The sequence below is a fragment of the Trichoderma aggressivum genome, assembly GCF_033847375.1.
Source record: "Trichoderma aggressivum f. europaeum strain CBS 100526 chromosome Unknown scaffold_010, whole genome shotgun sequence".
Classification (NCBI taxonomy): Eukaryota; Fungi; Ascomycota; class Sordariomycetes; order Hypocreales; family Hypocreaceae; genus Trichoderma; species Trichoderma aggressivum.
In genome coordinates, this window is record NW_026946376.1 from 117,646 (window position 1) to 254,126 (window position 136,481).

General features: G+C 48.1%; 37 protein-coding genes across 37 annotated transcripts; 17 read left to right on the forward strand and 20 right to left on the reverse strand.

Annotated features, from left to right (window-relative positions):
• Window positions 1–9,559: 9,559 nt before the first annotated feature.
• Window positions 9,560–17,156, reverse strand: Triagg1_3429 (uncharacterized protein; the record flags this gene model as incomplete). Its single annotated transcript, XM_062897721.1, has 6 exons — window positions 9,560–15,573; window positions 15,641–15,764; window positions 15,823–16,033; window positions 16,086–16,394; window positions 16,442–16,913; window positions 16,976–17,156. The coding sequence occupies 6 exons, from the start codon at window positions 17,154–17,156 to the stop codon at window positions 9,560–9,562; spliced, it is 7,311 nt and encodes a 2,436-aa protein (XP_062757418.1).
• Window positions 17,157–18,689: 1,533 nt separating this feature from the next.
• Triagg1_3430 (uncharacterized protein) lies at window positions 18,690–19,746 on the forward strand (the record flags this gene model as incomplete). Its single annotated transcript, XM_062897722.1, has 4 exons — window positions 18,690–18,726; window positions 18,791–19,038; window positions 19,127–19,406; window positions 19,490–19,746. 4 exons carry the CDS (start codon window positions 18,690–18,692, stop codon window positions 19,744–19,746), a joined length of 822 nt encoding a protein of 273 aa, XP_062757419.1.
• Window positions 19,747–20,213: 467 nt separating this feature from the next.
• Window positions 20,214–20,882, forward strand: Triagg1_3431 (uncharacterized protein; the record flags this gene model as incomplete). Its single annotated transcript, XM_062897723.1, has 2 exons — window positions 20,214–20,489; window positions 20,547–20,882. The coding sequence occupies 2 exons, from the start codon at window positions 20,214–20,216 to the stop codon at window positions 20,880–20,882; spliced, it is 612 nt and encodes a 203-aa protein (XP_062757420.1).
• A 561-nt stretch (window positions 20,883–21,443) lies between these two features.
• On the reverse strand, window positions 21,444–22,853 carry Triagg1_3432 (uncharacterized protein; the record flags this gene model as incomplete). The annotated part of the gene is made up of 10 exons (XM_062897724.1): window positions 21,444–21,521; window positions 21,593–21,729; window positions 21,787–21,843; window positions 21,904–21,967; window positions 22,030–22,045; window positions 22,107–22,179; window positions 22,236–22,409; window positions 22,473–22,480; window positions 22,540–22,761; window positions 22,819–22,853. The coding sequence occupies 10 exons, from the start codon at window positions 22,851–22,853 to the stop codon at window positions 21,444–21,446; spliced, it is 864 nt and encodes a 287-aa protein (XP_062757421.1).
• A 1,529-nt stretch (window positions 22,854–24,382) lies between these two features.
• Window positions 24,383–25,744, forward strand: Triagg1_3433 (uncharacterized protein; the record flags this gene model as incomplete). The annotated part of the gene is made up of 5 exons (XM_062897725.1): window positions 24,383–24,442; window positions 24,506–24,541; window positions 24,596–24,754; window positions 24,807–25,180; window positions 25,252–25,744. The coding sequence occupies 5 exons, from the start codon at window positions 24,383–24,385 to the stop codon at window positions 25,742–25,744; spliced, it is 1,122 nt and encodes a 373-aa protein (XP_062757422.1).
• Window positions 25,745–26,168: 424 nt separating this feature from the next.
• On the reverse strand, window positions 26,169–28,010 carry Triagg1_3434 (CAZyme family AA7; the record flags this gene model as incomplete). Its single annotated transcript, XM_062897726.1, has 6 exons — window positions 26,169–26,430; window positions 26,513–26,880; window positions 26,977–27,261; window positions 27,340–27,407; window positions 27,467–27,683; window positions 27,744–28,010. 6 exons carry the CDS (start codon window positions 28,008–28,010, stop codon window positions 26,169–26,171), a joined length of 1,467 nt encoding a protein of 488 aa, XP_062757423.1.
• Window positions 28,011–29,261: 1,251 nt separating this feature from the next.
• On the forward strand, window positions 29,262–30,355 carry Triagg1_3435 (uncharacterized protein; the record flags this gene model as incomplete). The annotated part of the gene is made up of 2 exons (XM_062897727.1): window positions 29,262–30,178; window positions 30,235–30,355. 2 exons carry the CDS (start codon window positions 29,262–29,264, stop codon window positions 30,353–30,355), a joined length of 1,038 nt encoding a protein of 345 aa, XP_062757424.1.
• A 160-nt stretch (window positions 30,356–30,515) lies between these two features.
• On the reverse strand, window positions 30,516–31,405 carry Triagg1_3436 (uncharacterized protein; the record flags this gene model as incomplete). Its single annotated transcript, XM_062897728.1, has 4 exons — window positions 30,516–30,573; window positions 30,639–30,920; window positions 31,030–31,155; window positions 31,212–31,405. The coding sequence occupies 4 exons, from the start codon at window positions 31,403–31,405 to the stop codon at window positions 30,516–30,518; spliced, it is 660 nt and encodes a 219-aa protein (XP_062757425.1).
• Window positions 31,406–32,410: 1,005 nt separating this feature from the next.
• Triagg1_3437 (CAZyme family AA7) lies at window positions 32,411–34,138 on the forward strand (the record flags this gene model as incomplete). Its single annotated transcript, XM_062897729.1, has 4 exons — window positions 32,411–32,701; window positions 32,758–32,971; window positions 33,046–33,823; window positions 33,883–34,138. The coding sequence occupies 4 exons, from the start codon at window positions 32,411–32,413 to the stop codon at window positions 34,136–34,138; spliced, it is 1,539 nt and encodes a 512-aa protein (XP_062757426.1).
• Window positions 34,139–34,339: 201 nt separating this feature from the next.
• On the reverse strand, window positions 34,340–36,461 carry Triagg1_3438 (uncharacterized protein; the record flags this gene model as incomplete). Its single annotated transcript, XM_062897730.1, has 5 exons — window positions 34,340–34,423; window positions 34,484–35,351; window positions 35,408–35,970; window positions 36,025–36,087; window positions 36,147–36,461. The coding sequence occupies 5 exons, from the start codon at window positions 36,459–36,461 to the stop codon at window positions 34,340–34,342; spliced, it is 1,893 nt and encodes a 630-aa protein (XP_062757427.1).
• A 666-nt stretch (window positions 36,462–37,127) lies between these two features.
• Window positions 37,128–38,220, reverse strand: Triagg1_3439 (uncharacterized protein; the record flags this gene model as incomplete). The annotated part of the gene is made up of 5 exons (XM_062897732.1): window positions 37,128–37,318; window positions 37,393–37,709; window positions 37,775–37,881; window positions 37,955–38,113; window positions 38,179–38,220. The coding sequence occupies 5 exons, from the start codon at window positions 38,218–38,220 to the stop codon at window positions 37,128–37,130; spliced, it is 816 nt and encodes a 271-aa protein (XP_062757428.1).
• A 524-nt stretch (window positions 38,221–38,744) lies between these two features.
• On the reverse strand, window positions 38,745–39,844 carry Triagg1_3440 (uncharacterized protein; the record flags this gene model as incomplete). The annotated part of the gene is made up of 2 exons (XM_062897733.1): window positions 38,745–38,880; window positions 38,943–39,844. The coding sequence occupies 2 exons, from the start codon at window positions 39,842–39,844 to the stop codon at window positions 38,745–38,747; spliced, it is 1,038 nt and encodes a 345-aa protein (XP_062757429.1).
• A 6,390-nt stretch (window positions 39,845–46,234) lies between these two features.
• Triagg1_3441 (uncharacterized protein) lies at window positions 46,235–47,128 on the reverse strand (the record flags this gene model as incomplete). The annotated part of the gene is made up of 1 exon (XM_062897734.1): window positions 46,235–47,128. One exon carries the CDS (start codon window positions 47,126–47,128, stop codon window positions 46,235–46,237), a length of 894 nt encoding a protein of 297 aa, XP_062757430.1.
• A 5,592-nt stretch (window positions 47,129–52,720) lies between these two features.
• On the reverse strand, window positions 52,721–53,242 carry Triagg1_3442 (uncharacterized protein; the record flags this gene model as incomplete). Its single annotated transcript, XM_062897735.1, has 3 exons — window positions 52,721–52,822; window positions 52,883–52,918; window positions 52,979–53,242. 3 exons carry the CDS (start codon window positions 53,240–53,242, stop codon window positions 52,721–52,723), a joined length of 402 nt encoding a protein of 133 aa, XP_062757431.1.
• A 3,189-nt stretch (window positions 53,243–56,431) lies between these two features.
• On the forward strand, window positions 56,432–56,818 carry Triagg1_3443 (uncharacterized protein; the record flags this gene model as incomplete). The annotated part of the gene is made up of 1 exon (XM_062897736.1): window positions 56,432–56,818. The coding sequence occupies one exon, from the start codon at window positions 56,432–56,434 to the stop codon at window positions 56,816–56,818; it is 387 nt and encodes a 128-aa protein (XP_062757432.1).
• A 1,099-nt stretch (window positions 56,819–57,917) lies between these two features.
• On the reverse strand, window positions 57,918–60,661 carry Triagg1_3444 (uncharacterized protein; the record flags this gene model as incomplete). The annotated part of the gene is made up of 3 exons (XM_062897737.1): window positions 57,918–58,001; window positions 58,103–60,151; window positions 60,224–60,661. The coding sequence occupies 3 exons, from the start codon at window positions 60,659–60,661 to the stop codon at window positions 57,918–57,920; spliced, it is 2,571 nt and encodes an 856-aa protein (XP_062757433.1).
• A 1,943-nt stretch (window positions 60,662–62,604) lies between these two features.
• On the forward strand, window positions 62,605–63,099 carry Triagg1_3445 (uncharacterized protein; the record flags this gene model as incomplete). Its single annotated transcript, XM_062897738.1, has 1 exon — window positions 62,605–63,099. One exon carries the CDS (start codon window positions 62,605–62,607, stop codon window positions 63,097–63,099), a length of 495 nt encoding a protein of 164 aa, XP_062757434.1.
• Window positions 63,100–64,746: 1,647 nt separating this feature from the next.
• On the reverse strand, window positions 64,747–66,339 carry Triagg1_3446 (uncharacterized protein; the record flags this gene model as incomplete). The annotated part of the gene is made up of 2 exons (XM_062897739.1): window positions 64,747–66,183; window positions 66,238–66,339. The coding sequence occupies 2 exons, from the start codon at window positions 66,337–66,339 to the stop codon at window positions 64,747–64,749; spliced, it is 1,539 nt and encodes a 512-aa protein (XP_062757435.1).
• Window positions 66,340–73,694: 7,355 nt separating this feature from the next.
• On the forward strand, window positions 73,695–75,113 carry Triagg1_3447 (uncharacterized protein; the record flags this gene model as incomplete). The annotated part of the gene is made up of 1 exon (XM_062897740.1): window positions 73,695–75,113. The coding sequence occupies one exon, from the start codon at window positions 73,695–73,697 to the stop codon at window positions 75,111–75,113; it is 1,419 nt and encodes a 472-aa protein (XP_062757436.1).
• A 2,370-nt stretch (window positions 75,114–77,483) lies between these two features.
• On the reverse strand, window positions 77,484–78,095 carry Triagg1_3448 (uncharacterized protein; the record flags this gene model as incomplete). Its single annotated transcript, XM_062897741.1, has 2 exons — window positions 77,484–77,981; window positions 78,054–78,095. 2 exons carry the CDS (start codon window positions 78,093–78,095, stop codon window positions 77,484–77,486), a joined length of 540 nt encoding a protein of 179 aa, XP_062757437.1.
• Window positions 78,096–79,658: 1,563 nt separating this feature from the next.
• Triagg1_3449 (uncharacterized protein) lies at window positions 79,659–80,982 on the reverse strand (the record flags this gene model as incomplete). Its single annotated transcript, XM_062897743.1, has 5 exons — window positions 79,659–80,178; window positions 80,246–80,327; window positions 80,380–80,453; window positions 80,541–80,571; window positions 80,637–80,982. The coding sequence occupies 5 exons, from the start codon at window positions 80,980–80,982 to the stop codon at window positions 79,659–79,661; spliced, it is 1,053 nt and encodes a 350-aa protein (XP_062757438.1).
• Window positions 80,983–82,394: 1,412 nt separating this feature from the next.
• On the reverse strand, window positions 82,395–83,186 carry Triagg1_3450 (uncharacterized protein; the record flags this gene model as incomplete). Its single annotated transcript, XM_062897744.1, has 1 exon — window positions 82,395–83,186. The coding sequence occupies one exon, from the start codon at window positions 83,184–83,186 to the stop codon at window positions 82,395–82,397; it is 792 nt and encodes a 263-aa protein (XP_062757439.1).
• Window positions 83,187–91,948: 8,762 nt separating this feature from the next.
• Window positions 91,949–92,335, forward strand: Triagg1_3451 (uncharacterized protein; the record flags this gene model as incomplete). The annotated part of the gene is made up of 1 exon (XM_062897745.1): window positions 91,949–92,335. One exon carries the CDS (start codon window positions 91,949–91,951, stop codon window positions 92,333–92,335), a length of 387 nt encoding a protein of 128 aa, XP_062757440.1.
• An 840-nt stretch (window positions 92,336–93,175) lies between these two features.
• Triagg1_3452 (uncharacterized protein) lies at window positions 93,176–94,580 on the forward strand (the record flags this gene model as incomplete). Its single annotated transcript, XM_062897746.1, has 2 exons — window positions 93,176–93,261; window positions 93,641–94,580. 2 exons carry the CDS (start codon window positions 93,176–93,178, stop codon window positions 94,578–94,580), a joined length of 1,026 nt encoding a protein of 341 aa, XP_062757441.1.
• Window positions 94,581–95,103: 523 nt separating this feature from the next.
• Window positions 95,104–97,447, reverse strand: Triagg1_3453 (CAZyme family GH146; the record flags this gene model as incomplete). Its single annotated transcript, XM_062897747.1, has 8 exons — window positions 95,104–95,789; window positions 95,839–95,980; window positions 96,030–96,145; window positions 96,192–96,325; window positions 96,378–96,626; window positions 96,710–96,903; window positions 96,961–97,331; window positions 97,381–97,447. The coding sequence occupies 8 exons, from the start codon at window positions 97,445–97,447 to the stop codon at window positions 95,104–95,106; spliced, it is 1,959 nt and encodes a 652-aa protein (XP_062757442.1).
• A 704-nt stretch (window positions 97,448–98,151) lies between these two features.
• Triagg1_3454 (transcriptional regulator family: Fungal Specific TF) lies at window positions 98,152–99,420 on the reverse strand (the record flags this gene model as incomplete). The annotated part of the gene is made up of 1 exon (XM_062897748.1): window positions 98,152–99,420. The coding sequence occupies one exon, from the start codon at window positions 99,418–99,420 to the stop codon at window positions 98,152–98,154; it is 1,269 nt and encodes a 422-aa protein (XP_062757443.1).
• A 1,246-nt stretch (window positions 99,421–100,666) lies between these two features.
• Window positions 100,667–101,615, reverse strand: Triagg1_3455 (uncharacterized protein; the record flags this gene model as incomplete). The annotated part of the gene is made up of 3 exons (XM_062897749.1): window positions 100,667–101,166; window positions 101,235–101,486; window positions 101,564–101,615. 3 exons carry the CDS (start codon window positions 101,613–101,615, stop codon window positions 100,667–100,669), a joined length of 804 nt encoding a protein of 267 aa, XP_062757444.1.
• A 9,116-nt stretch (window positions 101,616–110,731) lies between these two features.
• Window positions 110,732–111,577, forward strand: Triagg1_3456 (uncharacterized protein; the record flags this gene model as incomplete). Its single annotated transcript, XM_062897750.1, has 1 exon — window positions 110,732–111,577. One exon carries the CDS (start codon window positions 110,732–110,734, stop codon window positions 111,575–111,577), a length of 846 nt encoding a protein of 281 aa, XP_062757445.1.
• A 2,261-nt stretch (window positions 111,578–113,838) lies between these two features.
• On the reverse strand, window positions 113,839–114,574 carry Triagg1_3457 (CAZyme family GH11; the record flags this gene model as incomplete). The annotated part of the gene is made up of 2 exons (XM_062897751.1): window positions 113,839–114,238; window positions 114,294–114,574. 2 exons carry the CDS (start codon window positions 114,572–114,574, stop codon window positions 113,839–113,841), a joined length of 681 nt encoding a protein of 226 aa, XP_062757446.1.
• Window positions 114,575–117,778: 3,204 nt separating this feature from the next.
• On the forward strand, window positions 117,779–119,693 carry Triagg1_3458 (uncharacterized protein; the record flags this gene model as incomplete). Its single annotated transcript, XM_062897752.1, has 5 exons — window positions 117,779–118,166; window positions 118,231–118,422; window positions 118,475–118,806; window positions 118,874–119,370; window positions 119,480–119,693. 5 exons carry the CDS (start codon window positions 117,779–117,781, stop codon window positions 119,691–119,693), a joined length of 1,623 nt encoding a protein of 540 aa, XP_062757447.1.
• Window positions 119,694–122,329: 2,636 nt separating this feature from the next.
• Triagg1_3459 (uncharacterized protein) lies at window positions 122,330–124,140 on the forward strand (the record flags this gene model as incomplete). The annotated part of the gene is made up of 7 exons (XM_062897754.1): window positions 122,330–122,406; window positions 122,472–122,804; window positions 122,881–123,050; window positions 123,113–123,328; window positions 123,390–123,491; window positions 123,543–123,862; window positions 124,042–124,140. The coding sequence occupies 7 exons, from the start codon at window positions 122,330–122,332 to the stop codon at window positions 124,138–124,140; spliced, it is 1,317 nt and encodes a 438-aa protein (XP_062757448.1).
• Window positions 124,141–125,080: 940 nt separating this feature from the next.
• Triagg1_3460 (uncharacterized protein) lies at window positions 125,081–126,786 on the forward strand (the record flags this gene model as incomplete). The annotated part of the gene is made up of 4 exons (XM_062897755.1): window positions 125,081–125,200; window positions 125,362–126,260; window positions 126,319–126,513; window positions 126,585–126,786. 4 exons carry the CDS (start codon window positions 125,081–125,083, stop codon window positions 126,784–126,786), a joined length of 1,416 nt encoding a protein of 471 aa, XP_062757449.1.
• Window positions 126,787–127,462: 676 nt separating this feature from the next.
• Triagg1_3461 (uncharacterized protein) lies at window positions 127,463–128,959 on the forward strand (the record flags this gene model as incomplete). The annotated part of the gene is made up of 1 exon (XM_062897756.1): window positions 127,463–128,959. The coding sequence occupies one exon, from the start codon at window positions 127,463–127,465 to the stop codon at window positions 128,957–128,959; it is 1,497 nt and encodes a 498-aa protein (XP_062757450.1).
• A 719-nt stretch (window positions 128,960–129,678) lies between these two features.
• Triagg1_3462 (uncharacterized protein) lies at window positions 129,679–130,561 on the forward strand (the record flags this gene model as incomplete). The annotated part of the gene is made up of 3 exons (XM_062897757.1): window positions 129,679–129,808; window positions 129,913–130,178; window positions 130,262–130,561. 3 exons carry the CDS (start codon window positions 129,679–129,681, stop codon window positions 130,559–130,561), a joined length of 696 nt encoding a protein of 231 aa, XP_062757451.1.
• A 491-nt stretch (window positions 130,562–131,052) lies between these two features.
• Window positions 131,053–132,312, reverse strand: Triagg1_3463 (uncharacterized protein; the record flags this gene model as incomplete). Its single annotated transcript, XM_062897758.1, has 2 exons — window positions 131,053–131,867; window positions 131,922–132,312. 2 exons carry the CDS (start codon window positions 132,310–132,312, stop codon window positions 131,053–131,055), a joined length of 1,206 nt encoding a protein of 401 aa, XP_062757452.1.
• A 1,359-nt stretch (window positions 132,313–133,671) lies between these two features.
• Window positions 133,672–135,315, forward strand: Triagg1_3464 (uncharacterized protein; the record flags this gene model as incomplete). The annotated part of the gene is made up of 1 exon (XM_062897759.1): window positions 133,672–135,315. The coding sequence occupies one exon, from the start codon at window positions 133,672–133,674 to the stop codon at window positions 135,313–135,315; it is 1,644 nt and encodes a 547-aa protein (XP_062757453.1).
• A 148-nt stretch (window positions 135,316–135,463) lies between these two features.
• Triagg1_3465 (uncharacterized protein) lies at window positions 135,464–136,474 on the reverse strand (the record flags this gene model as incomplete). The annotated part of the gene is made up of 1 exon (XM_062897760.1): window positions 135,464–136,474. One exon carries the CDS (start codon window positions 136,472–136,474, stop codon window positions 135,464–135,466), a length of 1,011 nt encoding a protein of 336 aa, XP_062757454.1.
• Window positions 136,475–136,481: the final 7 nt, after the last annotated feature.

Here is a 136,481-nt window from a genome sequence, read left to right on the forward strand (position 1 = left end):
AAAAATTTGCATGGATTGGGCCGCTACCACTTGGGTGGCTCAGAGCGGTGCCCGAACAGAAGTCAGACTTGATGGATACGGCCGAAAGAGGAGACACGCTCTTCTTTTTATTGATTGGACGGAAAATGGGATGGAAATTTGGGCACAAACACACACACGCAACACTCACTGACACACACAAAACCGCAAATCACCAAAAAAAAAAGCCATAATCGACACAAAGACGGCATCGGGACGGGAATGGCTTATACTCTCCCCCAGGTGCGAACCTGGTTCATTAGCTCCTCTGTTTCGGAGTCTCACTAAGCACGCGCATTCTCCGCTGGGATTTTCTCTTTTTTTTTTTTCCTTTTCCTTTGGTTTGGATTTTCTTTTCCCTCTTTTTTTCGCTTGTATTCTCGGGACGGAACTACGGGCGCAAAGCTACTTGGACACATCAGCTGCAATTGGGCTGAGCTGCATCAGCCTCTTTCATGCAAGAGGAGGAGTTTTCTATTTTTTATTTTGGGCAAGGGATAATGGGAACAAAACGCTGCAAATTTGGCAGTGCAGAGCAACGGAAAAAATGTCATCTTGGCAACAAACGCCACGGTATCACGGCATGGACAACCAAAAAACCGGTTCTGTGACCAAAAGAACCGCGACTTTGTCGGATCACCGCATGAGGCATCGAACCGAATATGGGCATCAAACGGGTGGTTCTCGGCTATGCTTCGACATAAAACCAGGCCATCACGAGGCCTGTTCCGAAAGGGGGGACAGGCTTCTTTTTGTTTTGGGAAAGGATTTAGAAAAAGGGAACATTTGAAAAATGTATGATAGAAGGATTATCTTTGTTTTGGGCGGACATGTTATGGGCGTCTCTTTTTGTTTCTTGTTTGGAAATCTATCTGGAACAGCCTCCCGAAAAGTCGGGAATGTGGCTGCGCTTTTGGCATATTTGGGAGTACTATGACTTTTGAGGTACCTACATGTACTTTTTTGTTGGATGGGAATATCGATCAGTCCGCCAGAGAGCTGGGCATGATTTATTTTTTGCCTCTTTTTTTTTTTTTTCTTAGGTAGTGTCTGGGCCCTTGTTGTGCTTCGAGCTTGGAGTCACACGCTCGGTTGCAACAGGTACAATAAAGTATAACTACTATGAGATTTTAACTCAAGGGTGCCCTCTCGATCCATGCTGTCTCGTCTCATCTCGTGTTAGTCTGTCCATCAAGGCTGAGACATGCGCCATCCGGGTGCTCGTGAGCCTCCTCTCAAACGGTGTACACGAGACATGCGGCGCAACGCAGCCGCCGGCCAATTTACAAGTACCACACATGCTGTTGCATCGGGGGCTGGTCTCACAAAGGGCTTTCTACGATGGCGCATCTGCACTCGGCCCACCTCATCTCATTCAGCTCTTGACCGGCCCCATCGGCCAGGTTGTTAGGCTCGGCTATAGCCACCTTTGAAGGCCAAGATGAAATACATACCTGCTCTAGTTGTACGACGACAACGCCATGTGTTTGCTTGTTTACTAAATATGCCTACCGTCGCATGAAACACGGGTTTTGCTCGTTTCTTATTCAAGACCACGTTGAAGCTCAGCTCAGCTCAGCTCAGCCACTGTAAGAGAGAACGAGAGGGGCGTGTTGTGCTGTTGCTTGGCTGACTTGATCTTGCCCTTTGCGGTGCGCCGCGGGGAGAGACGACGGGGATGTGCATAACGAGGCGTCATTTTCATCCTCTTTGTGGAACTCGAGTTTGTAGTTGGTGAGGTGGTACTCGGATCTGATTTTAGGGTGGATGATGTTGCTTTGTGGCGTATTTCCGTCCTGCTGAATCTAACCAAGATGGTTGTTGTTATTATTGACGTTGATGTTGGTGTTGATGTTGCACAGGTAACACAGCAGAGAGTCTCTGCGCTGGCAAATCTCAACTGTTGGTTCGCAAAGATCGGAGAGTTAATTGCCCTTCTACGGTAATTGGACAGCTGCCCCATAGCGGCAATGGAATGCTTCAAGTTGTGTTGCATTGCAGCCCATCAGAGGCTAACCCCAGATATTGGGTGCCCCTGATACGACTCTTCCTGTCCGTTGTCACATTGCACAGAAAGTTGACCTGTCATAACATCTCGCACGTCGTCTCCGCGCTTTTCATCTTGGTTCCCCCTCATGTTAATGCGGTGGCACACCCCCTCTTCCAGCCAGGCCTTTGCATCCAATCAGCGCCCGAATCCGCATGGCGGCCAATGATGTTGCGTCTTTCTTCTTTTCCTTTTTCCTTTCCGGAGTCACGCAAACAGCTCACATGTTCGGTCTAAATCGTGGGCGGAACGAATGAGGGAGAGAGAGAGAAGAGGGAAGCGGTAGAGACAAAAGTCGGATCCTCGCTTGGTGCAAGTGCAAGCCTCCAATTGACAAGCCATCCACTCTTTCATCGTCACCGTCAGTGAAACCTCATGCGACTTGAACGACCAAAGTTCATTGGCGAGGGCTTCTTGCTTCCTTCAATCTCTCCCTGCGTCTTTAGCGAGCGAGCGCGCATGATACCACCATACATCTCCAGCGTCGACAATACGGAATCAACCGCACATTTGAATCACACTCTGCCTACTAAGGTATGCCCGAAAGACCGTGTCCCGCCCAGTTACCTTGGTAAACTCCGTAGCTGAGCATGTATGTATTGCCTTTGCTGGCCAAGTACGAGTAAAAGCGCGCTCATGAAGCATTTCTGCCTGCCCCTGTGCGGCTAGCCAGCACGCGCTTAGCTGTGAAGAGACAAAGCTACGCCTGGGCCTTTGAATTGCGTCGGCCCCCAGGTTTGACTTGGTTTTTTGCTGCCTGGCCTGGAAACGAGTCGGAAACAAACATGATGGAAAAGGGAAGAGGAGCCCTTTTCCGCGACCAATGGATGCTAGCACGGGTACTACAGACTGGCGGCCGCATAAGCGTCCGCTTCCTAAAAAGTCCTACGATATGGAGGTGGAGAGAGAGCCACCAAGGACGAGACACGAGTTACATGGTAGCTGGTGGGCAGAAGGATTCGCATCGGACACATTCCGCATCGGAATAATTGATCGAGGGCAGGGGAACACAATGTGTAACAAAGGAGGACGAGAGCGGCGGTGTTGCGAGATGGTCACTCCCCGTGTTACTTGGCCTGTCGGACTTCCGTGGGCTCGGACTTTACGATACGAAGCGCCTGCAATCGCCAGGCCAGCGCCGCTTCTTGAGCGAATGCTAACGCAAAAGGTATGCATATTTCACGCCTCGTCTAGTAGGGACCCTATATTCCGGGGTGGCAGTGAATCAACGCACGGCATTCGCTTTCGCTTTCACCGTATTCCACTTAGTCTACGCGGCACGGGCAGGGGGTGATTCTCAGCTCATAAGAGTGCTGCCTGTATGTACTCGCAGGTAGTCGCCAACTCTTCAATACCGCTTTATTCCCTTGCCAAGAGCATATACTCCCCAGAGCAGATCCAGCTCCAAACGAGCACCCCGTACTAGTACTATCAGCTCCTGCCAAGAAGAAATCCTACGCCGGGCCCGGGGTACCATTTCACCAAAGCAGTTAATGCCTTGAAATTGTTATAATAATGGTGTGATAGTTATAGTAGTATGTCGGAGCCAGCTCCGTACCTCCCTGTTGCAGGGACCTCCCTATTGAAGCTGGCTTCATGCACTCAGCATCAACGGAATAGCCTACCCTACGACATGTCAGTGCAGGCAAAGAATGGCGTTGGCAGCCTTACAAGGCCTAGCTGCATACGGCCTTGCTTTGGAAAGGGGAGAGGGCATCAAGGTTTGTTATGCGAAATTACCTGTAGCTACGAGTACTCGTAGGCTGCAGGAGTGTACAGAAACTCCGAGCTCCGTTCTTCTCCATGTTCATGGGCTCGAGCTCGACGCAAGGACACGATTTACACTAACCCATACTCCAAACAGCCGTAACATTAAAATTGTCTGTCATCACCGAAGCAAGAAGCGAGAGTTTTACGATGGCAATACGTGTACAGTCATCGACTGAGCCAACAACCCAACAACACACAGGCAAACCCAACTTCCACGCAGAGGGAAAACGCGTATTTGCCTCCATACCTATCCTTGGAAGCGCAAGGGCCACGTCAGCTCTAGGCGCAAAACGGTCCTTGTTCAGGTGAATCAAAATAACAGAGCAATGAGTACATGTAGGGAAGAATGCGGACAGCACGCAGCCAATGTGAGTTGCCTCGCTTCCGAACTGCCGGTAAGGCTGTTGTTGGCCATCTTGCAAGTGTTTTGTCGTTGTTGGCACTGGTTTCGAATTGATGGGGAACTTTTTTTCTTTTTCTTTTCTTTTCTCACCCCTCTATGCGTAACTGATTGATTGACCACCGAGATTTACTCTTACCAACACAAGGACGTGAAAAGGATGAGGGTTATGTTGCGTCATGGATGGATAGAATACATGTACATACCCAACAGCCGGTTGCTGAGCTATAAGACTCTTGACGTGGTTTTGCGCCGGTACCTACATAAGACTGCATCCGATAATCTGCACAATCGCGATGAAATCCCCAGCCCTATCGGATGTGGGGAGTCCACAGGAAAGCCTAACAGCAGCATCTTCATGCATACATGTACACCTGCATTCCTGCTAGCTCTGCAACAGGGCTTCAAACAAGGGACTGGTCGCTGATGTGAGCCGGCAACTTTGCGCCGTGAGTCCCGGGTATGAAGATGAAGCTTGAAAATGTGCACGCCCATGCTGCTAGCATTGACATCTACATGCAGGTATCGCTGCCAGGACCACCATCCGGCTTTGCGGTGTTGCATGCCGTCGGCTTCGATTGCAAGATGGCCCCCCTGATACTGACAGCACACGCAACATGCGTATCATCCCTGTGTCTCTCGTTTCCACCAAGACTCTTGTGATATAGAGCACGGAGTGCATACATACTACGTCGCTAGTACATGCACATCACATACTAGGGGGCGGGAGGGGTGTGTAGGTGTAGTGTACAGATACTAATACATTATCAGTTTTGTGCATAGGCAAGGTAGGGATGCGATCCTCGACACTTCCAGGCCCTCTTTGAAGCGAAACTACCGTCTGTTAAACGAACATGTCTTCTCGTATCAACACTGATCTCGTTTACACGCCCTGACCAACAAATTACCATCTCATCACTCATGGGTAGGATCCGCTCTCCCGCATATCACTCCGAGCATGTGACCAATGCCTGATGTGTTCCTGAGTGGCGATGGCCTCAGATTTGCCACTGACACGTTTCCCTCGTGTGCCGATCCGCCCATCACCGTTCAAGCTCGCATACGTACCGTCTTTGACAGCTTCCACGTTGGTCATGATTACACTAGCCGTGAGAGTGCTGCAACTAATGACTCTTCTGATACGCTAACATCATTAAACATGGCGCCACAAAGTTGCTTGCCGCTCGTTTCGTAAATGCGACTCGTCACTATTCACAGTCCGGAGTGACGGGAGCCAAAAAAAAGGGTTACAGCCATCTCCACAGCCGCCGTCCGCGCTTCGTCCGCGCCTCGTCCGCGACCCTGCAGACGTTCCGATTGGTGTGCTCGCAAATGGTCAACGGCTCGTAAAACTCAGGGCGAAGTTCTAGAGCATGTTGGCGCGTCTTACGGCGGCTTTCCATTCTTCATCGTGCTACTTACGATCAAGGTTCTGGTGGGTGCTGCGGAAGCGATGCAAGTTACGCGGCGCATGGCATGGCATGGCATCGCACTTGTTTCTGTCAGCGGCTTTTGCCCGGACGTGCTGTAGGAATTGCTCGACAGATCCTGGGAAATCCCGTGAGCGTCTGCTCATGCAAGTATCTGCGAGGTTCCCTGCCTTGTGCTCACCGTGTTCGCCAAGGTCCAATGTTCCGATTCCGAACGCATTGCAACACACACACTCTCTCAAGAAAAACTTGCTTTCCCCCCTGCTTTTTCGTACAGGAACCCCTGATGCGCCCTACGGAGTCCAACTTGTCATTGATTCCCTTCCTCTTTAAAACGCTGCGGTGCTTGTTGATTAGACCTTCCGAAGCATGACGGGATTAATTTTCACTAATTATAGGTGACCTGTTTTACGTGCCAATGGGAGCAAAGGGTGTGTAGCAGTCCCAGGATTTCCATGCTGCTCTACTACACGCCCTGGTCCTTGGCCATCACCGTTGACGTTACCTTCATCTTCTGCCCAGTATCTCGATCCAGAGCTGGGCTACAGAAGGGTGGCTGTATGCATATGCACACGTATCCACCAAGCCAGGGGTAAGAGCAGGACGGCGATGTTGCTGCGGAGGAGGCTAAATCCGTTCTCTGATCGGTCATGATCGGCCAACTCCAAAGGTCAAAGGTCAAAGGCCGCCCACAAGATCTTTAATTAGGGAACGGGTAACACTACGATATGAAATGGCCTGAATTCGATGGTTCTCGTCTACACTATAAGGCCCCTTGTGTGTAGGAATCGCAGGAGGACGACATTCTGGACAGATTCATCGATGCCTCGGTAGTCTAACTGTAATCGTCGTGGGTCTTGTCTCCTGTTGGTTGTCCCAGACTCGTGTTTCTGCTGCAGGGCGCCATCTTCGTCACAACTCACAATGGCGATTCAGTGGCAAGTCATCAATATCGGCAGCCTTTCTTTCTTCAACACGGACCCGATCGGGCAAAGACGTTGAAACGACCATGTCTGGCCCTGCAGCGGAACAGGCAGCAAGTTTCGAGGGAAACGACTGGACCAACAGGCTAAAAAGACATTCAGTAACGGGGCGGCGGGGGGCGGAGAGACAGCAGCGGTCCGAAGCCCGGAATGTGCGGGTAGCCGTGATATGTAAGTATGGCGACGAGGCGAGGAACGAAACTTGAAACCATGCGCACGGATTATGGGTCTGGGATATGCGCAAGACGGGGGCTTCATTTCACGCATTTACGAGGCAGCGAGTCGTATGCCCTTGTGATTTGCGGACGGCGTGCGAATTGCAGGTAGAGAGGAGAGGGCGAGCGTAAGCCCTTGGTCGGGCAATTGTCAGCATCTTGCTTTAAAGCCGACGCTGGACCCGAGAATTTGGTTCATCTGATGCCCTGTGGTCCCCGGCCTGTTCGCCGACGTTGACAAACCCTCAGGTGATTCTTGCCAGATACGGAGCATTCGCAGAAAAGGTGCGTTCTTTTCCTGTCTAGGCGAGGCCTTATAGGGGTGTAGCCCTGATTTGTCTTACTAGTACTGGAAGGAAGTAGGCTTTGAGGGTTCATTAGGATGAAATCAGTCAGACACACGGAAGGATTCGAAGCGAGTATATGTATCGCGTCGTTTGCCCAAAAGAGCATACGTCGTCTGAGTGTGTAAGTTGTTAAGCAAAGACCGTTTAACCAAGACATCCTACTGCTACCATACTCGTACTGCACATGAGTTTGCTGCCAAACAAGCGAGCTGGAGGGAGCAGTAGCACTTCGTAGTGGTAATTAAAATGACGCCTAGGTGTGGGTTTACGTGGCCATGGTATCATTGGGGCTATTTGCTGAGCGGGCGCTGGATCGCAGCCGACAAACGATGAAGCCAATGACGGCCCGTTCAACTCAAAACAGCACATACGCAGCCAGATGGACTGCTCCATACGGTACGTTATCGGTAGTTGACCGGTCCGTCTCGTCCCCATGGTTTCCGTCTTGCTTGTAGAGCAGAGTCTGCCACCGGGCTCCAGTCTTCTCCAGCGTCGGCCTTCTACGGAGAACCCCTTCCTTGTTTACGGTCCGGCACCCAGGTCTGTACACGTATGACCCTAAATAGGGATGAGTTACGACAATGGCTATGTAATCTTTGTCATGCTCCCAATCCGTCATATCACATTTCCATGCTGAGTTGAATAATGAGAGATGATGGAAACACGTTGGGTCCGCAGACCAACCTTCCAGAAAACCCCGCTAGATGCTTCAAGAGCAGATGATGAACAGAAAAACGCCCCAAAACTGTCACCAGCGATATGACAGGCGTTAGTGGTCGGCGTGGAATTGCTCTGACTCGCTAGGGGCGGGTAATGGATTTCAAAGGGTGCTAGAGCGAACGGTCAAACGGTGTTGCCGCTGGGGGCGTTTTCCACACTGGTTTGCGACTTGGTCTAGCAGCATCAACCGTCGGTTTAGCAGTATTGGGCTTGGTCGTCTCAGTTTCAGAGACTCTGTGTTGCGGAACTCCGCGGGCTTAATCTCCAACCCGAGTATGAATGAGTACTCGGACGACTTGTATTATCAGGAAAACACTTTATGGAGAAGACAACAACACCGTTTCGGTGTCTTATTGAATATTATGAGCCTGCACTCTTTTGCTTCCACCGCTTGTTCGTATACAACTGTCTGTATGATGGGGCCAGCAAGGCAAAGCCAGCATCAGCTGCGATCATAGATGGCCCATACCCAAGTCTTCGGAATCACGATATCCAGGGCTGTTCACGAAGAAAGACTCATCTTATCCCGTACATGATATCGTAGCCCTACCGTCCTTGGCATATCTTGCAGCTCTGTGTGGCTGCGGAGCCGGCTCCGTAGCCAGCGGCCTTTGCGAGCGGTCTTTGGCCGCGGCGGTTGTCGTCTACCGCGTCGAAATCCCGTGTAACACGCGCGTCCCTGGTCCCTCACGAACTACTAGTATGCAACACTCACCAGTTCTGAATTCATGGGGCGGAGCCGTCAACTCCGTACCCCTGACTGCGATCGCGGGTTTCTCGCGACGCGAGCATGTGGAGATGTTCACTCCCTCGCATTAACAACGAGTAAGTCAGCTTACCAACATGGAATATGATAGATTGCAGACTACTTTAACCGGATAGCTGGGAGTGTGGTCATATGACTAGAATGAGGAAAGTTGCAAGGGCACACGCATGGGCAATCGTTCAAGTTAGATTGCAGTGTTGGGTGGGAGATTTCTTGTACAATTGCCTACCTATAATGTGAAAGATACAAGTACGGGGAATGGGAAGGTATTCATGCAAATAGGTTTAGCTGGTTTGTATATCCGAAGGGTTGCGGATACACGATTTAGATAGGCCTGCTTCTTATTCTGGCAGTGGTATGAGAATTGACTTCAATCGTAGATACATGTACTTGTCTTCATACAATATGTGTAAGAAGTTCAATATCCGTCATATGAATACGTCAATCCAAGATTCTCAGGGGGTTCAATTTCAGCTTCCCCCATTAACTAGCAAAAAGAATGCTTGTAATACTCCGATATTTTGTAGCAACTAGAAGGAGAAGTTTATGCCAAAGCCTGCGATGCATTGTCGCGGAGTTACGTCTGGAGCTACCCGGGAGAATCAAAGTCTCGAGACAAATAAGCAAATGAATGCGTTTTTTTGTAAGGACTATAAATTATGCTAGAGAAAAAAAATACAAAGATCTATTAGTGGTGCTATGAAGCATTTGCAATGAAGCTTCTGAAGCCTGTAGCCTTGACCAAGAAATACAAAACCCACCTCTAAGTTCAATATCGGGGCCTTTGGCTACACGTTCACTTTCCCAAACATTTTGCATTTGATCAAACTTGAGTGGCCTTTTTTTTTTCTTTTTCTTTCTTTTCAATTTGCCCAGCTGGCAACAAGTTTTCCCTCAACAAATTCCGCCAATATCTGCAGAGATTTCTGAGGACTGACTATATCGAGAAATGGTACATCGATTTTGAAAGTGTTGAAGAACCAAGTCCTAAACTCTGCAGCAAGCATACTATCAACACCAAATGATGGGAGAGGAGCACGATCATCCACAGCATCTAGCTGCATCAGAATCAAGTTACTGAAACGCTTCTTGGTGAGGCGCAGAATAGCATCCAACATCGTAGGCGCACTGGCTTCGGACATCAGCATAGAATGAGCATTGGCGGGTATGTCTTTGACCCATTCAGCAGCGGTAAGGAGCAGATTAGCATCAACGCCTTTTCCTTCTTCCTTGGCATCTTCCTCCGAGAGCAGAGATGCGGCAAGGATAGAGGTGCGAGACTCATCCATGACGCCGTTGTTGACTTCAAATCCCTGAGCCATCAGTTTGCGGACACCATAGGACTCCAAGCCTGTCAGGATATGAGCAGAGTCACTGGCCATGGGCACTCCGTGAATAAATTTAGCGTCACTGCCGGGACCGGATATGCCGTAATCTAAGATTTGAAGAAATTCGTCCTCATTGAGCGGCTGGATACCCTTGCGGAGCAGCATGGCCTCAATCTCAGGATTCTCATGAAGATAGCCAACTTCTGATATCATACCAAGGCCAACTGACACAGCAGGCTTGCCTTGAGAACGGCGCCACCTGGCAAAAGAATCAAGGAAGCCATTGGCAGCACAGTAGTTACTCTCTGTGGCGGTACCACAGCTACCAGATATAGATGAGGTCAAAAGGAAGAAGTCTAGATCAGCATCATGACCCTCAAGAGCGTTGTGCAAGTTCCAGGAACCTCTCCACTTGGGTTGGATACCGGTGTGCCATGCTTTATTGGTCATGACAGAGAACAAAGCTTCACTGAGTCCCATGGCTGCTTGAACAACACCACCAATGGGCCCCTCTTTGGTACAGGCTGCGACAGCTTCACGAACTTGCTCTTCATTAGACACATCTCCGCGGACAACAGTGACGCTGGCGCCGGCACATCGGAGACGGTTCACCAGCTCGGAAGCACTGGGTTTATCACATCCTGAGCGCCCAAGGAAACAGAACTTGCGGGCACCACGAGCCATCATCCAGCGGCTGAGACTGCGGCCGAGGCCACCAAGGCAGCCTACGAGCAAGTAGGTCTTTTCAGGGTCAAACACGGACTGATACGGCGCTGGCACGGCTTGCACAAGGCTCTTGGGATTTTCCATTGAAATGACAACTTTGCCCACTCGATCTTTGTTGCCAAAGTATCGATAAGCGTGACCAATCTCAGCAACGTCAAAGGTTGTGATGGGAGAGGCCTTGATGATCCCTGCGCGGTACATCTCAACCACTTCGGCGGTGTAACCGTACACAACGTCCTGGTAATAGCTATCTTCGGCGTAGAAGAACTCTGATAGATCAAAGGCAGTGAAGGTCACATTCTTTAAGAAGACACGCATGTCCAGTTTCCCTGCGTCGATGAGTTCACGCTTGCCAATCTCTACAAAACGTCCAAAAGCAGCAATGCAGGACCAAGAAGCATGCATCAAGTCACCGACAAGGGAGTTGACAATGACATTGACACCCCGGCCGCCAGTGGCAGCTACGATGTCCATCATGAAAGAGGCATTGCGCGAGCTGAAGATGTTTTCAGTTGGAACACCCATCTCTTTGACGAGATATTCACGTTTTGACTGTGAGCCGACGGTTGCAAAGACTGTAGCACCCATGTGCTTAGCCAGGGTGATGGCTGCAAGACCAAAGGCACCGGCGCCAGAGTGAATCAAGATGGACTCTCCAGCGCGAAGATGAGCTCGGTCACGGAGAGCAACGAGGGCAGTGCAGTAAACAGTAAGAAGAGTAGGTAAGACGGTGAACTCCTCCTCCGGCAGCATCTTGTGGACTGCCTGCACAGGGACTCGCTCGGTTGTCCCGAAATGATTAGGAATAAAGCCAGCCACACGGTCTCCCACCTTGAGATGCTTGATATCGGGTCCAACAGCTGAGATGACACCTCCAAAATCCAGGGCGGTTGTAGCCGATCGTGTTTCAGCACGGCCATTGAGAGCGTAAACGTCCTTTGCATTGAGACCAACAGCACGGAGGTCGACATCAACAAGGCCGGGCGGAGGCGATGTCTTGCGTTCTGATATTTGCTGGAAGTGAATGGTATCGGTCATGCCAATTTGGCCAATTGACAGCTTGGCTGAGCCAACTTCTCCCAGAGGCACCAGCTTCATCGCTTCAGGAGTCATACGCTGTCTGAATAGAGCATTGAGTTCAATGTCGGGAGCGAAGCGGCTGACATAAAGTATGCCATCTTTTTGAATGAATTCGTTGTCATCTGTGGTATAGCGGAAAGTCAAGGCTGCCGAGATATTGCTACAGATAGAATCCAAAGAATTTGGTTTGGAGATATCAGCTCCAACATCCAAAACAGCATATCGCAGCGCTGGCTGCTCCAGCATCAGGGCTCTGGAGAGACCACTTGATAAGGTAAGGTCTGGGTTGGGAGCAGATAGCATGTTTGCTCCTGTTAGCCACAAGAGGTCACCGACGTTGTCTGTGATCTTACGGAAACGGTCCATGTCCTCGCTGCTGATGGTGGCGAGAAACTCGTGCTCCATCTCCAGGAGCGATATGCAAACAACTTGAGCGTTGAGACTAACGGTCTCGATGTCGTCAATAGTAATTGTTCTTAGCTGCGCAACGCCGGCATTCATCTTTAATTGAGTCGCCATCGCAGTTGCCAGAGAGTTGATGAAGGGAGAGGCCTCTTTTGGTTTGACGATGACCACTTCCTTTGTTTCCAACCATGTTTTCTTAGGGCTACGCACGGCGACGAGGGTCTCATTCGGGAGTTCCAGCGCCACAAAGCCAGCAACATTAAGTGCAGAAACGGCGTCTTTGGTCCTACGAGTGATGATAATACCATCATAAGAAACCAGTGAGATAACCTCGTCTGCAGCCTTTGCCCATAGTTCCTTCGAAACGGAAAGATGAGGAATTTGAACAACATCGTAGGGAGCAGAGCTTTTGGTGTTGCCAACGACAATCTTGTTGTCGTCTCCAAGTCTCCCATCTTCCCATAGTCTGAATCGCGGGAACGCAGTATCCTTGCCCAAAATTGGCTGACAATCTTTAGGCGTCCATTGGCACTCTTTCCCTAGCTCCAGTACACTCATGCGAGGAACCTTGTGACCAAAAAGGTCAAGTAGAGCCGCGAACACAATGAGAACCCCGGTATCGTTTAGATCGTCTGACTGTTGAGACGCAAACGAGGATATATATTCTCGAATAGCGTTCTCAGAGCCTGGCTGGAGACGCAATACATCCGGCTTCCATTGGACGCGAAGACATGGCTGGCGCTGGAGATAGATGCTGGTCTCAGGTTCAACTGGTACTTTGCCGGTGTACGCATTCATTCTCAAGTGAGGCATATCGATGACTGGTGTACCATCTGGCAACCTGAGAGTGAAAGCGACAGCCCGAGTCGAAAACCCAGTCTTTTCCATGCGTGAGTGAATTCTGACTTCTTCATCACCTAGGCTAGCGGGACCGCCCTGTGGAATCCGAATCAAACACTTTGAAATAAAGACCGGAACATAGGCTCGTAGTGTGTTGATGTTACCAGCAGTACCGCCCATGATGGCTGCCTGGAAGCAAGCATCGATGGTAATAGGATGTATAGCATAAAACATGCCAGTGGCGGCTGGAGAAGGCGGCTGCAGATGTGTAGTTGCGATAGAATCCGTTGAGATTCGGTTGCCGTCAGTGTGTAGACTGGTCAATGACTGGAACGTCGGCCCAAAATTGAGTCCCTCTTCCCTTGCCTTGTTATACCATCGGCTCATACCCCAAACTTCGTGACCATTGCCCGAAATCATGACTGATCCGTCCGTGGGTTTCATAGTCGACTCAACCACTCGAATGCTACCCATGCAGTGCAGTGTGGCAACGCCGGATACCCAAGAAGAGATGGAAAACTCATACCAATTGCCTGATGTGTTTGCGGTAGAGATTTTGCGAGGAGAGAGAACAGTATGCAGCTCGGTATTGTCCGCCTTAGTATCGCTCTCATCAGGCACAACAAACGCCGCGCTAATATTCACATTCTCAAACTCGAAGGAAAATGGCTCTCCAGCGATTAGCTGGACTTTGATATCTTGAGCTTGCGAGAGGGCTTCTATAGCCATCGCCATGTATGCTGCGCCTGGCAAGACAACCTGCGACTCGCCGAGCTTGTGATCGCGTAGCCATGGCATCTCCGACATACGAGGGATGTTGCGCCAGCACCACTCAATGCCGTTGCCAGCAGTGGCCCGAGTCCCAAGGAGTTCGTGACGCACATGCTTTCGAAGACGGTGCTCAACGCTGGCACGAGGCTCATGCCATGGCAGGGGCTTGGAGTAATCCCAAGGATAAGAGGCAAGGGGTGGAGTAGGCAGCGCACGATACCGCGGGACATTGTTGATGGCGTACCAATCCAAGCTGTGGCCATAGGAGAAGAGAGTACCAGCGAGCTTCTTCAGGCAGACGTAAGAATTTTCCTTTCTGACAAGCGTGGGAGAGTAGGGAATGGTATCTTTGTCGTGCTTTACACTGGTGCGGATCTGTTGAATAGGGCCTTTGAGAGCCGAATGGGGGCCCATTTCGATCAAGTGATATTTGTTACTGGTGATCATGTTGGCTAAGCCCGCGCTGAATTGAACTGGCTGCTCAAGGTTCTTCCGGAAATACGACGCCATGTTTGTAGAAAGGTCAATGGTGCCAAGGGCATCAGCTGAATGTCCAACAGTTGAGAACATCTTAGCTTCCGTTTCGGCGACCGCCTTGCTGGTAAAGTAAGGAGTAACCAGTGACTCGTATAAATCACCAATCTCAGCCATCATGTGTGAGTGGTAAGCTCGGCCACCAGTTTCAAGCTTGCGAACAAACTTGCCCTCCTTTTGAAGTTTAGCTTGCAAAGCATCAATGTCCTTGGTAGCGCCACTTAGAGTAACACTCTCAGGAGCGTTTACACACGCAACACGCACTTCCTTCAGTCCAAGTTGCTCAATCAAGGCGTTGGCACCATCTGAAGTGATTCCCGCTGCCATCATGGTGCCGCGAGATTGTAGATGGCCCACAGCAAAGCCTCGGAAATAGGCTGCCAGGATGGCTTCAGACGCAGTCAGCAGGCCGGTTGCGTATGCTGCAGCAATCTCTCCAGAAGAGTGGCCAATAACAGCCGATGGGCAAACTCCCCAGCTCCGAAGTGTATTGACAAGAGCAATTTGGATAGCAGTACAAATTGGCTGGCTACGAGTAACATCGTTGATCTTGCTTGTAGCAGGCTTATCGAGAATCGTTTGCTCCAAAGTCCAAGATGGCTTGTATTCAGAGGGCAGCGACTGCAAAACCTCGTCGAGATCCCGAATGCTGGCTAGGAAGCTAAAATCTTGCCCAACGAGTTCTTTGGCCATGTTAGCATACTGTGCACCCTGGCCGGTGAAGACAAAGGCAATTGGCAAAGACTGTGTGCCTGGGCTTGCCTTGTCACCGACATCAGCCATCTCGATCAGCGTTGGCTGAGAGCTGGGGTTGGCGGAGGCAAGTACATAGTCTCTGAGTCGCATCTTGGTATGTCGTTTGCTTATAACTGCAGCGAGCGGCTTCAAAGCGTTTACTTCAGACTTTTCCATCGCCTCAACAGCCTGTTTGCGGCGGGCTTCTAGCGACTTGGTTGACGAGGCGGAAAATGGGAGTACGAAAACCTGGTCCTTATCCCATTCAAAGGGATTCGACAGTGTTCTAGTGATGGGAGAGGAGGCCAATGAACCAACAAAGTAGCTGTCAATGGACTCGAGGATAACATGGCCGTTCGCACCGCCGTAGCCGAAGGAGTTGACACTAGCACGCCGAAGTGCCCTGGGCCATGCCTCAACTTCTGTCAATACCTTCATGTTACGCTCCTTTAATTTCACTTTAATCTGCCGTTAGCATCTGATTTCAGCTGTTTAAACTGTGTGGCAAAGATAAAGACGACTTACACTTGGGGTTCAAGTTCTTTACACCGTAGGTAGGTGGAATCACGCCATGCTCAAAAGCAAGAGCAACTTTGATGATGGATGTCAGCCCACTGGCAGCTTCGCTATGGCCCATGTTTGTTTTCACCTTGGATAGGAATTCAGTCAGCATATATATTAATATAATGTTAGTAGAGAGCACCCACCGATCCGATTCTCAATGGCTCACCCTCGCGGCCCGCGAAACAGGCCGCGATACCTTCCACTTCTATAGGGTCACCGACTGGAGTACCGGTGCCATGACACTCGACATAATCCGTATCAGAGAATGAAAGACCGGCATTCTGGTATGCCTTTCTAATAACCGCTGCCTGCATTTTGGCGTCTGGGAGAGTAATACCAGGAGTCTTACCATTTCTTCGCGCTATTAGTATAGAGGTGTCTTAAGAAGCAGATATGAGTGGCTTACGCGTTAATTGCCGTTCCTCGAATGACTGCATGTACTTTGCGGTCGTTCTTCATCGCAGACGAAAGCCTCGTGATGTAGATGGCATTGAGCGCCTCTGCTCGAGCATAACCATCTGCCGAGGTGTCAAATGTGTGACAGGCCGAAGTTGGCGAAAGAAAGCCGCCCTTTGCTGTTCCAAAATGTTGTTCGGGAGATGTAATCAGATTAGCGCCTGCAACAATGGCAGCGTCGCAATCGCCATTCTTGATGGCAGTCACGGCTTGGTGGAGAGCGTAGATGGTGGATGAGCAAGCGGTATCAAGAGTGAAGCTAGAAAGTTAGACCAGACTCCAAATCAGCCATGGAGACAGACTCACCTTGGGCCATGGAGATTAAACACATGGCTAATACGGTTCGACATGATGGATGTACCACCGCCCGTAGCCGCTAGTCGATGAACATAATCTGTATCCCGAGATTGCATGACCGAATAATCCACCGTAAAGTTGCCGACAAACACTGCCGTGTTGGAGCCAGAGACATCTTCCATAGACAGACCAGCGTTCTCAAAGCATTCATAGACCACTTCAAGCAGCTTTCGCTGTTGGGGATCCATGTAAGAAGCCTCAAGATTGTTGATGCCAAAGAATGAAGGGTCAAACTTGCGGACATCTTCCTGGATAAAATACCCACCGTCAACGCTCATGGCTCCAGCTCTGCTGCCATCTTTGTGATAGAAACCTTCAATGTTGTACCGGTCCAGCGGCACAGTACATTGAGCAGATTTCTTGTTATAAACGTAGTCCCAAAGCCCCGATGGTGAGGTGATTCCGCCAGGGAGATGGCAAGCTATGTGCAGACAGGCCATGTTAGCACGCAAAACATGCATAGTAGTTTTTTGAAAGACTTACCCATGCCAACAATGCATACTGTATTGTCTTCGATAGTGACATCACTAGAGGGCCCAGAGGTTTCTTGTATATCATCATTCAAGTAGGATGTCTCGGTAACGACAATGGCCTCTTTTGTATGACTGCGAAGCAACGACTCCGAGTCGGAGGAAATGTCTAAAGTAGGCTCAAGAGTGAACATGATGAATAAGTAATTATGATGAAAGTGTTTCAAATCTAGCGTTGTGGCTCTACAAGAAAGGGGCAAACAGCCGTGATCGAGATTTGGTCTGGAGATCTATCCACCACGAGATATAATGTCTTATTAAATAATCTGTTTCTGTTCTATACCGAAATGTATCAGATATGAACTAATACTATAGATGCACACCTCTCTCTTCCATCCGAAACGCTAGAGGTGCCCACCCCTTCGTCTCTACAACGCCCTAAGACTCACAAGCTGAAGGAAAGCCATCACAAGGAATGTGCAAAGAGGGAGAATCCGGGATCATACTGACTAACAACCGTACTAAAAGTTGGCATGGTTCATCCCAAAGGATGGCTTAAACATTGTGTCGCTGTTGTCCGTATATGGTGTGCTAGCATCATACACCGAGCCATACGGATCGAATAGTCAAGAGCCTAGACTCTCGTTGCCGCCTCCGCCACTTTATTCGGAAAACTAAGATATAATTACATTTACCAGAGTTAAGATACGCCGATACGAGCAAACGAACGAGGCGTTTAAACGCTATGGGGCTGTTAGACGGACATCCGTTTGAAGTACGCCGTGCTGGCTAAATAACTCAAGCGAATGACGGAGGATATCAGTCATAAGGCATTCGTAAGAACTAGGTTATGAAGGACGCCAAAATCCATCTCACGGCGCTCGCTTGGGGTTGCTCAAATGGGATAATGGCATATACCTACTCCGGAAGCCATCACCAACAATATGCCTCAGAAACTATACTTGTATTGTGCCGGTTGACATTCATTTCGCCCAAGAGGTCTAGATACGCAGCCTACGTGTATCATACGCGTGCTGCGTGACCCACGAAGCCGTTCCGAATCCTTCACCGGGAGATGGCATGGAGCTAGGCTTTCTCTGCTATGTAGTAGGGACATTAGAAAAATGCATAATTCGAGGTTGGCGTTTGGAATCCCTCTCACACGTCCTCAATAAGGAATACTCGGAAGTATCCTTCTTGTTTCTCTGACTTGGAGCGTCCATCTTCCTCGTTGGGCTCGGACCGTCGGCAACATTCAGCCATGATATACACCGCAGCTCAATGATGTCGGGGATACAGACCACCGAGAACAGTAGGTTTGAGAAAGGCTCACAAGGCAATGCAACTTTCTCAAGCTTATGGATAAAATATAGGCCTACTGGCTTCAACTGTCACCTGCATGCAGGGTGATATTGCTTAGCCAAGGCGGGTTGTGGGGATTGTATTTTCGTTATCCTTCTGGAAGACCATGGGCTCGAATCAGGGTACAATTGCAAGTACTCTTTAATTGACATGATTACGTAGATGTAGTATTGAATCAATTAACATTATCCTGCGTATATATAAAGAGTGACGGGTATAATTAGGCTCTCGTACGGCCGATTTCATGTAAACTGGACTTGAACTCTTCGTCTTATCTACTGTTGCCTTTCATTTCACGCAGTGCCTCCGATACGGTGTCTTTTCACTCTATCTAACTAGTGAGAGGCCTTTGCTTTTTCCAGGCTATGGATATTACGGGTAACGCGTTCGTTGTGGGAGGCGGTAAGTGCAATCCCAGAAGTAGAACCCTACATGGTTCTTTAACGCAAATGCTAAAGTAGCAAAGGAAGTGGCATAGGGAGAGCATGCGCCCTCGGCCTGGCCAAAGACGGTGCTAAGGGTATTGTTATCGCGGACATGAATCTTGAAGCAGCAAGCCATGTTGCCACCGAATGTAGAGACATAGCAACTACTACCAATTTCCGTGCTGAGCCGCTCGAAGTTGACGTCTCTCAGGAAGAGTCTGTGGCGAGGGCCACCAAGTACATGGTCGAGACTTTTAAGAGAATTGACTATTGTATTAACTGCGCCGGCGTAAGTACCACTAGTCTTATCCGTTATTCCGCAGACGGAGAGCTTCCGTGTCCCAAAGCTCTAACCTGACGGGCTTACCTTCTTACAGATCGGAGTCCAATTAGCACGACACATATCGGAGGCAGACTTTGGCGAGTTCAGCCGTTTTCTCCGGACTCATGTCGAAGGCACATTCCTGTTGGTTCGGAGCGTATCCGCCGCAATGCAACTTCAAGAGCTCAAGCCTGTTGATCCTACGAATCCGGGCCGAGGAGGGACTCGGGGTTCAATTGTAACTCTGGGTTCTGGCAACTCGTTTGCTGCAGCTCCTCACTTGGTGCAATATACAGCCGCTAAGCATGCGGTGCTTGGTGTGACCAAGAATGCCGGTACGTAACATTCGGCCCCTGGAGGAATTGCCTCATTTGGAAGCATCTCGGTATTGACGTGGGGTTTTGTGCAAATCCTTCAGCCCTCGATAATGCAGCTCATGGGATCCGAGTCAATTGTGTCTGTCCCACGTGGGTGGAGACGCCCATGATCCAAAGCGCGCGAGACGGAGGTGTGGAAATAGACAGTTGGGTCAAGGGAATGGTTCCTTTGGGTCGTATCGCTACTGCGGAGGAGGTGGCGGACGCGGTGATCTTCTTCTGCAGTCCGAGATCGAGCTATGCAACGGGATGCGGATTCATCCTCGATGGAGGAACCACGCTTACTTGTCACGTCTAAGAGGGGTGGAGAATCCTGCAGTTGTCAACTCTTGGCTTGTTTTGCAACCAATCCGGTTGGTTGCGGATTCCTGGCCAGAGGGCCTTAGCCTCAGCCTCATCCTTTAGCCTCATGCAAGTCGATGAAAGTAGATCGAGATAATATAGCTGAACGGGCCCCGTCTAACAAGGGACTCTATGCTTGCCCTGGTAACGGCCCGATCCCGATTTCATCACACACCGAGCCGTTGAATGTCACCAAGCGTTATGGGGGTGGAGAACCATCCTTGTGTCTATGCCCAAACAGAGGCATAGCTGCATTGCTAATGGTCGGTGGGAATCAAGACTCCCTGTGAAAGCTATTTGTGAGCAAGATGGCTATTTAATCGACTTCATTTTGTTTTAATTTACTAAGAGAGTTATTTACCATTGTGTTTTACTTCTTCCTTACTACTCAATCTCTGAGCAACGACAAACCAGACCGAAACCATGGCCGACCAACAGCAGAGCCCGCAAGAGTCTGAGCTTCTCCTCACAAGTGCTGGATATGTTAGCACTTTCCCAGCTCCCGGTCTTCGTCGCACTGTCAGACACATCACAGGCCACAATGCCGAAGGCAAAGGTATCTTCATCCAGACTGATTGCGGCGATCACCACCGTATCATTGGCAACGAGCAGGCTCTTGCCAACATCATCTACTCAACCAAGGAGACTCCCGTCGAAATGAATGGTGATGTTGACCTTAAATATGCTCTAGAGAATGAAGTAAGGATTATTGATATCATGCTTATTGGCGATAGACTATATACTGACTTCTTGCAGCCGCCTTTGCATATTCACAATGGTTCTGTGTGCCGCATGATTGACTTTGCTCCCGACGTTATTTCTCCCATGCACCGTGCCGTCTCGCTTGACTATGGTATCGTCATTGAAGGCGAGTTCAAACTGATCCTGGACTCGGGCGAGTCACGAATCATGCGTCAAGGAGATGTCAGTGTGCAGCGTGCCAGTGCCCATCAATGGCATAACATCACTGGTAATGGCACTTTGCCGGGTCGCATGATGTGGGTGTTGCTCGATTGCAAGCCTATTGTGATCAATGGCCAGGAGCTAAAGGAGGAACTCAATGAACTCCAGCCATACTACGAGAAACGATGAACGCACTTGAAGGGAATTCGTCTGATGCGTATTGTTATAGGTTTGCTATAAAGTTCTATAGATATCAATTTCAATGATACGCCGATAACGGATACATTGTGCTGTAAGATCACTTATATGTGTAACTGTGATAATTAATACTGCTCATAAAAATCCCTATCTGTTCCATACCTGATAATTCTAGATCCTGAATTGACATAAACACTTGCACAGCACATAGTGGGCCAGTCATTACGTGAGCTAAGGTGACTGTTGGAAAGCTGAAGAAAAATCTCAATTGAGATACCTTGTATACCATTTTGTGATATAAGAGCAATATGTGTTTAGGCTACCGTAGGTCGTAGATGTAATTTCTTCCAAGTCTTTCCCAAGTAGCTGTTTATACGGGAATACGACATGCCTTAGCTATTACAATGAAGCTCTAGCAGTAAATTTGTTCAATACTGAGGAAAGATAGGGACCCAAAGAGGCCAGAGTAAAGCTATCACCAATTCCCTTTGCAGTACAAATTCTCCATCTGATCAATGAAAGTAGATGCATTGCAGCAAGGCAAGGCAGTCTCTACGCACTCTTCTCAACGTTTGCAAGATGAGCTTCCTTCACTTTGTCCAGGTTGAACTCCCGGTAAAAGAAGAAATCCTGAAATCTGACTATTAGTTTCTTACGTCTACGCCTCTTATCATCTCAACGCCTAAGAATGACAGACATACCCATATAGTACGCCATGCGAACATGTCCAAAAACCGAATGATAGCAGTAGCACTTCCGGTCCAGAACCATGCTGCTGGTGATGACTTTAGGCTTTGAGATACAACATTTGATGCGTAGTCAAAGCGACTTGTTGTTTCTAGAGGTCTCTCAGCTCCTCCATTTATTCACAATTGATTGGACTGAAGGCACTCACTTGGTGTTCTTTGAACGTGATTCTCAAATTCAGCTGCAAGAGGGGAATAACATGACCCTTGTAATTACTTAGCTTCTAGTGTTGAAATGATTCGCGACTATAACAATAGCAGTATACCTTCAGGCAGTCTTCGGTGGACGTCATTCTTGAGAATGTTGGTTCCAACTTCCCCAGAAATGACCTAGAGTATTCATGTAGTCAGCATATGCCAACACTGAATGCAGTCGGCAGAAGTTCACTTACGGTAAGTACTTTGACGCTATATGGAGGGAAAAGATCAGCAATCTTGTTTCAAATTTCTCTCACGAACGTGGCCTCACTTGAAAGGTGACATCTCTAGACGTAAGGTGTTGGAATAATGATGAAGAGCAGCCTTGGAGGCGTTATATGATGCTTTGGTAGCGTTAACATAAGCATACTCTGGGCTCTTTTCCACAGTATAGTCATACCTCCGTACATATATGGAACAACGCCGCCGATGGATCCAATGTTCACAATGGTTCCAGAGGCCTGAATCAGCATAGCGTGAAAGTGATGTACCATCTGCATTGGGCCAAAGACATTGACCTCAAACATGCGTTTGACTGCATTAACATCTGTGTCAATGGCAGTCATAGTGTAGCCTATTTGATGTGCATTCATCGGTTAGTAGAATTGTCGTCTCTTGGCATTAAGTCTGTTCATACATATTCCACTAACACAGTGTTCAATGAGCTGGAAACCGACACAAGACAGTCGACGAGCTAAACTTACGCGTTGTTTACCAGGATATCCAGATAGCCGTCGGTAATGGAAGATATTTCTCTCTTCAGATTGATGACAGATTGTTCATCGGTCACATCCAGTGGAAACCAGGTAATCCCGGCAACAGTAAGATGGTTACTATTCTCATTTGGAAGTACAGTAGCGATAGCGTAGATACCACGACGAGCGTATTCCAGTATGAGGGCCTCACCAATTCCGCCTTTCCCGCACCTGTTGAGAAGTCAGCGAAAATTATTGACGGGAGCAAATGTAACATAGAGTGCTTACCCTGTAACCAGAGCGAATTTCTTCTCCCGGGTCATGTTTCAGAAATAATGCTGCTGAATGGGAATTGGAACTTGAATGACACTATAAGAAATAATAATCTTGCTTCACTGAAAAGCAACTACCCCTTACACAAATGCGGTTTTAATTATGTACCATTTGTAAGATCAAATGTGGATGCCACGTCCACCCATTATTGTAACATTTCTGGAAAACATCTCCATTAGTGCAAACGTTTCGGACGTCACATCCCTGTAAGACTTGCGACTTGTCTTTTGATACTTCTTTTTCTCATTTCTCGTGTAAGTCTCCGCTCAAATAACTGCACGGCTAGGGTGGCTCTGACAAGGACAAATGCAACTACGGCTTGAATCTTGTTGCTACACCCTGTGCTACGTCAGAATAAGCCACGAGCGACGGCCCGCTAATCCACGACGGCTCCGGGCCGAAGAAGATATTTATGTAGAAGCCCCATTAACTTTGCCTCCTGGTACTACCCGAACCCTGGCTACTACATTTACGGATGCTTTGTGACACGGTTTTGTGATCTATTCTGAAATGTACGAACTTGGGTTATTCACACAGGTACTTCAGCGCTCTCTCGTTTAGACGCTTGGTAGCACATAAAAAAAAAACCCCCCAGGCCTGATTACACGTAAGTGAATAGTCGCGTTATTGTAATAGCAAAAGAGTATACATCCATATAAGAGCTTTAGGCTGGTTAATATGAGGTCAAATTCCCATTGAGATGGTGTGCTACTCGATTCTATTGTAAGACGAAGATTGTGTTTTGACCCGCCATTCTACCCTTTCGTTTATCTTACCTCCTCCAAGTTGTATTTTCTCCGCATATATGGCAGCAATTCACTTTGAAGATATTTCCTGCACTTTGGCTTCTAAGCTCCTCTTATTATGGATCTAATGGAAGAAAACATGCCGAAGCCCTGGGTAGTGTTAGGATTGGGAGCCTTGGCATTATTCTTCTGGCGACTCTGCAGAATTGGGCGACGACCAAAGAACTTCCCTCCTGGACCACCGACCTTGCCGTTGATCGGTAATCTTCATCAAATGCCGAAGAAAAATGCACACTTGCAGTTTCAAAAATGGGCAGAAGAGTATGGACCGGTGTACTCGCTCATGCTGGGAACAAAAGTAGCCATTGTCTTGTCATCAGATATCGCTGTTAAAGATCTCTTGGATAAACGGAGTTTAATCTATTCCGGCAGACCAGAGCTATATCTGGGCCAAGAAATTATGAGCGGCGGGCATCGTCCATTATTCATGGTAGGCTTCCTCTACTGGTGACCTGCTTAGGCCCAGTAGGCGCTTTGCTTCAACCCCAAGTTGTTTTTCTTGATGGGATGACAAGCTAAAATAGAGCTAGGGGAACAATTCTGTCTGGCGTATGGTAAGAAAGCTCGCACACAGTCTTCTCAACATAAAGGTCTCTCGAACCTATGTCCCGTATCAGGACCTTGAGGTCAGAGCTATGTTGATGGGCCTTCTTGAAAGCCCACAGGATTTTCTGAATCATATCCGCCGCTATACCACATCATTAACCACCCAAATGGCTTTTGGGTACCGTACTCCAGCAAGCGACGACAAAAATCTGCTGGAGATGTTCGAAGTGTGTGAATAATGGTGCAGCGACGTGATTTAAACAATAATGGAGACTGACGTGGCTGTATAGAACTTTGATGAGCTTTCCAGGCTGACTGGAAGCCAAGTAGGTAGCTATATTCTTCCCTTCTTTGCTTATCTAACCTGGCCGTTCCCATAGTCCGCCGCCATTCTCGACCTATTCCCCATTGCTAGAGTTTTACCCGATTTTCCTGTCCCCGTTCGGCGACTGGGAAGAGAGTACCACGAGAGAGAGAAACGATTGTTCATGAAGCACTTCTTGAATGCCCGTGAGCAGCTGAGCAGCGGAACGTCGAAGGTAGGGTATTACAATCCGCAGATAACAATGGCAAAACTAACGCGAGGGGAAGCCATGCTGCGCCATTGATCTTCTTCGGACGCAAAAAGAATATGGATTCTCCGATGAGTTTGGCTGCTACTTAAGTGGCTCTCTCTTGCAGGCCGGCTCCGAAACGACGGCCATCATATTGACCGGCTTCTTCCAAGCGATGCTAGTCTTTCCCGAAGTTGCCAAAGAGGCTCAAGCGGAAATTGACCGTGTCTGCGGAGACCGTCTGCCTGATCTAAACGACTATCCAGATTTGCCTTATATCCGCGCTTGTATGAAAGAGAGCTTGCGCTGGATGCCTGCTACTGCTCTGGGTGTACCACACGCTGTGACCCAGGACGATTCGTACATGGGCTATCATATCCCCAAGGATGCAGGAGTGATTCTAAATGTCTGGTGAGTCTGGGATTTGCCTCTCTCATAGTAGCGGCTCTGTGACTTAAACCGAATATCATGATGATTCTTAGGGCTATTCACAATGATCCGGAGCGACACCCTGATCCACGAAGATATAATCCTGCTCGATGGGCAGGCGACAACCAAAATTCCGCCCAAGCAGCAGTCAACCCAGATCCCACCAAGCGCGATCATTTTGTCTTTGGTGCCGGTCGAAGATTGTGCCAAGGAATGCACATTGCTGATCGATCGATTTTTCTAGCCATATCTCGTACACTCTGGGCGTTTGATCTAAAACGACCAGTGGATAGAGAAACAGGAAATGAAATCATCCCAGATGTTGATAACATCAAAGACGGTCTGTTCATATCTCCTATGCCATTTTCAGCCAATATTGCTCCTAGAAGCGAGAGTCGTGCTGCAGCAGTCAAGCAAGAATGGAATGCCGTTGCTGAGTTGCTTGATGATGAGATGCAGTGGAAGACTGTTCCAGCAGGGCTCAAGTGGAAAGATTATGAGCCTCTGGACGGCGAGAATGAAGATTCGCTTGAGTCACTCTCTTGATGTGCAAGTGGGAAAGCTGTTGATGATGTATTTTAGCCAATTATTATTGGAATAAAATATAAGAGACAGATTCTCACGCTGTATTTCTGCTGAGCGGCGTTTCGCATGAAACGTTGGGTTTCTAGATCAGATACTGCGATACAGCTTTCCAGAGCTTTTATAGCAACTATCAGCATTATACTTTCTTGATGGTAAGTCATTTACAGAATCATGAGAATCGCTGTTTTTATGCACACCATCTATCATTGAAACAATTCAGAATTGAACAATGAGTTAAAAATTGGTCTTCACTCTAATTGGCAAGCATAATACAATGTTATCTAAAAATTGCCAATCTATCGTACAAGGAACTCTAGGCAGATGGCAGCTCTGTAAGTGCTTTGCCTCAAATCTCATACCCAAGCTGCTACCTTTGCGAGATATTTCAAGGATAATGCATGGGGAGTGGGTGGTTGTAAGCGAAGAGATTGGACGGATCATACTTCTTCTTCAACTTGGCCAGGCGAGGCAGCTTCCGCTTACCATAAATGCTCTCAATGGTTTCATCTCCGCGGGCATAATTGACGAAAACAGTCTTCTCAGAGTATCCAGATGTGGCAGCGAACTGATTGCGCAGCTCCTCCCCGAGTTTGTTGGAAGCCCGCGCCGTGGCCTCATCTCCAGCCTTCCAAGCAAAATTGACTTGGCTATTTGGCTGTTAGTCTTGGCCTAACCGATACAGACGAAATTGTTGTGAAAGGGAAAAAGTAGCTCTTAGGTTTCACTTACATGAAGCCCTTGAAATCTCTCCAAGGGAATGCAGTTGAATCATCAGGTACTGCAGCGACAGCTTGGTTGGGAAAATTCTCAATGACAAGCGTCGTGTCGCGCCCACCAGGATGATCATAAAAGTACTTTTCAATCTTCTCAAAGCCCGCCCGGTAGCCATCCGCAGAGTAAATCTTCTGGTTTAAACTGAAAAGAGAGCGCGGCTGATTGGGTTGACAAATGAACTCGTCAAACCCACCGGACGAGACTAGTTTGTTCCATTGAACAATTCGAGTAGATGAGGTGGCATTCAGATTGAACACCGGGCCAAGCACTTTGCGAGCCTCTTTCTCAGTCCCGAAGTAAACCCAGTTGCCGACAAGTTGCACCTGTTGACAGAGTCAGTCTAGTTTCTGAGAAATGTGTAAAATATGCACAGTAAGACCAACAGAGCTGGTGGTCCTGTTCCAGAGTCCTATCATTACCTGGGCCAAATTGGCAGGCATATTGCTGAAGTTGACTTCAACCATGTCGAAATACTCCCGGCTTCTCTCCACCGGGACATAGAAATCGGCGACGAAAACGTTTTCATTGTTGACCAATGGATAAACTTTGTATGTAGCAGACGTGATGACTCCAAAATTCGCGCCGGCACCACGAATTCCCCACCATAGATCAGGGTGGGAATTCGCTGAAACTGTCATCACCTTTCCATCAGCCCCAACCATACGGACGGACTGGAGGGCGTCCATCAGCAAGCCGTATTTCCCCTGTCGTCATTGGAAATACGTTAATACGAAACCATAGCCTGGTGCAGGTTGCACAGCGAAAAGAGAAGAGAGCCATACCATTAATCTTCCGATTCCGCCCCCGAGAGTAACACCAATCATGGAGGGACATGAGCAACTCCCGGTTTCTATCTGGTTATCAGTGGCCATTCCCTTGAGCATCCGTAGGGTGGGTGACATCACTTACGAATGTAAAATCCGGCGTTGAACAAAGGGTCGAAGATTTCGGCAAACGTAATACCAGGGCCTACAGTGAGAGTCCGGGCCTTTTTGTCAATCTTAAGATTCTTCCACTGACTCAGATCCAGAGAGAGTCCAAGCTGAAAGTCACCAAGGCTGGCAGCGTAACCATGCCCACCTCCTCTAGTCAAAAATGGAAATCTTTTAGTCCTGGCCAGGTTGATCTGGATTTACGATGAGTAACCATACGCCAAATGTATTTTGACAGAAGATGCTGGACTTACTACTTTGCTAATATCTTCTTCTGTCCCGGGCCTAATAGCAGCGACATAGGTAGGTGGATCGGCGATGGTCCAGCGCTCCGTAGAGGCATTGAAAGCAGGAGAACTAGGGAATGAAACGGTCGTGTTGAGTGACCATTTACGAATTTGGTCGGTGAGAAGAGGTTTGAGATTGGGTTTAGGCTCATCACTATAGCCCTGAGGGAGGGCGACAGCATTTTCCAGTACACAGAGGAAAGCTAAAAGAGACAAAAGCCGGAACCTCGCCATGATGGGCTAAGACATAAGAGATGGACGAAAATACAGTGTATTTTAACTGTTCCTGATGAGATGCGCGCAACTCAGGCATCTTGTACTCGGTATTTATCTACATTGTATTTCTCGTTGGATTGCCGTCAACCTCCTAGCTAACCAGAACAGCCATAGGTCGTTGCGCTGAAAGATGGCCTCCTACTATAATGGAGGTTGTTGGAAATATCCTGAGCCATCTCGTATTCTGCCAATATCATCCAACAAGGCTTATATCTTCCATGCACCTAATTTCAGCTGTTGCACTTGAATGAGGAGGAGTGTTTGAGCGAATGAATGTGGCTCGCTGGCTCCCCGGCCAGATCCTGCATCCTCATTGTAAACCTGGAAAGGCTACTAGTTTATGCAGGCAATATTTGGCAAAGCTGTGTTACTCTTGGGCATACAACTGTGCGACACACCTTACGAAGGCATACTGCACTACTCTGCCCCGGCCCGGCGCGGAGGATCGGAGCGATTCATAGCAGGCTCTCTCCGGAGTGTGCCTGATCAGCAGGGGATTCAACCAACACATTACACTGCTATCAAGATTCGGGTGTTAATAACCTGTGGGGGCGTTTTCTCACGGAGGGAAATCATTCGGTGTAGTGTAGTAAGGCCCGAACCCCGAGCCTTAATGAGCACGGCATATTGTGCTCGGTAAATTCAGCTCGGTGTATTCAAAGACAGCCTGTAATTTGCCGTTGAGCGGGAGTTATCTGTGGTACTCTTTAGAAGCAGCGACGTCGCACATCCATTACGGCATGATGTTTACGAGATTTGCCTTCATTGTGACTTCTATATATGTGATGGTGTACCGGAAACAACTCTAAACGATGGCTACATTTTGTATTCTGTGTCCTGACTACATTAGTAGTGTGTACACTCCATACCTGGGACGTCCAAGTTCTTGACAAGCACCCGACACTTGTAACACCAATGAATGTCACCTTATTGGAGCACTCTTTGCACAATATGTAAATATCTAGGCGCATTACATCATTCACGCTACCTGTATCACTCCTTTGTTTAACCTGGGGGCCTTCGGACGCGTAATTCCCCCGCCTGCGAAGGAATGGCCAAGCTGTTGGTCGGGCTTGTTGGTTGGGCGTGTCGGCCGCAGGAGTATTTCTTCAGCTGTGAGTTGGGTAACTCGAGACCTTCATCGCATCGGATTTCAAGCTCCCATAATCTGCGTGGCTCAAGCCGGAGTAGAGTAATCCAGCTGCAATTATGGCCCATCCTCAATTTTCCATTACGCCCGAGAAAGAGGCGAGCACGTCGCAGTGGCTGTATCGTCAGCTGCTTGCCAAGACGCCACCCCTAGCCAAAGATGTGACTCTCGTTGGGAAGACAGCCATTGTCACGGGCTCCAATGTTGGACTCGGTCTTGAGACAGCTCGCCAACTCTTCCGTCTGGGCCTCTCAAAGCTCATTCTTGCTGTGCGCTCCGAGTCAAAGGGCAAGGCCGCTCGTGAAGAAATACTTGCCGATCAAGATGCTGGGTCAGGCGAGATTGAAGTCTGGAATTTGGACTTGGAATCGTATGACTCCATAATCCAGTTTGCGAATAGAGCAAAGGCGCTGGATCGCTTAGACATTGCGATCCTGAATGCCGGTCTATTTCAGGCTAAAGAGGCATTCACTCCATCCACCGGCTACGAAAAATGTGTCCAAATCAACTATCTCTCCACCGTTCTTCTAATGACGCTACTTTTAAGTGCCCTCAAGGCAAAACCTGGAGGTTCTCCTGGGCGTTTGGTTCTTGTCTCGTCCGATACGGCAGCTCGAGCCCGCTTCAAGGAAAGCAAATCGCGACCAATTTTGGCTACCTTCAAGCAAAAGGCTGAAAAGTGGGATATGCAAGAGCGCTATGGCACAAGCAAACTTCTTGGTCAATTTTATCTGACTGAATTGGCCAAAAGGGTACCGGCATCTGTTGTGACCATAGATTCTGTCAACCCAAGCTTCTGCTATGGAACTGACCTGACGCGAGATGGAGATGGCACTCTTGCGGGTTTACTTGTCAATGGCTTTAGACGTATAGTTGGGAAATCTCCTGCTGTCGGAGCTCTCTCACTCGTTCATGCAGCCGTCAGCTTTGGTGAAGAAGTTCATGGACAGTTCACAGAGGACGGAGAGATACGACCGTAAGTGTCCTTTCATTCTAATCCAGATATGAGGACTATACTAACTAATTGGCTAGTATGGCGCCGATGATATACAAGCCTGAAGCAGAGGAGATAGGTAAGCAGCTATGGGACGAGACCATGGCTGAATTATCATTTGCCCGCGTGCAAGAGTCTATTGAAGAGGTAGCAAATTAAACTCCCTCTATATTACAGGGATCGGTCTACCTGAAGAGATAGTTAACGTTACTCTATTTCATTTTCTTAAATACCCTTGGTCACAGTATTTGCTTGGTGTAGCGTTAGTATAGGTTGCAGTTATTTTAATAATATTTTCTCAATTGGACACACGTAATGATTACGTCTCTTTCTTGTCTCCAGGCTCCCTATAGTACTCAGGATAAGATGGCTCATATCTATAATAGAAACAATATTACTATATGAAAGAGGATCAATAGGATGAGGAAGTCGATAAACGTACCCTAACAAGCGGCCCCCAATCCAATAAGCCAAGATATACTGAACCGAGCTAAGAAGCCACAGGGGCATCCAGAAGGGTGGTGTAGCCAGAGTTGCGGAGTCGTAGCAGATTAACATAATTTGAAACAAAGACGGCGCCATGTTTGCCATTCTACAATCCCTCTGATATCCGATCAGGTTTCGGATGAACTTTTCGTCAAAGCTGTTGTCGAGGCCTTGAGGCTCAGCCCAGACCTTGAAGATTAGGTCTTCTTGGCTGGAAGGATGTGCCCAGAATTTGTGGCTACAGTGTACAATTGGTTTAATATAAGAAGGATCTGGACCGGGATATGATGATGAAGCTGGCGGAAAGCTGAACAATAGGAATGAGATGAGAAGGAGGAGGAGCTCACCGTGTACCGGCTGGCACTTCAATTACGCCATCATCCTTCGAAGCCCTGATCTGCTTTCCGTCCTTATGGATCCCGATCACCCCTTGCTCGACTTGGAAATACTCGGCTTGCTTCCAGTGTATGTGGCTTTTCACATTTGTAAGCTTAATATATAGATAGAGAGCCAAGAAGAGAGGGCTTACAGGGGTGGGCCAGATAGTCCATCCTTCACCAAGGGATTATTGATGTAGTGTGTTTCCCTCACAACCCACCGGCCGTCCTCTTCTTTGAGAAACTCGAAGAGAGCAGCGTTGTCACTGGAGTAAATGTGCGAGCTGAAAGCGATCACCGAACGCTGCGGACGAGGCGAAAGCCACATCTGCCACGGACTGACCATCCTTTATTGTTCTTGTAGGTGAACAAATTCAGAAAGGATTCATATTAGATCACGATTAATCTTCAAAAAGTCAAGGAAATTAATACGAGGGGGAAGAGTACGTTAGATGAGTGATTTGGGCATTACGCATAAGATCTCTGATGGACTATTCTACGCATATTGAGGTGGGACACCTAACAACGAGACGGTATGATTCATAATCGAACAATGAGGGAAATTCTATTGAATAACAAACACATACCGGCAAACGAACTGGACCGTGCAGTAAATTGTCACAGCGTTGACGCAACACGAACACATGGCGGGGCCGCACAAGGACCAACTCGATATCGCGAGCCGCCACCACACCTGGCAGCTGATCCCTAAGGACTCTCACAGACTATTATCATAGCTCAATTTTTGTTTACCAATTCTTATATAGCGTCAATATTGGAAACATCTCCGAAGGATTACATATTGACTATATAAGTGAGCCTATAATGCGGGTGAGGTGTAATTGACATCCCTGTCCTACCTGTCTATTCAGCTCTCTACCTATGATGGCTGTTCTTATTGGTGGCTAGGCTATTGTTCATTTAGCAGCTGACACTTTTGACGAGATTCTCAGTTCCAATTCCCAATCGATGTGTTCCCCAAATACACATATTTCTGCACGCGGACGTCGTACAGCGCGTGTCATCCACATGCGGGATCGATATCGTATGTTTCATTCGTATTCAGCCGTGAGAGTGGCTAACCTCAGATGATTCTACTCAGCCTCAATGGGTCTGAAGTCTTGAAATTCAAGACCCCAAGATTTCCGATAGATCTTGTGAGAGAAATAAGTTCATATGATGCGGAATGAGTCCAGTAAGAGCACAGCACTATGGCTTTTCGGACATGGTAGCTTAGATGGCTAGTTTAAATGAGACATGGAACCTATTTTGTGGTATTCAATAGCGTATTTCAATCATCGATTTGCTCATCGTGCTCAATTGCTACTAAATGTTCCATTTCTAAAGCATCATGAATATCAGGCTCAGCAGCCTACTCGCCTTTGGGCTGGTATTATTTCCAGCCATTACGTCAAGCAGCCCAATTATTCCTCACTACTTTCGAGCAGTTGACATCTCCAAAACAATCACTCCGAAGCAAGTAGAAAGTGATCTCGGCAAAATCCTCTCCCAAGGCACTCTGATATTTGGCCCTTCAAGTCCCGCCTTTGCCAATGCTACCGAGAGATGGAATACGCGTTCTATGCCTGATGACATACAAGTTGTTATTGAAGTAGCCCAAGAATCCGATGTAGCTAAAGTGGTAAGCATGAATTTATATATTCCTCAAGATCAATCTTCTTAACTTTAGCGTTCTAGGTGACATACTGCTACCAGAATAGCATCGACTTCCTCGCGTATGCCAGGGGCCATGGTTCAACGAATACAATTTCCAAGTTCAGAGGCATTGAGATTAACCTGTCGAAGCTCACCGAAATCACAATCCAGCCTGACAAAAACTCGGCATTATTCCAAGGCGGAGTATATGCTGACTTGGCCATCAAGACAATTTGGAATAAAGGATACATCGTTCGTAAGTAACTTACATCTCCGCTCGGATACACCAGAGTGACTCGAGTTACTAAGATGGATATTCCATATCCCCAGCTACAGGCAGCAATGGCTGCGTCGGCCTCCTTGGACCAGCCCTAGGAGGCGGCCTAGGTCGATATCAGGGCCAATACGGCCTCATTTCCGATAACTTCGTCAGCTTAAATGTTGTTCTGGCTAATGGTTCCACCACAACGGTCAGTGCCACCTCCAACAAGGACCTTTTTTGGGCCATGAAGGGTGCTGGCCATAATTTTGGCATTGTTACCAGCGCCTACATCAAGATATATCCGAAAAAGGCCAATACTTGGCATTATCATAATTACGTCTGGTCACAAGACAAGCTTGAGACGGTCTTTGCGGCGCTGAACAAGTTCCAGGGGATGGGTCAGATTCCCACACTGATGGGCGTCAATTTTGGCCAGTTCTCTATCGAACCACAAATTAGTGAAACAGAGGCTGTTATCATCTGGTCATTTGCATATGATGGCCCGGCTAGTGATGCTGAAAAGCTCTTGGTTCCATTCAACGCAATTCCCGCCATCTCAAGCACCAAAGGTGATGTGTCTTACTCCGAGCTGTTAGTTGCGCAGCAAACGGATATAAACAGCGCATCATGCTTTTCACAGCCGTATGTTGGAAGTAATACCTGGCTTCAGACTTACAACATCACGTCTCAGCGCGAGATCTATAATCTCTTCAACAAACAAATCGCAAAGAACCCTAGTCTTGCTCCCGGGGCCCGCGCGTTTTTTGAAGGTTATTCTTCCACGGCCACTCAACTAATTGACCATGACTCTTCATCTTACCCTCACCGTGACGAATACTCGCTCGTGTAAGTCAACTTTAAATCAAAGTGCTCCCGTTGAAGGCATGAGATTGACCATGATACAGCTTCTTCGCTGTTGCTTCTCCGCCAGCTTTGGAAACTTTTGCTCGAGCTTGGGCTGATAAGACTTTGGCTATATGGCGTGCGGGCCAGCCTGGTCGTCGACCTGCAACGTATGTCAACTATGCCGTGGGAAGCGAGCCTCTCGAGTCTATCTACGGCTATGATGGCCAATTACAGCGGCTGCGGGCTCTCAAGTCCAAGTATGATCCTCTAAATAACTTTAGGTGGTACAACCCAGTTATCCCCTACAAGAATTGAGACATTAGGCATGGATAGCGTATATGGCGCTTTTCTATATACATGGTAGTGCAGGCGGAGAATGAGTCGGCATGGAGAAGGCTATGTATTCGGGTAGTGCAAATAGAGGATGTTGATACAATCCCTGGATGCCTCTACATTCGCTGCCATGTCTATCGATTTGATGCAGAGATGTATGTGGTGGATATCACATCTATGAAACTAGCTACTCTTGCCAGAGTCCTCCTTCAATGGTACAATGCGGTTGAGGACAATCTTCTCATCAGTACTATCGGAGTCAACAGCCTATTGAAAGTTAGCAAATAGTTCGCACAATTGATCATAAAGTAGTTAGAATAAGCTTACAAAATAAGCAACGCGCATGGCTTGGAACCGGACAGTCTCAGGGCCAACCTCGCCCGTCTTCTCGCCCTCAGCCTCAGGCCATGGTGCGCGACGTTTTACCTCGTGGAAGCCGGTCTCGATCAAAGCATTTGGCCAGATGGTCTCGCTGTTGGGGTTGACGTCGCTCAAGAGTCCTCCAGGAGCAGAACCGGGGCTATCTGACTTGAAGAGGGCCTCGTGAATGCGCACTTCGGTGGGGAGCGAGCCTTCGGGCACCCACTGGATATAAGTCTTGGGCTTCTTGCCCTCCTTGTCGTAGACAGCCCTGATCTCCTTGATAGCGCCTGTAGTTTCGTCCTTGGTGAAGGAGACAGCCTTGATGGGGTGGGGAACGTTCAAAAGACCGACAGTCTTGCCCGGGGCAAGGCGGAAGTAGTCCTTGCTGTCCACTTCGCGGAAATCTGAGCGATCGATGTAGACAGTCTTGGTGAGGCGGATAGTGTGGGATCCAAGCTTGGGGTCTTTGGGAGAGAAGGGGATATCAAGGTCTTGCTCTTCGCAGTCTTCGATTACTACCGGAACTGGGTCCAGGACAAGCATGAGACGGGGAACGGTCCTTTCGAGATAGACGCGAATAGATTGCTCAAAGCGCTTGATGTTGACCTGGGTAATGGAAGTGGTGACACCAAGTTCGTAAATGAAGGAAAGAAGTGCACCAGGTGGGATGCCTCGTCGTCGGATTCCTTTGATGGTGTACAGACGCGGGTCGTCCCATCCACGAACAACTTTGTTCTCGATCAGTGTTCTCAGGCCCCGCTTGCTCATGATTGTTCCGCTAAGGTTCAAGCGGCCGTACTCGCGCTGCATGGGCTGGAATTCCACCAGGAGCCTGTGTCCAGTTAGTGCTAGCCTAGGGAATTAAGAATACAATGATCAAAGACTTACTTGTTTAGCCACTCATAACTCTCTCGTGACATGATAAACTCGGTGGTACACAGACTGTGTGTGATGCCCTCGAAGCTGTCGCATAGGCAGTGTGCGAAATCGTAGGTTGGGTATATCCGCCACTTGGTGCCTGTCCGGAAGTGCGGTTCCTGATCCTTGGGGATTCGGTAGGCAGCGAGATCCCACATCTGAGGGTTCGGGTTGTTCTCAATGTCCTGCTTCATGCGAAGCCAGGCGCTTCTCGGCGCATATTCTCCATCTCTCATGCCACGGAACTTCTTGAGGTTGGTCTCAACATCCTGTTTCGCATGCTCGCATCGATATCTTGGGGACAAGCCGTCCTCGCCACCGCGCTGTTTCTTGGTCTCGACATCATCGCAATGGCACACATAGGCCTTTTCCATCTTGATCAATTCTTCGGCGAGGTCGTACATTCGCTGGTAGTTGTCGGAGGCATAGGTGATTTCACTAGGGGTGAACCCCAGCCATCGGATCGTGTCCTCGATGGCGACGAAGTATTCTCCCTTTTCGGCGTCGGGGTTCGTGTCGTCGAATCTAAGAATCTAAAGCCAATTAGCAACTCCTATGTCAAGAATGTAGGCGGTGGGGAAGCTTACGGTTCTGCCGCCGTGGAACTTGGCAAAGCCAAAGTTGACAGCAATTGCCTTTGCGTGACCAAGCTATCCGTCAAAGTCAGTAATCCAATGCTCTCTTGTGGCAATCAGGACACGAGATTCACATGAAGGTATCCGTTTGGTTCGGGAGGGAATCGCGTCACCACCGCCTCGGAAGGTCGCAGCTTGTAAACGTCGCCGAGGAATCCCTGCTTGAACATGGCGTCCGGGTCAATCACGCGCTCCTCGGGCTTAGCAGCGGGCTTGTTCGCCTCCGGGTTGCTGCTCTTCTCCTTCTGGGCATTGCTGCGAGATGCTGCTGCATTGGCCTTTCTGGCTCGCTTCTGGATGCGCTTCTTCAGCTCGTTCTTGGTCACCATGTCGCCCGTCTCCTCGTCCAGCACGAGCTTGGCCACCGCCTCGGCGACCGCGTCAGCCATGGTGAATGTGGTGTAATATCGTAGGACAAGTCGGTTTATCTGATATGCTATGATTTGAATGTCGAGAGAGAATCGAGTTGCGTTTCAGACTGTCTTGTCTATGTCTGCTGGTGACTCAGGGCTGGGAATGTCAAAAGTCACAAAGAAATGAAGCTGCTGCCCCTCCACGGCACGTGTGACTTTGCCCCTCTCCGTAGCAAGATAAGGCTGATAACAGAAAGAAAAATGATGACATAAGCACCCTTTTGCTCCAAGTCGCCGGAACAAGGTGCGCTAAAAGTGGCTGTAAAGGCCCTGTAACTGAGCACTGAAGCGCTGCAAGTTTCACTCATGGATGGCACACTTCATTCAGCACAGCCATCATCGTGACTTTCATGTTCACGCACCGATATCGCAGGCCAGTTATAAGACATAGATTGAGTCATAATCACATGAACTGGCGTTGATACGATATCTCTTTCTTCTCATTGAGCACTCAACGAAAATAATGAATTGAATTTGTTGGTCGATGATAGCTCTAAGCCTTCGATAAGCGAAAACTGCACATGTAGATGTGAAGCTGTTGGAACCGAGGCTGAGGCAAAACACCATCTTGCTCCTCTAGTCTTCGCGATCTTTGACAACTGGTATCATGAGTCGTTCGATAAGCTCATTTGAGTATCCAACTCACAGCCACTTCTTGTTTCCATGATGGGACACGTAAGTACCACCGCTGCCGCCCTCGATGCTTGCACTCTCCCACACAGCAATGACATCCCTCACAGCGGCTTCTGGAGATGATGGACCTTTAAAGTCGGGATTATACGTGACAAAGTTTTGAAACATGGCCCTGACTTTTCCCATTTGCTCTTGGGTTGCTAGCAAAAGGACCCGTTGTTAGCCAAGGTAGCTGATTAGGTAGTATCAGAGGGAACATTAGAGACACTCGTACCATTATTGTAGTGGCCAGTATCGGCCACGCCAGGACTGATGCTCATAAACAAAACGCCCTCTTTCTTGTACTGGGCGTGAAATTTGCCGATAGCAACATTCATGGCGGCCTTGCTGATGGCGTATCCTGGGGCAACCTGCAGCTCGAATTTGTTCATTGAATCCAGATCCGCCATGCCAGTGGACAAGGAGATGACCTTCTTCGCATTACCGTTGAGGATGAGAGGCATGTACAAGTTGAAGAGGTGGATGTTGGAAACCACATTGACCTTGAAAGACTTGAGTAAATCTTCTTCTAATTCCTTGGGATTGTTGCCTCTGCAAACAAGGTCAGAATATTGTTGAATTATGATTCGCCGTAGAAAGCGACAGGGATGGCTTACAAAACTCCAATGGGATCATAGGCATCGAACTCTGATACATATGCCGCGTTTGCGACGAGATAGTCAAGCGCTCCGCCAGTGATTCGGGCAGTGGCTGCCACAGCATTCTGCAATTGAACACTGCGTTTAGGAATCCGGCGCCAAATAGAACTCTCAAGACGAAATTTACTTGATACTCACCTTGACAGCGTCATAGTCTGTAATGTCAGCCTGCAAAATGTGAATGTTGGATCGTCCTGGCAGCTCTTGAGCTATGGCCTGTTCGGTCGCAGTCTTGTCTCGAACGAGGCCAACGACGGTGTTGCTCGGATCGCTGGATAATTGGCGCATGAATTCAAACTATTGGAGTGCTATCAATTAGAATTTCGTTTTAAATGCAAATTATGTGAGGATTTGTTACGTACTCCCAGGCCTCTGGAGGCACCGGTGACGACGTACGACGGCATCTTTAGACGGGATGAATGCCGAGATTAAATGAAGAGAGGTAGGGTAGAATAAAGTGTAAGAAGAGGATAAAGAGATGCAAAAGTATTGCTGAGATGTATGGGCTAGGATTGTTGATTTAGGGCAGGAACTATGAAGATAAAGTCGCTGCTTAGATACCTGATCTTGAATGTTTGGAAGAGGTGGGTGGGTGGAGTGCGGGCGACGTTAAGAACAACAACCACGTACAGAAGTCCAATGTTCGCTATTTAATGTCTCACCTAACCATCATTGAGCATGGACACGTCAGTTCTCAGGGGCTGTGTAACTGTTTGAGATGCTCTTGAAGAAATCAGCAGCTCTGGATCATCATCTGGACTAGGTAGCCTAGTCGAGACTGTGAACTTGATCTTGCGAAGTTTATCATCAGAAGTGTGTCTTGGTGAGTCTGTAATGAGGATCTCGACTACGTAGAGTGCTTGTGTTATCTTCTAGCTGAGATGGCTACTACTGAATATCCGACAACTGCCGAGAAGTCCCAGCCATCTCATGCAATATCCACTCGGCTCTTCAGATCATTCACGATTTTTGATGCGCCTACAAAATGTAGCTCTTCCATGGTTTCTTCCCAGAGTCTCTCTTCCAGTTCCTGGCCCTCTGGAGTGTACCAAAGCTTCGGATATCTATAAGGATGTATCTTAGCATGCGCGCTGAGACCAGCTGTTAGTCCAAGGGCAACACTTACGGCTTTATAGTCCAGTCACTGGTGAATGAGCCGTGACTTTTCTCTCCTTGAACCAATACCGCATCCAGATATGTAGTAGCAGCTACATTTACCGATCTCGCCAGAATCCATTGACCAATAGCAATCAACTTCATCATTAAAGCAGGATATCCACGGAAGAAATCAGTGCCACCTGTCATGCCGGGATTGGACACATTGACAACCACATCATTGGGATTGACAAATTCTGCCAATTTGGAGATAAACATTGTTTGTAATAGCTTCGACTTGCCATACCAAGAGAACTGGCTGAAGGCCGCTTCTTGTTGGAACTGCTGTAATACCGGCCCTTTGAGCTCGAGCTCATTCTTGTACATGAGATCTGAACCCACGACACTGATAACAGGCGGTTGGGAGTTAGCATTAATTTTCTTGGCTTTGAGAATGGAGAGAAGCAAGATGGTCAGGAGAGCCGTCGACAGATAGTTAACCTGCAGCGTGACTTCGTTTCCTGTTTCCTGCGCGACAGTGTAGGGCGTCTTAATAAGGCCGGCGTTAAGAATCGCAATATCGATCCGATTCAAGCTCTCGCAGCGACTGGCAAAAGCGCGGACAGAATTATATGATTCCATGTCCACGATCCAGACGGATATCAAAGCGGAGGGAAAGCTTTGGCGCAACTGAGCCGCCGCCACATCGCCCTTGGTCTGAGAGCGGACACCCATGATCAGGTGTGATAGCCCCAGCTGAAGCAGCTGCCTGCATGCCGAGAGCCCAAGTCCGACATTACTTCCAGTGACAATGGCGACTTGGCCCTCGAGCGTAATTCCTGTGGGCAAAGGTTTGGGCCGAGTGAATTGACGCCATAGAAAGCCGAGAGTAGTGGCCTCAAATGAAGCTTCACTTTCGAGCTGGCTCGACATCGCGGCTGGATTATAATTGAGTCTGTCGGATAACCGTTTTGAGATAAATTTGTTCACAAATCAATAGTCGACGTAATGGCAGAAATATTTTCCTGTCAATTCACCACACACGTACGAAAATTTGTACTCCAACAGAGGATTCAGATACGTCGTACAAACTCACCGACATGATTCACGGGCCGGTCTTGATCAAGCCCTAGCCCGGTGCAAAACCAGCGCTGAGATCGCAGCTTGGCTCTAATCCCGCCGCAATATTAATCTAGTCCCTCATGTTGGAATAGAAACGGCTGGCGGCTTGTTGTTTGTTGGCTGAACTCGCTGCTTTGGCAGCAACGGACAGCCCGACCAGCTTCTATGGAAGAACATCAACCAACAACAGCGGACTCGACGGATTACCGAGCCGGCCAAGATTACCCCGACCGTGTTTTTGCTTGCGCTGGTAATCAATCCAATACATACACGGAGAGGCTGTCCAAAAGACGCAAATAAACGAACAGAGGCGATTCTAACGAGCTGAAAGCCTGTAGCGCTTCACCCGATGGCCATGGCGTTGGTTGGCCTGCAGAGAGCATCTACAGGGGACTTGAAAGGATTGGATGGTACATGTAAACGGCTTGTCACCCTGCACCGACTCCGTTTCGGAAAACAGAGGGGCCAAGTCTGCAAAATGCCGTTGCATACGATGATCAGGTCTCCGAGGGCGAAATGAGTTGGAATCTACCGCATAGTCGACATTCCCTCCCAGCCAAAGGTCCACCACCTCGTTTGCAGGGATGAGGTGCTCTACGCCCGTACATGTACTCCTAGGCAAGACATGCAAAAATCCTCCCGAATCCTTCTTAGAAAAATAATGGCATCTATCAGCTCAATATATTCTTCTCATAAATAATAGAGACTTGGAGCTCTACTGGTGCCGGAAGAGACGGCTGGTATTCCTCTGCTAGTAGCTCTGAAGGACTTCGTCTATCCCCTCACGCCATGGCTGCTGGAATAAAAAATTTGCAGAATGGGAAATAGTCTTCTCAGTCTTTTCAGCCTGTAGCTATATTGATTGAGCTTTGATCTCCAGACCTTGCGAGCGATTCGGATGTGCCTCTGCAAGCGCAAAGCGAGGAATCTGAGAAGGCCTCTAAGGAAGAAGAGTACATGTCCGGATTCAAGCTATGTTTCATGCTACTCTCTCTCATCTTCAGTATTTTTCTTGTTTCCCTGGATATAGTGAGCCCACCCTCGGGTCCTTCAACTTGCATCTATCTAATTTGTTTCTCAGACTATTGCTGCTACAGCAATCCCAGCCATTACGAATCAGTTTCATGGCATTGAAGGTCAAGCGTGATACAGTGCAATATATCTCATGACATCTGGTGGCTTTCAGTCGACATGGGGCAAAATATATCAGTATATTAGCTGCACAATTCTAGGAATTGGAGCCGCGGATGTGAACTCTGGCGCCTACACCATCTGTGCCTACATATCTGAGCCCAAGAAGAGGGCAGTTCATACTGCTATTTTAGGTGCCATCTTCGATATTGGCAGCATTCTGGGTCCTTTGCTGCGGGGGTGTCTTCTCCGAGGAGTCTATTTGGCGACGATGAGTATATGAAAAATTAATTCAACTACGACACAACTAACGATAGGTATCTACCACGTGTTTCTGCATCAATTTTCCCATTGAAGTTCTCCCAATCACTCCAACAATATTGCTCTTCAACACCCCTAAAGCCTCAAATCCCCGGGAAGCGCCGATGAAGGAGAAATGACTTCAACTTGATCCTCCTAGAACGATCATTCTGATGGGAGCAATCATAACTTATCTCATGGCTGTTTACCATGGTGGTCAGATAAACTCATGGAACTCTGCGCTTGTGATTGGGCTTCTTGTGACCTCCATTGTTTTCTTCATCATCTTTGCGTTTATCGAACGCTGGCAGGACGAAAGAGCCATGGCCATCCCCAGGCGGCGCGCTCTTTTCCATGATCTATTATTTCCCTCTCTATTTCCAAGCCATACGCGCAACTGATCCTCTCATATCTGCTGTCCACAACCTACCGTTTATCACTGCTGTCATGACTTAAGCCATTTGGTTCTGGCATCTTCATCTCCACCACTGGTTTGGCCACACCTGTTATGGTTGGTGGATCGGCAATAACAACACTTGGATGTGGTTTTTGCTGCTTGTTCGACCTCAATACTAGAGACGGTGTTTGAATCGGAATCCATGTCGTTGTCGGTCTCGGTCTCGGTTGCGCATTCCAAGTGCCCATAATGGCCGTTCAAGTTAGCGTTGATGTGTCCAATTTACCAGCTGCAGCAGCCATGATACTGTGCTTTCAACCTATGGACAGCGCCATCTGGGCATCCGCGTCACAGTTAGTCTTCATCAATAGGATGTTGATTGCTGTGCCACAATTTGCGCCCGGCGTAGGTCCCCAACAAATCGTGAGCACCAACGTGGGAGAGTTGCGAAAAGTTTTCGGATCAGACGAAATACTAGGAACTCTCTCGGCTTACCTCAATGGAATCGGAGTAGCATATTTACTGTGTTGTGTCGTGGCAGGTGCTTCTCTAATGGTTGGAGTTTTCTTGCAATGGAACAGGCTTGATACAGATGCTCTAAAGGAGGCTGGATGGACCGCAGCATAGAGTTCATACGGTCTGGTGTTTAAGCTGGGATTTTAGTGCTTAAGCGGCAATAACAGTGACATTGTACAAGAACATATGGGTTATTTGTTTATATGTCGTATTGTGGGAGCTATAATGAGCCATGTTATGTTATACACGTATCCATTGTCTATTGACAGTATGCGTTTTACATACCCGTTTCGGTCAAGGTCACCAAATTGAACATCCCAATGTTTCTATAAATGAGGTATCTTAATTTAGGCCGCTAAAGTCACGTTTTACATGGACTGTACTGCCTAGTGGTCTCCCCATGAAGATTGTTTGTGGCTCGCTTTGCTCCTTACCGAGCCGCATAGTCGTATTCGTACTACACGGGCCCATACGACTTAATGCTGAGAACAAGGTTCTTCAAGATTAACATCTGTTTAGTTCACCATCTTCTAGGCAATCGATTCTCCTAGCAGCCAATCTTCGACGCAAAACCACCATCTCCGAGGGATCATCCCCTCCTCTTGCAGCGCGATAAGTAGATGGAAGCTTTACTCCGCAAGTCTGTGTCTCGTATTGCAAATGCAACCGTCATCGGGGCATTGTTCTTGGGCTGACCCCTCAACTAGTTTATATCCTCATGCCTGATTGGCATCTTCAGCTTGGCAAATGAAGTCGTACAGACTCACAATTACGCGGCCGACGATAACACGGCCATTGGCATGACGCCAATTCCGCCAGCCTTGACTGTCAGCTGCAAAATACCTCTGTGATTGGTGATAAAGAAAAGAGACCGACATGCGGCAATTATGCCGTAGCCCGGTAACGTTACGGTGAGGGTTCATCTACACCTGTCCAATGCCGGGATTGCCCAGTGAAACACATTATCTTCTGTACAACTCGGGGCCTTGGCAGCTGAAAACTTACACGAGATAAGAGTACATCTTGTTAAAAGAGATACACACCCAAGGTAGGAATTTCCCATTATAATAAAGAAAGAGCCGCAACACCAGCTATTTTGCTAATGAAAGCTAAAGTTCTAAATACCATCTGATACGTATACAGCTACTCTATAGGTAATCTTCCCATCCTTTCAGCTCTTGTATGATGCCTGATAACCTCTGCTCCACCGCAGGCAGAAGCACGTCATTGATGTCGTGTTTCTTGAGTCGTGTTACCGCGGCCAGGAGCTCCCTGCATCGTACCAGCAATGACACTCGTAAAATATGTGCCCACTCATGTTTCGACTCAACATGATAGTCTCCAACGTTGCATAACCTCGCTGCGTATGAGCTTTCGTCCTCAACTTCTTGCCGTATCTGGCGGATGCAGCCAGCTACGCCTCGTTCCAGATAGAGTGAGAGACCCTCTATGACAAGCACTATCAGCTTGGTCGTGGCCCGAGGTGTTTGGCTGTGATCGCAAGAGAGCCAAGAGTTGAGCCGAGCCAAAGCAATCTTCTGGTAGCCCAGTACACCGTCGCTAGACACCTCCATTTTGTTGTGGTATTGGAGCTCCAGCTCCTCCAGCATGTGTAGTGCAGATTGAGCGCATGCGCAGAGGTCTCCGTCGTTTATCGAAGAGCTATCCTCCAGGAACAGGCTTTCTGCGGTTCTGTGAGTATTGTGCGGCGCTATACACGACGGTTGGCTCTGTGAGGGCGAGATGCTGCTGCTCGAAGTAATACTGCTGAGATCCCCGAGGGTGGAATTCAATTGATCAAAGTCTGTTATGAAGAGACGCTCCACGTTAGCTGGCCAGTCCACCGTCGTCCAAACCACCCAAACACTCAACTTGAAACATACCCAGAGAAAAATTGTTGCCCAAGCCAGCGCAGTGTAACGAAAAGTCTGAAGGGCTGAAATCCAGAGAGGGCGAAAACCCTGAGCTTGGGCCAGTCGAAGCAAAAGGATGCGTCTCGCGGTTAGACGCAGATGCAGACAAGCAGCCGTCTTCTTCATTGTTGAGTCCCGTTTCATTGATTGAGATACTTTTTCGGCCGTCATGACATTCGGTTGGAGCAGAATTCTTTTGCCTCTTCGCACCACGTTTGGATCTCTCGGGAAACACGCATGTGATACCAGTTTCCCGACATCTCTGACATCCTGTGTTTTCTCCTGAACATTTGACCTATTTTCACTGGTATTAGTATCGCGCATGCGCCCCTCATTCTGCGGGATGAGGAGTCCAGCCAAACCTTTCGAGCACGGCATTCTTTGCATGCAAGCCTCGATTGTCGGTATTCGCCAAAAGTATGATTGCTTGCCATCTTGGATACACTTTCGGCTTCCGTAGAATTATTTGCGTAAGAGATTGTGCAGAACATTTTTTCTTCCGTTTCTCTTTCCTAAGTTGGATTTATTCTGGTTAGAGTCCCGGTATTGCAAGATTGGAGAGTGCGCTTTCATAAAGACGAGAAATGGAGCTGCGATCCGGCAATGATGCAAATAAGACCGAGGAAAACAGACAAATCATCGTCCTTGGAACATGAATGAATGGCACATTGAATTAGTTCAAGTGTGACATCGAGGGCATCTTGAAGATGTCTGGAACTTCCGTATCACACAAGCAGCAGAGAGCTGTTTTCTATAAGAGATCTGGTAGGACGTCACAGCCGTATAACAGATCTACAAGACCACCTCCTCACACTCACCCACCTTTCTCCAAGGGATTCACAGAACAGGCGGGAACGACGACGCCAGCCACATACCGTTATGTCAATCTCAATTCCTACAGGCTACTTGCATTGTCACACGAGGCTCTCCTAGTTTCCCACAAGGTCCATCCTAGCGCTCACCTATCCACATCTGCATGCAGCCCCCTCCAAATCCGAATAGAAATTACGATGGTCTCTTCTGGGCATTCGTACGACATTTTAGCTATCCACCATAGCTATACACGTGATGGACCCTTCCTAGTGACTGCACATGGACGAGCAGCCACAAAGAAGCAGTGGCTTTTCCGGGGTCACACAACACTACAAACATGGTCTAGATCTACGGCATTCCGAAGCCCTTGATGAGCTACCAAAGTTTATTACGAGGGGCGCGATATCTAGCAGGTGGGAAATCTGACGCTTGGGCAAAGGTGGTTTGGCTCAGCCGTCGCGGATAAACTCAAAGGAATAGCGTGATATCGTTACCATTTTAGAGGACCTCTTGGCCATAACCAGGTGCCAACCTTGGCAAATCCTGGCTGACGACGTAGGATTTGAGTGTTTGCTAGAGTGCTGTCCGATCCATCTTTTTTGCTGATTAACTAATATGTTGCCGGAGGCTTTTCTCTGCTTACAATTGGATTCATTTTGAACTAGAAGCCATGCACGTGTCAAGGCACAGCCGCTGCCCATCCGTCAATCGGTGTATTGAAACTCCCGGATGAGTGCATTGAAGAGTGTGGAGTACTCCAACGTTACACAGGTGAAGCCTCATTGCATGACTCGGAACGTTGATGTCGCCGAAGGGGAATGAAGATCATCAGACGAGGGGCTCGGTTTATTAAAATTATCAATCTACATAATCCATGCATCTCTCTGCATTTAATGAATCTCTCACAACGGAAAAAGGCTGAGAAATGATGACTGACGTATTGAAGATAAAAATGAAAATTAGAAGAGAAACAAATTGCTCTGCACGCTGACAATCTCTCAGCCAATGTCCTCTAAATAAAGAGTGACTAATAATGCTGTTAACTTGGTTAAAAAAAGGTGAGACATTTTGGTTAAGCTTCATATCTCATGTCATGGACTCGTCCTTCTCAAAGGCACCACAAACGCTGTGTTACGGGGTCCTATTGATACTGCTCGATCCACCTTGCTCTTTAAGCTTGCGTGATACCTCATTCAAGCCAGTCCTGCTCTTGTAAATGCCATCCAAAGCACCGACCGGTAAGAATGAACCAATCCGCGCCGCCATAGCATGCTTGCCTTTCCAAACCCAGAGCGGCGGGCTGGGTTTGTTGAGCTCTTTTACGACATCCTCTGCCCATTTGAACGGATCTGCACCCGTAGCAGTTGCTTCTTCTCCCGACATCCACTTCTCAACCGCCTCTTTGGCAACGTTATAGATTGAGGTGGGTGGCAGCGAGATATGAGGTGCGTTGGCATGGAAAGTCGATTTAACAGCGCCCGTCACTAGGTTGGTCACCTTGACTCCGAAGGGGGCAAGTTCAAGCCGTAGCACTTCACTAAAGTTCGCTGCGGCAGCTTTAGAGGCATTGTAGGCTCCCGAGAATGGCATGGAGGCGTGAGGCAGTGCCATGCATGAGGTGTTGTTAACTACCAAGCCACCGGTGGATGACTTGACAAGCAGCGGGAAGAAAGCACGCGTAACAGTAATGAGAGAAAAGACGTTGAGTTCGAATAACTGCCGGGTCTGGTCAATGTCAAGATCCAGGACTGGCATCGAATAACCAGCGCCAGCATTGTTGATGAGGACGTCCAAAGAGCCACCAGTAAGCGCTGAGATTTGAGCCACACAGGCTGCTATGGACTCGTCCGAAGTTGTGTCAAGCTGCACAATCTCAATACCCGCGCCTTGAGCCGTCTTTAGCTTGGCCAAGTTACGGGCTGAGGCAAAGACTCGCCAGCCATTTCTGTGAAAGGCACGGGCGAGTTCCGAGCTCAAGCTCCCGTCTGAACATCCGGATATAAGCACGGTTCGCTTGGCGACCATTGCTATACGTAGTGATGATGTTGCAATGCTGTGTGTTCCCGACTTGTTGTTTTCGTTAGTGGCGGTGATATGCGTGGTGCCGCAGGAGGTTGAGGACTGAGTTATGTTCTTGGTGGCTCGAGACTAAAGATGGCTCAAGGGGGCAAAAGTGGACAATCTTTAGATTTGAATCCTTGTCGATTCATGATAGACACTGCGAGACATTAACTTTTGACAAAAGTTCCCATAAACTGGTATTTAAGGCTCTTGTTTGCTGTCAGTAAAGAGTCAAAGACAGTCTCGGCATCCTAATTGCCCCGGTCCACATCCCTCAACCCTGCTTCGGACAAGCCAGAATCGGCCTTTGACGGCTCAACCACGCGATTTGGTTGGTCGCCACTGGCACAGCGCCTTGTAGCCCATTTGTGCGGACACTATTCGGATCTTTTAGTCTCCGCGCTGGTGCTCCGTACCTTTGGCTTGTTGGTCGAAGGCTTCTCTCATGGTTTGCAAATCGGAGCAGAGACAAAGAATCCACTGCGAGCGCCACATTGTTCTGTAGTCCGGCTGAGGTAGCACAGAGCTGAGGCGAGACTTTTGCGGCACAATATGAAGTGCGAGGTACATGTGGGAGTCCGTAGGCGGATTGCGTCAAACGGCAAAGTACAGCTTGAATGGCTCCAGCTGACCTGACGCACGATGCATTTATATCGCCATTTACTAGGGTGGCAAGAATGGCGAAGATTCATCTGAAGTTCAGCATCTACAATTAGGAACGGACTCTGTGTAGAGGGGTAGACTTTCATTAGTTAATACTTCCGACCTAAGTGCATTAGAAGGCGAAATGTGTGTCGTGTGTGCTGATAGAAGGTATGTATCGATATACAGGGGTCTATGTTGAATTGTTCTGTGGCGCTGCGTCCCCTGCCGTTACATATGCCTCGACTTATTATTACAACTAGAGCAAATAATTGATGGTAGCAGAAAGTAGAGATAGTAATAGAATTTTAGAGGGCTGGATGTCTACTACTTATAGGCATATAGGAGGTGGGGGAGGGGGCTTTGCTTGCATCACTTGGGTGCCGACCAGCATTTCCCCATACAAAGGCAACCTTAATAGAAGAGCTGGCTCTAGTATACTGTTCAAACACACACGATTGGATTCTTCTCTTAGGGAGACCGCCGCAGTCTATTAGTTGGATTATACCTTCATGACAAAGGCCAGGCTCCTGATCGCTAGTTTAGTGATCGATCTGGCAGAATCAGTCGCCTATACGTAACAATATCAAAGCCGAACGTCCCCAACTCCATCATGAGCCAGTTCCCCGATGTAGTATCATAACTTCCGGTACCTATACATATCCAGATAAGCGTTGCTGAGTGACCCATCGGCTCCTACCTAATATTCCCATCGCGGGGCCCATCTTGACGATTAGACTTACATATAGAGAAGGTCCATAGTAGACTCGCACCATAGGCATTGTCCCCAATCTAAAGCGCGTGGGATGTTTCTCATCCTTTCCTTTTATTATAAACAAATTATGCCGTCTACCTCGCTATTCGCAAAGTGTTCTCACCGCTCATCAATTGGCGCCTACAACTTCGGCAACGTCGACTTGCGGGGTTGAAATATTGCTCTCCCCGCACCTTTAAAAACGAGCCAACAACAAACCATCATCAATCATGTATCTTGAAGTTGATCCGCGCGGTGATACTTTAATTATCCTTCAAGATCCAAAGGATCAGCCCTTCTCTCCGTCGGATACAGGTATTACTCTCCCATTCAACTCTGGAACCATCAAAGCATGGGCCAATCAGGCCCGGTTTCATTCCTCAACCCATTAAGAGGGGTCACTGTCTCCTAAGCCAACTACTCTTCGATTGACCTGAAGATTGACTTTTTATATAGAAAATGAGGCTGCCTCTAAAGACCAATCTCAGAATCGATTTCTTGTTTCGAAGAAGCATCTTGTGCTAGCATCTCCACGCGCTGGCAAAGTGCTTGAAGGATCTTTCAAAGAAGCCATCCCGGGCGAAGATGGTCTCTTTCGCTGGGAGTTTGCACCAGTATTTGACCCAAAGGCCTTTGAAACTGTGATGAAGATTATTCACGGACAGACACGTTACATTCCAAGGAAAATAGATCTTGCCTTACTCTCTCAAATAACCGCAATCGTGGATGACTTGCAATGTCATCATGCCCTTTGGTTCTTTGCCAAAGGTTGGTTGAGCCAAATTGAAGATCCAATTCCATCCGAAATTTGTGAGGATCTCATGAGATGGATCTTGGTTTCATTTGTATTTGAGGAACCGGAACTTTTTAAAAACGCGACAACCACGGCCATACGATATAGCACAGATGTTATACCCACCTTCGATCTTCCTATACGCCCCAAAGTCCTTGGTAAGTCGCAAATTCTCTAGTAAGATGATACGCTGACCTAGCCAGATGACTTGAGCGTGAAAAGGGGAGATGTACTCCGCAATCTGTTTTCCCTTCTGAATGACCTGGAATGCCAACTACTTGGTGAATCCATAGGATGCAATAAGGGCTGTAGAGCCATGCTCCTTGGTACATTGGGCCAAGGTTTGTGGTTGAGCTCGCTGTCACCTTTCCCTCTTCCGCCATACTTCTCATTAAGCATCAGTTCGACCCTTCAAAAGGTGACAGCAATCGAGTCACTGGATTATTATTGTGAGGAGGAAAAAATTACAGGTCAAACATCTGGAGCTTGGATACTTGAGAAAAGACCCTCGCCACGAGGAAAGCAATCCCAAACATCTTGGCTTCGAGCATTCGATGAACCGGTACCTTCAAAATTGGGGCGTCATGGGTGTCTCTTAAAAGATCATCTCAACAAACTAATCGATATTACTAATTCTAAAATTGAGGGGTTAGAACTAGCGAAATATTTAGGCGCATAGTTATAAGCAATGAGATGTCTGTAGTCATTAATATATCCTTAGCACCAAGGCTCTCTCCATACATCTACGATCAAAATAAACACTGGTGTCTAAAGTCCCAACTGTTGCGAATTGGGAAGGAATCTATCACGTTCCGGTATTGTATCTTTCATAGATAGCCGGATCTGTCAGATCGATCGATAAACACCAGGCCAATCGGGCAGTAGTTTAACGGAGTGACAGATTGTCACAAATACTAGTTAGTTCTGGTTGAAAAAGGGAATATGGAAGAAAGGACGAAAGTGACAGTTATCTTGCAATGTTGCCAGCTGCTTTTCACATATCAGTGATAGATTTCTAACATTCTCATGTTAAAAAAGAGAAAGTTAGCGCAAAGGCGAAGTGGGTGGTAACATTCATCGTATACAAAGCCATCTCGATATAGACACCCACTGGGCTGTGGAAGCACTTTTATCCTTGTTGAGCGATTGCCTTTCCTATAAATAAGGGTTCAGCTCATTGGTGGTTTGGGGTTCTAGAATGTTATCAAGGGGCCAGGTGGTTAGCGAGCTTGAATACATAGGTCCCTGAAAAATATATGTAATTGAAGATTAGTCTGACCTTTATACACATCGATGTATAAAAGTACACAATATAAGATAATTGCGATTGTATCTAAGTTTTATATTCGGTTCAAATTATTCCGAATCCCATCACACCCCTGAAGCAAAACGAGTATTACAGAACACAAGGTCAAAAAATAGTAATAATACATTGTATAAAAGTCTCCTTGCTACATTTTAGACTTTATCCAAGCGATCTAGCTTCTATCCATAATACAGAGTGGCCCATAAGTATTGATTATTGTGTCCTCAGCGGAAGCAGCTGTGAGTTTTGGTTAATTCTTGTAGATCCCTTGCATAATGGCGCTATACTCCTGCAGTTCAGGCATAGTATCACAAGCCGCTATCCTAGCTGATTCTTCGAGAAAGTGCTTCCGATCAAAGTCTATCCTCGTTAGCCAAGATCAAAGCCAGTAGCAAGCACACTAACCTGTAGACGAAGGGAGTTCTCGACGTATAGTTTGCGTAAGCATATCGCGATCCCGGGGAGCAGCTATAGCGATCAAATTTGCTGCTATGGGAGCTTGAAAATCCAGTCCGAACTGGTGAGAGATTTGCAAAGCTGCGGATATTGCTCTTCTGCTCATTTTACGTCGTTGTGACTTGTTATGATAGAAAACCTCGCGCATTTCAATAACAGCGTTTGCCCAACGTGCCGACCCTGGCCCTCGTTTCCAGCTTGCAAACTCCTTGAATTCTTTTCGAATGTCATGCAAACCCCTATCGACAATATTCCGAGCTGACACCATTTGGCAATGGCCTTCAACTTTCAGCGCCCCCTGTGACAGGTACTCTCCAAAGTAATAGTAGCTTGAAAACTTCGAGCTTTGCTTGTGACGCAAATCTTCAACGTTTCGAAGACTCAGATCAACAGAACGAAAAGCATACACGAGGTCCAGATCTCGCATAAAGGATCCTTTTGGAAGGCCTGCTGTGTCGACAACTAATAGTTGTATCTCGTCCAAAGTTACTTCATTATGTATACTGGCACGAAGGTGGAAGATATACACTAGCGCAAAGAGCAAAGAGCTGGTCCATGACACTAAATTATCATGGGGATTTTTCCGCCACCGAAGATGCCTGTTCAACATGTCTGCTGCGTGCCGTTTGTTCTTTATAGACAATATGTCTGCCTCGCCACATGCTAAGCCATCACTAGCGGCCATAGACTTCACCCAATGTGTGTCAGTTGTGCCCTGAGAATATGGGGTAGACACTCGAAAGAGGTATCGCGGTGGCTCATTGACATAATATGTTAAGTTGAATGGCAGATGTTCCGGTTTCTCAATAGATGCATCGGCGACTTGCAATATTCGTGATAAGAAGCCCGCGTGGATTTCTCGATGTGGTTATTAGCATCACGTCCTAGTAGATGGTGATGGTAATGGGAACCTCGGATATATCGGGCGAGACCCGTCACCAAGATTAGTGTGTATCACTGAATGTAACCTACCCACAAATGAGTCTTTATCTACCAGGCTAAGCCTGTCAATCATTTTGGAAATATCCGACATTTTCAACCGTGGTATTAAGCGACGAATGAGTGTCTTGAAGCAAATTTGTATAATCAGAGTTGAGCATGAAGATTGAAAGGCTGTTCGGAGAGTGCAAAAATTATCTCAATGCATTAGGCAGTAAGGGGAAGGTAGAGCAGTAGAGTGGATTGGAAGACCGGATAACGAATATATGGGGATAACTGAAACTATTGAAGATATGCACATAATAAATGTGCGGTAAAATCAAACCGGTATAAGTGAATGAGGGGCAGCCATCTGGAATATTAAATTTTCACAGAATCAACGTGGGTTATAAACCCACCCGGCTGTAGCTCGCAGTATCAACCACCTATTCATTATTATCGCCTGTTATTTCGCATCACAGTCACCCATTTCTCATCTTTGTAATGCTTCACAAGAGCGATTCGACTAACGTAGTAAACATTTATTAGAGGTACTCATACAGCTTAGATTGCACAAGCACGGCCAATCGTATTCTCCATTCTCTAACTTCTGCAGTCGCATTATTTCGTAGCGACACAGTTGAGAAGGCATAATTCCATATATGAGCTTATTCAACTGCCTATATTTTAGTTGAGCTTGGCAATAATTGCAAACTGCGTGAGAGGGCCACTGAGAGTCAAGAGAGCACCGCCTGGGCAGGCACCGCTGAAAATAGAGTGTGCATTAACCTATAGCAACCACGTATTAGCATGTATCATATTCATAGTCGGCTGTCCGAAGATGCTCACAATACAGTTATCTACAGTCCGAATCTCCTGGACATTCTGTTGTTCTGTATTAGTGACGCTTCAAGCAGATCCACGACTCTCGTTAACAGCACTTACTAGTTCCACACCATAGAGATGTCCATCTTCTGGAGCTTCAATACCATCTTCAAGGGTAGTCAGGGCGGATTCCACCCCATCGGCTGGGAAAGTAAGCTGGTTGCATAGAGTAGTGGCCCAATTGAGCTTCACTGAAGTATCGAGGTCGAGAATTGATTGAGGAAGAGTGATGTTCTGACTGGGTTGGGGGAAGCAGATGACCGAGTCAGCCGCTGCAGTGATGGCAAAGCCAAGAGCGGCAATAACAGAGCTTGTCAATTGCATGGTGAAGGTGTTTTTGAAGGCAGCTATGATTAAAAGATCGGATAATTGTTGATGTTCCAATCTGACAAGAAAGCGGAAGGGGTTATATATAGTAATTCTGTTCTCACGGAGTACCAGCATGTAGTGCTAAGGCTCAAAGATCGAGGTCAAACAGGATTACTTTTTCCACATCACCATCCTCTTTGGTCCCAGTAGCATAGGCATTACATAACCGAGACAGATTCGGAGTATACGACAAACGTATTCGCAATAGACAAATAAATAGTCTTGAATCCGCAGATCAAGACGAGTAAGCATCGACGCATAAAGTACTCGTAATTGCACCAATTAGATCACAAGTCAATATATATTTATAATATGGACTTGGTAACAAGGATCGGGGAAGAAGAAGCACAATAATTCCACCGATTTAGATGTAAAAAACTCCAGCGCATCAATACCGACGGAAAATAGCAAATGAAGTGAGCTATATGGTTTACTCTGTTGTTAAAGGGTCGATTCGGAATATGTTTTGGTGTGTAGAGTGTTGTTCAGCCTCTCAATCGCATTCATTGTTTCTATGTAAATCACTAGTTCAAGATATATGGCCTAGGTGCTAGAAATCCGATGTAATCACCATTGCATGCAAAGGTATAATCATTTTCAAATACAAATCATATTTCATCATTGGCAACTTTCACCAGGTGGCATTGGATTAATGAACAAGATCAGGAGTTTCCTTGATATCTCATATGAAAAATATTTACTGACGGCATATAAGCATCCATATTACAAAATATTTATATTGTTCCGAGAGCTTTTCATCTTGTTTCAATGATTTCATCTTCACCATATGTCATGTAACGTAACGTCGTTATGCCTCGCAGATACTTTGATGAAGATCCGTCAGCATTGACAACAGCACCTAGGTACTTATATATAATCACACATCACCCTCCTTCCTCATTGACTCTACTATTTGTTACCTGTCACAGCGCTATATCCAGCGCTATATCAAGATGAAACGGCGAGAACGGCGTTCATTACCCCGAAACTAGCAATAGTTATACTCAGCAGGATCGTCTTTTCGCAAAGGCCGGTAGATCATGGGGTCAATTGTCAACCTGGGTTTGAAGGCCAATGGCCATTCGTGGTTATCAAAAGCCGCAGCCAAGGCACAAGTAATATATTCCATATGGCTCCGTATGTGTACATGGCGGTAAGAATCATTGTGCCTTTGAAACGGCTGTTCGATCATCAGCATGCGATCCCATTGACGTCCGACATGTATATGCATCTTGTACGCCCAAGGCTTCTGACATGAGCCGCCAAACATGTGTGCGACAATGTTGGTCTCGTTATAACGCAGCGCTGGCTGTAGAGTTTATTCAGTTCAATGCGACTTGTTTGATCTTCAATTATTGACAAATCGTCAAGTAAAGACTTGAAGTATACAGCCAAGCCCAGTTCAGCATCAGCATTCTTGATATAAAATTTCTCTAGGTTAAGCAAGTAGGTCCGAAGCACAGTGCGCCTTTGTGATTGAAAAGTCTCCTCTATAACAACTAGAAGTGGGCTGATCTAAACCCGTGCCTAAGGCAGCAAGACGAGCTCTGTAAATAGCTTTGGGCAAATGGCTCACGTTTCCTGTTTCGGCTTTCCATCATAACCACAACACTTCGAATCATGACTCTTTATCCTACATGCTGTTGGATATTATGTGTGCTATCTCCGACCTGATTCTCTTCTGGCTGTCCTTATGGATGATCTCGTATATCTAATATGCCGGTTAGTCAAACCAAAAGTGTTTGAACTGCCCTGAGGCTGGATGGACGTACACAAATAATATGCTTGCCATGGTGAATGCCGCGATCGGCGCCATGAATTTCTGTAGACTGTAAGAAGACGCGCATGTTCGCGTTGGAACAATTTAACTTACTCGAGGGTTCATACCTCGGATCTGGGTGACGATGGAAAATGATCCTGAGGCGTTTTCGCTCGTTTAACGCGAATAATTGGGTGTATGTATGCCTGTCCCTATGGACACTTTGACAAAGTCTGTGGACCGGCAATTTATTATACTTGGGTTGATAAATGAAGAAGCCGTTTAATGATTAGATCGGGTTGTGCATGTGTTTTGTTCAAGTTGGAATAGGACAGTTGGTACCAGGCTGTATTTGCGGCTTTAGGCGCAGTGGAGGTTGAGATCAGCCCACTTTTGGTTGTTATCGAAGAGCCCGACTTTTCAATCACAAAGGCGCACTGTGCTCTACACCCAATGCAGGTAAATGTCTATGTTAAGAATGCGCTGAACCTTGACTCGACTGTTATCTATGGGAATTATAAAAAAAAAGACCGAACTGTCAGTTGCCTAACACGTTATCTATTCTCCTTCTTAGGTGTCACAATTGTACGGCAGATGTAGAACCGTCTGACGCAGATCTGACTTGCCCCAACTTGGCAAATGCAGCATCCCAACATCAACCACAACTTGGAGTCGGTCTTTGCCTGGATACCTTACCAGCAATGAGATGAGCCACATATTACATAGTCTACGAGTGATTTCCATGATAGGTGTTATATTAGTAGTCATTCCTACCATCGGATCTGGTCATGCATCGGCACAACAGTGCCTCTCACCACAGCTTGCCCTATGCCGCACAGACACAAGTATCAGCCCATGGAGATTTCCTTCCCGCATCATTCCATGTTTCAGGTTCCCCATGTTTACCGCTCACTGCTTAAGGTTATTTCATGACGATCTCCTGCTTATATAAAACAAAAGCACGGTGTTCATCTTGTTTCCAAAATGCTTCCCAAACATGGATTGTCAGTGCACGGGTAAAATCTCACTCACAGCCTCTATATGGACAAAGGTCCAAACATCGATTTTCACCTGAAGCACATACTCGTTGCACTGGAAGATCCCACGAGCAAGCTGGATTCTGCGGGAATGTCTTTCACAGAGTGCCATGACAAACTCCCCCGAGCGAGTTTCATGGCCTCAAATGTGAGACTTAGGAACCATAATCCGGCTTCAGCATCATGAAACAAGTAACTCCAGAATGTCAAAGCCATGATGATGATCATATTCATCCCCGTAGAAATATAAAATCTCACTTACATCCCCCTTCAACCTCAACTCCCATCTCACTACCAAACCAGCTTCCAACTCTCACTCTCATCCTCACAAACCAAACAACCTCCAAAATGGTCTCCCTCACAGCCATCCTCCCCCTCATCCCCCTCCTCACCTCCGCCCTCCCAACCTCACCCTCGACCTCCTACTCAACCTCCCTCGCCCCCCGCCAAAACTTCGGCGACATCACCTTCTACAACACCGGCCTCGGCGCCTGCGGCTCCGTCAACAACGACCAAGAGTACGTAGCCGCCGTCTCCGCCGCCCTCTTCGACTCCCAGAGCGTCTGCGGCCGCTCCATCAGCGTAAACTTCAACGGCGCCACCGTCAACGTCCAAGTCGTCGACCGCTGCGCCGGCTGCGCTTTCGGCGACGTCGACTTGTCGCCTCGTGCGTTCTCCGACCTCACTGGCAGCCTTGATGCCGGGCGAGTCCAGGGCTCTTGGGACTTTATTTAAGTCCAGAGAGAAGAGTAGTCTTTTTTTTTTTTTTTGACTACACTTGCTCGATACTTTCTTTCACTTCAAACACAATGTGTTATTACTCTCTTTCACTTCAAAAACGACTTATTAATACCGTCTTTTACTTCAAGCAGGGGGAGCTTGCTATTACTATTTTTTATTTTACACACTCTGTGTGATTACTCTCTTTTAATTTACAGACTGGCTGTCAACACTCTCCTTCACTTTAAAAGTCGGCTTTATAATACTCTCTTTTACTCCAAGTAGAGCCTGTTCTTACTCTCTTTTACCTCAAGCAGCGCTTGTCTTTACATTCTTTCACTTTAAGCGGAGCTTATTCACATTCTTTACGGCAAAGCGGAGCTTGCCATTACTTTCTTTTAATTCAGGCAGAGCTTGCAACACCATCTTTTACTTCCAAGCAGAGCTTGTATCCATTCTTTACTACAAGCGGAGCTTGCCATTACCTTCCTTTAGTGCAAGCAGAGCTTGCCATACGTTCTTTACTTCAAGCAGAGGTTGTCAGTACTTTCGTTCACTGCAAGCAGAGCTTGTATCACTTCATCTACCGCAAGCAGAGCTTGTCATCCATTCTTTACTACAAGCAGAGCTTGCCGCTACCCTCACTACATCAAACACAACAATGAATAGACGGCATGGGACAGGATGCCTAGAAGGAAAAAGCTGTAAAAAGCTGTACATAGATAGAGCTATTGAATCGATTCACTTTACATATTACAACCACAACATGTCTCACGTAAATGGAGCAAGCAACTAAAGATAAAAATGTCTTAGATTGAGTCTCATTCATCCGTTAAAGTAAATCATAACTGGTGCCTGCGGGGCCCCTTTTGTTCCTCGTTTTGTGACCGTAATAGAATACACATATGTACACGCAACTTCAGACGCCTCGCGCAATGCAATGTGGACAAGAAAGAAGGTAAGAAAGCAACAAAGCAAGAAGAGAAAAAAAGTTGATCATGGCCTTTGCCATTACGCTCGCTGAGCTCGCAGAAAAAAAAAAAGGAAAAAATAGGAAAGAAAGTGAAAACCGTCGAGGTGAAAGACCAGAGGCACTTGTGAATGCTCTGGTCGATTAAAATGCTGGTATAGCGTATGTTGACACACTGACAAAGGAAAGAATGGTGATTGCAGTTATGCTGTTGTCCACATGCGGCCCCTGATTCATGACGCAGAGCGCAGTCTCTAGTTGGCTCTGTTTCTCAGGCTACTACTAGCCCTGGAAAACCCAGGTAGCCATTTCCTCCTGGTTCCAATTACCGATTGCGCCGGCGTAGCTTGCTCGACCACCTGCTTCTTCATGTTTGGTGAATTTCGGCCATTGACAACCAAGTCGGAAAGGCGCACCGGAGCACTAGTCGACGAGGGTAAAAATGTCGGAGCTGCTTCGGCTCCCACAGTGCTTCTTCTCATCTGTCGGGGCTTGAGCATGATGGGCGGCGGCGTCGATCCTGCCCGGTCGTCGAAATCGGCTTCTCTGTTAAGCCAAGGCTGCAGACTGACGCCCTGACTGGTCTTGTAGGCCTCAGCAAAGGTGGCATCTGTGGCACTCGCCGGAGTGCTGGACGGCGAGCTGGGAACCAACGAGCGACGAAACAGTCTGTTGAGAGCAGTACGCGGGCCGCTAATTGGGGGATATTGGCCCCTTTTCTCGCTTTGCGGGTGCTGCAGAATAGTCGGGGACTGGGCAGGTGTGTGGATTTCATCTCTCATTCTTGCACCATCACTGTGATGTCTTGAGTGGCTTGAAAGCTCCTCCGGCTGCTCTGGTGTACTGGTAAGAGTGAGTGTCCTGGGCGAGTTTCGGACGGATGAAGTTGTGGAGGATGTTCGAGCGTGAAGGCTCGACCGCCTATCCGGTGGGGGCGGTGCGGTATTGGTAGCGAGGGACTGACGCAAAGAGAAGAGCTCGTTGATATAATCCGCATCGTTGTCAATCCCTTGCGACTTTTTGGTGCTGGGAATGCCAAAGAGATCTGGTTTGGTGCTCTCTCGCATCCAAATGTCGAGGCTTGACCGAAGAGAGTGGACCTCGGAGTGCTCATCAGAGTCGGTGCTGTCCCATCGGTTCTCTTTCTTCTGGAAGGAAGCAGTATCGCTGGCGGCTCGCTGATGGCGCTGCATAGGAGCACTGATACCACGAGCCTTTGGCTTTTCACCTTCCGTGGCTTTGTCTTGACCACGCAAAAGGCTAGGCTTTCCTCGGAACGAGACTCGCAGTGACTGGTTATCCTGATCGCTGTACGTCACCGAGTATCTATCATTCCGGCTGTCTTGCCTAGCAAGGGAGTCGTTGGAATTGCGCATTCGGTGCAGTGTGGAGGTTGAGATTGTGTCTGGAGTGGGCGGGAAGTTTGGATCGTGAAGGCGCGCGGTGCCAGGGCCATCCGTCATTACTTTCCTCAGGGTAGGAGGCTGCGAGCGACGTCGGTCTCCGGCCTGGCTGGGCGCGGGACGGAAACCCTCTTGTAGCACGCTCTGGGACCTACCCAGTTTCTCAATTTGCTGCAAGGGGGAAACGCGGTCCACAGAAGCGCCCGAGATGGAATGGCGGGTGCCAGATGAGGAGCGGCGTCCACCGAGGAAGTGATTGGCGGTGGCCGCTCGGGGCGGGAAACCCGAAGGGGATATTTTCCTAGAGATGTCTCGGCGGCCAGTAGACAGGCTTTGCGATTCGGTCTCGATGCCATCCAGGCTAAGGGGTTGGTCGACGGGCCGAGGGAAGATGCTGTCCTGGCTCTTTTTGCCGTAAACACTCGCAAAGGAACTCTCGCTGAGAACACTCAAGGTAGGGCTACCCGGGACGTTGGACGGGCCGTTATCCGCATCCGCCCCTTCGGTTACACGTGCCAGGCTGAGCGTGCTTCCTCTCACTCCGAGATAGACGTTACGCAGGTTTTCGGTGTTTTCGCTCTTTTCAGACAAGAAGCTGGGTACGCGGTTAATCGCCTTGAAGCTGTCGCCACTCCTGCCGGCTTCGTCGATTGGAAGCTCGAGGGATGGCCGAAGATACTTTTGGTCCATGTCTTGGCGGCAAAAGAATCCCTCCTGCTCTACCTGCAGAACCATGTTGCGCTCTTTGACGAGCTGATCGACCTTTGCCTCGAGGAGGACAATCATGGCAACGGCCTCCTCGACAGCCTTGTCGCGTTTTTCAAGCTCGTCGAGTAGGGTTTCGTTCATCTCCTCGGTTTGGCGCTTGTCTCGCTCTAGAGACTCGATGCTGGTTTCCAGCAATGACTGCTTCTCTCGGCGGTGGTAGAGTTCCAGCTTGAGGTCGAAGTTTTGCTTGTGGAGGCTAGAGATGACCTATCCGAGAGTTAGCAGGAGAGAGGGGGGGGGGATGCTCTTCGAGAGTGCCTCATCTCAGAAGTAACGTACGTGTTCCATGTCTTTGACGCCCAGCCCAGGCTTCTTGGCGAGTTCGATGCCACCGCCGCTGCTGGACTTGGGGCGCGATCCATCGGATGATGCCGCCACGGATCTCCTCCTAGGAGAGCTGACACGGCCGAGCTCAACCGACGCGCCAAGGTCCTCGTTGACTCGCGTCATTGAGCTCTGGCTGAACTTGTCGCTCTCGGCCCTGCGTTCCCGCTGCAGCTTCTCCTGCAGAAATGTCGAGACCGCGCGAGTGCGGGGAGATTCGACGCTGCCCTCTCGCGACAACTGAGGCGTCTGATGCCTGGGAGTGGGAGTGGCTCGCGGTGACGAGATAGGCGGGCAAGGGCTGTGATGATATCGATGTGTCGGATGGTCGGTAGAGAGTTGAGGTGAGGGTGCGGATCGGGGAACCGGGCTCCTGACGCCTTGAGACGCCATTCGAGCGTGTGTGGCCGATCTATTCGAAGCCCGGGAAGAAGCGCGAGTGTATTGAGATTGAGATGGAGCCTTTTGAAAGGCCCGGGGATTGGAGTAGTCCATGGCGCAAAGCAGCGTACACCAGACTCCTGGCGGCCGGTGACAATGGAGAAGACGATATTAGGGATGTCAATAGATTGATATACGCCTATTGAGACGGTGAGGTGATATAATTTGATATCAGGCGCGGGAGTGGCACAAGGTTTGCGCTGATGCCCGCATCGAAAGTCAAGTTACTCTGCCGCAGGGTTTTAGTGCTGAGCCGATGCTGTCGACGCTACGAGGTGAATGAATGGCGGACGAGCTCGACTGCGAGACGCGTAGAGACTGGAACTAGGCACGCGAGGAAGCGTCGTGGTGAAGCATGTCGCTCCGGGCACAGTCCAAGGGGCGTCGATGTCGCGATGTCGCGAGTGCAAGGTCCAGGAAGGCGTCGGCGCACAGGGATCGAGTCCAGCTCCAGGCCAGAAGGGTTGACGTATGTGTGCACAAGCAGCGAGGCAGGCGCCGTTGTGCTGAAGGAGAACAAGGCAGAGAGAGAGAGAGAGAGAGAGAGAGAGACGTAAATAGAGGGCCGTGGGCGGCAGCAGGTTGAAATGGCAAGGCAAGGGGGGGTGTGGGAATCGTGGTCGTCCTGGAGACTCGCTTAAGGCTTGTTCGTATTATGCCCAGCAAGGCGCACAGGTAAGAAGAGAAAAAAAGGAATAATAATAAATAATGCGTCAAAATCAGCAGAGATCAACAGATGGTTGTGCGTGCCTGCAGCAATCGCAGCGCGAGGAGGAATGCAGTCGAAGGACGGGAATGAAGGCGGATGGAGGTAGCGTCTGGCTGAGGAATGGAGGAATGATGCGACGACAGGACGAGAGAGAGAGTGTGTGAGAGAGAAGTGACAGATAGGTAATAGGCAGATCGGTATTGATCGTATCGGAATTGATGCGTATGTATGCGGACAAATCAGGTCAACAGGGTCAAAGACAAAGACGAGGGCCAAATGCAATCAATTAATTCACTGCAATGGACATCCGAGGCCATGGCCGTCCATGGGGATCCGCTGGCGTGTGAAGGAGGGCAGAAGGAAATAAGGGATGGAGGTTTGGAGATTTGAAGATGGAGGAGCTTCAAGTACGGAGGGTCCCTCCAATTCACTAGCAGTGCGGCTACTCCGTAAATCGAGCTGGAGGTCAAGCCAGTGTGAGCTGTAGCGGCCAGTTGAGCGCTGGAGCGGCCAGTTAGGTGATGGAGTTCTGGTGGCTTGCAGCGTCTGACAGGGGGCAGCGCTAGTGCCTGTGCCTGGCGTGCGGCCCGTGCATTTGGGGGGGGATGTTAGCGTCTTGTGTGGCCCAGGAGGGCGATGGATGGAGTTGAGGTTGATGGGAGACTGTTTGAGCCTATGACGATCCATCAGGTGCGTAAGGCATCAATGATCTGATCCACGATGACATTGATCCAGCCATCGAAGATTATCCGGATCTATACAGGGCTATATTAGGTATTGTGGAAAAGAAAAAAAGAACACATCGACGATAGAGCGACATTAATTCCATGGCATTCTGCTGGTTCATGCTGCTTACTGCCTGCAGTGCAGTGCCATCAAACTGCATAACCCGGATGGACCCTCGCGCCACCTCTTTATCAGACACACATCAATTGATCTCGTCTCGTCACATTTCCAGCCCTCAACTCGCCCAGCCCCCCTTTCCACCGCCATTGACGAACGCAATCAAATAGAGAGGCTGCAGCTCATCTCTCAGCCCAGCTACATGTTAATCATCCATCGCAAGAATCCATTGCAGCTCTCCACCTCCACCCACCGCTCATCCATCCATCCATCCGTCCATCCATCCCATCCAAAACCACCAGCCAGATTCATGCGCTACACCCCCCCCCCTTGAAATCTCCAAATGCTCCAAACACCGCCCGGCGCCCGTCAGAAAAAGGAAACACGCGCCAATGCAGTGGGGGGCCTCTTCTGCATGCATCCTGCAAGGCCGCCCTTTCGGGTCCAACGCGCTCTTTTCCTCTTCTTCTTCCTCGATTCTATCCCTTCCACTCTCTCTTCTTATTGGCCTCACCTAGCAAGAGGCTACGACGGGTATAATCCAACTTGTCCTCCTTTTCTCTCCCTCCAGACGCTATCGAAACCACGGCCTCGCCAATCACCATCCCTCGAATCCTCAATCCAATCCATCCGTCCCCTTTCATCCACATCACAGCACCGCACTGTAAATCACTGGACTTGCCGAGCCCGCGGGGTTCCGGTTCATATTCTTGCTCCTCCTCTCAACCCCCCTGGACCGCCGGCCCTGCGGTTCCGCATCTTCTCCATCCACGGCAAAGCGCAAACGCCCAACGCCAACGCCTGGATCGCGGCGCGACGACCGTGTCGCCTGCGGTGATTCGTCACTCGCCCTTCCGGGGGGGTCTTGCATCTCCATCTCCATCGCTGCATCGCTGGCTCTCTTGGTTTCTGTTCGCTCCCTCGCCTAGGCATGTCGCGATGATGTGATGTCGCTTGCTTGTCAACCCATGCTGTTCCCGGTTCATGTATGTACTGTACGATATGTAACTTGGGTACTGCACTGTACAAGTCGGGCACTGCTACATATCTACCGACTGCATCTTCAAACAAACGGTGAAGCGAGTTCGAGATCAAACGGCATCTCAACTGTGCTATAGTGGCGCCAATTCCCACATACAGCATGTAGCATCAGCAGTAGCCGCCTCGACAACTCATCAACACTATGACTATCCCGTACCGCCTTGCACATCTCTTCACAGCAAACCTTGCAAGCTCGGCATTGACGATTTTCTCTAAACTGGAGACAAGGCCACACACGAACCGTAAGCAAGCAAGCAAAGCAAGTCACACCGATCATTCCCCTCCCAGCACCCCCCTGTTCTTGCGTCCCGTTGCGAGAAGAAGAAGAAGAAAACATGACGAGACGAGAAAAATAGTCCTGGATGGACCCAGACTCTCGAATCGCTGATATCACACGACTATACCTTACTCTACACAGCAGAAAACCTCAACGGAAACAATCGACAACCCCAAGCAAAGCATGATCACAACATTCGTTCATAATATCACCACCATGAGCCCAACCCATCAGCAATGCCACACTCCAATCCTCGTCACCGCCTCCCCGAACCGGTGAAGCATCCTTGTCGCTAAAAGCGGTAAACGCACAAATATAGCAGCCCAGCAGCAGTTTTTCCAAACAGAACAGCTGTCCATTCCCTCATACATACATACATACATACATACATACATACACGGAAAACGCACGGATGATGCATCATTCCAACCAACGCATCAGAAAAGAAAGAACCCACAGTTGGGCACCCCTAGTCCAGCTGAAGCGAAAAAGAAAAGAAGAATAGAAAAAAAGCAAAGAATTGTGCACATGATTTTCTGACAATCTGCAGCAGCGTGCCTTGTGACTTAGTACTAACATGATTCCCGTGTGCCCGGATTTTGGCTTCACAGTAAATTGTACAACACGCGCCAACACACAACGACACGTGGAGGCGGACCCAATTTGATGTCCGGCCGAGAAACGGTAAACGTCTAATTTTGACGGCAGAGCTTCTTTTTTTGGCTTTCTTTGCTTTTTTTGCTTTTTGCGCCTCGTTTCTCCCTTTTGGTTAGGGAGACACCCTCTCTTCCCGTTCCCTTGCAGACGCCAAAGTCATGGCGAAAAACGAGTGGCGTCGTAGTATTCCATAAATCCTAGAGCCAATCACACTCTCTACGTTAGAAATGGCTTCGTATTAGTAAAAAGCGGTCATTTTCTCAAAGACAGAGGCAAACATCTTCAGCATATACAGTAAAGACAAGGACTGTGCTCATATTGATGAATGGCTATATACCTATGCTTGTCATGATGCAATGCCGCGCTCAGCATGAAAAACAGCCGCGCAAGGAATCAACGATGATGCTACAATTAGAAATTCCCCAACTCCAGACGGACAACAACCACGAAAAGCGCCATGAAGACTATGGCTGCCCCCTGTCGCGTTTGTCTACTCCTCTCAGAAGCCGCCTATAGCTCCTCTTTGAAGAACTGCTCCTCGCTCCCTTCGTCGCCCTTCTTCCCGCCGCTCTTCTTCTTCTTCTTGTCCGCCGCCTTGGTGGTATCGGTCTTGCCGTTGCCCTTTTCTTTGGCTCCCTTGGCCGCCTCCGCCAAGCCTCCGTCGTCGCCCTCTTCATCTTCATGCATCCACCCTCGGAGGTGTCTCTGGGCGTCGTCGACGTCGCCCACAATCTCCAGCTGCCACCCCTTGTCGCCCGCTCGTTCCATCATCTCCTGCTCCCATTGATCGACCATGTCGGGACTGAGATTCAGCTTCTCGAGCTTCTCCTTGCTGAGCCGGTCGACTTGGCCGCCATCCTGCTTGCTGGCAGCCTTGATGAGCACCTCGATAAGCTGCTCTGCGGCTTGCTGGGTGTTGAGGTAGTTTCGAGGGGGCGACAGTACCATAGGAGGCTGGCCATCCTGATCGCCAGCGGAGAGGGACTTGCGTCCGCCGACGAGCACGCCGCCAACTTTGAGTCGGCCGCCATCAGTCGCCGACAATTCCTCTTCTTGTTCAACCAATTCATCTTCCCGCAAATACTCGGATGCGCGCTGATCGAGCAGCGGAGGGGCCTGTTTCTCATCGTCGGTAATAAGCTGGCACGTAATGGCATCTGCTTTGCTCTCCTCGGGAGGCAAAAAGGCAACATCGCCGCACAGTCTCGGCGTGTTGACCACCATGACGTAGGCGCATATTGTGACCTCCTTGATCCACCCAATCTTGTCGTTTTGCATCCCTGGAACACAGTGGTACTGCACCTCAATTGTGCGCGGCCTCCCTGTCAGGTCGCATATCGTTCCTCCTTCGAGTTTCTGTACCAGATATCGTTGATCGCCTTTGACTTGTAGCTCGGCCGGCGACTTGGTTCCACCGGAGCTGGGTTCCGCGTCCAAGTCGGAGCCGTCGGGGAGGGAAGCTTGGCCCAAGACGTACTGAGCCGCATGGGGGTCGCGCTGGGGAGGTTTCCCCATGGGAGTCGAAGGGAGGGCGTGGAACTGCACAATCTCGCGATTGTTGCAGAACCTGTAGCTCCACCATCCGGACATGAAGTAGAGGCACGTGTCTTCGAGCTGGCTGAGAAGGTTCCAGCCACTGATCGCCGCTCGATCAAGCTCCCGCTCCTCCTCTGCCTTGGCCAGCTCGGTCGCGGTTTGGTTTTCGGGGGTCGGGGGTTCGATGATCGGAATGGCGCAGAGGTAGCGGTGCGGCGGCATGTTCATGACCTCGTATGTGAGAGGCAAGCCGCCGCGGTAGCGCCCATCTTGATGGCCCTGGTTGCCGCTGGCATCGCTGATTGTGGGCTGCGAGAACTCGGCCGAGTACGTCGGATGCTCAATGTTGTATTCGAGCAGCGATTGCGCATCCTGCTCCGAGATGAAGTGGTCGGAGAAGACGACCTCGAACTGCTTCCCAATCAGCGCTCACGCCGGTTCAAAGTACATGTTATGGCGGCGCACCTGCGGATAGGCCAGTAGGTCTTCGTGGATGCTAAAGGCCCGAGATTTGGCCCTGCAGAGCGGCAAGGCTGCCAAAAGCGATAGCTGGAGACGGCGCATCATGCCATAGCCTGATCACGGATCGGGCACAGCATCAAGTTGCAATGTTTTGGATTTCTGCCACTGCCGCGGTCCAGCTTGGAATTGTCATCAAAGTTGAGGTCACTGTGTCATTGTCGCGGTTCTGCCGAGCTTTTGCCGGCTATCGTGGCCAAATCATGTCATCCCACCAGCTTATCGCCAGCCCGGATTCACGGAGCATCACATCATCACAGCACGGCGACGAGATTGATTGTTTCGCCTTCCTCTCCGTCTCCGCCTCCCGCTCCTGATTACGAATGGCACGGTTTCGCCTCGACAGATAAAGAATGCGAGAATTGGTAAAAACAATGCCTCATTGATATTTGTCGTTTCATCCTGTCACTCTACGGCCAATCACCCATATGGTCATGTGCTTTGGCATGCGTTAGCTCCTCTACGTGGACGTTTGAAGCAAGCAACTTTCAGCTCTGCGTCAAGCCGTCGACATCCGCTCGCCTCCCATTCCGCTGTGCAATTCCGCGCCGTTGCAAAGCCATCTGTCAAATCGAACCGAGGCTTGCGGCTGATAAGAAGATCCATTTGAGTGCTTGCTGTCCATCCCCCCTCGGCCAACAGCAAACCTAGGACGTCGGCGAGATGCGCTCAGCCAAACGACGCCGATTATCCACTCCATTGATGACATCCGGGCTTCCCCAGATTGCCAGTGCCTCCCCCAGAAGTGGCTGTACAGGGACCTGTTGGTATGGGCTGGGCTAAACCGTTCTGGCCAAGGGTCATTTGACTTGCTGGCAGCCAACATTTGGGCTGCACCCCTGCATCAGCATCATCGTTTGAGCTGGATGTCGACTTTCCAGCACATCCGCCACAGAATGACGAGAGGCGGGTCCATTTAGCAATGGGAGCCAAAAACAAAGCACATGGAGCGGGCTTGCGGAGCGATGCTGCGACATACGTGCATGTCTCAAGACAGCATTGCTTTTTGGCCTTTTTGCTTTTGCCACAGTCCACGTGGTTGCGTCGAGAACTTGTCCAGCCAATGCAAGCAATTGTGCTGGAATATTACGCATCGAACTGACGGGCAGACGGCAATCTGAGTCACAGCCTAATTTCAACTCTAACAGAAACAGAACCCCAGCTTGTCATCCACGGAGAAAGCAGAATTGGCCACCCCCTAGGCTGTAGCTTTTCTGTCGATTTTCACATGACAGACTGACAGCAACCTCTACATGTAAAGTGCTACATGCACTGTGCTGTAGCAAGCCGAGAACATCAATCCATTGAAGCTAGGCAAAGCAGAGCAGCTGCTAGTCGGCAATTCCCAAATCCAAAATCTCATCATGATCCTCCTCCTCCTCCTCCTCCCATCTTTCGCCTCTTGTCGCCTATCACGTACCACAACACCACGGCGACCTCGGAGACGACTCCCGCCGGGGCTGAAGTTGGTGGGGGAACATGAAGGGGATGGGATTGACTTGGGGGGGCCATGAGAAACGCCAAGCTGGCGCATGCAACATGGACATGAAGCCACGGCGATTAGCAGCGATCAAGCCACTGGCCCGTTGACGCAACCGCCTGTACCTAAACATGTCTGAGAACGCCTAGCGCTGGCGAACTCGTTTGTAATCTCTGGCACTAGAGGGCATCACAGGGCTCTCCGGTCGCGCTCGGGCCCGTTTTCGAAGGCTTCTAGACGTGTTCCACGGGCCCTTGGTGACACGGGACCAACGCAATCTCCAAGTTCCAAGGCGCTGTCAGCCCCGCGCTGCTGGCGATCGCCCCCCCGGCCCCGGCCCCTACAGGAAGCTACAGGAAGACAAGACACTATTTGGCACAGATGCCGTCAATTCTTTCAGCTCGTGACGATGCGGTTCCCAGGAAGGCTGATGCGTTGATGCAGGCGAGAGGCGGGAGAAGGATTCGGCCGTTGCCAATGGATCTCTTATCGCTCCCGCGGTTGGAAATACGTGTACGTAAAGCGTATTGATGCCGCCGTAAACAGAACCGGACATGTAGTCTATACGATACACGCGTGTAGTCCGTGATACCCCCAGGCAGGTTGGCATTTGCTGGCAGCCAGATGAGACGGGATCGGCAGAATTGACCTGCTCCCCTAAATCCTGACAAGGCAGAATCGGCCTGCCGGTGAGCGACTTTGGCCATAGGGAGGCATTAATCTACTCACGGGTAATTGCAACAACGGGCAGTTCGTTCCGGAGAAGCTTGAGGGAATAATGTTCCAGAAGGCAAGGATTACTGGGATTGCGCATTGCGCATCTTTGTGAGCATGGGGCCCTTCTTGATTGATGCGGCTCTATCGAGTGTAGAGCAGTCAGTCAGTACCTACTCGAACGGAGTACGATCAATACGATACGGAGTACGGAGTCATCCGTTGATAGTACCTACTCGGATAGGTGGGTAAGCCAATTCCTTCCATTGAGCTTTACGCAACACCGTCTGTTTGATACGACATGATATGAGACTCGGGGGCGGCTTTATTACCGGTTCGTTCGAAGGCGGCAATCGATATATCGCACTGCCGATACTCGTGCTTCTAACGTTGCGCGGTTTACCGGGATTCCCAATTTCAGGGCTAGGACTCGCCCAGGACCTGGGAAGCCCTCCTGTCCTAGAGCCTGATAGCTGGCTACAGGTACTCCAGATATGTACGTGATACGGAATAGCACGCAACACTGCAATGCCTCTGTTCGGAGTAGCGTGTCTCACAGGGCTTCATTGCCGTACAGTACAGTTTAGACTGCGCTGTAAATCCAAAGGGCTAGTTCGGATGCTTCGCACGCATCGACCGCTTCGCTGAAGCGCTTTCACATCAATGGAGTGCCGTACACGGAGCACGCATGGATGGGATGGGATGGGATGTCTCTTCTGGCTGGGTGGCTGATTAGAGAGCGTTGGGCTTAGCGCCCGACTTTGTGAATGGTTGCGTGAGCAGCTGAATATCCGGGCAGAGCAGGGCAGGGCAAAAAGGTCAAGTCTTGTTCCCATCTCGTCCCGCCCCTCTCCCAGACCTGCAAGGGAGCAAAAAGAAACATGGAAGCCAGAAATCGGGCCACGTCCCTGGAAGCCGGCATTTCTCTTGGCGCGGCGCCCAAGGTTGAATCGAAAGTTCAAGTATAGTAGGTACATGTACACCTCATGTAAGGTATGGGGTTACGGGAGCAGTGAGTGGGTGGTGGTACCCTGTGGAAAGAAGCAAGGAACAGTTACACCACCAAACTCTGAACCTTGCACTTGCATGGCCAACGCTTGCATCGATCCCTCACATCGTCATGGTCGGTCGAATCAAGACTTTTTTGGGCGCGATTGGCGAACTGGGGAGGGGGGAGGGGGGGCCTCGGACTTGATCCAGGTACAGGCGCCCTGCGAACTTTGGCCCTCTCACGTCGCGCCAGCAAAACCACCCTCAGGGAGCCCGCCTCTCTCTCTGCATCAAGTACAGTGTATGGACAGTACAGTACAGCATCGTGGTGCGCGGGTGCGCGTTGGCGCATGTACAGCACAAGCACACACAAGCCGGTGGAGGGCTTTGTATGGACATTGTATGTTGAATCTCGTCCAAGTGGTTCCCCCCCCTTACCTTGCTGGCTGCCGATCCAGGAACGAGAGCAACACCAGGCCGATTCCCCGTTTCACACTCGCGGGCTGCCCAAGGCCAGTCACGATGCTGCAATGCAATTGATGGCGATACAGACCACCAGACACATGTGCCGGATAACTCACCGCCAGATGGCTCAAGAGACCGCGTGTGCCGACGCAAGGTACCAAGTATGTGTGTCAGGCTCATGATGTTGACGGACACACGTATGTACATACGGAGTGGCAACAGCAGCAGCACCACCGTTCCGTGAGCTAGACGGGGCCCAGTTCAGTTTGTACCCAAGGCAGGTTTTCTGTGTGCGTGTGTATGTGTAAGTCGACGGTGTGTATATGCCTTTTGTGCGTACGATCCATCTCATGCCCAGCCAAGGTTAGTCCATGCGAGCGTTATGTGTGTGTGTGCCATTCCATAATCGTACTTACACACACTCACCCACACACACACACTTGCACACGCGCTCAGGGTCTCTCTCTGTGTGCGTCTGCTTCTTCTTGATTTGGGGGCTTCCCCCCCCCCCCCCCCCCTTGACTTGACTTGGCCTGGGATATCGGGCAGCCTGGCCGGCGCCATCCCCGGCTCAGAGCAGCAAGTCTCGTCCCAACGTTTCCCTGACGGGGTCGTCGGATCTGATTTGCTGCTGGAGCTGGACCCAACGCTAACCAAGCCCGCCCGCCTCACTTTTCGCTCGCGCAGAGGCCAGTTGGCGCGCCGGGGGTCGGGCTAGGGATTTCGAGGATTCAAATCTGGCTTGCTGCTGGTTACTGTAATACTGCTGCTGCCTTGCTTCCTCACAAAAACCGGCGACAGTGACAGTGACAGACCAGCACCCCGGGAGACCCCCTGTCAACCTGCCACGACGGCCGGGCTGTGCTGCGCGTTGCTTGTCTCGTCGATTCGGTAAAGACGACTCGACTGGATTTACTGACCGACAGCTGCTTAAGCGTATGTCGTTTTTGGAAGCGAGCGAGAGTTGACGAAAAAAAAAAAGGCTCAGGATTCTTTCTTTGCTGGCAATGGCATTGCGCAGCCCCCTCGACGGCTGCCTTTTGCCCGGTTCAACGTTGTTCACAGTATGAGTCAACCACCAGACGTTTTCCCTCACAAACCTCCAACACCACACCGAAGGCCTAAAATGGTTCGTGGATGCGCCGTCCGCTTGTCTCTCGCGGCGCAGAAGTGACGGGGTTGCAAAGTTACAGGCACTACCGCACTCCCCCCTCACACGGAGCAGCGTGGTAGGTAGGTGAAGTAATGCACCGTACAATGCATATCGACCATTTGTGATTCCTTCACAACCCCGTATCGGCAGCAATCGACAGCCGATACCCTTGGAGGAGGGGCGGTCGCACAGGGCTCCGTGCCTCCGTCGACGCCAAGCCGCGTTCTTTTAATCTTCTGCCTGGGCATCGCAAGCCACCAAAGGAGAGAGGGTGCTAGCGCGGCTGCCTTTTTTTTTTTCCTTTGCGGTTACGATGACAGCATTGACGTGGAGGGGAGAGGAGGGAGGTTAGAGAGGGAGCGATGATCGGAGCATCATGGGTACGAGGTTTCAGCACCTCGGCTGGGCGTGGTGTAAGTTTAATGTTGGGTCGGTTCTGTTAGATAGTAGAGCAGCGAGCGAGCATCGGGTGCGAAGCCGCATAGCCGCATCGCCGTCAGTCTGGCAGCTTCACCGAGCTAGTAACACGGTAACATCATGGATGGCTTACAGAGCGTTTTACATACAAGTAGCATCCACGATTTAGAGTATGCAGAGGTGGGTGTGCTGGTCCTCCGCGTTTCTTCAAACCCCATGCCGTGTAAACGAGTCAGCGAGCAACGATGGCCATCTTTCTTTCTCAACTCCTGGTCAAACACCATCAACAAGACCTCCCCCCTGCTAGCACCGATCCAAGAGTTGCACTCGAGTTTAGCTTAGCCAGTATACCTGTACAGTCGAGCATCAAATATGCAGGGCACCTTTCCGCGGCATGAGCACAGCGTCCCTGTCCTGCGTTTCGAGGGGGGGCAAACTTGGGCTTTTTTTCTTCTTCTCTCTTTTCTTCAAGTGTTGTGGAGTTGCTGGTGACACAAAGTCGCAAACAAATTGGCTGTTTTGATCTCAGCCATCAGGATTCGCCTTGGCTGCTGAAGAAGTGGACTGCCCAAGAGATGGACGTTCCATGATGCATAGGTACGATCCTCCTCCATACCATACTGGACTCTTTGTAATACCGTAGGTACCTGACAGGCGCACACGGTGAGCCGGGGTGAGCGAATCCATCCATTGACGAGTACGATACAGCATTGATCCATAGACCCGAAATTTTAAATATGGTTACCTATGGGGTCGGGGTCAGGCATTCGAACGTTTGCAGAGCCCGTGCTGTAACTTTCGCATGGGGCCATACCGGGATCCATGGCTGATTGAGAGTTGAAGCTTTTGACTAGCTCAAATGGACAGGCCGAGGGTCTTGTCTGGCTCTGTCTGCGAAAAGAAAGAAAAAAGGGGGGACCTGAGGCTGACGATCCCATTGTATTAGCATACTTCAAATATATCCTTCATAGAAGGTATGGCATGGCACCAGGACGGTTCAGGTGCTAGTGCCGGGTCCAAGGCGATCAGCGGCCAGGAGAGCGCCTTGGGCTTCCAGTTGCGAGACGTCATTTCTCCCAGCGGGCCACATGCGCTGTTCTGGCGCACACACACAGCGCAGCACAGGGGGCTCATGGAGCGCTGGCGACACTGCACGTATGGGCACAGTACGAGCACGGCAACGACTGATGAGGGTGGTCAAGTATTACCTAGTACCTACTAATACCTCCACCGAACCCTGAGCTGCGTGCTCCGTACTCGTACCTCATGTCGTCTTCCAAGGTACATTAGTACTTTGCATTGTCCCCATCCCATCGCCCCCCCCCTGTCGACGCATCTCTTGTCTTGGGTCTTGTGGCTGAAGGTTATCCATTTAATGATTTCCAAGGTTCTGATGCAAAGGTTCTCCTCCCACACTCGATTTGTCGATGCCAAATACCAACTCAAGGTTCCACCAGGTACTGTACTGGCGCCCGTACCCGCTACTAAGTACTTGCGGCCAAGATAATGTACACCACACGCTCTAGCGCCGTCCGTCTATCTTTGTCTCTCCCCGGGCTGGGCCTCTTGTTTGTATGTGTACCTGCTATAGGTACACACTCGTATGGGTGCGTTGCCAACTGGCCGCGGCTTACCTGTAGTAGGTACTTCCAACCTGTGCTGTGCTCGATACGATGAGTTGGGTGTCTTGTGCTGCTGTACGGCTCGAGCGGACGTGCAGTTCTGGCCTGGTACTTAAACACGCAGCCGCATCGCATCGCCTTTTCCCTCCAACCACCACATCGCAGATTGCCTTAAAACACGACGCACATAAGAGCGTCCAGGAGCCCACCCAACTCACTCACTTTGTCCTGGCTGCTCTTTTTCTTTCCTTCTCTTCTTTTTCTTCCCCTTTATACGGGTATCTTCAAAGATATTCTACTACTTCTTTATTTTTTACTTGACACCATCTTTTGATTTTTCTTCCATTTCTTCATTACTTGCTGCTATTACTTACTACCTACCTAGTAGTACTGTCTGTCTGTCTGTCTGTCTGTCTGTCTGTCTTTTGTCGTGCTGTCTCATTGGCAGCACTCCGTTAGGAGTGCTGCTCAGCGCTGCTCTCTGACGATGGGTTACCGTTACCCCTCTGTATCAACCGGACGGCGCATCAGCCACGAGATGCCCTTCGATCCTCTTGCTCAAATGCAGCAGAATTCGCCAGACATTGGCGTGACCCCCCAGGTCTACATGTACTATGCCAACATGGCACCAAGCTCATACTACCTACCGTTTGACGAGGCCAACCTACGGGCTTTGAGCAGACCATCAGCTACGCCCTCCATGATCACGACATCCACGGGCCCTGAGCAGGCTCTCCCCATGACGAGGGAGAACAGCTTTGTTCAGACCAGCCCCCGCGTTGACATCACGAGGATGCCCTCGTCTGCCTCCTACGCCGACTCTCTCTCCGGCCACGCCATGGCGGAGTTCCAGCAGTCAAACTTCTCCGATCCATTCAACCTGTCCGAAGATCTCCTGGCAGTGGGCTGTGGCTTTACCAATCCCACCACAATGCAATACTCGCCCCTGGAATATCAAACGTCCATGTCCCCTACCTTTACTGCCGCTTCCATGTATCCGTCCCCTCCTGGTGCCGCTTTCATGCATCGAGGAGACTCAATCTCCAGCGTCAGGTCGACTTCTTCTTTGGCAAACCGGGCCAGGGAGGCTCAAAAGCGGATTCTGCAGGCACAATCAACCTCCATTGCGCCCATGCCCCAGCCGCTGCCCCCATCGCCGCCTAGAGCGACGCATGGGAAGCGCACTACCCAGCAAGGCACCAAGGCTAAACAAAAGCCAAAGCACCCAAAGCTTCTCTGCGAGTTTTGCAACGAACACCCCGATGGGTTCCGGGGCGATCATGAGTTGAGGCGCCACACCATTGCCAAGCATTGCCCAATCGTCAAGAGGTTCGTCTGCCGTGACCCAAGAGAGACCGGCATCCCCACCGTGCTCACGCCCCTCTACCCCCTTGCGCAATGCAAGACCTGCGCCTCGAAAAAACAGTACAACGTCTATTACAACGCGGCAGCCCATCTTCGGCGCGCTCACTTCACAGAGAAGCCAAGACGAAGAAAGGCCGACATGAGCACAGGCGAGGAGGGAGCCGAGGAGGGAGCCGAGAAGAGAGCCGAGAAGAAAACCGAGAAGAGAGGCAACAAGGGAGGTGGCAAGTGGCCTCCCATGTCTGACCTCAAGGTTTGGTTCCTCGACACCGAAGTCGAGGTTGAAGGATCTGCCTCGATGGTTACGGGCGATAACCCTCCAGATGAAGGGTCTCTTTCCCCGGCAACAGCCTCTACTACGCACATGAGCACCAGTCCCGATTCGTTCGGACAAGGTGACTTTGCCATGCCAGTGAGCTACGTGGACCAGCCGGCTCAGGAGGACTCGCAGTTCTCTTTCCTGTCTGCTGTCGACGACAATGACATGGACATTGACCTGCTCGGTACATCGCAAGATTTCACGACATCCATGTTTCAAAACATGGATGACGTGGACTTCGATTTCGCATGTCTTGACGATATCCCCAATGCTGGTTTGGATTATCCGCGGCTCTGATGCGGATAAACGGATGTGTCCATCTGGCTGTGCCATGAGAAACATTTCACAGTCGTGATATGATCGACTTGCTCTGGGCCGAGATTAAAAAAATGAAAAAAGAACCAAAAACAAGAACACCCAAATCTTTTCAAAGACCAAAAAAAAAAGATCCTAACATTATGAAATCATGATGAAAAAATTATACCATACAACAAGAGAGGGAATACATACAGGACTTGGCGTTATTGCTCTTTCAACTCACACTTGCCGACACTCATTTTGCCTTTTCTTTTCTTTCTTTCTTTCTTTTTTTTTTTTTGATTTCTCAGTTTGGCTATTTGATTGAGATTTTTTGTATTTGTTTGGGGGGCGCACTTTTGCTCTAGGTTTGTTCACTGATTTTTCATACGAACGTCGTCGGGATACGTTTTGACGAAAGGTTGGATCAAAGTGATCCAGCTACACAGAATCACCGAGCGCTCACGGTGGCAATCTTTCACGTTTTTCTTTCAACTCCTTCTTGGAGATGTGGCATACTTGTATGCTGCAGCATTGGGAGGCGCGAGGCAATGTACGAATTCCGAATTCCGAAGGACTGGAGACTGCAGAGATGGCGTTTACGTTTTGACAAACGATGTACCAAGCAGGGTGGTTTTAGTTTGGAGTTTTGAGCTATGTCGGGCTTTTGGTGTATGGATATGAGGAACAGAGTGTATGGATCAGGCTTTTTTTTTTTTGTCAACGTTGGGATCATTGTTCAGATGGGTATTTGGTGTTTTTGGGAAACAAGGTGCATCTGGGATAGACCTAGACTGATTTTTTTTTTCTCTGGAGGTGCACTTGTCGGATTATTTTCGTGGGACACAGGAACAGGACACGGACGACTATGCTTGGGGGATCGAAGCCCGGTTATGCTTATCAATTCTACCTATAAAGAATTGTTTTTTTTTTTTTTTTTTTTACTGAGATTACAATACACTTTCGCTTTTTTTATAACGGCGGTCGCACAGATGCTTTTCTTTGTGATTTTTTTTCTTTTTGAATGTTACGGCGGTGAATAGATTATGCATGCATGTATGTAATGTACATGCAAGTACTGCAGCAAAAATTCTAGCAGCGGAGATTTCATATGAGGCGAGATGGAGGTACAGGTACGTTCCGAAACGGGAAATATCTAGTGGGCGGGGACCAGCGGGAAGAACAGGGATGGCCCCGGTTTTGGAATTGTTGGTGGGAAAAATAAAAGAAAAAAAAGGAAAGGAAAATAAGAAGGCGTAATAAAGGTGTAAAAGGGATGGAGATTGGGGGATGGAAAAGTTGTAGTGGGAGGGTATGATTGGGTGGCGTTTTTTAGGGGGTGTGTGGGAGGGTGTGAGTTGGCATCTAGTTTTTGTTTTTTTTGGATGATGGATGGGGTTTTTTTTTTTTTTTTTTTTTTTTTTGCTGAGGCTGAGCTGGAACAACACCGATGGAGAGACAGACGGACAGCTGTGGATATGGATATTTGATGTGTACAGTGTGAGGTGTTGATGTGCCCGTGGTGTGTGGTATTGTGTACTAAGTATAGTACCCAACGGCTTTGAGGTACAAACGGGTGTGTTGGAGCCTCCTTTTTTTTCTCGCTCTTTCTTTACCGCCTCTTTGAATGGCAAGTATCGAATACATGTGTCTTGTATCGAACTTTTGCATTCAAGTTGGCGGTTACATTTCATTCTTACAAGGTGCCAGCTTAAGCTTTCCCTGATGGCGGTGGAGCGACACCGACTATTCTTGGTGCTACCCTGGAAAAGTCACCGAAAACCCCGGGTTCGAACACTATCCGATAGTAATGGATGCCTTTTTTTTTCTTTTCCATTTTTTTTTTTTTTTTTTTTTTTTTTTTTTTTTTTAACATCTGGGTAGCTTGAATTTAGAATTTTACTATTATTGGCTCACCGCATCTAAGCAGGATTGTGGTTACCGTCTTTTTGACTGTATACATGTACTTTGGCGTGAGATTCTGGTATCCGAGATGAGTGTTTTGTAGGTGCAAACGGCCGAGTGAGAGGATAATAGAACTGCGCGTATTCGGGATTGAGCGGGTATCAGGTAAAACTTTCTCATCATGAGTTTATTCTCTTGGAAACGATAAATATATTGCTCATACAGAAAGAAGTTGGCGCTAGAAATCCCGTGTAGATTGTTTCTTAAGCACCTCTCGCATTGCAATACCGGGAGTTATGCCTCCGAGATTCCCCAAACCAAGCCATGTGTCCTCGGCTGCAGTATTCGTATTCTAAATCATCAAATGCATCAAATGACCATCTCTTCTATACCCGGGGTATCGTTGTAACCAGCGCTCAGTCGCCCATCCAGCATCATGACTTCTTCACAGTCACCCACCCAGCATCATGACTTCTTCACATTGTCCGTCCACTCCTTGGCCCCCTTGACGCCCTCATGCCCTCTCCTGAACAGCCGTCTCTCCCACTCATCCAGCCCCCGTAGGAATTCCTCACCCTGTCCTCCCAATCCCGACTCCTCGGCCTTTCTCGCATGCAGTCCCACGTCCGCCGCCCTCACAACAAACGTTGTCCTTAGAATGGCGCTCAGTTCCCTCTCGTCAAACAGATCCAACATCCGTACAGCCACTCCGTAAAAATATGCGCTCTGGTCTCGTAGCGGCACGGCTCGCGGATCGGCTTTCAGCGCGGCGAGCACTTGTTCGGATAGGCATGGTGGCAGGGTCAGCGTCAGCGGCGGCTTGGAATCCTCTCCGGCAGAGGCGAGGGCGAACATTTCGGCGAGCCATAGGGGAAGGTTGAGGCGCGTGCCGGGCTTGAGGCCGTTGGAGTTGTCGAGGTGGCCGAGGTAAGGCACGTCGAGCTCGAACCGACAGGGGACTTTCTGCGGGCTGAGTTAGTCTCCGTTCCTGTGATGACGTAGCTTTTCGAATACGGAAACGAGGGGGCCGCATACTTCGCCGTCGGTGAGAATGGCGTCAACGTCGTAGTAGGACATGGCGAGTCTGCATCGCGGGCGCGTTTGTCGCAGCCCGTGGTTTGAGGTTGGGCTTTTCGAGAGCTTTGGTGGGGTTGAAATATAGGTAGGTGCTGTGGTAGAGTTTCGGCGGATGGACGCGTTAAGTGGTAGATTGGCGCTGACTAAGGAAGCATGAAGGCGATTCTTTGATGTGGATGCAAGCCATGAACATTGAGCATCCACAATGCAATCACGTTACTAGAAATGTATAAGAAAAACCCCCCCAAAAAAAACAAAAAAAAACAAAAAAAACCGAGAGGTGGGATTATCTCGGTCTGATTATTGATTTGTAGATTTTTTCGATCGACACCAAACTATGTATAGGCAGACCGAGCTCGCCACAATGACCGATTGGAGGAGCTCCATCGCAAAGTCCATATCCAGTTTGGTCGGCATCGTCAAGGTTATCAACATTTCAGTTATAGCATTTTGACACTCACAAAACGATGCTAAATGCAATACAGGTCTAGTTTATGCCTTGAAAAAAGCGTAGGTATGGACTAAATCCTCCCCAGATTCGAAATGCTATGCCGTATATGTATGTACGCAAACTTCTCCGCTACCCCCCTTTCTAAAAGCATCATCAACAAATTCAGTATATACACACCTTGCATGCACACTCTATCCATGCCTCTTAGATATGGTAGTTGATAGTTCTACTGTTCAAAACTCACCAACTTCAAGAGCGTTCAGCCACCACTGTAACTCCCACTGGTCTAGATATGCTTTGTCGAAATGAACATTGCCATCCCATATACTTTTGTCATTATCCCCCCAACAATGGCCCTTTGCACTCCAACATTGCACTCCAATAGTCAACCCGGAATTCGCGCTCAAGTAGTTCACCTGCCCACCCCCAAGCGATAAACCTCAACATGGCAATGCCGGAGCCAAACCCTCCAAGTTCTGATGAGGTGGAATTCTACTACTATGGGATTCCCAACTGTCCGAGGCTTATTGCGCGCTCAAGTCCGCATGTCTGGGTCCGTCCACAGGATCCTAATGCCTGGATAAATCCGAGGTATACGGGGCTGACCTTGTCAATGTATCTGAAAACACTTCACCCCGTCGGAAGACACCCGCTGTTGCATCAGCTATGGAACGATGCCACATCCTCTCTCAGAATACACATCTTGGAAGCTATCAATGGGATTGATTGGACTTCTGTCGATTTTCTGCGTGTCGGCCTCAATATGGAATATCAGATCACACCATGGAAGCTGTCAGGCCGGGCACGCTCGCTTGGAGCCACGGGCATACCCTCGCTTTACGATGCAAATCCATTTTGGAAGAACACGGTATTCATGACATGCCTTGCTAAAGATGTATATTTATACACTTCTCCATGGTAAATTGATGCTGCTTAAATGAGTAAGGGTATGTGTGTAGAGTAGCCTTCACGCAGTCGTTCTGTTAGTTCCTGTGAAGTGGAAGCCGTCTCGCCCATACCTCAGCAGATTCAATTTCCGTCGTGATAATGCCGTTAGGATCATGATTTCTGCCCAAGGTTGAGCCAAAATAGAGAAGAAGACTTGAAGAAACTTACAAACTGTCAATGATGTCAACGATTTTGGCCATTTCGCACTTGATGGCTTTCCGTTCCTTGATCAGACTGTGCACATCGAGGGTTATGTGATTGTCACATTTGCTCTCTCGGAAAGCAAGCGGATTCCCCATGGCAGCCTGTAGCAAGGCCAAATGCCTCTTGTAGAGCATGTACGAGTCGAGGAGATTGTGAGTGTACTGTTCGATGTGAGAGAAGGTGGGCGCGCAGATCTTGGACTCGGACGCCCAGTTCACGAAGCTGTGATTCTGGGTGTAGGGCGACAATACGGCCCACGTTCTCTGTGGACATGCTGCCACTCGCGCTGGGAATCCGGATGATGCCCGGATTAGCGAATCCAGCGACCACTGCTCCTCGTCGGGCTTGATCTGACCTCCGCCTGACCAGTTGACTGTGATAGTTGTCTCAGTCTCTCGCAATACTGCCTCGAGTGCGGATGACGCGAGCCCATCGCTTAGTGTGAACTCGCTGGTCGAACCGCCCATGACGCCTTTCAGCCTGTTGCTCAGCGGACACGTGTAAGTGATTCGTCAAAGCGGACAGATAAAACGATTTGTTTACTTACGCTGCTTTAATACTGGCCTTTTTTGTTGCGTCTAGGACCTTGATCGAGACAATCCCGTGCAAATCGCCCCCCTCGATGAATCCTTCAAGTCTGTCAATGCATACACAATACATTTGGGACAACATGAGAGTTACCGGATATATAGCAGTCACCAAATGTCTGGAAAAACGTCTCGTTGGTCATATTCATCTTTCTATGAAGTTCCCAGCTGTGAGATTATTAGAAGATAAAATTGAAGCGTGACTATTAAGAAGTCGCCATGAGAATCGAATGAGAGGCGATGTTAAAGACTTACAATTTTGGGTTCTTGATTGTCGTAGTAGTCTCTATCAAGTTTTTTGAATGGCAAGGTCTAAGCGGAATGGAACTTTATCAGGAAGTGGAAACTTACTATTGATCACTTTGACTGAGATGATCACGTTCAAGTCGCAATCGGCGAACTTGGCCTCGTCTACGCTGAGCGAGTTGCCTGATATCCCGATGGTGCCCGATTTGATGCATGATGCTGCGCTGATGTTCATGCTGCGCACCACGTCGGATATTCTCTCAACAAACCGCAAGTTGTACGATACAACTTGGGACATGTTGGCTGACGGATCGGCCCGAGCCACGTGGGTTTGCAGGTTCGATTCATCTATCTTGACGGCGCCGTCGAGGCACTGCAGCTGAAGAAAAGAGTTGTACCCCTGACCCAGACGCATCGTGTCATTGTACGGAGCGAGTTGGATAAGATCCATGTGTGGTGATGTTTTGCTTCTGATATTGCAAGCAATGAGGAGATGATACGAAAAAAACAATAGTGAATCTTTCCGGGGAAAATAATGAAGCCAGTCGCCTTTTCTTGGTACTTGTTATTGCACAATATGTGGGCCCTCATGGTTGTCGACTATTGCCAATAGTTTCTACTTGGCGATGGAGGTGCGGCAGCCAAAGATCGTAATTCGTCAACACTATTCCCAGATCTACCTCAATTTGTATGTATTCTTAAGTAGTATGTAATGCCGCTACCTCGAGGCGCGCCAGTAACGCAATAAAACTATAGAAACTTTTGGACCTGTCTGGGTTGTCTCGCGACGGAGAGTAGGGAAGCGGGAGACTTGTCTGGTCGCATAAACGCTTCGCCACCCGCGTTGCCACCCGCTTTGCGACATGCTTGAGTCCTGCACCAAGACGCTTGTCTGCTTTGCGCCAGTTATTGGCAGTCTGCATAGCGCCACGGCGCTGGTTTATGGTTGAGCCATTGTCTATCTCGTTTTCACAGTGTGGCGTACCCTCACAAAGTTAAGGGGATAACAAGACATGTCCCAGTTAAGAAGATTCAGAGATGAGCGAACCGGGAGGGCTGCCAAGTAGTTAAAAGACATTGACTGAAGACACTCTAGAATGGCTGAGGCTTGGGAAGCTGGTCGATTTAGAGCCACCGGGATCGCGGCAAGCGCCGGTATTCAGCCAGGGGTCTGCAAGCTGAACAAAGCATCATGGAACAAGACGTGAGAGACAGAATGCCGTGGATTGGTTTATTGATTCAACATAGTGAAATATTAATTTACAATATTAATTTACAATATTGTAAAAGGTAATACCTAATGTGTATCTAGACTTTCGGCGTTTGTAAGTGATTTTACCATATGAAGTACGCTGCCCATCTCCATATTATAAAGGAAATAAGCAGACTGCATTTCAACTCCCGGGCCTATCGTTTCAACTTGTTTCTTTCTCAAATACTTCACTATACCGGGCTTATCGCAACATTATCCGAGATGAGTAACACCGGAACCTGAAGGCAAGCACACGTGATATGGGAGAATGTATGGAGAGCGTGTAATTTAACTAATTTAACGAATTACAATATCTGCTTGGTATAACAGGCGTCTTGCTTGCATCACAATGAACTCTACGAGGTGCTAATTTTGCAGTAGATGATTTAGTTATAGTTCTATATTAAAGCCTAGGTGCGCTCAGCTATTGAACCATATGAAGCCAATCTGCTATATATCAATAAAACTAATAGAAGCCACATCGACCTTGATGAGATCCCCTATAAGTCATACTCTCACCGGAATAATCAACTCTCCCATGTCACTTCTACTTATCAGGGATGGAGTATGTTTGGCAAGCCATTTCCCTGAAATTAGGTGTTTATGCTGAATTAAGCGACGAAGTTGACGGTGAGCTCGCCGTTGTCGACGTTGTTGCCGCTATCAGTAGGAATAGAGCCGCAAACACGGCATCCATGGTCCATGAGCTGGTCCAGGAAGGTAACGGTCTGGCTCTTGCTGAATTGGCGGTTTCCGATATTCTGGTAAAAGGCACAGAGACGACCGGTGGCGAGGCCAACACAAGCAATCTGTTGGCCATTGCCCCAAGTGCCATCGGGGTTGGAAGCCACAGCGTTGCGGACGTCTTCGAGAGTACCATGAGGCGTACCGGCAATGCCGCCGACGCCGCAGCTAGAGCTACCACGGCAATTGATGCCAAGGCTACGGGCAAGGATTTCCGAGGCTCCTTCAGGCTTTGAGACGGGCTCAGGGGCACGCTTGACCTCGACATGGCGCTTGGCGTTGGTGACCATGTTGGCAGTCAGCTCGCCATTGTCAACGTTGTTGCCAGGATCGACGGGAATGGAACCGCAAGCAGCGCAGCCATGATCGAGGAGGCCTTGGACAAAGTTGACAGTCTGGCCAACGGACCACTGGCGGCCGGTCTTTTGGTAGAAGATGCAGAGAGATGGGTCACCGATTGTAACGGAAGACTTGACACATGTGACGTGCTGGCCGTCGCTAAAGGTACTGCCCTGGTTCATACCACGAAGCTGACCGATGGCTTGGGACAGAAGTCCTTTGTTGCCAACGCAGAGACCGCTGCCGTTACAGTTGATGCCACCAGCGTTGACAGCAGTGATCGCAGAGGCGATGGTGAGGAGGGTGTTTCCGAACTTCATCTTGAAGATGTGATATACGTTTTGTAACTGTATTCGATAGAGAAGAAGATGAGAGACGATGTTGATATTGCAGGATGATGTTTGGAAAGCAGATTGAAGTTGAATAGGACAGAGAGGAGAGCCTCTATTTATAAGTTTTCTTCCTTTACATGTTTAGCAACTGAATTCAGATTCTCTACATCTATGAACTGCTTATCCGCGGATATTCTCTGCTCGGGTCGTCGGTATGAATTCTTTCCCGAAGAGTCACATGGATTTGCTTGGCCTTGGATCTCTACTACTTACAAACCTATCGTCAGCATATTCATGGGGTATAACACGGGATATTTTTCGGGGTACTATACCTGGAGTATCTGAGTGGTGGATTATTCGTCTTGCTACTCGATATGGATATATTCAAGCTTATTCGACTCTATGACCATCATTTTGCCAGCGTAGTATTTTGATATATGTCATATGGAAATGCATGCCCGTCAGTAATCTTTCCCGTTGTGGCAGTGTTGCTGATGGCCAAGCAAATGGTCTGATCTTACCAAAAAGGCAAGAGAACCCAAGTTGACAATTCTCATGACTCGAGAGAGGTGGTAAGCGGCGGGTTTTCTTCCGCCGTGAGATATCTCCATCTGGGCAACCCTCTATTGGATGGATCTGAACTTAATGTATCAGGTGGACTCCAGTCTTTCTTGAATAATATTCGTTCTCATACAATTATTATCAAAAGCTTCGCTTTTTATTAGACACTTGATGACGAAGTTTGAAGTTCCTTCCTCAAAGACCGAGAACCAGTATCATATTTGACGTTGCATCCAACCGGCGTTGCTAATTAACCCATTATTTGGTGGAGCTTACATTAACTGGATCAAGTTTTAGCGCTGATTCTATTTCCATCTGGTACAACTTCTCAGTTGAGAACTTTTGCTTTGATTCATTAATTCGTTTGTTTCTCCATTTGTTTGTTTAGTATTCACCACAGCCAGGGGAGGCACTCAACTTCTACGTATCAATTGTTCGGAATCCACACGTTATTAAACTACATTGGGAAATAGAATCTTTCTTTTGGTACATATGTCAGACCAGGCGGCACGAGAAGATATTTAGTCCCAGAACGGCACATTTGGGTTAATAGAAGGCAACCGGGAATCGCTGATTGAAGCTACTAAAGGCTAGCGAGGTGGTCTTGAAAATATGGATCCGACAGATTATGTACCTATCGAGCGCGGTCCTAGGTATTACGCGCACCTCCTAAACCGGCGGCTGTGTGGTCTATAATGTAAGAAGCTGGGCTCCTATAGGTCAGTAAAGGAGGGGATTTCAACGGGATAAACTATATGTCGGATAGATTGTATAATCCTTGACCGATTGTGGAGCTTCACTGTTGCCCGGATTTATACAAGTCTGATAGTATGTTTATAGGATTATATTAGTAAATATGATGGACTGGATGATGAAATAATATAGTTAGAATGACATTATATAACGATAGAAACGTAACGACACCGTATAACCCTTAGCAAATGGGCGTCCGCGTCACTTTGGTGTAGTATTGGACTACGGATTGCCTGACTCAGTAGATTCCTGCCGAGGTAGTATTCGGGCGTCAGCTGGGACCGCCGGCATGGGATTTGCCCGTTGGCCTGGCCCCCTGGCAAGTGTGGAAGACGGGGAGTTAGACTTCATTTGCGGGGATCAGCGACTGGGGGTAGAGGATTAGGGAAGGGGGGCTTTTGTATGAAGAGAAGAAGAAAGGAAAAGAGAAATGTCACTATAATTTCAATACGCCTACGATATGGACATATGACTAACCTTTTCCAGATTACCAAACAATTGAATTAAGCAAAAATAAAGGCAACTTACAATTGTGCTTGGCAGCATTCATCGGCAGCGACTTGAGCCTTTCTCGCTGTTTACGCGGTAATACAACCAACATTAGGACTTCTGGCATCGGTATAACTCAAATTTATTAATATAGTCAACTTATTTCAGCCAATCCAAGCCAATCTCTCGTGTCCAAATCTAGTCATACAGCTGACGAATACTTCCAGGAGGGTAAGAAGCAACAACTCTTTCAGGCGGTAGTTGCATCTGCCCTCGCCACGAATTGTTGCTCGAGAAACTTGTCTCTGACCCAAAACGTTGCCATACGCCCAGTATGGTGATTTCAGAAGAGGAGTGAACAGAAAGTCCGTCTCACAAAAGGGACACGAGCCACAAACTTCAGTTTCTCTAAGGAAGGCTCTCATAACAACGGATCCGAGGACAGATCTTGGGTTTGTCAGCAAGTCATTCCACCAGTAACTACAAAATTGATCGTTGACGAGGTAACATGGTCTTCTGTGCACTTTATGTATGTGGGCTTTAGGAGTAAAAAATTGATGTAGACAAATCCGAAGCCATCCCAGAGATTTGATGGAGACATTTTCAACGTCTTTGAAGAATATATGTTTAGAGTGGATAAGAAATTCTCCATCTGTTGTGACCGTTGGAGATACAGATAATGTTCCCTTAATCTCGTTGGCCATGCCGTATTTATGTGGGTGGATGACTCCCAAAACCGGCTACAACAAGCGATTGAGATGATCTTTGTATGTTTTTCTTAAAACAATTTCCGTTGTCTCCAGGCGTATAAATTTCAAAACGAGTTGGATACGTCGATAGTATTGTTTATGGTTGACCTTATACCAGTAGCAGTCGCATGACGTTTGGCATCGAATAGCCGGTCGTGGGTTCGTCGGAGTGTCGTTGCGGTTAACACGGTGGAGCTTAAGACACTTATGGCAGGCCCAGAGATTGGGATGGCCGCGAGCCAGAGCAAAAATATACTCTTCTCGCTGATATTTATCGAGATCAATGGCGGATAGATTTTGCAGCTCGTTGTTTTCTCGGATAATAATGCGTAATGGGCAGCAAGTTTGAGATAGAATGATTTGTTGATATGGTGGGAGGTGCTCGAAGATGAGGAGAACAATTTCTATTGGGAGGTTAAGGATCGGACAGGAGAGGTTCTGCTTGATCCTGGTGTTGCTGTTTATGAAACGGCGTAATACCTGACAGACAGGCATGGTGATGACTTGACTGATGCCGATATTTATGAAGAATGCGGTATACCGTGATAAAGTGTGCGCGAATCGAGTAACTATCCAGCGAAGAACAGGGGTACATGAGTTCCATTCGAAGTAAGTAAACGCCGAACTCTGTATTGCTTTTAACCCTCAAAGACAAAAGTAAAAACAGGACTCAAAAAGCAAAATTTAGAAATTAAACATACTGGAGATCAAAAGCTAAAAGTCTGATGTAGTAGAACACTAATGTGCTAGCAAGCACATATTTAGGCAAAGAGACTTTAAAGCCCTCAGTTAGGGTAATTGACTGACTAAATAGCTTCCTGATTGTTACATCTATATGCAGTAACGTTAAGAGGGGAATCGGCTAGTTATTTGGCTGATATCGCGCGTATTTTAATCATAATTTGGATGTTGTTTTAAGGAAACTATATGTCCACGAGAGAGAAAAGTGCGATTTGGAAAGTTCAGCAGTAATCTGAAGGAAAATACACAGCACTCATAACCGCTAAGAGTTTTAGGCATCTGGGTGTAGATTTAAACCCGTTGGCTTTGGGATAAAGCGTAGATAGGACTAATAAGTCTTTTCGTTGCTTGCCGCGTAGACAGCATAGAGTGTTAACATGTATTATAGTTGCTTAAAATAACTACCCTCTGCCGAAAAAAACCCCGACAAGTGATGGGGCGCCCGACAACATGAAGGCTTCTATCTTGCTGAGCTCAAGACGTAGAAATGTACATGTAATTTGTATTTCATAATAATATAGGTATATCTAATGTTCTCCTGAGTATAGAAAATGAACTGCTTTGGAATTAAAGGCAATTGATAGGGACATATGACGCCTTAACCTTACATAGTCGTGATGGATGTGGCCGGAGAACACCAAGCGTTGACTTTAGTCGACGACCGCTGCTTGGACCGGAAGCTGTCCGACCGTCTCAAGTATCCATTGTGTAGAAGTTGTTCGAGTCATGGATGGTGTCGAGGTATTCGATTTCATCCTCCGACGAGATTCCAGATGTCGTCAAGGGTCTTCAATCCACCGTCTAGCCTTATCTGGGGTTAGCAAATCGCAGTTTGTGTTGCGATTTCAATTCTCCTGGGCCATACTTCGCACATATGATACAGAGACACTCAAGCTGACGGCTATCATCACGTATTCTTGGCAAAAATGTGTGCTAATGGAAGACTGCTTCTCACATCCGAGTCTTTCGCCGTTCGTGACTTCGGTCAATTGTGTTGAAATGAATGATATATAAGCCTCAACAGCTCTCTGGCTTTCGGCCTTTTTGCAATTTCAACAAATTGCTCTTGTCATTTGCCTTTGCGAACAAGCCATTCACTAACTCCCGATTTCCCCTACATATCTCATGAATCATTGGTAGGACCACTACGTGTATAGTGTTGGATACTGGTGGCAGTCAGGGTGCGAGCACGCAAACTCTGCCTCGGCATAGCAGGCTTTGATGTGCATCTCCAGAGAGGCGGCGAGTAAAAACTCCTGCTGACACTGGCTGAATTGCTTCTTGCCTGTGTCCTCTACAGCTGGGACAGATCTCACAGTCGCCGCAATCTCCTTGGTTGCCGGACAAGCCCTTGCGTGCTTTATGCATCCCGTCCGGCTACTGAGTGACCACCTACACTCCTTTAGAGTGCAAAGAAAGACCTAGTTGCTGTTGAAGTCCTCCTCGTTCTCGGACGTTTCTACATTTCGACACCATCGTATTCTTCAAAGTCTTCATCGACAGGTTTCTGTGAAAATATCTAGAGTATATAACATTGTGATCTCTGCCGGGAACAAACCGATCCATCGAGGGGAAACACAATCAATTATTGCCCAATGGGGAACCGGGTCTTACAGTACGGAGATGAAAGATAACTGGAGAAGGAGAATCCGTGATCAAATTGTTGATAATCTGCAGGGAAGGAGAATTTGCATAACTGTAGGAGGCCTACTAGGCTTAGTCCCAGAAGTAAGCAAAGAAAGGGATACTCATTGTGTTTTTCTCGGGTCGCCCGCTCCTATTGTCGGACGAAGAAAGGGAGATATGATTACTATAATTGGTATATTATATGTCCATAGTCTGATGCAAGGAGGAGGGGGTTTCCAAAATGAAAGTAAAGTACAACACATGATTGTAGGTTAAAGTAGATGGTTTCATTTAATATAATCCATTATTTCTCCCCCGCATAGAAAAAAAACTGCCTAAGAACCAAGATTAATTAAAATCAGTACTCTTGAAGCTTTGTCCAGCAGTTATTGACTAATGTAGCCTAGTGGATTCACGTCTTCTCTTTCGTGGATATGTAGTTTAGGTTGCCCTCCTTTACCTTGTGTGTTCCTGATGCTCTGGCGGATATTCTCTGCTGTATTAATTACGTTCTCATGCACGTCTTCGTAACCAGCGGCTGCTATCTTGGCCGTAGTCGCAGGCGGTTAGTTGGGCAAACTCCAATAGTTTAAGACAGGTGTTGTAGAGATGATGGAGCGTCGGCAGTATATTTTGAAGGCCCTGGCAAAAAAAGGAAGCGTAATGAATAAGAAGAATAGCAATAAAAACCTCATTAAAGACCCTTCTTTGCTGCAGTCGAGTTGTAGGAGAAATCCCACATAGCGTGTAAGTGTGCACTACTAGAAGGCCTATTTGTAGTAATCCATGGCAAATGACGATCGATGCGAATATAGTGTTATTGTCTCTCATCACAGACTGCATGAGCTGGAAGTGCTCAAGATGCAGTTAAGTCTCTGAAAGATGTGATTTATATGGTCAAGGCCATTTACAACATCTTTAGAGACCGCGTCTGGAGCTGATCAGACCAGATCTGTAGGATTTATTCTTGCAAAGAGAATATGGACTGTTACAAATAGACCCCTTATGAACCAATGAGGCTGAAGGGACATTATTCACCGCTATTTGGAAAACATCGGAAGAAGATTGCGAGGGGTGGTCCCGATTGTGGGTGCCTCATCCGAAGCCATTGGTAAGAAGAATTCCGTGAGGCTCGTATTTGCGGATTCTACAACGCAAGGTGGTCAGCAAGACGTATTAAAGCTGCTGCGCCAGGAGCTTGGCCGTGAGCCTTAAATCCGAATGGATTCCGGAGTCCGCATTACAGCCACCATGTGTTTGCCTTAATTTAACTACTTGCTTCGATTAACTACAACTATGGCCCAAGAGGATGAAATGCCAAGATATTATCGATCGAGGCCAAAGATGAATGCTCACTGGTGAGTATATGATGCAGTCAAAATGTGCTTTTTGATTCGATTGCGCACATTCTACATGCTGATGCAAAGTCTTTTGTAATCTATTGCTCCAAGAATGATGCATCCTTCATTACGGATATGATATCTATGGGGAGCGTCCATCAATTGGAGCTTTCCAAAGCCTCTAATCTAAAAAAGATGGAAAGTTGGCCTGAGAATTCATCCGCTGACATTTTTTGAGGATCGGAAATATCGAGCAAATTGTTCGTATACCCTCTAAAAATAGATATTCATCAGCAAGGAATTTGGTAGGGCCTGAAAATGGTACCGGTTACTCCAGCATATTGGGGTGATTAATTGAACGGCTTGTTCGTAAGTAATGGCATGCCAAGCCCTAATATTGGTGTATACATAGTAAATATTCATAACCGTTTGAGAATATGAGATAATCAGCTTTCGATATCAGGTCCGCTGGTTAGGGGGGAGGTCATGTCTTTCGCCATCTGTGGCATATTATCAACTGCCCTTATATGGCCAATTTGGTACAAGTAAATGCAGCACCGACTAGAGAAAGCTTCCTGCCTGCATTCTTCTTCTAGCTGGTGCCGGTTAGGCGTGTCATATTTCTGAAAATTGTCACTTCTCTCGAAAAGTGAAAATGACTGCCCGACGGCGATCCTAAACTGGTAAATACGGCTGGCGCAAATTACTTCTTATTATAGCAGCTTTCGATTATGGATTTAGTAAGGGATTCATTTTATGGATGTTATTTGAGATATTTGATTATCTTTTTATAACTTCCTTCTAAGCATTGATAAACAAGATCACTGGTTATCGGAAAAAGGACATGCAATGCCACACTCATTCACCAATCTTATTACGTACAAACTTTCTGAGCTTATTCCGGCCCAAGTTGGACATGATCCAAGGCTGCCTGAAATCCCCATCATTCCTTGACATAAGGGTGGCTGAGCCTAGTCATGAGTAGTGCCTCGGCATCAGGCAATATTTTGACTAGTGCTCGGGACGCTGCAGCCTCACCGGAAAAAGAATGCAGAATGTAGAGAGCAAGGATCAGCAAGAGGAAGGGATCCTGCCAACATGCCCATGCAAGTGCGGAGAAATTAAAAAAACCCAATCGAGGCGATATTGTGAAGGGGGGCAAGAGGGTCAAAGAAGGTATGTAGCTATTTCTAGCCTGTGATAGAAGACCTACCGCCTCTTACTGGTGTGAGGGCTTCATTTAGTGAGCCCAAGGAAGATCATTTCCCCAATCTTTTCTGACAATAAGATCCTCAAGGCTCTATATGCCCTTAATTCTCTTTGCTCAGAAGCGGGTGAAGAAGGTTTCAATCCGCGAGAGCCACTGGAATGTTTTTGTTCGGAGGGCACACTTGAGGCTGTTGAGTGCGGTATGCAGCCCATCCTTCGGGATCCTCTCCGTCCAGGGATTGGACTCAGCTGAGGCGGAATGTTAGAAAGAGTTGGTGGTCTCGATCCTGGTGGCGTTGAGACAATATACAATCGGCTGCCCAGCTTTTGGGAAGAAAACAAGTTCCGCTTGAACAATGCGTTGCGATCGGGTGATCATAAAGTTTGGCTTGCAGTAAGACCGGCTTATGGGAAAGACCATTGTGAGAGATGTAAGGCTGCTCCGAAGCTCTACGTCATCTGAGACATGACATTACCGCGATGAGGGTCCAGCAACTAACTGATGATTGGGGTAAACGAAAGAGATGCAGAGAGAAACATGCAACCGTAAGTTGAAGTGAAGACATCACGGCGGTGCTAATTTTGAGCCAGCTGAGGAAGCATCCGGTTACACACGGAATACACTGCCTCCGGACAGCGGCTTGTGGCTCATTATTTGAGTCCCTTAATCAGCAATCCCAGGGTTCTCTTGACAGCTCAGCGGTGCAGTTTTGCGGGCAAAGCTGATCCACCCGTCAACGGGGCGGGACGCCGGGAAGCCGGGACTCCGGGGCTAAAATGACATCGCCATGACATCCGCACCGTCCGACCATAACTCGAGCTACTCTAGACGGTAAGCAAGTGCTAGCAAAAGTGAGTTTTACGAGGTAAGCAAGTAGGAGCGTGGCTTATAAAGCCACAACTAGCTTGAGGCGAAGGCGGCTAGTAGGAACCGGAGTCAGCTTATACTATTTATAAGCGCGCCGCATGGGCTAGTAATAATAGCTATCCAAAACAAGAACTCCATGTGCTTGGTAGAATATGCTGCTAGTTACACAATTAAGCCACTTCGTAAAAGTCAAAATGTGTATGGTGTAAACATCTAAATATAGGGTACACATTTGATAATAGGCATTGAAGCTGAAGAATCCATCTATATAAACATCTCTTCATCTTCCTCTCCAACCGTTCTTCTCATCATCCACAGCAACAACAACAACTACAGCACTACTACAAACAACAACTACACTTTCACCACATCTTCTACTCTTTACTCTACTCAACAACTCAAATCACCATCAAAATGCAGTCCGCTATTGCCTTCACTGTCTCCCTCCTTGCCCTCGTTGCCTCGGCAGCTCCCACCACTCGCACTACCGGCACTGTTCAAGTCCAGTTTGCCAACGACGTCACTGGAGCAAACGGCAACGCTCGTATCCCTCTTGACGGATCCAACATCAACCTTGGAGAAGCTTATGGAAACACCAACCTGGAGAAGGACGGCACCCTCTTTGTCACCAGCCTGCAGTTCACTGCCGATTTCCAGAACGTGCAGTGCGTTGTCCTCAAGGACTTCCAGACCAGAGTCGCCTTCATTGCCGACCCTCACCAGGACTTCCAGACCTTCTCTCAGAAGCCCCTGGATTGGCAGAACAACTTCACCATTGCGTGCAATGTCGCTTCTTCTTAAGCTTCTTAAGCTTTATAAAGGTCGTGGGGTAGAATGGACGGGTATTAGGAGGGGCGTCGATTTGGTTTGATTTTTATCTCCTTTGTCAGGGACGGAAGCGATCGGCTTAGCACAAATGGCCAGAGCGTATCTAGTTGATATATAACTAAGAACTACATCATTTTAGACGGATAGGATGCATTAGCAATATACAGACATTCCTTTCAGAAATTCATTTAAGAGATTCTTGCCAGTGAGATCTAACTACTAATGAGTTACCCATCACAAAAAGGCTAGATAGCCTCCATATGCTCTCTTGAATTACTGTCGATGTTTGTAAGTATAACGGATTTCTCCGGCCAACATAGACATGGAAACAGCTGTTTCACAGGGAAGCCCATCATAATAAACAACTGCCTCATGATAAAATAGCATAGTATCGGTCTACCAACTGGTTTCTAATATTTTACTAGATATCGAATATGGAACAGCGGCTGACAGAGAAAAGAATTGAAGGCTGCGGTCATGCAGGACATGAGCCACAACGCCACAACACAACCTCCCGCAGCCACATTTACCACACAACATCACAACAATGTGAAGAAAAGAATTGATGCAAAAAAAAAACATACAACAGCCGGTGTTCGCTGATGGTCACCCACTCAACTACTAATCTGCCGGTTAGTGGCTTGTCTATGGGGGAGCTGACGGGGACTCTTGCTCACCCGCTGAACCTGATCCGAGGTTTTGCCATTGACGTCTTTTTATCACGTGACTTGTCTTTGAAAAACGGACTGCAGCTCTCCGCAGCATCGCGCGTTTTGTTCTTGGGCGTCTCTTTGGCATCTTATGCGATTCATCATGGACGAAGATATACTTGCTCACGGTGGTGTGAACGTCGCACGCGAGGAAATCGGCAGCCCGACACAGCCTTTTTCATCGCCTGGGTTAGTGAAATAGCCCTCGCGCTTTCCTCGATGATACTGTTCGGAGACTGTTGCCTGCGAGACAAGATCGGGAAATTCCGATGCCTACTCAACGCGCTCGTCCTTGTTTGACAGTCCGTTGAAAGGGTCGGGATCTTGTTGGCGGCGGGCAGTGAGTAGAGCTTGGTGCGTCAGGCACCCTCCTCCTGTCTGCCGCCGTTGCCAGTACATCGTCCGCAACAGTATTATTGTGTGAAAGTGGAAGGACTAACGTCGCCACTATTCATTGGTCTCATCGTTTGGTTGATATTAGTTCAGTTGATATCAGGGGCGCTAAATACCTACACTTATCCTACCCCGATTTCTGTTAATGTAATTTGCTGATGCCTTCCGACTCTAGGCGCCCTACTTTCCACAAAGATATTCGCGGCGATATTGATACTACGAGCTATAACTGTAGCGATGTTGGTGGCATCAAGGGCGGCGATGATGAGTCTACTGTGTCTGACGAGAGTGAAAACAATGAAGACGACTCTAGGGATTTTACTATCTCTGAAGACGCCAATCGCAATACGGATGATAATATACACAACACTGGTATGGAAGGCGGCGATAATAAGTCGACTGTGACTAACGAGAGTAAAATGACTACAGACGCCACCTTAATTGACTGCACTTGCGCCATTCACAGTGTAACTTGGGATAATGCTGATGGTCAGACGATAGAGGTTTACAATCCCAGGTCTAAGTTCAACCTCGATATATATACAAATACCTTAGCCAATACAGCCATATTCATACTTCATAGCTATATTTATCTAAAAACCAACAGGCGCCGGAGTAACAAGCAAAACATTTATCTACTCATACCCCCTGAGCGGATCAAGGCTATAACAACCCAAACCTCTCCCGCTGCGCGAGCTACAGCGTCAAATACCGTCATTCCTCAATTTTACTCATTGCATTTCTCCTTAATACAGCAGCCTGATTTCATAGGCCCTCAAAGTGACCTCCCACTGTCCAAGGGAAAAACAAAAGCGCAGCTGGATTTGCTTCAAGACCTCGCTATCGTTACCGAGTTTACTATCCATCTTGCTAGCTCAGACACTGTCACACCAAATAATGCGCTGGAGGTGGTGGCCCATAAGGGGGGTGCCGTTGTCATATTCTTAAGAGGGACACTGCTTTTTACATTGGCCCTGGGAAGGGATCTCTTGGACCAAACCACCGTCAAGAAACTCCATGGTCGGACTCCTGGCGCGATCAAGATATTATCGGGCAAACAACCTGTTTGCCCCTCCCTTTCTCTACTCGCTAAAGGATCCTCAACCCCTCCCTGAATATAAAATAGCATGCCGCAGGGATTTATATCTTTACACTGCCTATAAATCGTTAGAAGTCTACACAACTTTAAGGAGACGTAATCGAACCAAACTAGTGTAGCCTTGCTATTTGGAACATATTCTGGGATTTCCAGAAATGCAGTATTGTTGGCACCTACGTAATTAACTGTTGTGAAGTTATATCGAAGGGGATAGGAGGTTGAATTAGGTGAAAACTGAATGGCTGCCCGACACTGTTCTGCGGATTGAGGTAGCCTGTTTCCCGAATCGTCAGTCGAAATTTATCATTAAATATAGGAGCTCGCACATTTACATACAAGACGGTGAATGTGTTCGACCCAGCAAAGAATTCGATAGGAGGCAGCAGCCTGAGCAGCGGGTTATCACTAATACATGATTCAAAAGCAAGACATAGGGCGATAAGAGAGGGGAGCAAGATTAAAAGTCGGATAAACATCAATCACTAATGAAGCTTGTACTGACAGATGATGAGACTAGTACTAATAATAGTTTAGTTCTCTCAAGTCTTCTTTGGAAGTCTAGCAACAGGAAACTGTGCTATATGTAGCTTCGCAGCCCCATATGGGATCAACTTGATTCTTGTCTTTGTCTCTGGGTTTACCTCAGGATTAATAGGGCACAAAGCGGCTGTGTCAAGCTGTATCGGCCAATCGATTGGATACGCGTCCACAGATAGTGATATTGGCGGCCCACGGCGACTGAAGATGGGATTTGGCAGAATTCTGTCTTGCGCGGGGCCGGTATCGACTGAGATAGTCTCGGGGTCAATGGCGAACTTCCACGGCGATATCGGCTCCAGTACGTGGTCCATTGCCTTCGGATGCGTCTCAGAGTCGTCGAGTGGCGAGCGGTCCGTCCAATTCAAAGGCTGATGGGCTGATTCCTTGTATGCAATATCGGCAGCATAAAGCATAGGACCGTAGTAAACACCAACAGTTTGGTTGCGAGAGACAATATGTACATCCATGGGAAGCTCGACTTTGACCTTTGTTACTCCAGGCAACACTTTGGTGCAGTGTACGCCGTTAGAATCAGGGGATAGGTGGCGAGGTTTCTGCCCTCCAACTTGTGCAGTGGCCCCATGCGTCGTCCAGTTAGGAACGCGGACACCAAACTCGAAAGATGTCTCTGTAGTTATAGTGTACTGCAGTATGGATGAGAATGGATAATGGGTATCACATTCGACTAATACGCCTTAGCAAAGTCCTAGGCATGATTTTCAACTCAGACTTACATTTCACTCTCTTGCCTTGGAGCTTGGTTTCTAGCGACGTGGGGCCCAGCAGGACATGCGCAATTTTATCGTGCTCAGTGTAAACGTAAGAAGACGCAACGTATTTAGGGTATCCTTGAGGGTGGTTGACAGTACAACAAGGCTGGATCAGTCAGCGTGGACCCAAGAGCTTGAAGAGAGGCGTGATATACAAAATTCGGCTCCAACCCGTAAGTGTTGCCGTATGAGACGACATTGAAGAATGGATTTCCAGTCAGGTTCCGCGGCCAAGGCTCATTCGTCTGCGTGACGTATTGATGCGACCACCCTAAAACTATTAGAAAAAAGCCAGCGATGTCGTTAGATGCGCTCACAGTCAGGACTCATTGCTGCTGGGAAGGCGTTGAAAGCGGCCAGCTCGGCACGGTCGGCAAATTGGTTGGCGCCGTGGAAGCGGTAGAGATAGGCATACGAAAACATGGATTCAACAGCCATGCAAAGCTCAGAGCTTGGGAAGGTAAGTCGATATCATTCGATAGCACATATAGAAGTCGACTTACCCTCGTTGTGGGCTCAAATTACTGATATGCTCGTCTCCGATTATTGACCCGGATAGTGATGTATGATACGTGGCGGTCATGTTGACAGCGTCAAAGGTCTGTTGAACAAGGGCTTCGCTACTGCTGCGTCTATAAAGCACCGTTGGATACCGCAGACCCTGTGCCAAATTGACACCATGGGTGAAGCCGCTAGTTTTGAAGTTGGCATCTTCTGGGAAGACGCCTTTGACGAAGAACTTAGTCCAGTCCCTACCGCCAACACGGCCGCCTTCAAACATGAGATCAATTGTCTCAAGGATGACGTCCCCATTATCATGGGATGGTTTTCGTACAGCCACATCAGGGAGATGGGTAGCTCGTGGGCTCGCGACAGGCCAAAACCGAAAGGGTCAAAGTTGTCTTCCTGAGATTTGTCCTGCACTAAACCAGTGAAATTGTCTTTGAGCATAGAGTGGACTAGTTTCGTAAAGTGGTGCATGGCATCAACAATACGCTGTTCTTGGCTTTGGTCAGCTTCGGCGTATTGCTTTACTGGTCAGTACTTGTTTTGTTTTTTTCTTATTTCAGCATGCTGGGTCCTTACAGTTAATCCAAATGCTAGCAGGCTTCTCGCCCATATACCCCTTGTCTGTCTTGTTGTCTCAGGTCCAAGCCAGCCGTCATCGGCCTGATTGTCAAGTACATAGTCGAGAAACTGCCGTGCTTGTTTCTTCAGTCGCGGATCGTCAAGCGTCCAGGCGAGGGGCACGATGTAGTTGAACCAGTAGGGCGCTGACTCGTGAAGCTCACTGTACTCATAATTACCCCCGAGCCAGGTAGAGCGGGCAACATAACGGTAGAAATCGAATAGGTGGCCGCCAAGGCCGTCCGCCGACAGCTGGATCTGGTCTCGTAGCCAACCCCCTGGACGAATAGACCCGAGGGGAAAATGATCAAACTTGAAAGGCGCGAGGGCTTCGGATATTAGCAATCAATACCATTGTGAATTGGACTCAGTACCTACAAGTCTGGTGTGCGGCAGCGAACAACATACTCGCTGACAGAGATGTGAGGACAGCAGAAAGTCTCATGGTGGCAAACAGTAAACTTCTAGTGAAGCTGTGTGAATTTTGTTCTGTGACTATATTGCCACTAAATATAAAGGTTTCAGCTGTAGAACCTGAGGATAGTTGTTCCTTCGCCCAACCACGGGATGCCCCCGATTGGTAGAAATTTTCCAACTCTCTTCATCATGTGGAGATGATGAATATCCAGAGATATCGTGTACAGGTTAGAGTTGCGGGGTGCTGTCGGTATATCTTCCGGTAGACTGCCCGGAGCTAGCATCTTCGCTTGGTTAGGGATCATTCATACAGATCTCATCTACCGAGGCCCACGATGCGCGATCTACACTCAGCCAGCCTGACCACTACCTAATGACGCAGCCTTTTCAGAAGTACAGAATAATAAAAACCGGGCCGCGGGCTCTCCGCTATTCAACATTAAAATATTGAAATTTTGCGGATATTAGTGGAGAGGACTTCCGTGAGGTTTTGCATCATCCGGGGTTCGGCAAAAGGCTCGGATAGCTGTCCGAAACATCTTCGAGGTATTTGAGTCTGCATAAGGTCCCAGACTCGGTATAAGCTTGATAAACGTTTATCTACCCGTTAGGTTCACCCCTCGTAATCGGACTGGATTTTGTCGTTACTCCTCAAACCCCCCTTGAACATACAGTCCTAAGTGTATACATGTTTAGTGATGCGTAATTATGTTGGCACAGCTGCTTACCTCATCATAAAGTCTTCAGAACATCATTCGGCCAGGCCATCCAGTCTTGCCAGTATGCGCCTAGATATTTACTGGCGGATTCTATCATGAACCGACCAGTATCACCAAACACCCAAAATCCACGGTCTTGATACAGCAGCACGGCCCAATGGGCTAGAACTACCAGTGCCTCTGGTCTTCGCTGCTTAAGCATCTGTAGATAATCGAAAGAGACGAGTACTGGCCATGCCATCGTGATATGTGGACGGAGCTCGTCGGGGAGACCACGCCGCTGCCCAATGACCCACTGGAGCGACTTGACAGCATCACAGCAGGCATTGAACGAGGTAGGGCCGAGACTTTCGATGGACGCTGTAAGATGGGCTAAGAGCCCGTCGCACTCAACGCAAGAGATGGTTAGCTGAGGGTCCAATTGGTCGAGCGTGCTTATTGGGTCGATGATATGTTTTATCTCTGTCTCGTTAATGATGTGCCAAGACTGTCGAGTAACGGTGCGTATTCCGCGATGAAGGGCAATGAATTGGATAAGCTTGTCCAGGAACTCGGTGAAGTCTCTCTGGTGGATGGTTGTGTCGAAAAGTGTATGCAAGCCGAGGAATGAGGAAAACAGGAACATGGCGGTACAATTTTCATCGGAAACGCTCGGACGGACTGTGTTGAAGTGACCGAGAGCTCGAGTTTGGAGCTGTGCTGCCTGGTGGAGGTATTGGTTCTTCTCTGCCCCATCAAACGCCTGGGTACTCAGATGAAGAGCAGCTATGGCGAGAAGCTCATCCATCAGAAATGGAGTGGTTATGGCGGATTTGAAGATCAGCTTGGCGATCTCCGCTGCTTTCGTGACATCCGGGAAAAGACCTGCGTCACCGGGCTTGAGCAGGTTGCTCTCGAGGTGATGTAGGAGGGCGAGATGACCGAGGTTGTAAACATTTGGTAGTAAACTTTCAATTCCGGAGTCAACCCCGTTGGTAGGATAGGAACCGGCTGCCCCAATCGCGGCCACAAGATTTGCTGGGGAGGAACTGGAAGGTGTATCGGACGCAGTGGGCGTTTGCGATGAGTTCGCAAGTGGAATTGTCCCGTTGGCGACTAACCGTTGGCTGTAGGAGCACTCGCGATCACAGGTAGAGCAATTGACGCAGGTCGGTCGATGCTCGTCACATTTCATATGACGTCGCTTACATTGTTTGCAACCATTGCGCGATTTGCGGTGCGGCCGTCGGACTGTATTGATGGGTTGATTAGCATCTCGAGCTTGTTTGGAGACGCCAGCCATTGGAAACAGAATTGATTCAAGCAGCGAATCAGTAAATAAATCCAACAGAGCCGAGAGGATGGACGATACGTATCGAGGAAATGAGCTAACACAACTAGGGAAGAATCTACTTGCATGGGCTGAGCGCATTCAATAAACCATATGGTGATGCCGCGTATTCTACATGAATATACGGCTTCGAGTAGAGAATTTATGCGCTCGGAAGCTTAAAAAGGAGGGAGATAATGGGCGTATCGAAGCTCAAACGAATAAGGGGTTAAATCGCCACTGACAATATGTAACCAAATGGCGCCATTCACCTTTCGATGACCCATGGCTACGATAATAAGTACAGGTAGTTTGCTAGAAACTGCAACCGAGATACGGAGTTTGGAGTACGTGGCTGAGCCCGATACGTAATCCTAGCAGTCCGTATATAGGCATTGATGACTTTGAAATACGCGTAATCGCCGTATTGGCGTATTGGTTCCTTGACAGCTAAGGTACTACTCCGTTATGGGGACAATAATCGGCTATGGAAAATATGATTTGCCCCACAAACTTGAGTCAGGCTTTTAGCAGTAATCTTAGATGTTGTCGTAATCTCTCTGGCTTTGGACTCAGTCGGACTGGCTTAGTGCTGTTCATCCTCATCAAAGTCTCTCGCAGGGGCCTCGCGGAGGATATGAACCCTCTCCCAAAGTCTGCACACAAACTTGCCCCGATGCCACCAGAGGAGGACATTGTGCAGGCTCCCTCTTTCTTGGCCGACGTCGTTAAATATATCAGTCATAAAGCCACAAAATGGGGATGCGTTCACGATGAGCTCTCTGGTTGAGGCGGTTCTGCAACCCTTCCTCTTTACCCCGTCTGTCACGTCGGCCCATTCTTCACGTGGATCAAAAAAAAAAAGTAGCCGAAGGCACTATTTCAGTATGACTCTACTGCAGATATTTCTCCAACGTCATATTCATTGATATAGAGAATGACTTGGCCATAGCTTCACCATAGAAATAGATTTCACGACGAATTAGTGTTAAGTATTTAAAGCGCCGTAAAGAGGTATATTGGCCTATGAATGCTTCGTAGTATAGCAATATATATGATACATGTATAAAACAGCTAGCATCCGCTCAAAACGTTTGTAAAATGTGATGCGAAATTTGTTCTTCTTCTCCACCAAAACCGGCTCAGCCATGATGTCCATAGAACACAGGGGAAAAAAGGACTAAGAACAACGAGTATATCCGAGAATTCAGCCACAATTCTATCGCTCGTTTGAACTTTGTAAGTCGGGCTCGTCCGCCCAATATCTTGCAACCTTGGAATCCCGGCGGTAGTTGTAAAGCTGAAAGCCGCTGGTAAATGGTTCCTGTCCCTTTAGAAGCATCCCGATTTCTCCGGGGTGCTTCCACAGTAGCCAAACAACCACGATAAACATAGGCAGACTGTCTAAAACATAGAGAAACACCTCGCTTGTCATCAAATATCCGGAATTTCCCTGAGCGTATTCCACAACGCGGTACAGAGATCTGATCATTATCAAGGCGCTGACAAAGTAGAGCGTATGGAGGTAACTTTGCCATCGAATCTCCGGCTTCAGAGAACATACAGTCGGTACTAGTATCATACGCCGGTGGAAGGTTGCAGCAACGATGACGAAAAAGACGAACCACAAGAGCTGCAATACAAGCCCAGCGATGATTATGCCGTTCCCGATGTTGGTCATGGATTGGTTGTCTCGGCTCCCAGCCATGAGACCACCACCTGAATCTCGGTTAGATAATCTTGTGTAAGACACAAAGAGCTTGAAGAGGATGCGAAGAAGGACTCACCTCCTGACTGAAAGAGAAAACACAAAAGATCACCGAGGACGAAAGTTTTCGTAAGCCAGCCCTGCTTGATGATCGAATGTATCTCGCCATCTGTTAATAGGATTATTCTTCCTAGAATCATGTATATGGAGGCCGCAAACAGCGGAGGGCCCAGGAGGATAAACATGTTCTGGATGATGTACGGCATCAGTTTCCAGCAGCCCGGCTCTTCGCTCGCGGAAGCAGCTCGAGCAGCGTAGCCAATGAATTCGACTGACGGAAGAGTTAGCAATGATAACAGTTCGCTAAGAGTTTTTTTTTTGGTTTTGGTTTTGTAAAACACTACATACACAAGCACCCAAACACCAGCGCTGTCAGGAACCAGGTCTTTGTTTTGAACATTTGGAACAGATGCAGGCCTGTTGCGGCTAAGAACAAAAGGCAAAATATAACAGCAGCCGCTACTGATGGCACATATCTGTAGAAAGACCACGTTGCATACAACCAGTCGGGGTTACAGACAATAGCCATTCTGAGAGCGGAAACGTTGTATGGGGTTGGTGGATGGATTTGGATCAGGAGATGGGACGATTAAGAATCATGAATAGAGATTTCACGAGTGTGCTGAAGGTTGGGAGAGTTGATTTATATCTAATTTGAGTCTTATTTCTTTATGCTCCATCATGGCGCAATACGCGGCGACAAAGTGCGCGTGGTAACTGTACGTTATCCCCAAGACAAACATGTATCCCAACCGCAGATACGGCAAGGAGATTACTGACCTAACAATCGCCATTTATTCATAGTGGCGTAGGCAATGTGTGAAACAGTGCGTACATATGACTCCACCCAAGTTCGGGGCTGAAGTACGTGGGAGACAGATCGAATACGCGGAAGAAGAGTTGCATACGCGGGAGGAGGGTGGAATACGCGGAAGAGAGGATGAATACACGGGATAGCAACTCGCCCGTGGTGTGGGTCTAAATGAGCCAAGCACGCGGCTGTCCTTCTAAACATGGTAAACGTGGAACTTCTAAACGTGTTTAGTAGCTTCTGAATGTGAGTTATTTGTTTGGTAAAAGGTTTACAAACATATAATAGTTAATGCTTACTACCTAGTTAGTATTTACTAATTTAATAATAATTTTACAAACTATGGTTTGTCTATGAAGAAACAGGAGGGGAATGAGTTACTAATGCTGTGTTTTAGGCTGGAATGCGTTAAATGGCATTTTGCGATGATTAGCACTGATAAACTGTATGAAGTAATAATGAAACTCGTGATAGTGCCTTGTTAGATATAGACTACATTATAACAACAGGGTATCGTCAAATCTACGGAATACTGTCAGACGATTCTGTTCCCATGCACTTTCCAAAACGCTTCCCACCTCTGCACGGCACCTTTGCCATGCTCCTGTCGAATTTGCTCAAGCCACGCATCGTCCCCATTCTCAGCAAACTGGCAGCTTTGCTCTTTACCCTTTTCGAGCAGAATATCCACAATGTCCCAGTGACCTCTGATGACTGCTGCGTTCAAAGCATTTCTATACTTACCCCCCAATATGCTTATCTGTGCTCCCCTCTCTAGTAGCATGTGAATCGATCTCGTCTGACCGGAAAACGCGGCTGCTTGCAAAGCTGTACCAAAAATTCCGCTCTGGGCATTAACATCGATACTTTGACAATTGTTGGCAGTGAGAAGAGTCATTGCCCCATGACCTAAGGAATCAAGGCTAGTATAAGCAGCAGGTACTTGAAGAAACCTCGGGATCTGTGGTTCCACTGCACATGCTGCTTGTAGTGGAAGGCCATATATGCCACCTGCGAGATTGACATCAGCTCCCAGCTCGAGCAGGAGCTGAATCTTGCTCGCCCATATTGCTTGTAAGGTATCAATATCCCAGCGGTTGTCTTCACCGCATGCCGCATACCACTGCTGCGATAATACAGCATGCAAAGCAGTGGCGTATGGGTAGGTCTCTGGGAGCACAATATTGACTTTGGCACCATGTTCATGTAGAAGCCGTAGTAGCTGGGGGACGTCCTTGCTGGCATAAACTTTTTGAGCGGCAGCATGCCATGCACTCCCGTACTTTCCACCAATTGAATGAATGTTGGCACCACTTTGCAGTAATAGACGTACTGTATCGAAATCATCACGATTAGTAGCACAAGCAGCCTGTAGTGCGGTTCCGTATTTGCCACCCTCAAGATTCACATCGGCTCCATGCTCCAGCAAGAAAAACACAATATCAGCCGGTTTATAAGTACCTGAGGAGTACAAATATTCGAGAACGCAAGCTGCCTGCAAAGCCGTGCCATATTTCCCACCTTGAGCGTTGACATCAACGCCGCGATCAAGCAAGAGCCTCAACATTGGAATGTCGGGCACTTTATAACGATGCCCGCACGCCGCTTGCAATACGGAATCGAAAATACCACATCTGCTGTGGACATCGGCTCCTTGATCAAGCAACAGTTCCGCAAGAGGCAAGTTTCCCATGTAACAAGCAGCATGAAGAATGCTACCATATTCCCCCAACTGAGCCCACGTATTAATATCGGCGCCATTTCCCAAGAGTAACTTCATCGCGGATAAGCCGAAGAAAAACTCGTGTGCTCGAAATGCATTTCCATATTTTTCTCTGAAAATATTCACATCTGCACCTCTTTCAATAAGAAGTTGGGCTATTCGTTGCATGTAGCCATATTCTCCAAAGAAATTGTTTGTGCATGCCACATACAGAGGGGTACCAGAAGTCTCGGTTGAGGAATTCGGGTCTGCGCCAAGATCGAGTAAACGTTTTATCCGCTCTAGGGCACAATCTAATGACTTTGTCTTATCCCTAAGTGTATGTAGCGACATCAGCCCGTGAAGGGGATATCCCGATTTTCCACGAATGTTGACATCTGCGCCTTTGTCGAGCAACAAGTCAAATTCATCCCAATATCCACCGCAACCTGCAGAGTAAAGTGCAGACGAATAGTCATCAACGATATTGACATCAGCTCCATGTTGGAGAAGATATTTGAAACATTTGGCATGTTTCAGAGTCTTCGAAAGGATACAATGCGTCGTATCTGGCGTGTGGTTTATTTTAGCCCCACGACTTATTAGGAGTTCAATGGTATCAAGGTGCCCATTTTGACCTGCAATTTGCAAAGGTGTTGACATCCACCGCAAGTCCTCATAATGACCCTCTGACTCAATATCAGCTCCTTTTTCCAGGAGGAGATTCACAATAGCTATATGTCCCGCAGATGCAGCAGCCCATAGTGCATTACCGAATGGCAACCCTTTTGCGTTCACACTGGCACCCTCGTGTAATAGTTTTTCAACGATTACTTTGCTTCCTCCATATGCCGCATCTTGGAGCGCCATGTCTAGATCTTCTTGGATTCGATACCGATTAACACCAGAATCTTGCGGAAGAAGCAAATTTGTCAATTGGAGAAACCCCCGCCGGGCAGTGTAGAAATGCGGTCGTAGTAGCATGCGTCCAACATCGATTGGCCCATATATTATATCTTTTCCCAAGGCCGCGGAAATCATCCTTTGGAAACTATAGTTTCGCGCTGATAATGCATTTAGGGCATCTTCAGTTGTTGCGGTAGGCCAAGAATCGTAAGGAATCATTTCAAGGTGCATCGGCCAGTTCACACTTGCGTAGTAGCGTAGTCTCCTGCCATGCTCTGCAAGATGGTCGTAATGTGAAGAACTCAATAGCTTATGGTAAGCTAAACACGAGCGTGCGATCCAAAGGTGGGCGTCAATATCGGCGAATGAAAAAGATGACATGGGCCCTTCGCGCATTCGATCGGATGTCAAATATTCTTTGATAGAAAAGTGCGCCAAGCGAACTTTCACCTCTCCCGGTAAATATGAAAAGTCTTGATAAAAGGCGTCTTGTACATGGCCTCTCGCTCTTTCATTCCCAGGCATGACTTTGTGTGTGATAACGAGTCCTGGAAGATATTTCAAGACGTCGTCCGAAGTGAACAGCTGATCTTCAACGGTCAGAACAGCATCACATTCTGGGCGTAAAATAAAGATGTCTGCAAGCATGTCAAGGGTTAAGATGCCATTTGAAAAGCAGAGCCACTTCAGTAGACTCATAACTTCCCGGCGGAAATTGGGCTGTATACTCTGAAACATCCGGTTATACGTCTCATCTAGGCCGGTAGGGAGATTTTTCAGGGCCTCTTTAACTCTGAACATCGAATTTAATCCCCGTAGTTCTTGAAACTGACAGCGGACGTATTGGAACCTAAGATTATGTTAATCTAAAAACAATGCATAGATTTGAATCCGAACCTGTAGGATTACTCACATGCCGTCCGATTTCTCTATGAGAACTTTCTTTGCTTGAAGTTTAACTTCATCGGGCCAAGAATTAAATTCTTCATCTGAAGAGAGAGCGGAATCTACATATTTCCCAATGTCCTGGTCAATCATATTTCGACTAGACAATAAATCAAGTTCGATTCCTGTTGATGCGGAGAGTGCGGGTAATAGTGCAACCCGAATATCTGGTTCGCTACGGCTTGTGCACAGTATGTGGAGATTTTCCAGCGCATTTGTTGAAAGATTCCGCAGAGATTTCAGTAACTTTCTTCGATATCCACCGAGTTTGGCGCATTCATCAAGCCCGTCAATAATAATGTATACGGCTGAAAAGCCGTATAGACTCGATCGTAGCACCTCCTCTAGTCTTTCGGTGTCTGGACGACCGCCTTTATTTTTGAAGTCGGCTAACCTTTGTGCTGCTTCTGGTATATCTGGTCGGCAGCAGCATATTTGCTTGATGAGTGATGACAACATCACATTGACGTTCTGCTCAGTTGAAAGACTAAAAGAAAAATAGAAATAAGCCACCGCAGTGGTTGGACTCTGAAGGCATCCAGTCTCCAGATATTTAATAATCGTTGAGCTTAGAACTGATTTCCCGCACCCGGCTATGTCTGTTAGTGAGAGAGTTTAGAAGATTAGATTTCAGATGTACCTTTGCCATGAATCCACAGAAAAGAACTGGTGTTTTCTTTCCATGCTCTGAACTCTGAACTCTCCTGAATTAGCCATTCACCTGTGCCATTCTCATGCATGTCGCGGTTAGTATTGTAAAATGCTGTTGGGTCCGCATTTGATAGCCAGCTGAGAAGGTCTTGGCGACTCTGCTGTGCGTTGGCATCTTGGATGACTTTCTGGAGGCTGGAAATGGAGATATTGGTTATTCCCCAGTTCTGCATTATTTCCTGGTGCCGACTTTTGGCTATAGCACATTCCTCGTCATATTGCACATCGCGCCAAATCTCGCTGACTTGGATGAAAGCTTGGTTTTTCTCATGCACCTTGTCCATGAGAGCATCCCAATCATTCCACTTAACGATATCAAGACCGAGACGAAAAGCTCCATTATTCGCATAGTAGCAATAGCTCGTCATCTGAAATCTTAAAATTTCTCTGTATAGTGCTTCCAAGGTCTTCTTGTAATCGTCGTGAACTGTTTCAGAACCACTAATGGGGTCGCGGGACTCATAACGGCGATAATAAAGCTCCTCTCGCATACGGCTTTGCACAATGAGCGAAGCAATATTTTCCAACCCTTTCGAAAGAGATGCTGCTTGAGTGCTTGGGCGAAGGAAAAGCTAGGTATCATGATCAGCATCATCAGCTTCATGACCTCTGTTTTGCATAGGTATGTAGAGAGAAAAACTCACAGGCAATAATATGCTTACACCTGCCCATGCAATTGATGCATACATATTGGTATCTAGAGATGTCGTAATATAGTCGTTTGCGTGGCCGATGATGGCCAGCATAGGTGGCAAGAGATCCCTCATCTGGATTTCTGCACCGCCGAACTTGAGTTTCCAAGCGTCTTGAGTAACTTCATCCATCTTTTTCCTCAATATGGTGTCCATTTGTTCTCGCACATTTTCCTTGACGCCCAATGGTAGTGTTAAGGCGGCTGACACAATCCCTTGAAGTTTTCTCTCATAGTTTTTAACGAGTGTTGAATCCTCCATTTTAAGCTTCTCATATGCTAAGCTCCAGAGTTCTTTGATAGGAGCATGTTTGGGATTGCCTTCGAATCTCGATACTGAAGACCTTGGCAGGCTTGAAGAGCTTTGAGCTGGTTCGGGTGATGCAGAACTTGATAATATGGGCGATGGAATCGCATGATCAATGCTGCTATTGATGAACGCCACCGTGGGCATTGCTTCAACACCATCTTGACTGGCCTCTCCACTTTCATCATTTTGTTTCTTTTTCTTGCTCTTGAAGACCCTTTTGAACTTCCCCTCCAACCTTTGTTTCAAATCTACCGGTGTGAACCTATTTGTCATTATAAAGAGCGCCGCACAAAACTTGTTGATTCAGTAGACGTAAGTACAGGTGCAAAAATCATCAGAGAAATCAATTCGATCATCAATGATCGAGATCAAGTTGAACACACAGGTATCCTAGGTGCCTAACGTCAAATGTAGGGCTGCCCAAACTGCAAGGCTGCCTAAGGCGATAACACAGTGTTCGGTGTAACCACCCCATCAAGGCTACGAAGCGGATAGGTACATGGATTTATCAATTTCTGATGACATCGAGCGCACAGTGGTGATTTCACTGGTGCGACGACTGATGGCAATTGTAATCCTGCTGATGGAGGTACGGCATGCAACAGTCGAAGTAACTTTTGGTGCGGAGCTATGGCTTCATATATACTAGAAACGAAATATAACATACAAGCACCAATTCGGAACATGCTGCTCAGTGAACAGCCAGTCCGATTCTATCTCAGCATACTGAGGTGCTGGGAGCTGGTCTTCTCGTACTTGTACATCATCAGTAATGCCCTTGATCCCAATCGCCTCTACGGATCATCTGAGCTGAGTAATTACACCTATACCGGCTCACAGTTGGGAGAAGCTGCAATAGACGAGTGATGTTGTCTCAATACTTCAAATTATTGCACGAATGTGAATTGACGAACCGCTTATTCTAAGTCGTGGCCGCCTTATTAGAGGTAAGTATAACGAATTGAGCCGTAGGAGGTATAGAAAAATAGCGGTTGCGCAATATTATTGCGGCTTCGAACGCATGAAATCACCAAGTCATTGGTAGTTGATAGTCCTGCCAATGATCTTCTGTGTCAGCCTCCCTCCATTTTTCTATCCCACCAGCTACACCACCAACATCGACTGCCCACTTTCCTTTTTCTACCATATCTGCCCAGTGCCACAGCACATGCTTTAATTGCACATCGTGTGTCTGAATGAAATGGTTAAATCCTTGTTGGTATAATTGTGTGCTGCGTGGCACTGGGCTCGCTGTTGGTGCTTTGGCCTGCGTATTCTCTCCAAATAATGCGCCATCGCTTGTCCGAGCCCAGCCATTTCCTCCGATAGCATAAGGGAGGATAAGCTTGCACCCGTCTTCAAAGGGATTTGCGCCGTGCGGGTCCGCCTCTGTGAGATAAACCCCGGCAGGATAGTTTGTTATTCCTACAAAAGGTTGCGGGAATTGTGTCATGGGGCTTCTTCTCCCCATGGCGTTCGTTCCATATCTCGATGAGCCACCTGGTTGCTCTTAAACAGAAGAATAGGCATTATCTTCCCTTCTTCAACCTCTATTGGAGAAAATGGCTGCTGGCGGGCTATACAAAGGCCAGGTGCGATCTGGCTAAATCGAGGTTCTGGAGCCCGCGCGAGGAATTGGCTTGCGAAGCTGTTTGGGGAGAGCTCGCTGGACCTAATCGCATCTCCAAGGCGATGCGTTTCATAACTCGGAATTGCAGGCAAGCGAATTTCGACCGCACGTATCAGTCGGCTGAAGGCTTCAAGAGTCTGGTCCAAGTCACAGACCGTGTAGGAGGGCATAATCCAAGACCCGATCCTTTCTTGCCCCCCATCATAGGAAGAGTCCACCGCAAGCGCTTTGCCTTGGTCTATCATGTCGAGGAAAGCTTCAAGGATGAGTTCGAGGGATAACCAGATCTGTCGACCGTTCATTGTGATACTTGTGTCATGGATAGACATGTGTTGCATTGCCGTAGAGGTCTTCTGATCAAAAACGAGACCTAGTGGATGACTTGCGCCCAGCGCCCAATTTGCCATGTAGAGTGTCACATAACGCGCTTTGTTCGAGTCATCCTCATCGTCTCCATAGTGGGCGTTCTCCCAAAGATCATCTGGTGAGCAAAGTCCGGCAAGGTACCTGAAGAACGCGTGTTGTGGTTGTGCCGTTATTGCGTAGCCATGCCACGCTGTTTTTAGAAACGCAATCACAGAAGGGCTCAATTTCGCAGCGAATGGTGACAGTTCCGCGTCCCCGCCATAACACTCCCACCACGACCGAGGGTCAAGATCGCTCAAGCTGCGGCCGCTTGCAGTCCATCCTCGTTCAATGATGAGATTGTGTAGAGCGGCACATCGTTCATGGTCAAGCCCCTCGATTTCACGGAGTGGATGCTCAGCTGTTACTCTCCATTGTGACATAGTTGTAGTGAGACCATGTCAGGACTGTGTCAGAACCTTGTCACAGCTAATGCGTCTGTCCGATAGCGTTGCATTGAAGTAGAGCGACCATCTTCTTGTGACTGATTCGTCGGTCCGCATATAGTTCCGATTACCACCGTTGCCTTGCTGCAACCACTAGGCCTAGAAATCTGGTTGGAGATGACCAAAAGATCCTTGGATTCATAGATCAGATTGGCGTAAGAATGGTGTGGTAGGCGGAGTATTATACCCGCCCAGCCTGTGGGCCGGAGTTTTATAGCGCAGCGCAGAACTTGCTTCTCTTCTTCTTTTGCAGGTTGGAGGAGATTCATCGCAGAGAGTTGAACATCATTCACCAACTACATGTAAGTATAGACTACAAGTTGCTATCAACTAAGAGGGATGTAATCACATATGTAACATACGTGTAATCTATAATGTATCGATGCTGATCCCATTCCAGGACGGAGATAGAGCTGTATGCTTGCACTGTACTGGATTATATCTGGATTGCCCCGCGCCGACGGGCCGACATCAGCTAAGCCGAAGCGCCGCGTTGCAACAAGGAGATCCTGGAGGAACAAGGATAAGACGTGACAAACTCCTCGTTCAATCTTTGTTTGACTCATTCCCTACCGAGATTGACGTCCACAGCCGCGCCAAGCCTTGTACGAGAAGGTTTATCATCATGTAAGGCAGGCTATGAGTCAATACTTCATGTATTTGCCCTGCAGAATTCACGTACTACAGTTACATGCCTTGTAGTCTGCAGGATGACGCTGGTTGTGTGAGGTCCATATTATTCCAGCTGTGGGGAGAATGTTGTGTTCAGAACTAGCGATCCAATAGAATATTCTACTTACCTCCCTAATTTTGTTCCCTGCGAGACAGGATAGTACCAACACTTTGCCACCAAATCTATTTAATCGGACACATCTCGACCTTCGGTTAAACAAAACAAGAAACTTCAATTCACTTACAAACATCACGGCATCTCCTAACCTACCTAGTCATCATTTGCCATGGCGACAACCGCGAACTCTGCATCCCCGGGCACCATTGTCTTTTATGACATCGGCCATAGGCCTCCCGTAACTGAATCCTGCTGCTCGCCGAACCCCTGGAAGAGTCGCCTTGCGCTCAACTTCAAGGCCGTTCCATACTCGACGTCATGGGTGGGCATGCCCGACATCGCCAAAGTGCGTCGCGGTCTGGGCGAGAGTGCCGGTCGCAAGTTTGCCGACGGCACTGATTTCTACACCCTGCCTATGATCCACGATGATGCCACTGGGTCTACAATCAGCGACTCTTTCGACATCGCTGTCTACTTACAGCGTACATATCCCGACTTGGGCGCTGGCGATTTATTTCCGAGACAAACTCTCGACTTCACTTTCACGCCTCCCTTTGACCTGGCTGTGCCACTGTCGGAACGCGGAGATGGTGGCTTTCCTGAATATTATCGCTTCAATACAAATGTGGATGCGGTATTCACCACCCATACTCTGCTCATGGTGAGCGGCATGCCTCTTGACCCGGCGACGATTGAGCAAACCAAGGCTGAATTTGTCCGCCGTGCTGGCGTCCGCTCTTGGGATGATTTCACCTTGACGAGCGAGGCGCGCGAGAAGCTCATGGAATCCTTACAGGTGGCGCTGGGAGACTTGGCCAAGTTGTTTCTTGAAAATGCTGGAGGCCCTTTTCTGCTGGGGCAACGGGCTAGCTATGCGGACTTGATTGTCGGTGCCTGGTTGCGAATGGCATACGTATGTTTGCCCAAGTCCGAATGGGAGGAAGTGAGATGCTGGCACGATGGCGTTTTTGGTCGGCTGCACGACGCACTAGATACGTTCGCCGAAGTGAAATAAGGCCTTTCAGATTAGGTACAGATAGGACTGTAGAGAGTCAACTTGATAGGAATTAAACCATAATATTGTATAGGTCATATATTGACAACCCGCCGTGCCGCAAACCTTGAATGCGTTTGTCCGAATCAGCTACACTAAATCTCCAGATAAAGGAGAGAAGTGGAATCTCAACATTTAACATTCAGTTTGTTGAAACGATTAAGATCAGTAGGCTTTTACAAAAGGGTTTACATGATGAACAATTACCAGTCCTGCCTAAGGCTGTCCCCTTTCAAATCCGGGAGATGACGAAAAATCCATAGGTTAAATTTAGAACTATATATCTAAAACCCATGGAGTACGGAGAAAAATAATCCAGGTCCAATTCATTCCTACCAGTAGCCTTTGAAAACATCTTCACGTGGTTTTAATAGCCGAGAGGAGAACTCGTCACAATCCCAATTTTCGAGCTTCATGTTGCTAGTGCAGGTACGCGCCTCGAATTAGATACCGCCCGACCAGTCGATCGGCTCGATGTCAACATGGATCACTAGTGAGTCAGAAGAGATAAAAGAGAACATATTAAGCTCTCGTTACGACTTTGAAGCAATAATATGGCTTAGATAGGCAGCCGTGTGGTATGCAGAGTAAAATTTGATAATATATGCGATCGGAAATACACTACTATGCATGATGCTTCATCCCTAATACAGCAGGTAGATGTTGATCGTTTCGGATCTGCTAGGATATGTAGCATATGGGATACATGTTGTTCATACTATAAATTTAAAGTTATTCTAATTCTATAGTAATTAATGCAATGCGTGGTATGATAGTTAGGCATGCTGATATGCTTATATGCTGTGGTTGTAGGTGTGAACTTCACGAGGCACCTAATGATTCCATTTAGAACATCTCACTTCAGAGAAAATGGGGCATATAGGTCCGGTGTTTTTGCTTTTATAGTGAATGGAGATTATATGACGTTTCTTTGAGCGAGCTATACTATATTCTTTCCTCTGCGGGTTCTGCGATGGTTCTGTTGTACACATCATCTTAACTGAGGCCTTCTCTGTCCATCCTCAGCCGATCCAAGTCTAACCACATGAGAAAATCCGAAGCATTCGGCCTTCGATTAGAGCTACAGATTATGTTAGCCAACGTCTAATGAGCAATCATGGTTTTCATACACAGTAGTAGACGCTTCGGCAGATGTTACCATCGCCGCCCCAAAGTTGTCGGTTGTTATCTTTATAACAGTTGAAAAATCTCTCTCTATTTTCACCTTGTCCAGCATATTGGCCAGTAGCCAAGTTCTGTGCTCCAGCATTGATGTTGCTAGTAAACCTGTCACCACTGGGGAAGTTGCCGCTGCGAACGGTGCCCTCCCAAGTAACCACGTCTCCACATCCAAAGCCTTCTACGCATGCTTGATTGTTAGCAGCAGGGAATTCAGTGCCGCTTGGGTCACCATCCGCATAGTAGAAGAAAGCACTGTGCAGCTGGCCATTGGAAGTATACTGGCAATTCGAAAGGAAAACCTGCTCAGATGCTGCCACAGACAACACCAGGCAGGACAGGGACAGAAGTGATTTATAAAGCATGTTGAAGATGAGCTTACAGCTAATAGGTGAAATAGCCTTAGATGTAAGTATTCGAGTATAACGATGATAAAGGTGAAGAATTGGGTATCTTTATATAGCTTTGAGCCCTCGCGGCCGAGCCCCTGTCCTCGCCCAATTAACGGGTGGCAAGCTCTTCTCAAAAGAGGCAATGGTACAAATCACATACCAATGATTAAGGCTTTGCAAATCATCAACTTCTCCCACACATCATGCAACTGCTGTTAGAATCTTACACAGAGCTAGCTTGAGTTACTAGTTTTCACTCCTGCGTTTCTCCTATAGGTGGTTTTTTTGAATAAGAGTGTTGAATAGTGGATCAAACAATACAGATTGCATCAGCAAACAGCAGATATTGCATCAGCAAAGCCCCATTCACACTAACCATATATACTATAGATGATTATTTGTTTATATATAGTGTAAAATAATTCGGTTGATTCCAGGAAACTTTACAAGGTATGTGGAATTATTGCTTACTGGTGGAGGCATAATACAGTTCTTTTTCCTTGGATTGCGCGCGCACTATTGATGATTTATCACATTTGCAATGCTGATAAACAATTGAGTTATAGTCATACAACGCAATCAGCATTTAATGCTAGATAAGCGTGATAATGGCCATATAGTATTATAACTTCTCAGACGCTGTTAAGAATATTAATTCGAGACAGTCTGCTGCACTCCGCCTTGACCGCCCCAGCCTTCCACAGCCAAAACCTGGTAATTCATGGTACCTAAATTCATTCCTAAAGATTTCCATGCATTGAAGTGATTTGCAACAGTGACTGTGCCACTAGACCTTTTGGAGTTTCTCACGGAGATGTACTGGTTAAAGGTCGCTGTGCCCTGGATGGAAGGCTCATTGACACGCGTGTTCTCCCAGATCGTGTAGCTTGATCCGTCACTGGTGACACTACCCTTCACCGTGCCGGCGGAAGGATAGGCAAAGTTGTCTTCCATGATGTAGTATTCAACAAGAGGGTTGGTGCTCCAGCCATAGACAGAGAGTAGGCCAACTCCGCTACCGACTCCAAAGTTACCGTTAAACTTGATAGGGCTAATGAATTTCAGCATTAGCAAAGGAACGAGAAAGAAAGATTAGTGGATCTTACGCAGATCCTCCAGTGCTCCAACCAACTCCTACGACGAAGTCGTTTGGAAAGGACCAGTTAACCGCAAACCCTGTGTTTGAGTGGGTGTAGACAACGTCGCCGCCAGTTGTGTAGTCTTGGTTATAGTTTATGGCAGAGCGGCGAACGGCATTATGTCCTCCCAGAACGAAATCGCTGGGTCCACGTTCAGTTATGTTAACGTTGAGAGATTCATCCAAGGGAGCTGCCAAGGAGCTGCCGATGCCAACTAAGGCAACCAAAAGTGATGAGAAATTAACCATGATGAAGATGTTCTTTGTGAAAGCGGTGATAAGATGATAAGATGCTGTTAATATAGATTCAAGATCGATCAGTTTGTGCTTATATACATCCCGCACCAACCGAATTATTTGGAGTATCTTCACATCAACTAACATTGAGTTGAAGGTTCATCATCACCTACTTTTAGATTTTGCCTAAAAGCGGCATATGCCTGGTCTTCGGCACTTGCGTGCCGATAGAAATTAACAGCCATCCATTTTAACGGGACTGATCTTGGAATTTGGAAGGTGATGCATTACGCCAATACTGTTTCATTGGCGCGGCAAGCAGATCTGGGTCTGGGGTGCATCCGGATGAGTATACGATTTAGCCTGCTAATCACAATGATCTATTTTCGGGGCTGCGGGAGAGGTAGCATTCCAGAGATTCGATATCTACAGAACTACTTGCATGAGAGACTCTTAACTTGAATACGAAGACAAGTTAGACATATAATTACGTTTGTATTTTGCGTTGCGGGGTGTTAGCTTCGGATAAGCATCAAGCTTCGTGCTCTGTTATTTGATACCTGTAGCACTAGGTATAAAGGGACATACTGTTAGCATGATCAAACAGTCACCGAACGTAGAAATTGATACAATTTGTGACCGGGCAACCTTACTTGCGCACATTCCGCTTTATCTTCCTACATTTGCCCTTCTTTAATTTTCAGTAGCCAGTTTTGAGCCAGACATGTGCATCTTTTACATTTGCCAAACTTGTATAACAATTGATAATCCAGATGTAGTAGTTGTAACAAAATGATTGGCACCGGATAGAACGGCAACAATTTGATTTCCATTTTTCTGTTGCATTTTTGCCTTCTAAACTGAAGCTTTTAAGGCTCTTTCAACTTAAGCTTAACATAATTTCTTACCCCGCGCGTTGCTGTCTAGAAGAAGCAACTCCAGATTACAAAATATATGCTCCGTATTACTGATGTTTTGCAGTTAAACGTAACGCTTGCAAGCACAAGACTGCATTTGCCTAAATGGAAAGATATTATCCGGCTATGCAGATACTGAACTGCCAGATTTATCCGTCCATCGCTTTGTATTACCTTAGCTACGCCATACATTCAAAAGGGACCAGATCCAGTTTTACATTCTTCTTCGATAAATCTTATTGTAACTTTGGCTTTCTATCTACCTTCTTGTGTAGATATGCCGCGAATTTGCCACGGTATATAAACAAAGGAGATCCATGTTCGATTATGCTCCGCAGGCTATCATGAGAAAGCTGAATCCAGAAATGTTGTCATATTTGAGGATCTTTGAACGCGTGCGTATATGTATATGAATCATCTAACTTGTGTAGTTGACAACTTCGATTCGATGCGTAAATAATATATATGATATGCCATATTATTAATAGATAATCATGCATGAAACATCACCATTTCGGATCTCTTTAACTAGACCGCGATCGCAAAGCTAAGGCCGTACGATCAGCTTTACATAAAATCTATCCTGGCTCTCAAGAAATTGCTAAATTTCCAAATCCTTTGCAAACCTCGGCAGTTCTGTTTGGGAATAAACCTTATTAAGACCAGAAATCGGTAAAGTGTTATATTAACAGAACCCCGATGAGGATGAAGTGCAGCACCATCGTCGCATTCAGCGTTCAGGACCATTCATCTCATCATATGGTAAGACCTAGGAAGTGACAGTGTAAGCACCAAGCTTAGTCCTGAAATCCTCGAGCCTGATAATAAAGTAAAAGATGAGATGATGAGCTGACAGCGTGATTGGCGGTTTCCACTCCCGGCAACGTCTCTGTAAGCCAGCGTATACTCTGTACATTATTGTCCGATGAACCATTGTCCTGTCTACAATGTCCTGATTGCTGAGGATCCGTGGCGAGTGAGTTAAGCCGCAGCCCATAAGCGTCAGGTATGTCATGATATGAGTGCAATGTACCGTTATCTCTCTGTACATCTCAGCATGAAAACGTCCAGCTATGCTTAGTTTCCACCAGTTCCACTCTATACACGAGTTTGTAAACGACATAGTACGCGCCATTTCACCAAAATTCTTACACCGAGCGTTTAAATGGAAATAGGTAGACGATGTCTTCGAGTTGATATTTCCTCCGGTATCCTCAGCCTGCGATCTTATAGTGCATGTGATAACGCTTAAATAGCTGATAAGAAGATGCATCATCGCAGTCAGATCCTGCCAAAGCTAGGGTTGATCGGCTAGTAAACGATGTGTAAGACTATTAAGATGCTTTGTTTTGGCATTTCATACGGTGTCTTATTGTCCATCGAACATACATCTCAATGACGTATATATCACGATGGTTACATGACGACGACATTCCATCAGATTACTAGGAATAGTGTTAAAGTTCTTGAGGCATGTAATTCCTTCAACGTGCCTAATACGGCCGGAATATGGATTTCATGCGGCCACTAGTGTTCACATAAAGAGGGACGGTCATCATGAGAATATGCATGAATAATACCAGATAGGTTAAGATAATACTAGTAGGATGTAGGGAGATGGATTCCTGGGGACTGTGAAACTTGTGAAAGGCAAAAGGTTAGGCCAGGATTAGATAACAAGTGAGGGAGCTAGTCGTAATTTGGTCTCTATAAATGATCGGAAGCTGAGTCGACACATGAGACATCTCGAATTTTGACAATCTATATAGCAGAACCGACAAGGGACGCGAGTGATAGATAAAGCTCTAGCAATATTGATCATTGCACAAAGTGCCACTAGACAAATCACGCTAAATTTCATATCCATTTAAATAAGAGGCGTTATATCATCGAATGGGCAGCCGTGGAGATGAAGTTTGCATGACCCTGAATAAGCCCTAGCGATCCTGTTCGCGACGCCACCAATCACATAGTGTTAATTACAGCTTGCAGACTGAAAGAAGTATAACAACAAACTTATAGCTTCATATCTTCTTGGCTAAGCTTTGTAAGGAGTCCTAACTTTAGCATTCGGGCTTTGTGAGGGATGCCAAGTCACCATTTGGAACATTAACTTTCATCGCGCTTATATGCCTCCTCGCATACGAGTACCTAATACGGGCATTTATTCGAGCTCTCTCTTAAAATCGCAGCGCCGCTCTTTTTCCTTTCTCTGTCTTCTTTAACACCTGCTTGGATTTCCTCAGAAATCATCTCATCTTGTCTAATTCCAGCCGCACAAATATATAGCCCCTTCACCATGAGGTATGAGCTCCTAGGTGTCGCCTCGGCATCGGCCGGCGTTCTATCGCATCTTCTCTACTTCATCCATGGCCATAAGGCCATGCAAGCGCCAAGAATTTTCGCCTTCTACTTGATGGCAGAATGTTTACTATGGGTACGATGCTTCTATCTACAGGGCGCATTTCAAGGGGCTCTCAGGGCTACCACGATATCTTTGTTCTACTTCCTAGGCCTCTTTACTAGCATCGCAGTATATCGCCTCTTCTTCCATCGCTTAAGGCGTTTTCCTGGACCGCTTGCAGCGAAGCTCACCAAGTTCTATGGGCCCTACACGGCTCGGAGCGGCAAATCACATATTAACTTCATCAAACTCTTCGAGAAATACGGAGATGTCGTCCGAACTGGTAAGCTGCCGGCCAACGATTGACATTGAAGTGAGGGTATTGACTTGTCTATTTTTATTGTCAGCTCCAAATGAGCTCATAGTGCGATCAACGGACGCTCAACAGAAAGTCTTTGGGGCTGGTACCCGATGCTCGAAAGAAAACACTCCTTATGAATCCGTGGACTACAAAGGCTTCCAAAATTTGGAGGCTATGACAAATCGCGAGGAACACCGCAAGAGACGACAAATCTGGGACAAAGCTTTTTCTACAAAGGGTAGGTTACATCTCTTTAACGCCTACTATTCTAGAAGCTTAGATGGTAATAGCCATGGAATCCTACGAAACCTACGCTCGCGAAGTAGTATATGAATGGCTGGGAAAGCTGGCAACTCTGCAGGGTCAACCAGTTAATACTTCATTGTATTCCCTCTTGATCCCTTTCGAAAACATGGGTCGCATGGGCTTTTCCATTAATTTTGGATCCATCCAAAAGGGCAAAGAGGACATTATGTTGCACTATCTTGAAGAAACTCTTGGTATGATCGCAAAACTCGGCACCATGTGGTGGCCGATTGCTTTAATCAACGCGTTGGGAGGCAGTGGCGATCACATTGAATTCGAAAAGCTGGCCTGTAGGGTGGTCGACCAGAGAGAAAAGGTAGGTGTTGCGATATGCAATCTCTACATCAGAATCTTCGTAACTGGATCTGCTGACGTTCTTATAGCAACCCGATGATGAGAATGAGGACATAATGAAATATATTCTCCAAGACCATCACGCAAAAGTCCCAAAGGGTTTCCACCATCACGATATTCTATACTCAGACGCTCAAGTCATTTTGGTCGCAGGGACTGACACTATGGGGGCAGCTTTATCATTTGCTTTCTACCATATAGCCCGCGATCCCGCTGTACGACAGAAATTGCTCGCAGAACTTGAGCCTCTCTATGGACGCACGTTAACCGGAGAATTTACCAACCTTGACTTGATTGATGCTGAAGCACCGTATCTAAACGCGATTATCAATGAGACAATGAGATTGGACAATCCGACTTGCTCTAATGGTGGTCGAATCACGCCACCTGAAGGGCTCGAGGTTGACGGTATCTTTATTCCTGGCGGGGTGGTGGTCTATACACCAACATATGCTATACAACGAAGTGAGTACCTTTACGAATACAAATACATCACTCTTGATATTCTTTTGGTGTCGAACTTTTGGTAGATGCCTTCTAACCACTTCAATCATGATAGGCGCAAAGTACTTCAAAGACCCAGACAGTTTTATTCCAGAACGTTGGACTACACGACCTGATCTAATTATGGATAGGCGGGCATACCTTCCCTTCTCTCTCGGTTCTCACAGTTGTGTGGGAAAAAGGGTTGCTATTCTTGTGCTACGCTTGGTTTTGGCATATACGGTCTGGTACTATGACTTTGAGTTTGCTCCCGGTGAAGATGGGCTCGCCATCCACCGAGATTCGATTGATGCTTCTATTTTGAAGCCGGGCAAGCTGGAATGCGTCTTTGCCCAAAGGACTTGAGTCGGGGTATGAGTGTAAGCACCATAGCATTTCTTGTCAAGCTCCATGAATTTCTACTGATATCGGGCAGATGTAAATTGATGACATGCCTGTTGAAAAAAAGGGTTCATATGAATATGCGCAGTCACTCTAAATGCTACCTGGCATAGTTATGCTATGACAAGAGTAGATATTCCCTAGCCAAGCAAGATTGATGAACAAAGACGGCGCGGAAGCAAATAATCAGCCGGGGCGAGATCCGAATCTTCAGAATTGCATGCAGGGTTCAAAAGTTTCTTTCCGATGAGCTAGTAATCAATCTCAGACGTACAGTAAGAATATGATATCAACGGCTAGATTCCGGATGGTTGTGATTGTAATCTCGCGAAAGAATATAGCGCATGTGCGGCGCTTATTAGTGCTTAGTCCATCACAAGGGCATTGCCTGATCGCTTTCAACGCATGGAGCGGTTCCCATCAACCCACGTAATACGAGTACGGCTGTAAAGGGATTTAGCGACTCTGAGTATTGTGGTTCTCTAATATCGTTATAGATAAAGAACCGTTGGTTACGGAGTGTCTATGAACGTACTACGTGGCTTTCCCGTAACCCGAGTGGACTAGAAACGATGCCTACCTCCCACTTTGTTTCCGCCGCCACAAGTTGCGTAAGAGTACTCACACCGGCTACATGTACTCAGCGCTTGTGTGTGAGCGTCAGAGCTTGATGGCGTAGCCAAGACCCGGAGTACTACAGATTGGATCAGGTTTCCGAGGCTACCTCCATGGCGTCACCCGTTAGGTCTTTGGAGCTGTCGATCCCCTAAACAAGCTGGTACTGACTACAGGTAATCTTTCCACTGTCCAATAATACCTTTGTAGCACAGCATAGATGTTGATGATACCGATATTGAGAAGAAAAGAGGCGAGGAAGTCGACAAAACGGATTGAGCGTCGTAAATTGGCAACAAGAGATCAAGACTATATTATCCTATTTCGGCTCCATCGTCACCTCATCATTTTGAAGCGATGTTTCTCCAGTGTTACTTCAATGCAGTCGAAAGAGACTAAAGATCAGGCATGCTGAGACTCGCGAAAACCAACCTTTAAGGATGCGGGTACTGCAGAAGAAGCAGCTACATCATATCCTGAATGGGCCAATTGTCTTTTCCGTGATTATTTATTCGTCCTGGTGGCCATGGATGATTCAGAACGCATATCGATGAGAACTGGTGATACATGGTAGCATACCGCACTTTTCTATTTTAGGGTCGTTGATCCCTTGTCAGGGAAGCACAGCAACTCTGAGCTTGTTCGGATGGGACCAATTTCCCTTTAGAGTAGGTAATAAAGCGATTACTTCTCCAACCCATCAGACTGGACGCAGCGCTCCCTTCCAAAGTAAGAATGATAGCTGAATCTGGCATCACGCCGACGACGGCATCAAGCATGGCAACCGGCGTCTGTGGAACAAGGGTCCAGCCTCGTGGGAATCTCGCAGCTGCAACGCGAATACGTAAATATTTAGATCCATTATCTATGGCCAACAAAGACACGACAGAGCTTGCTGTTGATGAGATGGAGTGGGCCGTCGCCATCAGCCTTACGGGTAGGCCATTGTGCGGCTTATAGTATATGGCTGGCCGGTGATCGGAAATCTGCCGGGCTTGTTCGCTCTGTTCTCCGTATCAGCATAACTCACAAGCGGCAATCGTGTTTTGTATAGAATACGGATGTCGCTCCGCAGTGGAGCGAAAGATTCGCCTCAGCCACGCGCGAAGGGCGAATTCTTGAGCTTGTCAGACACAAGACCGATCCGGAGACTCGGATCACTGAACAAAATATCCCAACGCCGAGAATCGGAGTTCCAGGCATACCTTGTCGCTCCGATTTTATAATCCTCATGCTGGTCCATGTTGAACCGGGTAATAGGGGATTTCCTCTGAAACGCCAAATAAATAGCGGTATCAAAGGAGGTGAGTACATACGCGACGTTGGATTTGTTGCGGCAAGGCCGAGTCGGTATCGCCTAAAGACGATGGTGATGGAATTAGTCATCGTAGTAAACATTATGAAGCAGCAGTGGCTCTATTCTAAAAGATGGCAATCAGGGGCGACTTTGTGCATGCTGTACGGAGTAGATCTGCTAAATTTTGGCTGAGTTGCGGGCCGCCGTGTTTCGAAACGGGCGATAGTAAGTCGACTGGCGACTACGGAACTCAAGAAACTAAAAGATCATTGAAGCCAATAGCGCAGGTAATTGCCAGCATATGGAATACATAACATTACTAAGTGGGCGCATACAGGTCAAGTTTACCATTCGGCTGGACTCAAAGAATGCCCGCAGTAATATACAGCACCCCATATTGTGGGAGAGTTGAAGCCAGTAACATTGAGTCATGCTTCACACAAGTTAACACAGTCGGTAAGCTGGCGCAAGTGCGCGCGGGCTTGAGAATCTGATGGCAAAACGAATCCACCCTCGTAAGATTTTAGACGCCGGGGCGTGTACGGCGTGTACGGGGGACTTCTTTCTAGGATGGGTGGAAGAGCGAGATATAAAGCAAGCCATGGGCAACTCTGCGGTTCCTTTGAAGTGTTGATTCACTTACGAGAACAGTTGTTAAACGTTGAGACAGCTTTCATCACAATATAAAATGACTCAATTAAAAAACGGAATCAAGTCGCCAATTCAGCCCTCTCCGCGAGTAGCAGGCAACGTCCAAGATGTGTGGTGAGTAACCATATGAGACTCAGACTAATGTTTTACGTTGATCGTGACTCACTAATCGCATTCAGGTCCATCATCAACGCTGCAGCAGCAACTACACCTAATCAGCCTGTGGTGAACATGGGACAAGGCTTCTTTGGCTACAACCCTCCCCAATTTCTCATTGACGCTGCGAAGAGTGCGGTAGAGCGCCTCGACTGCAACCAATACGCACCTCCAAAGGGCCGCCTCCGTCTGCGAGAAGCCATTTCCAATGCCTACTCTCCTTTCTGGGGCCGGAAGCTTGACCCAGAGACCGAAATCACCATCACCACTGGCGCCAATGAAGGTTTTCTGAGCTGTTGCATGGCCTTTCTTCAGCAGGGCGACGAGGTGTTGCTGCTAGAGCCCTTTTTCGACCAGTAAGCGCGCCATTCTTACGCCCGTCTCATCAGCCGGCTTAAAGATATGAAGTGTTTTGATGCTAAGATGAAACAGATACATCAGCAACATTGAGATGGCCGGTGCCAAGGTTGTATCTGTGGCGTTGCAGCCACCAAAGTCAGGAATGACAAAAACTCACTCTGCTGGCGAATGGTCGCTTGACATTTTGGCATTGAAGAAGGCCATTACTCCTCGAACGAGAATGCTCGTTTTGAACACACCTCGTTAGTAGCGCTCTTGTATCTGGATAGTGGTGGTGATGCGGCTAACGGATTTGATCTGGTAGACAACCCATTGGGCAAGATTTTCAACCACGAAGAACTGAAGCAGATTGCCGATGTTTGCGTGGAGAACAACATTCTCATCATCTCTGATGAAGTCTATGACCGACTGTTTTACGTCCCATTTTCTCGCATTGCGACCATGTCGCCCGAGGTGGAGCGCATTACTTTGACTCTCAGCTCAGCGGGAAAGAACTTTTATGCCACAGGTTGGCGAGTTGGTAAGAAAACTCATCATTCAAGTTATTATATTATTTTATCCCAAGCTGACTGAGTGTACAGGTTGGGTTATGGGCCCGCCCGAACTTGTCTCATACGTCACAAAGGCGCACGCACGGATTTGCTATTGCTCCCCATCACCTCTTCAAGAAGCGTTTGCTATTGGTTCGTTCAGATAATTGATCTCAACATACAAGGTACTAATGAAAAACACAGGTTTCGAACAGGCCGAAGCAAATGGCTTCTGGGACGAATGTATCTCCGACATGAAGTCCAAGATGGACATGTTTAATGAGATTTGGCACGAGCTTGATATGCCCTACTCCGAGCCTGAAGGTGGCTATTTCGTCGTGGTCAACATGAGCAAAGTGCAACTACCAGAGAATTACGACTTCCCTACTCACGTAATTAACCGCCCAAGAGACTTCAAGTTGGCGTGGTTCCTGATCCAGGAACTTGGAGTGGCAGCAATTCCGCCAAGCGAGTTTTATTCACCAGCCAACCAACACATTGGAGAGCAGTGGATGCGGTTTGCCGTATGTAAACCAGATGAAGTGTTGGAGGCTGCTAAGGAAAGACTAAGAGGATTAAAAAAGTACATTAATTAGACGATTCACGCGGATCAGTTGGCGCCATGTTAGAGTAGACTAGATTAATATTAATTATATGAATGCCCTTTTCGCTAAGTTGTATTGTTTACTCAACATAATATTAGAGCCTAAGATATGATGCTGAGGCCCAAAGCTACATTTCACCGCTCATCGGACGTCGAGATCCCCTGGATTCGCCCCATCGCACAGCGGTGTGGAACTGATGGTCAGCTTATTTGCTTTCGTAGAAATCAAGGCATTTACACGACTTTCCATAACTAAAAACAAGGCAATCCAAAAGAGCCGATGCCATTACTCGGGTACAGAAGTGCTAGTGTGCCCGTAAAGCTACACTTCTCTTATTACTTTAGCGGTTCACGTACCTGAAGCCACTGCTCGGTTGTGTAACCTCTTAAGTGCTTACCGTTTAGTAACTGAAAACCCAAAGAGGGGCAGAAACAACATGCGTTGGGTTCCAGATCTTGTTAGGTTGCCATCAACAGTTGCAGCTTCATACACCAATGTCCGAAAATGGCAGGTACATAACCTGACAGGATGAAAATACTCAATTTCACATAGATGTAGACGATTCTGGTAGTATGATAGGCTATGGCTATCAACTAAAAGCTTCTGCTGGATAGGTTGCATATTGAGATGACCAGGCAAGCGGAGGTCAGAAAATTCAAGACGGACAAGGTTACAAACACCCACGCGATAAATTATATACCCATTCTTCAAGTATCTACTTCTATAGCTATATTCCTTCTAATATTTACCATTATATCTACATTTCTTAAATTCCTACTATTATATTGATATTCCTTGAGTAGATGCTACTATAGTTCCATTTTTCCGGTAACTGCTACTCTACGGAGTATGTGCCTCTCCATTTTGCGGTGTTGTGTTTTTCTGACCTACGCTTGCCAGGGTGTCGATCGGCATGCGAGTCGGCATACCCTGTCTAGCTTTTCAACAAGCAAATAACCATTGGTTTCTATCCGATTTGCGGGCGCTGATCTTGCCGTAGATGGGTGGAGAATGCTCAAGTGCCGTCGTTCTCATTTGTATTTAATCTAGTTACCTGGCTCCGTGGGCAATTGATCATCGTTTTCTTCTGGCTGCTCAAAAAAAAATCTTCTTTTTTCAAGTACCAGCGCTGCTCTCATGGAGACAGAACTCAAAAGCGCCGTAGAGGCGACGAGCGAGGCCAATTCGACCAATGTCTCCGAAAAAGATGTTGATCGCGCGTTGTTGCGAAAGATTGATTGGCGCGTGATGCCAGTAGTAAGTCTCGGCTGTCGAAAGGTCTTCTGCTCAAGATACTGACATGATGTACGTCTCAGTTGTGCGTTACATATGCTCTTCAGGTAAAGACCAATCTATTCTTCTATAGAAGGCACCCGGCTTTTGTTATGACAGTGAATAACTGACAACTTCCGTATTAGTACTGGGACAAAGGCTTGCTTGGCCAAGCAGCTGTATTTGGCCTGCGAACGGACCTTGGCTTGACTCAGGGCAAATCTTACTCTTGGGTGTCCGTGGTATTCTACTTTGGTCATATAGCCGGCATGTATCCCGGCTCCCTACTAGCACAGCGGTTCCATCCCAAGCGCACCTGTTCCATTCTGGCTATCGTCTGGTCCATCATCATGCTCACCACGCCAGCATGCACGTCTTATGCTGGTATCATTGCCAATCGCTTCTTCCTCGGTGTGGTCGAGGCAGGCGTTAACCCTGTCTTCATGCTCATTGTTGGTACATGGTACACACATTCGGAGCAGGTCTTACGATCCAGTATCTGGTATTCCTTCAGCGGAGGCTCGTTGTTAATCTCTCCGGTCATCAACTTCGGACTTGCCCACATCCACAGCAGTCGATTGAACCCATGGCAGATGATGTATTTATTCGCAGGAGGTATTTCTTTCCTTTGGGGCATTGCATTGCTTTGGGTATTCCCGGATACCCCACAGCGTGCCAAGGGCTTCACGGAGAACGAGAGAGAGCTCATCGTCGAGCGCACGCGCGTTAACAACGCAGGCACCGAAAACAAAGACATAAAGTTCTATCAGACCAGGGAGGCTCTTCTCGAGGTCCAGTTCTGGGGAATTCTCGTGCTGTCCCTGTTGAGCTGCACAGGTTCGGCTGTTGTCACGCAGTTTGCTTCTATTGTGTTTAACGGACTGGGTTTCGACGCTTATACCTCGCTCTTGCTTAACCTCCCGACCGGTGCGATGGCTTTCATTTGTGTCCTAGGCTCAGGATACCTTGGACGACACTGGAAAAACTCACGGTTCTTCATCATCTCATTATCTTGCCTACCGGTCATTCTTGGCTGTTCTCTTCTGTGAGTTGAAAGTCTCCTCTCATCCAATTAACGTTCAGAACACTAACATGCACTCAAGCTGGAAACTCGACAACAGTAGAGGTGGGAAAATCTTCGCCTTCTATTTGCTCAACTTTTTCTCGTCTGCCTGGGTCCAATGCATCGGTCTGGGCACCTCAAATACGGGTGGTTATACAAAGAAGGCTGTGTATGCCTCCGGAACCTTTATTGGTTACTCGCTAGGCAACATTACGGGCTCTTTGCTCTTCGACCAGTAAGTGACAAGAATGAGTTCAATGTTTCCACTTCCAGCCAAATAAATGCTAATGCCAATATCACTCATAGGAAATTTGCTCCCAAATTCGGCCAGAGCTTCACAGGTGTTTTGATCTGCTTTGTGATTTGCTTCTTCCTCGCGCAGGTAGTCCGTTTTGTGCTTGAGAGAGAGAACAAGGAGCGGACAAGGATTCATGGACCGCCCACTTTTGAGAAGGGCCTCGATGACTTGTCGGACAGGGAGAATATGTCATTTAGATACGCACTATGAGCCACTCTTGACCACTAGGATATCAAGATTCCCCATCGCAAGTGGTATTCGACACCGAGATGAGCGGGACCTAGGTAGAATTGCATGATTCACGTTCTGTTTGGCTCGGGTCCTAGACTGGGGGCCAGATCCATTCTCATAAGGCTCGTATCAATTTAGTGGTGTCTTTCTGCTTAGCCGCCATAGCCTCCGAGACAGATCCACCCAATCTCATCGCAGGACTTTTCACTCTCCATGCGCGTAACGGTCGCTGGGCTGCTGGAAGAGCGGATTGGTTGCATGTAGAGAGACCGATTTGGCCCCCGAAGAGCACTAGAAGAGGATCTACCTTTGAAAGGTCAACGATGCTTATTGCTTCCGAAGACGGTGCCTTTTTCAGCTGCCAAGTTTTGCCTTTCAGCTGAAAACACAACACCGAGTCTCCAGCTCAGCTGCACGTAGGCTGGCTATAGGCAGCCGCGACACTTCTTTCTGGCTTATTTTATCGTCAAAAGAAACATCGCAGCGAGATATGCAATAGAAAGGCATATATCAAGGCTTCTTTGGTCAAATAAAGCCCTTGTGGCGGTATATCTACGTAGATCATCCCGCAGCAAAATAGAACTGCTTTCTTCGAAGTTTACAAGTCTTCTTAACAGTTAGAAGTTGAGCTGCGCAAGCCTTTTACACCTCTATAATGGCAGATCTCAACTTCTATCCAAATGACGAGGGCATATCCCGGAATACGACCCATATACAGCTGATGGAAGAGCTGTGTAACTATTTCTTAATAACGCAGAAATTATCCGTATCATCAAAAATTGTCGACATAGCAGACGAGGACGAACTCGCATATATGCGAAATGCCGCGAGGCCAGGCGCACAAGCATTACCACTGAACCAGGTTCTTAGTGATATGACCAAGATCATGTCTCATCGAATAGCAATGGATCACCCAAGATTTTTCGGCTTCATTCCTTCTCCGGTCGACGAAAACTCGTTTCTAGGAAGCATGTTCACTACCATGTATAACGTCGGTGCTGGTAGCTGGTATCAAAGCTCAGGCGCCAGCACCGTGGAAGATTCCCTCATCAAATGGTTGGCCGAACAAGCTGGGCTTCCATCATCATCTGGCGGCATTTTTGTGTCTGGGGGCTCAGTGGCCAATTTGACGGCCGTGGTCACCGCCCGCGATGCCAAGCTGCAATTCGAACAGAGGCCAAAGGCAGTCATTTACATGTCTGAGCAAACGCATTCTTCCATGACAAAAGGCATAGTCGTGGCAGGCTTTCACCGGAACCAGATCCGTCGTGTGCAGTGCGACTCGAGTTACCGGATAAAACCATTGAGTCTTCGGCAGCAGATTGAAAGCGATAGGAAGAATGGCTTGATACCATTCATGATTGCGGCAACTTGCGGCCTGACCAACACCGGGGGCATAGACGATTTGAACGCGCTCGCTGATATAGCCGAATCCGAAGACTTGTGGCTTCACGTCGATGGCGCATATGGAGCATCTATACTTCTTTCAAAGACACATAAGCATTGTGACGACGGCATTGGTCGCGCGGATAGCGTAACGTGGGACGCTCACAAGTGGCTCTTCCAAGTATACGATTGCGGCCTGGTACTCGTCCGAGACAAGCGCAACCTTGTCGAAAGCTTCGCGACAGGTGCCTCATATATCCGAGATGCTGATGAAGCCTCGTCAGAAAAGGTCAACTTTTGGAATCGGGGCATTGAGATGTCTCGACCTGCGCGAGGCATGAAGCTCTGGTTTACCCTTCAAAGGTTAGGCCTCGACAGGGTCAGTGATATGATTGACCACGGAGTCGATCTCGCAGAATTCGCCGAATTGGTATTCCGAGGTTTCGAAAATTGGGAGATTCTCTCACCAGCCCAGCTCGGAATCCTCAATTTTCGGTATGTCCCGCCCACATCACATCCTCTCGCTGAGGGCGTGGATTTCGATCTGTTTTGCGATAAAGCGAATGCAGAGATATCGAGATTGGCGGTAGAGCGGAATATTGCAGCACCTCTAACGACAAGAATTACAAAGGTCCTGAACTTGCGAATGTGCACCGTCTCACCTCAGTTGAGCAGGGATCAGCTTTTTGAGGTGATGCAAAGTCTGGATTCGATTGCAAAGGAAGTTTCGGCCTCGTTTGTGAAGAAGAGAATTTTGAAGATTTGAAGTGGTTACTCATTGTACACTTTCCTCTCTTGTGTGTGTAAGGTAGTTGGACAAAATAGGTTCCATTGGCTTCCACCTTTTGGTAAGGTCAAGAGCGCGGGCATACAAAGTATTGCTGTTTGACAAAGAAAGCAAACTTACAAAGGATAGACAGTTGAATACATTTATAAAAGTGACCTGATATTTCTCGACCGTGAAGCTTCTTTTCCTGCTGCTACGGCATCAAATGAAGAAAGATTCTCGAAGCTGTAGGGTGGTAAAAGGGAGCTCGACGGCTTATGTCATGATGCATCGAGTAACTCCAACATAGCAGCGACTCATCATGCTCTCGTGTAGGTTCATATTCCACCATGATTGCAAAACCACCAAACGAGACAAACAATATAAATAAAAGATTCACTTGTATAAACCACCATCTATTCCCTTTAAATAATACCTCGTTGCGTTTGCAGACCTGGTAATCCCCCAAGTACCGGTACCAGCTCCCCCCCGCCACTGCCACACCCCGCCATCAAGTACCTCTACCAGCTCCCCTTAGTACTGACTGACAGCTCTCCCACCCCCGAGTCCCCCACCAAAGTGACGAAACGATGCGCTCAGCTCCGCCAGAGCTCGGCAATCCGAAAGCAAAGCTCCATTTAGCCCGAAGACTCCGGATTCTTCTTACTTACACACTTCCCTGCGAATAGCTGCGATAGACCACCAGCAACAGAGCCATCATGTCCTCCTCCCTCCTCCGCACGACGCCTCTCCTGCGCGCCGGCCTTCGCGCCCGTGCCGCAAAGCCTCTCGCCGCCATGGCCACCACAAGCTTCACCCGCGGCAAGGCCACTCTCCCCGATCTGCCGTGTAAGTCCTCGAGTTTATAAAGCAGAAACAAGAGCAAAAAAAAAACGACGTCGCTGCTCCGGAATCGTGCAGAGCAGCAGAGCTGACAGCACATTGCGATCCAGACGACTACGGCGCGCTCGAGCCCTACATCTCCGGCCAGATCATGGAGCTTCACCACTCCAAGCACCACCAGACCTACGTCAACGGCTTCAACGCCGCCGTCGAGGCCCTCGCCGAGGCTGAGGCCAAGGGCGACTCCAAGGCTGCCGCTTCTCAGGCCCCTCTGCTCAACTTCCACGGCGGTGGTCACGTCAACCACTCCCTCTTCTGGGAGAACCTCGCCCCCAACGGCAAGGGCGGTGGTGGTGAGCCCGAGGGCAAGCTCCTGGTATGACTCGACTCACTTCCCTTTGTAGCTCTCTTCTTTCTTCACGCGAAGCGTTTCACTTACGCTTATATGTGAATGTACAGACTGCCATCAACCAGGACTTTGGCTCCTTTGAGAACCTCAAGAAGCAGACCAACGCTGCCCTCGCCGGCATCCAGGGCTCCGGCTGGGCCTGGATCGTCAAGGACAAGGCCTCCGGCAACCTCACCCTCGTCACCCGCGCCAACCAGGACCCTGTCACCGGCAACTTTGAGCCGCTGCTGGGCATCGACGCCTGGGAGCACGCTTACTACCTCCAGTACCAGAACCGCAAGGCTGAGTACTTCAGCGCCATCTGGGATGTTATCAACTGGGGAACCGTTGCCAAGCGATTCGGACAGTAGACGTTCGCATCCGAGTCTGCACTGAACAACTTGTAAAATAAACTAGCATTGTAGCATATTCCACATGGTTACAAGTCTGCAATATCTGTTAGTAGGATTAAATGACCAAATAGTATCTATCCCAAGACAACACAGTTTGCTGTTTTTGTCAAAACACTCTGTTCAGAATTCACCACGTCCATTGCTGATTTGCTACGGCTAGCCGAGGGAGCAATGATACACGCAACGTAACCTAAGCTCCAAGTATAAATATATTGATGCATTGCATGAACTTGACGACGTTTGGATCCCACGCGATGCGCGCTCATCCCCCTCGTCGGTATATATATGCGATTCTGCGAAACAGGCGAACAACGACGTCTTTTTGCACATGCATTTGATGGATCTCAATCCATAGCACACATATATGAGAGACAAATAAACATGACCAAAAAACCGATATACTCGTACAGAGAGCCATGGAAAATTCCAGGCGGCCTTCTCAAGCAAATTCACTGTCTTTGGCATCTGGCAATGCCCTGATACGCCACAAGTTCCCCCGGATACGTTTCCGCAAAAATGTCGCGAGCATAGTCGTACCAGTCTTGGTTTTCCGGAGCAGTGCGAGCCTCAAAGAACTTGACGTATTCCCACCACTCCGGATACCAACCTCCACTGTCCCAGCCGAGAATGCACACAATCTTGCTGTTCTGAACAATGATATTCTTTGGGCTCAGCTCGCCATGAGTGAAGCGGATACTGTAATCAAACCGAAACTGAGAGGTCAAGGCCTCGGCGACGTGTGTCGGAACAGACGGGACAAACGACGCTGCCAGAAAAGCAATGAATTGACGGCATGTGGGCTTGGCGCGGACCGCCCAATAAGTATTCTGGACATGCTGGTCCAGTATCAGAGAGTAGGGACCAGAAGAGGCAGATCCCAGCACGGTCCCTTCGTTTGAGATGGCCGGTTTGGTGCGAGTTGGATTCATGCCACTTCGCATATTGTTGAGAATGTGACGCAGTTGGCGGGCATAGGCATACTTTGCCTCGGGCGTGAGATCGCACCAAGCGTTTTCTAGAAGCTCTCCTTGAACGACCCGCTCTATGCTCCCTTCCGCTTGGTTCGGAAGTGGCAGCTGTAGAACAGGGAGATCTAGATGGTCTTGGATCACGTTTCCCAGGAGCAGCCCTGCGTTTGAAATTGAACGATACTGGGTCGAAATCGACTGGCTGCCGCCACCGCACCTTGACTTGAGCGTCAACAGGAGGCAGCGTGGCGTAAGCAGGCTTTCCAAGTACATGGTGTGCTCATTTGGTCCCGGTTCTATGAGGCAGGTGAGCATTCTTCAGTCACGATGGCGATGACGCATCCACTTACGAGGCGGCAATGAAGGAGGACTCGAGCACCATTGCTGCTCTGAATCGTCCAGATGATCGCGGGGCCTCTTGACACCCGCAATCACCGAGGGAAGATTCCTTGGGAGGTGCAAAAGCGATCGGGATCCTCCATTTTGCGATGGAGGAAGCTCATTCTTAATGCTTGCAGGCTTCTGAGAGGTAGCCGCGCCCAGTTTGAGGGCGTTGCTACCCGTCTTGAGAGGCCCAACCGCGCTTTTGGTCGGCATTTCTGGAGAGCATGGCAGCAGCAACCGCAGGGCACGCTCTGGGTTCAAGCCCTCCATTATGCTGAGGGGATCGTTCTTATCGCCGTCGAAGATGGGAGAAAGGCGGAGGCTGTCCGCTATCGTTTCCGCCATCGTGTCTGCCATTTCTCGAGTCTCGGGAGACCTGAATATGTTAGTGTCCAGAAGGAGGGGACGATGCGGCAGATGGCGACTCAGTCAGATGGCAAGTTTCCGCTACCTGAATGATTCGAATCGTTGACTCTGTTCGTGGAAGATTGGAGAAGGAGGATGGCTTGACAAAATGCACAGATGGAAAAAGAAAAACGACGATGTTGTGAAGATGAAGCAGCAGAACAGCCTCTTTTCGCTTGGATGAAACCAAGTGGTGCTTGTTGGCAGAAGATGAAGTCTCGATGACCAAGGAGAAAAACTCAAGAAGAATAAAAATCCATGCGGAATGAATTTCTGTTTATTCCATGTCCTTTGTTTGGCTTTGGCTGGGCAACGGTTTGGAGGAAAGAGCAGACCATGGCCGGCTGGCGGCCAGTTGCCTTGGACTGACTTGCAAAACGTCAATGCGGCACGAGGCAGAGGTACATGCGCCTGAATGCAGCATGTTAACGTTTGTATTGATCTTTTGCTGTGTGCTTTAACAAATATGATTGAAATGGTTGGTAATGATTGAATTCTGAGTTGAACGACACTTGGCGATGTGTTGAGTAGCGCTCTTAGTACTGGGAATGCCCTTGATTCTACGGGAGCGGCCACAAGTGTTATGGCGGTTACTTGCAGCAGTATGAGCAATGAGTATAGTGAAAAGAGGACCAGTGAATCAATACAAATACACTACCTACCCATCCAATACTACATTTGCTGACATGAATGCTGACCAGTGAATGAAGTCTAAATTTTAAGATGAATGAATGAGATGGTGCTGATATGCTCTCATTATCTTTGGTGGTTGATACAGTGTAAGCGCGGTGAATTGCGTGCGTTAGACGACGAAGAAAAATATCAACAGTCGCGACAAACAACCAACTGCCGTATCTCACCTAGGTATGAAACTATACCATGCACATGCATCCATGGTATTATCATGTTACTGCATCATCTCAAACAAACTGGACACTTGTAGTGCTCTAGAATTGCGGATATTGCATGTATTTACAGCCTCAAACTCAACAACCAAATCGCACAATTACATGCGCTTACCAATGAATACATAAGGCACATGTGTATTGTTGTACCAATGACTCCGTACATGACATCCGACCATAAAAAGATATCCCATATTATCAGATCTAACTCCCCGTTCTGATTTGCTACAGATAACAATCCTCGCAAACAAGGGTTGCCTGGGCCAATCGTATCGGCTGTCATCATCCGAGCCGCTTGCGCTGAATAAGTCTGGTGTCAGACCGGGAACGCGTAATGCCAGCGAATCCTCCTGGCCGTGACTGAAATCCCCAAAATGAGTCGTTCGTTACACATGCGTTGCACAAGATGGCTTCCATCGCAATCAGCATGAAGCTCATCGCCTTGCTGGCTTCGGTGGCGGCGGCCCAAGTCCAGACATCAACATCACCAATCCGCCCAAGCCATGACAGCGCAAAGGCTAATGCCAACCACATCTTCAACGCGATTCACTCTGCCGGCCGTCAATGGGGATCTTCCTTGAACCACAACGGCTTCGGCTTCATCCCCGTTGTCGTTCCAGCGGGAACCTTGCTGTACCATGGAGGCTACTCCGAGGACCCTCCTGATCGCTTCGAATGGCTGGCTTTCGAAGTTGAACATGCGGAAAACTTCGTCAGAGTACCAAACAGGGGCCGTGTAGGCGGTCCTTGTGGGGATGAACGGCCCCCTCCGCCATCTTCTGACCAGAAACCTCTTGACCAGCCGGAAACAGGTCCCGGCGACTGTGAAGAGGGGAGAGTGAGAGGCTATCTACAGACCTATCAGACAACTCGAGACGTGCGGCTGCTCTATCTCGATGGCACATCGGCAGGGAAGAGTCCTATGGGAACCCTAGACTCGCAAGACGAAGTGCTTTGTCCCGGCAACGATTCGCACCGGGATTTCGGAGGCGAAATGTATCGCGCAAAATGCCTTTGTGATCTAGTGACCGAATGGGGATGGGATGGAATCATGCGCATGGAGATTGGCTTCGAAGCCATATACTGCAACTTCAGCGCCGGCTTGCATCATGAGTCCTCAGTGCGAACAGTTATCCCAGAAGACAGATTGAAACCTGACGGCTACTTGATACCTTATCTGTGGTCGAGAGCAGCCGCCGAACGATATGATGACATTGGAGGCGATCGAGTTCAGATGGACTTTTCGTCCATGATATCTGGCTTCTTCTTCCCCATCAACGTCTCTAATACAGACCCAGACCGACCGGACCTTATTAGACTGGGAGCTGCGAAGCGAGAGCATCTGCAAGATATCAGGACTTACATACAGAGCGTCGTTGTGGAACCTAAAAAGTTCAATGTCAACTGGCAAGCGGTTGTAGACATGATCGTCTCTCGTTTCAGCAAGAGATTGGCAGCAATGGCTTCGACGAGCGTATCGACGGATTTATTCATCGGCGAGTTGGAAGGTGCAATAATGACCTATCTTGAAGCCCCAAGACTTCCAGGCGATATCACATTGGCAGAGGAGGAGGATGGCAAGAATAGAACGGCTGAGGCTGTCGATCGCTGTGCTTCACACTACCTGAAACCGGCTCTGTTGGCACAAAAGGACTGGACGCTGTCAGACTCCTTGATTCACACTGCTCTCGGAGTCGTAATGCAGCGCATCTGCGCTGACCTCTATCTCATCAGATCAATCCTCGTCCAGGCGTCACCAGATGCGGAACCCGATGCGTACTTCATTAAGAAAGGCGTACAAAATGCCGATATGGAGAAAGCAGCGAATCAATCCCGCGCCATTGTACGCAATCTCCTAGAAGATCTTGCTTGGACTACATGGAAGAAACCGCAGCTGTGTGATGTAGATCAGATCCTCCTCACCGCAATGTGGCCGTTTGGAGACAGCATCGACCATTTCAACCCCGGCTGCGTCGCCGTTCAAAATGTCACAGCGCGCCGGAGAAACTATTGGACTCCCCATGAGCGAAGGCCGTTTACCTTTGAATGAGACCGAGCGTTTACGTATAATTTCATATTATCTTGTTCAGAATCGCGAGATTGGATATGACGAAACACGAGGATTTACTATATTTACAACTACATGAATTTAATGCCATGCTATTTCGTTAAGCCACCTCTCTCAACTATGTGCCAAACTAAGCCTTGACTCCAAGCAACTTCTCGCTAACTTCCCAAATCCTCTTTGCAGCAGTCTCGTCGTAGGTATGACCAGGGTGTCCCCTCCAATCCGGCGCATCTGACTTCTCCATGGGGACTGAAACACTACAATCCTCCAGGTACTTTCCTCTGACCTCGGGAGCCAAGACATCATCGCTGATCGCCGCCCACACTTGCGTCGCAGCGCCCTGCGTGTTGTTCTTGAAAAGCTTAGCAGGCCAAACGCTCATGAAGCCGTCAATGGCCTCCTTGGAGTATCCAGAGTTATCCATAAAGGCCGACTCCACGATGCCACCAGGGTGGACACTCCAGGCAAAGAGGTTCTGGGCTCCGTAGCGACGGTCAATCTCCGTGGCCGTGTAGATGCTCGCCGTCTTGGCCTGGGCATAGGCGGGTGTGGAAGGGTATTCCCCCTTTTCAAAGTTGAGGTCGTCCCAGTTGATGTTTCCGAAGCGGTGCCCGTAGCTGGTGACGTTGACCACACGGCTGGGGTTGGAGGCTGATGCGCTTGCAAGCAGAGCATCCTTGAGAAGGGCGAAAAGGAGGAAAGGGCCCAGATGGTTGACGGCGAGCTGCTGCTCGAAGCCGTCAGCGGTGACCTTGCGCTCAACGAGGACACCGCCGGCGTTGTTGAGCAGGACATTGAGCTTGCCGCCGGACTGCTTCAGGAACTCGGCAGCAAAGGCCTTGATGCTGGCATTTGACGACAGGTCAAGCTCGAGGAAGTGGACGTTGGGAAGGTCGGCGATAGTCGGGAGGGCGGCCCTGGCCTTGGCGTTGCTTCGGCCAGCGAGGTAGAGAGTGGCTCCAGTGGGAGCGAGGGCTACGGCACTGGCGCCGCCAATTCCGGAGGAGACGCCGGTGATGATGATGACTTGGCCTTTGAGGTCTTCCTTTCCGGCGTCCTTGATGATCTGCTCGGCAGTAGGGCGGGCATCGCCAGCTCCGGCGAGCTTGTCCCAAGCGTGAACAGCAGCGTAGCGAGACATTTGTGTA